The following is a 144,179-nucleotide window of genomic DNA, read 5'->3' as shown; positions in this document are numbered from 1 at the left end:
CCATGAGATGACCACCAAGAGCAGCAGCAGCAGTGGAGTACAGGCGTCTGGAGCCTACAGGATGACACATGTGCTACAAAGGGCCTGGCTGGAGAAGTGATCCAAGCCCTTGGAGGAGCCCAGAAGATCGTGAGTTGGATCCCAGACATTGGACGGTTAGAGATTGACTTTTGCTTTTGATTGTGACTGTGCCCTGATATTTTCCCTCTTGAAGGAAGAAACTGTTTTAGTGGAGCCCACAGTTAAGAGACTTTTAATTGTAAAAAGACTTTGGATTTTAAAAGAGATGGATATTTTAAAGAGATTGAAATTTTAAGCATATGTAAAGACTGTGGGACTTTTAAAGTTATTTAGAATGGGGATGAATAAGATTGTAAGGGTTGAGGCTTACTAGTGATGTGTTTGTGTGTCAAGTTGACAAGGGGTCAATTGTACTGGCTAGCTTTGTGTCAACTTGACACAGCTGGAGTTATCACAGAGAAAGGAGCTTCAGTTGAGGAAATGCCTCCATGAGATCCAACTGTAAGGCATTTTCTCAATTAGTGATCAAGGGGGAAAGGCCCCTTGTGGGTGGGACCATCTCAGGGCTGGTAGTCTTAGCTCTATAAGAGAGCAGGCTGAGCAAGCCAGGTGAGGCAAGCCAATGAAGAACATCCCTCCATGGCCTCTGCATCAGCTCCTGCTTCCTGACCTGCTTGAGTTCCAGTCCTGACTTCCTTTGGTGATGAACAGCAGTATGGAAGTGTAAGCCGAATAAACCCTTTCCTCCCCAACTTGCTTCTTGGTCATGATGTTTGTGCAGGAATAGAAACCCTGACTAAGACAGTTGGTTTAAACTTCTTTCACTGTAAAGGCCTTCACATTGAGGTCTTGAATCACCAAGCTAATCTATTCTTTAAAAAGAAATCTCAGAAAAATAAAAGAAATCTCAAGTCTGTACATAAAGTAATTTTAATAACTCAGTATCATCACCTCTGTTTGTTCATTAATTATGATTGCTAACTAGTTCTGAAAGCCTAAAATAAAGGGTAATACATAGTGATAGGCTATTATTCCATAAGCATGCATAATTTGGAATTATGGTTATCCAAAGAAAAATGCATGGAATCTCATCAGCATATGTGTTTTCAAGGGAATTTTTAAAAATTAAATGTGGTTTAATAAAGAATGGAGAAGAAATGTAGGGAAAAAATCCCACTTGTTTTAAGGTAAATTTAGTACAGCCTTCATTAAGTGATTGCTAAGTGCTAAGAGCTGCACATGGCACAAGAAGTTCAGATGTAAGCAAGAGAACTGTTCTTGACTTGATGGAACTCAAAGTTCAATATAGAATTTGGTAATTAAGTGCCTAAGTAAAAATCAAAAGTAAGTAAATATTAATCATATTCCCATATTCCTTAAGGACACCCATTGCCATGTTCATTGAATAGCTGACATCCATAAAAAGGAAGGTTTCTCTTTAAACTGAGGCTCAGAGAGAGAGAGACAACAGTTCTGAAAGAGGAGGCAAATGTTAAACAAAGTAGAAGGGCAAGCATCAACACAGACTCTAAGATGACAGAGAGCTTAGCTTGTTCAAGGAATTTTGAAGTCGAGAAGAGAAGATGAGAGAGGAAAGCACACAGCTAGGGCAGTGCAGAAGACTGAGGTGAAATGCTGAAGGCAGATGTCAGATCATGCTAAGTCTCATGTCCCTAAGGAGTCTCTGCTTCACTGTGGAAAAGTGGGAAGATGCCAAAGTGATTTAAACAACAGAGGCACAAGGCAAGATCAGCCTTTTTGTAAATCAGCTGGTTAATCTGTGGACAATGAAACAAACAAACAAAAAAAAGTTAAAGTGAGACTGTTGCTCTAAGTGCTCGTTCTTTGTCAAGATCAGGCACAATTACCTGTCTCAAATGAGAAAGAACAAAGACGGACATGTTAGAAAGTCAGTGTGGTAAAGAAGATCAAGTGTTTAGTGTGGCTGAAGATGCCTGTAACATACAAGAAGACATGTGAAGCAGGAGTGTGGAGCTGAGGAGAGCTCAAGCTGGAGGCAGAAACTTGGGAACTGTTGGCCTATGGCGATATTTAAATCCTTAGAAGGGACACGCTTCCCAAGAGGAACAACAAGAGAGATTAGAGAGAACCCACTGGAGCTCTGTAAGAGTCAATTGGAGGAGAGAGAAATCAATGTGGGAAACTGAAAGGAGAAAGCCTGAGAAGTCAACAAAGACCTGTGGCTTGCAGGTTCAGAGACACCAGAAGAGTATTTATCAAGGAATTTGGACCACTGTGCTAGATGCTTATAAAACACACGATACAGGTGAAATGTACAGCAAATTGACAACCTGTCAAGGCAGAAGTCAAATGTTGGATTATCAATAATAATTAAAGAAGAGTTCATGAACCTGTGATGGAGCAGGGGCACAGAAGAAGCTGGAGTGGAGAGGGAAGGATGAGAATGATGTAGCCAGAGTACTCATGCATGAAGTTCTCAAAAAAGAAAATAATTAGGTTTTAATGTTGAGTTATAGAAAAAATGCTTAAGTGGAAATAAGCTTAATAAGCATAGACAAAATCATTCATGGAAATTATGCAGTGAAAATCTCAGAGTGTAACTAGCAAGCAGGGAGCACAGAATGAGCTGCACTGGAGTAAGTGCCTAATACCAACTAATAGAGCATGCTGCATCTGGAGGGCAAACGTTGTGATGAAATTGTAGAAACAAATGGCTGAGAAAAAAATGACCCAAGACATGAGGCTTTCCAGAAACCATGAGCCTGAAATAAGCCTCTGATGGCCAGAAGGCCTTAAGAAAGTGACAGGAGGTGGAGGGGGGAGGAGAGGGAGAGGGGGAGGGGAGAGGGGAGCCATTTACTCTTGAGCAGCCCAGCAAGCTGCTATAGGATGACATTCATTATTATTTAGTAAACAACAGAAATAGCAAGAAAGTTTGCCCAATTGTTAAAGGTGTTGGAATGGGGAATAAGGAATGAAAAATGAGGGAAAGGCAAATGAAGACCTACAGAGAAAGGCAGCAACCGGTTTTACCCAGTGACCCTAGGAATGTTCTTCAGAGGGACCATAAACAAAGCAGTGTCCTAGGGGACACTCATTTTTAATTAACTCCCAGTGATGAATTTGTCCACTGAGTAAAAGTGTATTTGTTTGTACCCGAGTGTGGGGACTAGCAGGGTGGGAGATGTCTGTGTGTGTCTGTCCATCTGGGTGTACCTGATTGTGGTATGAGTGTGTGTTCCCATGTTTATGTGTGTACTTGAGTGTGCTGTTTGTGTACCTAAGTGTAGTGTGTGTGTGTGTGTGTGTGTGTGTGTATCTCTGTCTGGTTATGTGTATGATGTGTATGTATGTACCTGAATGTAGTGTATGTGTGCATTCTCTCTGCTACCACCCATACTCTGCTGCCCACACTTTCCAGACTGATCTAGAAAACACTGCATTGCTCCAACTTTTACTTCAGTTGTAGAGAGCTTGCCTAATATGCTCAAGGACAATGCCTAGCAACACACACACACACACACACACACACACACACACACACACCACAGTCAGGCACACAAACACAAACACCACACATATATAATATACTCAGGTACAAACACACACACACACACAGATACACACACAGACACACACACAGACACACACACACTCAAGCATTCATACCTGCTGGAAGAACCAGAAATCACCTATAGAACATGAAAAGTATGAGAAAGCATGACCCTTCTCTAACGTCCTACCTATAGTTTCCTTCTGGAAAAAAGTTAGTATTGTCAAGCTTAGAATTTGACTACGAAATGAAAATGTGTACAAGCCAAGGTAAGCCATTTTAATTCATCAGACTGTCCTCTTGGAAAAATATGGACTTATTCTGTGCTAAAAAGATGGTTTATCTGTGCTAATAACACACTGCCTGTTTACCAAAGGGATAAAAGGCTTCCATTCTTCAAGAGAATAAAAGGGATCTTGAGGAAGAATTTAAATATTTAAGAACTACTGTGAAAAAGATTACATGTATGTCCATGTATAGTTCTTTTATAAATGGGATACACATACACACACACCATCTTTTGTGATTTCTCTAAGTTCAGAACTTCTTTCTTTCTCTTTTTTCTCCCTCGCCTTCTCATCTGTGACTCTCTCTTGCGCGCGCCCAACAGGCCAGGAAGAACGACGCTGCTACAGGATCCTTCTGCACACATTTATTCAGTCCTGTTTCTTCTTGTTTATATCTCCCTTGTTTATATCTCCCCCCTTGTTTTTATATCTCCCTTGTTTTTATATCTCCCTTGTTTTTATATCTCCCCCGAACCCTGGGCCTCTCACTCTTTTATACTCTCAGTTCCCATCCACGCACAGCAGGCCATGCCACCTCACCAGGCACGCAGCTTCAGCTAATCAGGGCAGCAGGGGCATATCTCCACCAAATTGGATTCACCTGAATCCTGGTACACCTGCGCAGCTCTCAAGATGTTTGTGGCTTATATGAGGAAGTCAGGTGCAAGTCATATGACTTAGCTGCAGTCCCTGGCGCCTTTGGGACTGCCGCCACACCCGCTCCCCACAACTCTCCCCTACAATTACTACTCTCTGTAACTAAATGCCAGAGCACAAACTTCTAAGAGTAATACAACATTTACTAATAATCAAGATTCAGCAGTACAGGCCTGAGTAGCTTGTGTCAGCATGATCACTGGGCATTATTGTGTTATCAGGAACAGGGGACAGGCTTTTTCAGAGACAATCCATTGATCACTGACAGAGTAGACAGTGCCTACAGGGCTAGAGTAGGGGCAAAGTTTAACGAATGGTCCAGAAGATTTCTTTATTTGAGTGATGCACTTCTATTTTCTATGCAATAACTCAGAAACTCCCTGGATGAGCTTTGCCATCAACTCTGCAGCCAGAGACAGCAGGCTGTTCTTCATTTTATTTTTCAAAAATTGACAGCTTAAAGATTTTAGGTGTTTGCAAGATAGCTCAGCCCTTATCATGCAAGTGTGAAGACTTGAGTTTGGATTCTCAGATCTCAGTAAAAAAAAACTTTACTCCCTGACCATGGAAGGCAGAGATGGGATCCTCAGGACAAGCCAGCTTGACAAACAAATCCAAATCATGAGTCCCAAATTCAGTGAAAGATCCTTCCTCAGCAAATAAAATGGAGAGGGAATAAGGAAGTTATTATACATCAACCTTAGGCTGCCACATGTACACACATGCATTTGTACATGCACATACATATGAATCATTCACACATGTAAACATACCTGTCACAGAACATACCATATATACACACATAAAATCAACTTTTAAAAAATTCATGATATACATGATGTTTTCCCATACATACGTGTTACAGAATGCCCAAGTCAAGCTAATTAACTTGTCTATCACCTCAACACATACCTCTTTTTTTTTCTGGTGATCTATTGCTGCTACTATTACTACAGTCTATGATATTCAAGTACAAAATATTTTTATTATTAACTTTAGCTACTGTGATTGATGTACAGTGGATGTCTATTCGTTATCTCTTTAAGGCATGACTGAATGACATGAAGGAGGGAACAGTTATGCCTATGGGCCATAGAAGGTTAGAGAGAGTCACAGGAACTGCAGAAGGAGTGATCCAGACAGAGTTAGGCTGGGGAGAGCAGGACAGAAGGAAGTAAATCACAGCAAATGAGCTGAAGAATCATCTCTAAGTTTCTCAGGCAACACAATTCTTTGATCTTTGTATGGGGTCACAGCAAGAGATTTCATGTGTTGGATTTGATTGTCACCTTTGGGTGGCCTGGCTACCCCAGTGTACCCCTGGTTGCCTGGGAGCTTGAACGTGTGCCTAACCATCTGTGGGCTGGAGATGGCTCTGGCTGACAGAGTTTGTTGAATGGAGCCATGGAGGAATGATTGCATGGTTTGCCTCCTCCAACTTATTTTATTATTACTGTTGAAGAATAAATATGGAAAGGAGAGAAAAGCCACTCTAGGCTTTGAAAGGAAAGTCTAGCAGAATCTTTATGGTGTGTTTAGTCTCCTGCATTTACTGCAACTTTATTTTAAGATTAAAGGCAATTGAATATCCGTATGTCTGAATTTTTTAAATGAAATTAATAATGAGATAAGAAATTTTAACTAAATTCTTTAATTATGCACTCATTTACTTACTAGTTCAACTCAAATCTCTTCAGAATGCCAATATAATAATGTAAAACTGATTGAATTTTTTAAACTAAATAATATTGTGATTCTGAACCCTGGTTCAGTATATATTCTGATTAATATGACTTGAATTTGAGCTAGCTAAATAAAATAGCCAAAAAACATATGGTTGCATCATAGTCACCCCCATGTGTAGTACACAAACTATGCCTAACTCATCAGTAGTTGTGTTTGTGCTTAAAGTAGGTATAATCAAATTTTAGTCACACTGCAATTCACTTCAATGACAGGGAAAAGTCATGGTGAGAGTTTGCATTATACATATATGCGTTCTTCAAACCTGAAGTTGTCTCCTTTGCTTCCTGTCATTCATTTATCTTACTACTCTCACCAATCAGCCAACAGCCAAGTAGATTCAAACTTTCCTCGCATCCTAATCCATTCAGGCCACTATAACAAAAGACAACACACTGCACAGATTTTTAAAAAGCTGAAATTGATTTCTCACAGAGTAGTAAGCTTGGAAGTCCAATAGCAATGTATCAGTAGTAGAGTTGGCTTCTGCTGGGAGCACTCTGTATCTCTCTGTCTCTCTTTGTCTCTCTCTGTGTCTGTCTCTGTCTCTGTCTGTCTCTCTGTCTGTCTGTCTCTCTCTCTCCCCCAATGCCTCCTCTTTATAAATGACATTGATCATCTTCCTCTTCCACTAGTAAAGATGAAGAAGGAAAAACCACCATTGCTCAGGACCAGCATGAGGAAGATACAAGGACTGGAAGGAAAATAAGTGAGAAGCAAAAAGCCAGTTTCCTGAAAACTTTAACTTCTCAAGATATACTACCTTCTGAGAGCAATTGCCTTCCAAGGACTTTCCTCACAGCTACCTTGTGAAAATTGTAGAGATGTGGATTTTATTGTTGTTCATTTGTTTATTTTTATGTCACCTTGTGTTTATGTTTCACAATAAAATATTTTATTAAAAGTTATAGAACATGGGCATTCATAACAATTTTAAATTAAATAACATTTAACATTAAACAATGAATCAGTAGTAAATACTTAGTTTTATTATTTAAAACATTAATCTAACTAAGATTTCAGAAACAGTATTTATGATGGCTAGTTTAAACTGTCAATTTCACACATCATAGAATCCACTGAGAAGAAAGTCTTAACAAAAACTGTATAGATTAAGCTGGTTTGTGAGTCTCTCTGTGGAGGCTTGTCTTATTTATCGTCAGTCAGGAAGTCTTGCTCACCTTAGGCAGCACAATTCCCTAGGCTTGGACAGTGGAGAATACAGAAAAGGAGAGAGTGAGCTGAGCATGAATGCTCTCATTAGCTCTCTGCTCTAGATTGTGGATACAAATAGCTGTTCAAGCTCTAATACTGTCACCACCCTGCTGTTATGACCTATCACCTAGTAACTGTGAGCTAAGATGAACCCTTTTACCCCTGATTTGTTCTTGTCAGGGTATTTTAATCACAGAAGCAGAAAATAAAATGGAATCCATGTAGTTGCTTACTTGCGGTAATTATTGATGGCAATACTACTAGTCACGTGGGCAAAATTTCATAAGCTTAGCTCTGAAATTCCAGCTGACTCTGAATTCATTTTATGAAACATTTACTAAGCACCACTCTCTCACTCTTGAACATGCAAATTATAAAATGTTTGGCATCAGACTTTTAATAAAAATCTAAAATATTTATAACAGTTGCTAATGATTAATGAAGAACTCTTCTGAAACCCATATGTTAACTATTCACATCACCCTCTATTTTTCTAATCTGTACCAGATTCTACCCTCCTTCTTTATAAAAATTAATTAATTTTAGATAATAAATATATGATGAAAATAATAAATTTAGTATGGCTGTCTTCTCTACTACCACCTGTTATATACTGATAGTCATATGAACTTCAAATCTCAAGAAAAATGTGTACTTAGCACTTCAGAAATGCATGTTAAAAAGACACTGTCTGCTTTTGTGTCAGTATAAAATTGGGACTATCATAAAGTGATAATTAAAATTTCACTTGGAAATAACACAGTATATAAAAATTAAATGCCAATAATTTAGGCACACCCTTTCCAATTCCATGTGGAACCAGATGAAGGAGAAAAATTAAGAAAACAGTCATCAGTATTAAGCAGGAACCCAGAGGCTGACCCTTTAGCACTCATAAAGAATCCTGCTGAATATTAAGACAATGGAAGGGACCAGCTTCTGATACCATTGTATAGAATATGCTCTCTAATTTGTAATTTTTAAAAACAAAAATTTACCTTAGTGCATGTGGAAGGTGAATGATCAATAATATTATAAGAATATTTTTAAACCTGACTTTTAACAGTAATGCAACATTAATATCGGAAAGATGTCAACAACAGCTCAAAAGAAAAATGCTCCTTTTATCTATGTTCTTCTGCCCTGTTTATCTCAAGATTTTCTCTTATTTCTTTTTCACAGAGAAAGGAAAGGGGGAGATTAGAAGCAACATATGTTACTTCTTATGTTAGCTCATTTAAGCATTTAATATTCACATTCTGACAGACAGTAGGTGCAACCCTTTTCTCAAGTGTGGAGTACTCGTGTCATAGTGCAAGCGCATGACTCAGATGAAACCAGCTTTTCACCCACACACTCCCTGCCAGGTACTGGGGAGGTTCAATAACTCCTTCCCTTTCTGAAACCAGTGTCAAGAATCCTTGAAACCATGAAGTACCCCCTCAAATCATTTTACCTGCCAAGAAATTAAGGTAGATGCTAATATGCTAATGCCTTGGGGGGACGGTGTGGGTGGGTGGGGGGGTTCTTTACTATATCTTAAAGGGATTTAAAAGGCTTCACAAAGTACCCTTACTAACTAAAGTTAAATTTGAGCTTTTTCACATAGAAGAACCCTTTAAGAAATGACAGTTATACAAGAAGCATAATTTCTTTACATTCAAGGATTGTTGGATCACCTCACAATCCAAGATGATTTCTGACATTACAGCTATTATATAAGTGTTATAAGCAGAAAAAAAAATGAGAGAGAATCAGAGGTAAGTGTGGCTTTTTCAACTGATATGGCTCTCATTAGCCTTAACGAAAGTCTCAAAATCTACATCTATTTCTATCTTTTTGATTAAATGAGTTTCATCGTTTGGTCACAGCTAACTACAGGAAGATGGGAAATAATATCTGACACACATGTGAAAGTCAGATTAGAAGTCAGCATGGTTTGGGAGTAATAATTATTCCAATCTGCTGTAGTCTATGCACTTACACACTTGAAAACTAATATATATGCAATGCGGAAATTTTACTGATCACTTTTGTTTCTATATACAATTTTGTCTTCTTTAGACAGTTTTTTAAAGATAACTGACTTCCTACTGCCAGCTTGAGGGATATCCGACACAGGATGATCATGAATTTGCGTTAAGTAGTTCAAGTTCAGTCTAGTGAGAACTTGAATTTTTTAAAAACCTAATATTTTCTCTCTTAATACTTTGCTTCCTAATCCTTCAAATTCCATTTACATCCACACTTCTCCCCACAAAAGTGTGCTGGTTCAGACCCTACACTGTCTGCAGTAAGCACATCATCTCCATTGGGAAATGTCATTGTCCCACCAGCCCTCCAAACTGAGGAGCTGCAGTGTCTCCTGAATGCTTGCCCCACCACAGACCAGGCAGTACATGAGACGTAGGCAAGAAGATAACGGCAACTCAGAAGTGGCCACACACAGCTAAAAAATGTCTCAGAAACTCGGATTAACTCTTTCTGGCCTGATATTCCTCTGATCAATTCTTTTGCCCACTCCTTGTCAATTATATCCCAAGATCAAATCTTGTAGATGATTGTTATAGGGGCCATAGAGAAAGTCTCCAGGAAACTTTATGGAGAAGTAATGATGTCAGGCACATTATGGAATCAAAATCTGGGCAAAGAATTAAAATGAGAGCATGTAGAATGCTATCTAGTAACCAAGAACACAAGTAATAAACACACATATACCTGCAACCATGCCAATATATATATATCACACATATGTTCATATATGTCCACATAGACACAGACACAGAAAACACCATACACATGTATATGTATATATATATATGTGTGTATATGTATATATATACACATACACACAAACACACACATATATATATACTGAGAATATATATATATATATATATATATATACTGAGAGAGAGAGAGACCACACTCACATGCACAGATATAACATAGACACACAGATACATATATCCACAGAGACAAATATACACACAGATCACACACACACACACACACACACACACACACACACACACACCAAAAAAGCACAGAGACACAGAGTTGCACAGACATGAACATATGCATACAAGTCCCCATAAATTCATACACACGAACACACACCATACATATCACAGCTTAGAGACACACACAGATACAGACATAGAAATACATGTATAGACAGATAACATACACAGACATACAGAGAGAGAGAGATACAGCAAGAGACAGAAAGCAAGGGAGAGTGAGCAAGTGAAGAGAGAGAAACCCAAGAAATAACAATCTGCTCTAAGTGTTGACATCCAAAAGCACAGCCTTCAATCTCACTTGGCCTTCAGTCTGTGATTCACCACCCGAGAGTGAAAGGTGAAAATAAGAGGCCAACTCAGCCTTAATTGTTAATTTTATTAACTTGACAAGAGCAATGACAAATCCACCTTTAAAATGGGTGGCTTTATAGACACATCTAGGTTACAGGTTGCCATAATAAAAACAGGTATCAAGTTGATTAAACCTGAGTTTATTCTCTGGAGCCATTGAAGCCAGCTCCTCATGCTTGATATGCAGGCAGAGAACCGATGAAGGTGCCGGAGTGTGAGCAGAGGGCAGGCGCCTGGTGCAGAGCAGGAAGCCGCTGGGCAGTGCTGTAGGCATGAATGCTCACACCAGACTGAGCTCTGTAATGGATGCAGATCAGGAGCGGTGCGCTTTCTGCTCTTCCTTGTCAATCAGGGCTTTTATGTGTGGTGGGTTCAAAGGGGGAAAATGAGAAATAGATGCTTTGAGCCAATACTGTAAAAAAATCAATATAATATTGTTTCCAAGGCTATTCAATTTTATTGTTCTGCTTTTCTGTTTACTTTTGAGATGGTAGTTTAATTACAACATTTCTCTCTTCCATTTCCTCCCTCTAAACCAGGTGTTCTCGACCTCCCTAATGCTGCAGCTTTTTAATGCAGTTCCTCATGTTGTAGTGACCCGCATAAAATTATAAGCCATAAAATTATTTCATTGCTACCTCATAACTGTAATTTTGCTACTGTTATGAATCATAAAGTAAATATATAGTGTGCAGGATATTTGACATGTGACCTCCCAAAGGAGTCACGACCCGAGGTTAAGGACCTCTGCTTTAAACCCTCCCATATACCCTAAACCACCCTGCTTCAAATTCGTGGCCTGTTTTTCACTCATTGTTATTGCGAACATATCTGTGTTTTTATCTACATTCATATTTCTAAATATAGCCTGTTGAGTTCATATAATGTTACTTGTGTATATGTTGTCAGGGCTGACCAAACAAAAATGAATTTGCAGGTAGTTTGCCGAAAAAGAAATCCTCTGGAAGAGTACATTTAACAATTTAGATTGTGTAAAGGAATATGAGGCTTAATCATGAGTTCTCATAAGTGATTGAACGACCTTTTCCTGACCACAATTCCCAGAACTAGGCTGATTGCTGTGTCTCCTAAAGGCTGCCTTCTGTGTTGCCCTACCCTTCCCTTCAAAGCCAAATGTCCTTTTCCTTTTACATACCGTTAGGATGTTCTTAGCCGGCCTGGCTTTCCTTCTCTAACATGGCGTGCTCGCCATCTTTGTCTTTCTCCTTCCTATGGAGAGTGTGATGCCCTTACTGTCACGTGACCCCATGGGTTCTCATACGTCGTTACTGATTTCTCCTCTTTCCCCAGTTTCTACATCTTTTATGTTCTGCTCTCTACCTATGACCATAAACTGTCCATTTCCCACCTCCTGTCTTAGCCCTGGATGTTACTATCACAATGAGGTTCAGTTGACACGTTTTCTTGCTTCTCTGCCGTGTCCCAGCCTGTTCCGCCAGCATGAAACTTTCTTGCCTTGTCCTTATATTTTGAAATCATCCTCAGAATAAAACTCTTTATAGACAAATCCCAAGATGCTTAATGATCCTTACTAGCCTGAAATCACAGCATCTGAGCCACATTTTTGATAAAATACCCAAATGAAAAAGTAAGACGTATCTAACAAAAAACGAATTAAACAAACAAAAAGTATAAAGGATCAATGTCAAGGGGCTGGGCAGAGAGCTCTGTGTGTAAAATACTTGCTCCACAAGCAGGACAACCTAAGCTCTAACTGCCATCTCCCAAGGGGAGAGCTAAGAAGGGCAGCACAGCTCTGCAATTCCAGTGCTGGAGAGCCAGGGACCAGCAAATATCTCTGAAGCGTTCTAGACAGAAAATTCATTATCATAGATGAGCCCTAGATCCGGCAAGAGACACTGTCTGGAAAAGAAGATGGTGAGTGACTCAGGAGCGCGTGCAACATTGACCTCTAACCTCATACACATGTGTGCATGCACACATGTACACACACACACACACACACACACACACACACACAGAGGTACTCACGCACGCACACATGCAGGCACACACACAGTGTAATGGCCACAAAGTAAACACAAAATTGTCACTCATCATTTGACAAACCAGTCCAAGGGTCTTTGAAATTGTGAGGTCAGCACTGTGAGGTTTATCTCCAGTGTTTTTTGTATATGTGCTACCTACTAAAGTATATTACTGATTATGTTGATATAGCCTTAGAACTTTAAGCAAAATAACTTTTCTTTGCAGCCATACTAAAACATATCATAAGGAAAAATGTTCACAGATCCATTATAAAGCATTTATATATTTTATATTTGTTAAATAGCATCAATTCTGAGGCACAAAGTACAGCAGGTCTTGAGTTTACCGTCAGTTGAGGAGAGGTGTGGGTAATAACGACTGGATAGTAAAAGTGGTGTCATAGATGCCATAAAACCATGACAAATGCTCTTAGATGGAGGGAATGGTCACTTACTTGCTTTAGATTAGCAGCATGAACAAAAGAGATGTTTAAAACAGACCCTGCCCAGTGTAATAGCACTGAGGTGATTAGCAAGAGGACACAGACAACCTGTAAAGACACTGGCGAGCTACCTGCTCAAGGTTACATTGCAACTCGAAAGCTGGCAGTAACATAAAGGCCAGTAAGAAAGTTGAGCATGGTGGTCTTTGCAGAGCCACTGTCAGTCGTGAAGCTGGGGCTGACCACTTTCCTCTGCCATCAAGGGAGCGCCTTATCAGGTTCGTGCCTAAGGAGATTTGTCTAGAAGCATTTTAGAAGCTAGTTACAGAATATGAGGGAGTAGTGGAGAGAAAGACTGGGTCAAGGGATAATCAAACGCATAAAGGAATGGGCATCCCACCTTAAGCCTTAAAGTCTTGGTGAATAGCTGGCCATATTGATGTGGTAGAAGATAAGAAATCAGAAAACCGGTGACATTTCTGAACTTTCTAAAGCCAAAAGAGGTGGTTCTCTCAGCAGAAATCATAGAAGAAGAAAGAGGGTCACATTAAAGAATGGAATGACTTTCCCTTAGTGTCTCTGGTAGTAGACATTAAATCTTGTGTTCACATATTGCCCACCCAGGTGTTCCTTGCCCATGCCGAGCCTGGCCTTTCCATACTACTCACTAACAATAACTTCAGCCCATACACTCACCTTCATTCTGAGTCCCAGAGCATTTTTCTTCTGGGCAATATCATCCTCCATATTCTCTGTAACTCCTTGGCTTCCTATCATTTTAATCACTCCAGAGTGTGTAAACAATTGCACTAACTCAGGAAACCCAAATCCTTTCAGGAAATCAAATGGGGCTCTGACATTCTGGGTGGGCAGACCACCCAGCTCAGGTTCCTGGGAGGGTTGTGAGGAAGGACCTTACATTAGTTAGCATCCTGAGCTGCATCAGTAGAGGACGGTGACTGAGCTGACTGAAGACATCTGATAGGATACTGAGCTCAGAGTCCTGTCAACCCGTCTGAACTGATATGATTTTCTTTCTAGTAAACTTAGATCAACCATTCTGCAAGCATGATCAATTTTCTAAAATTATGTACATAAACTAGCTTATTTAGATATTCTTTTTAAAATGCTTGCTCCCATAGTTAAATTCTGTCAGGTATGCTATAATTTCTAAAGATCTTTAATGTTATCATTAGTTATAGTAGCAACTTTCAAAAATAAAAATATTTTAATTTTTGTTACTTATTCTGCCCCATGCATTTACTTTTAAATCTTGAACAGCAGTGAAATGCTGTATTTCCTGCAGGATTTGAATAGGTCATAGCTAACATTAAACCAAATAAACCAAGAAATTGACTCTAAAAACTTAATAACTAAGGAGGGCAGGAGCTTATTGTGCAACTATTAGACAAACTTTTGTCAGCTTATAACCCCACATGATTCACAATTATTCTGTCGTAGAGAAAGAAAAAAACACACACAGAGCTACACATGAGCTTCTTTTTCTTTAGCTATTTGCTTTTATTGATTATTTTATTTATTTACATTTCAAATGCTATCTCCTTCCCAGTTTCTCCTCCACAACCCACACATGAGCTTCTTAAAGAGTATTACTCTTTTCACCAACTTTTCAGCTTCACATGTGTATGTATGTGTTCCTGTGATTGGTACCTAGGTGAGCTGAATTACGTGCTAATGGCATAAAAGTGTCATATCTTAGTCCTGTCGCTGTTCACAGTAAGATGCCTTCATTATTGGGGGCTCAGGAAAAACTAGATTTAGATATTATTGATACCTCATGACTCAAACCTACAAAATTGCCTATCACTTGCTTTCTTCCCCACTATTCCACTATTCATTAAGCATTGATTTGGCAAAAATTAGCACAAAACACTAGAAATGAATAAAGTCAGGAGCCTAAACAGTCATTATCATGTTTCCTAGGAAGATCAATGGCAAATTACCAGCACCCTGAAAATTCATTTTCCTAAAAGAAAGAGAAGAATGCTGAGAAAACAGAGTGTGGACTAGAGAATTTAAAATAAATAAATGTCCAAAGAAAATACACACCAGCACCTGACGCAAAATGTGAAAGCCACCGTATAGAAACTTGCACAAATTCCAAAAGTAGCCTATTTGGCTGACTCACAAAGAAACAGCAAAGAAACAAAAAGATGGAGCCTAAAGAACTGCAAAGGTAAGATGAGCGTGCTGACATTTGTAATGACTTAGTTACACTTGAAGCATTATAATGCATGTGGTATCTTCTACTTTCAACTTTTTCACCTATGGTATTTATGGTGATGTGTGTGTGTGCACATATACATGTGCATATGATTGAGTGTGTGTGTATGTGTGTAAGTGTGTGTGTGTATTGCTAGGTGTGTGTACTTACATAATTGTGTGGATATGTGTGGGTGTGTGCACATGTGTGTGTGTGTGCATGTGTACTCCTAGGTGTCTGTGTACTTATTATTTTAAGGCAAATAAATGATCATTGCTTTTCTTGTAGGACATTTTCTCTATCTTCAAAGACACCAAGGGGTCGTCCATCTGTGTCTAAGTTAAAATGACAAGACATGTTTTCTTTGATTTATTAGTAAACAACTAAATAGCAACATTAAGCTTTTAGGAAAAGATTAACAACACTGCACTGTAGTACCTGTCAGAGTAATTTAAGTAAGAGCTGTTAAAAATGTTCATTCTTCATAACAGAGCATTCACTAGTCTGCCTAATGGATGGGGCCACGCCACACACCTTTGGAACTAGGACAGCATGCTAAGGGTGGTGAAGCTCGGAGAGATGCTTTGGTCTAAGACAGATTGTTGAAAAGCGGTTCAATCCTGACTGCAAACAATTTCACATAAAGTTTTGTTTGCTTGGTTGATTGGGTTTTTTCCCCCCAAATCTTAAATCTTTATGGTATCTAAAATCAAATTTTTTCAATGAAGCTAAGGATTATTCACCAAGTTTTCAGCTTTATTGAATTATTTTTCTCTGAAGAAAATCACCCATATACAAACAGATGCTACTCCTACATACGAAATAGCAGCCAGATACAAGAATATGGCAAATCTGAGAGTTGTTTATAACTGTGAAGATAATGCTTGCTAATGTCTTGAAAGGAGGACCATGCTTAATAAAATTACTTTTTTCAGTAAGCAAAAAATGTTTGAGTGAAGATCCTCTCAACATTTAGTTATTTCATTTAATTCAAAGTCACAAAACATCTTCCAGAGAGTATCTACCTGACCCATGTCCCACAAAGAGAGAGACGTCATTTGGAGATGTGCAAATTAATAGAAAACTTAGCTGTCCCAGAAGCTAAATGTTCAAACCTGGTTCATATCCTTACGAAAACACAAATAAATGTGATATTTCCATTAAATTCCTTCGATTCTCAGACTACAAAGTAAAATACCACGTGGAGTCTGAACCACAGATGTTTGCAGCACACTGACTTCTGTGATAGGAATACCCTGGAACGAAGGAAATTGCTGGCCAATTTGTTTATTCCTCTTGAAGCCACTCAACGATGGGACCTATATCTCATAAATTCCATTTACACAATACAACCCCAAGTTTCTTAATTTGGAAAGAATTCAAAATATACTAATTCATAACAGAATTAACTTGGTCCTGAAGTAATTAATACTGCAAAATAGTTGGCATTGAACTAAAGACACAGCCATGAGGTCAACCAGGATCAAAAGACACCTTCCACTAGAGCCTGTTGATTGGAACACCAACAAACACAAAGCGTGTCTTTTTTAAAAAATAAAATTGGAAAGCTTATATGACTATATTATAGTATGGAATAAAATCTCAGGAAGACTAAGTTATTTAGGGAATGTCTAGCCCTAAATAAGATATATTTAGCAACCGATAAATGGGCATACGCATGTACCAGAATGGTGTGCAGGAAAGAAACCATGGCAGAGGCTTTCACTTGCTTTCCAAGTAGGAGCCTTCGGAACAAAGACAACTGAGGCCTGAATAAAGCAACCCTCGTGATGCTGAAAAGCTACCACCACAACTAGTCATAAAACAACGAAGGGGATGTCTTGCTAGTACTTACTTTAGGTCAGTTAGGTGACCCTGCCAGTGAGTAGCGTGGAGCTGGCAGTGCCCACACGTGTCCACAGTAAACCCATCAACAGAAGAGAATAACACATGCCCATCTATCTGTGTTCACACAGTTCAAGAGATTGAAAAGTATCTGCACCCAAAAACATGCAGTTTATGATTGAACTTGAACAAGTCTAACCTTCCACTAAAAGCAAACCATTAAGGTCAAAATTTTTACACATTATTATGTGAAACCACACTTTAAGTATTATTTTGACTCAAGATGCTACTCTAAGGAGTAGAGTTGGCTTAGTGTATAATTGCTTATTATTTATTTTAAATTCAAGAATTTTATATTATAATATGCATTATGTTAAATCTATTAAAGATAACAACCTACATAATGATAATAGCATATAAAAAACAGTGACATTTACTGGGTGCTTACATTTTAAAAGTTTTTCCTGGATGTCCATAATAAAAGCAAATGCATGATATCAACTGTTTACTTGTTTCTGTTGTCACAACAAATGACCAAGATAGTCAACTGAAAGAAAAAGGGAGTTTATTTTTGCTCTTAGTCTTGAATAGTCAGCCCCCTTGCTCTTAGACCTGTAATGAGATGGCTCAGCATGGTAGAAGGATGTTACAGAATCTCAGATCTCAGGTTCAGGATACACAGGGGAAAAATTGAGGTTTGGGAGATGTGGCGAACAACAGCAAGAAGACCTCCTAGCAGACCCCACTGGTAAACCTTTCTACCACCATGTAATAGCACCAATTTGGGAACTTATCTTTAACTCCAAGGACTTCTAAATCATATAGTGCAAGCAAATAAAGGAAATCAAGTTTAGCTAAGTTTTGTTTGAAACTTAAACTAGGGATTTATGTTGAGCTTTGTTATATCTTTGTTTGTTTGCTTGTTTGTTTCTCTTTCCATATCTCTGTCTCTTTCTCTCTGTATCTCTCTGTCTCTTTATTTCTCTCTCTGTGGTGTGTGTATGTGTATGTGTGTGTGTGTGTGAGAGAGAGAGAGAGAGAGAGAGAGAGAGAGAGGGAGGGAGGGAGGGAGGGAGAGAGAGAGAGAGAGAGAGAGGGGGAGAGAGAGAGAGAGAGAGAGAGAGAGAGAGAGAGAGAGAGAGAGAGAGAGAGAGAGAGAGAGAGATTATATGTATGAGAGTGTGAGCACCTGTGCCATGACACATCTAGAGTTCAGAGGACAGTTCATGGAGTCAGTTCTCTCTTTCAACATTTATGTGGCCTCTGGGGATTGAACTCAGGTCACGTGCCTTGTGCTGCAAGTACTTTACTTACTGAGCCATCTTTCTGTCCCAGATTCATACTTTTAAGGGAAGACAATGAAAACCAAAGAGAGACGAATATCTAGGACAGCACTTCTGCTGCTGCTCCTTTCCCAACTTCAGAAGACTGGCCTCATCATTCTACTTGAAGCAGAACAGGTCTGTGGGTGACATGGTTACCATCAAATTGTATTCTGAAGAAGAAAGAATGAAGGACAGGGAAGACAGGAGGAGGCATGAAGACAAGCAGACCATAAGTCAGATATAGAGTTTGAACAAGAAAGAGGGAGGCAGGGAGGGAGAGAAAGAGGGAGGGAGGGAAGGAAAGAGGGAGGGACAGAGGGAGGTGAGGAAAAGAAAGAAAGGAAGAAAGGAAGAAAGGAAGGAAGGAAGGAAGAAAGAAAGGGTAAGAGAAAGGAAGGGTAAGAGAAAGGAAAGGAAAGGAAAGGAAAGGAAAGGAAAGGAAAGGAAAGGAAAGGAAAGGAAAGGAAAGGAAAGGAAAGGAAAGAAGAATGAGAGAGGGAGAATGAATCAGTCTAGAAAGAAAAGAGCAAGCAACACAAGCACTGGTCAGCCTTCAAGCTGCTCCCTTCTCTGCAGAGTTTGTGAGATGTCCTGGGCATGGGGCAATCTGGGATGCTCTGGCCCTACTCAGCTTTACTCAGCATCTCCACTCACCTCTTCCCAGGCACAGGAAAATTCTTAATCACAGCCCCTGTTCCCCACACCACAGGAATGAGCTGAAGGGCACAGTTTCCATTGCAAAAGTGGTGAGGGAAACAAACATGGTGAATAATTTATAATGAGTTAATTATATCTTTAAATGGTAGAAACTGTAATGTGTGACCTGTTTCCAAATCATAGAGGAAATGCACAGCTAGGCTCTGCAAAGAAAGAATTCTCTGTTCACAGGGTCACTCTTTGATAGCAGCTATGATGACGCAGGGAGGAGACAGATGTGCTGCAGATGTGTGCAGAGACTTTCCAAGTTGGTTCAATGGAATATTTGAATATTGGGTTACTGTCCAATGGCCAGTGATCCCATCAATACTGTAAGTCATTCTTTAAATGTGAGACCCCAACAATCTCTTCTCGAGACTATCTTCAGCTTTGTCCACCCGCCTCTGCAAGTTCAAGCTCGAGGAACAGTCACCTTCAGGACCAGCGTTCACCTTGGGAGAGCATCCTAGTCACAATTCTCTCACTCAAATCTAACTCAACATTACCATATAAGGTTCCTTTTTTTTTTCATTTTTGTAACTGCCAAAAATTCTTCAATACCTTCTCCCAGCCTCCTCAAGTCCTCAATGTGGCAATCTGTACAATGGTCCCAAGCTGTCATCCTATAAGCAGGGCACATCATTTCTCCTTCATCTATACTCATCTCTCTCTCTTCCCTATCCCACCTCTACTCTGGAGCCACTCTGACTATACAATGGAATTCTTCTAAAGACAACATTTTCCCACCTTTTGGCTTTAATTCAAATGATTCTTCATCCAGTGAATAGTTTATGACTAGCCTAGCCAGATCTGAGCTTTTAAAAGCTACGTGTGTCATTTATTAATTCGTTTATTTTTGTGGAGAGTTTCCATAGCATGTTTGCAAGACTTGGTAGCAATTGTCCCTACATGCACTAATCCATCTTGATGGCCCTGGCTCTGAGATATCTACACCCTGACTCAGACTAACCATTAAAGCAGTGGTTCTAAACTGGTAGGTTGAGATCCCTCTTGGGGGGAAAGGACCTTTTAGAGGGGTCATATATCAAATATTCTGCATATCAGATATTTATATTCCAGCTAATAAAAGTAGAAAAATTACAGTCACAAAGTAGCAATGAAATGATTTTATGGTTGGGGAGGGGGTGGGAGGTCAACACAACATGAGGAACTGTACTAAAGTGCAGTGCAATGTTAGGAAGGTTGAGAACCTTAAAGAACTGCCTGAAAGAAAAATGTTTTTAAAAATCAAGATCTATTCTCATAATCTCTGTAAAACTTGAGTTCAAGTGAAGGCCATGGTCCTGTGAAAGTATTGCACTCCCCAGCTGGGAGTCTGCTGCCGCATCTCCTGTTTTCCTGCCTTGTTCTCCTTCTGGTCAGACATATTCAAACTCGTTTTTATCAGCATTTCTTCAAAGCCGATGGATCATCTTATCTATAAAAGTCGTACTCTAAAATCCTTTTTGGGTCAAATGTTATAACTTGTTAATGTTTTAGAGGAAGACGGAGAAAAGGATTGATCTTCAAACCATGGTGTCCAATTGAAAGTCCATCTTTACAGACAGTGCACACAGAAGCACAGAGCCAGTCAGGTCCTGCTGGGAAGACCGCTCAGTTTTGCGCATGGGGATTCCACCAATGGGCCTTGTGTTTACAGAGCTGCTTTGTGGCCTTAGGAAATACGGGTCTCCGCCATGATTGCTCCCAGCAAAGTATAGATCTCTGGCCACTGTGCCATCAATGCTCTGAAAAATCCATCTTGCTTAAACACAGATCCACCTGCCTGCTCCTCCTGTATGAGAAAGTACCTCTTTCCCATAAAAATTTCCTGACCCTAGGAGAATCACTGAGCCTTTCGATTATAATCACACACCTAAAGGGATTACAGAGAAAAGCTTATTCTGTTATTTTAAATCCATTAGAGTGACTGTTGAGCCTTTGTTTTGCTGCTAGGGAGCACAAGTTAACTGGGAAAATTACATTCCCGAGCCTATCCACCTACTGTTAGTGAGGTATAATTATTGTTATTAGGGATTAGTAACTGAGTCGATGCCTTCTCATTAACAGAAGCTCTAAAAATCGGCCCGAGAAAGTACTACTGAAGAGTAATAAATACTATGTCTCCAGTCGATTTTCTTTGTGTTTAAACTTACTGATTTTGATTTATTGATATGACTTAATTCTTCGTTGTTATACTTCAAATTAAAATGTAAGCATAGCTAAAGTTGTCCCCACGGATCTCAGTTGTGCTCATCCTTATGTGGACTTGTGTTGTCTCATAGGAGCTCTTCAGAGGATGTCACCATTATAGAGAGAAATAGGCCTTTAGGAACTAGTCCTCTGTTGTGGAACTATCTATTCACCCATGGTACTCATGATGAAACATCAGCCCCTGGACCTTACGCCTTTCCTGGCATGGCGGTTCTTCATCCTTCTTCCTCTCCAAGTTCCCTTGCCCCTGAACCCTAAAGTCCCACCTCTGTCTCCCTACCCAGACACTGGTCAGCGGCAACTTAATTTATCAATCAGAACTAATTGGGAGCAGGGACCCTCAGAGTCTTGCATGTAGATTCTCATGTAATTTTGGGAATTCAGTTAACATAATACAAACATTAACAAATCCACAACTCAGGTAATTTAAGTGAAAAGATATGACATTAGAATATAGTCCTGGGAGTTGCAGAAAAGAGAGCATAGCAAACACATAAGAACAGGGGAGAGCGGCCCCAGGGTGCCCTACTATTGAATCTAGGGCAGCAAAGGTGGAATATAGAATTTAGTAAGTAATAACTCAAGGGGAGATGTTAGCCACGTGGAGGTTTTGGAGTGGCCCAACCATTAAGCTGTTTAAGGAATATTAAAATATAAGGCTGTGAGTGAGTGTGAGTGTGAGAGAGTGTGTGTGTGTGTGTGTGTGTGTGCGTGTGTGTGTGTGTGTGTGTGTGTGCGTGTGTGTGTGTGTGTGTTGTGTGCGTGTGTGTGTGTGTGTGTGCGTGTGTGTGTGTGTGTGTGTGTGTGCGTGCGTGTGTGTGTGCGTGTGTGTGTGTGTGTGTGCGTGCGTGTGTGTGTGTGTGTGCGTGTGTGTGTGAGTGTGAGTGCGCGTGTGTGTGTGAGTGTGTGTGTGTGTGTACGCGTGCGTGCGTGCGTGCGTGCGTGCGCGCGCGTGAGTGTGAGTGTGTGTGTGTGTGTGTGCGCGTGTGTGTGCGTGTGCGTGCGTGCGTGCGTGCGTGCGTGCGCTCTATATTAAGGGCAAATACATCTGAATGATGCAGTGATGCTCTGCACCGACTCAAGATTAGGCTTCCAAGCAAAGGAGCAAGAACATCCCTATGTGATTTATTATCACATCTGGTCTTCCTTAAAGAATGTAAGGGTCAGAATTTTACCCCTTCACACAGTAGGGACTCACTGGCATATCTTTAGGTTAAGATATACCCAGTTTATAATAATCTGGATTCTCAGATAAACCAGTATAACAGAGATCAAAACTATCATATTCAAAACTGTATGCGTTTATTCAATCTATTCTACTTGAAAAGATAACTTCCCCTTCACCTCTCATTTTATTTTCTAAAAGCAATCAAGAAAAAATCGATACAAATTTATCTTTTTCATTATAATTTTTTCTATGCTGTAATTTCAAGTTTTCAATAAACTTTTACTGTAGCATCTCATTTTAACCTTGCAGCAAGACTGTTAAGGAGACAAAGTGTAATTAACAACTCTAGTTTTATAAAACAAGAATTTGAAGCTTAGGAAGTTAATGTCACAGTGCACAAACACGGAAGCAATGAGTCTATAACTCAGGCGGATTTTTTTTTTAATCACAGCTCAGCTTCTTTAGTTCTTATGTGCATCCTCCGAGGCTTTCCTTTCTACCTTCCTCTGCAGATATGCATAGGACACCACATACAACACCATATGGAGGTAACTTTGAAAAACTTTAATACTTTATGATCAATAATCTAAGAATATTTTCCTCTCTATTGGTAAACTTTCTGAATGGAAACAATCACCAAAGCAAGCAGTTTGTGCTCCCCTTGAATCTACATATACTTAGTGCAAATATATTCAATTAATCATTTCTAGTTACCCAAACAAGCATCTATGTGATTTTATGGTAAGCTTTATGACGTTGGTATGTATAGTTAAATCATCAACCAAAAACTGTTGACAGATAGTTATGATGAACACAAACACATTAAATAGACAGATATACTTTAAATCTGCTAACACAACACTTGTGGAAAGATAAGGAAAAAAACCGTACCCCTCAGGCTCCATCAAGTGCACAGCAAGGCCAATCTTGATTAATTTTATGTATCTTCTTATTCTCCAGGATGTCTATATCTAAGTTCTCTAAAGATTATTTTCTACATTTGCTCAATGAATGTATAGGTATATTTTTAATTTCCTGATCTATTTGAGAGAACTTTTATTACACTGATTCTAGCTCCATCTTAAAGATAACTTCTTGTTTAAGAATCATCTATTCCCCCACAGGAAACACTTTTAAAGACTGTATTCTTTCAAAGAGGTGGAACTTTCCCCCAAGAGTTCTGTAAAGATCTAGATTATATCAAAAATATAAATGATGTTTTAAAACACCTCTCCTAATCACCTTGACATTCAGCCATTCATCCTTTCTTCAGAATCACAAATATGCATGACAGAGTTGGGGAGAGAAACCAATCAGCAAAACACCTACCACATAACAGGAAGATCTAGGTTCAATCCCCAGTGTCCACGTAAAAATATATGGTCAATAGCATGCCCCTGTAGTTCTAGGGCAGGAAAGTCAAGAGAGTCAATTTCCTGGACATCACTGACCAACCAGATTAGCCAATGACTGAGCATTGGGTTCAGTGAAACTGCCTGAGAAGATAAAGTGACGACTGATAATGGATGAAATCCAGTTTCTACCTTTGACCTCCTCATGCACACCCACAGCAAGATGCACACAAACAGGAAATGCATAGGATACATGCTCTAATAGACATACATATTAACATAAAGATTCATGCAGTTATTGTAATTATTCACATATACATCCTAACCTGTTATAAAGTCTCTGAAAGTACATATATTCTTAAATGTTTGTCCAAGGAAACTTTAAAGAAATATGCAAAAAAACAAACAAGTAAATGCAGATAGAGTAAGGAGCACCAAGTGCCTCTGCTGGCTAACACTGAAGAGAAACTAGTCTCTGTGTGCAGAGCAGTTACAGAAGAAAACCCATTGCCTCCCCATAGTTTGTCAGGAAAGTTTATGCACTAATATCTGCCCATTGCCCCAAGAATCAGAAGGATGGATGGATGGATGGATAGATAGATAGATAGATAGATAGATAGATAGATAGATGCCTGCAGAAGCTGTAGAATTGATAGAGACATAAGAAATATTTAAATCCAAGCCCTGTTTCTAATCTATCAAAAGTGACAGTAATAATTGTATGTATTTTCTCTTTAAGAAGACCTTTCTATTTCCCTCCATTTTTTAATTCCAGCAAGAACATTGAGTTATACTGCTTTTAGCTAGCAAATACTTTGCAAATGGTCTTGCCATTGCAAAATTTCATAACCTCTGTAAAGGAAGGCTAAAACACTCAGAAGCACTTAAATCTAGCAGGAAAATCATTCTTTCCCCCCTTCCAGCAGGTGCTAACACGGAACCCCAGATTTGAGCAAAAGCTGCCACAAATGAGCTTGGTAGTTCCAAGTTAAGGTTACAGAACTGAGAATTGCAGGACAGCTCTGGGTTATATGCAGAAAGCCTTGAAATTATCTTTTTGAGAGTGTCTTTACACTGCAACGCCCCAATGCCAACTGAAACTATTCATTCATTGTTGGATACCTTCCCTTATTGTTTTTTGTATGATCCCTCATTACATTCATTTTATTTTTATAAAGCAAATCATCATGGTTTGGTGTTATCTGCAGTCACCATCACTTGAAACAGTCAAAGTTTTGAAAAAGATGACAGAATTAATTTCATGTGGATCATGAAAAAAGAAAATGGTTTGCTAAAGATTGAAAGCATGTCCACATAAAAGTATGTTTTAGATGTGTATCACTTATTCAGAGAGGAAACAGTGGGGTAATGTGTTTAGGGAAATATGATTTTCTGGAATGCAGTACGAAGCTTGGGAAAGCTAACTGGGGGAGGGTGGACCCTGAGTAAGTCATTGGGCAAGAAGCTTGTGAGACTATTTAAAAGTAAGTGTGACTGTATTCAAGCTCACTAGGAGTAAACTACTTACTTTTAAACCCTACTTGAGCAGACTGTACCCATTCATTCAAGTGAGGCATGCTATTTTGAATATAGTAGACAGAGCGGCTGCCTAAAAAGAACTTTCTTCACTATGAATTTTATTTAAAACTAAAATACCAGCACTACTACAAGAGACATTCTGTTGATGGCAACACATTAGAAAAAGAACTTCCCATAACTGGAAAAAGCGAGTCTAAGTCTAACTTGACAGTCTTTGGCTTCATTATATTAGGAGAGATTATAATGTGGTATTTGATTCATAATGAGACCACAATGTATATTTTATTACAAAAGAAGGCCCATTAATAGTCATATTTTTTCTCCTTATGAAAGCCAAAGTGCAAAAAGGTTTTCCTAAGCTTTCACTCAAACATTTTATTTGAACTATGTCTTGAAATTTTAGTAATTTAATCTTCAGAGGTTTTTTTTTTCTTTTTCCTCCCCCCCTCCACTCCCCTACCCACCCACTCCCACTTCTTGGCCCTGGCATTCCCCTGTACTGAAGCATCTAAAGTTTGCAAGACCAGTGGGCCTCTCTTTCCAATGATGGCCAGCTAGGCCATCTTCTGATACATATGCAGCTAGAGACACGAGCTCTGGGGTACTGGTTAGTTCATATTGTTGTTCCACCTATGGGGTTGCAGACCCCTTTAGCTCCTTGGGTACTTTCTCTAGCTCCTCCATTGGGAGCCCTGTGATCCATCCAATAGCTGACTGTGAGCATCCACTTCTGTATTTGCTAGGCGTAGCCTCACAAGAGACAGCTATATCTGGGTCCTTTCAACAAAATCTTGCTGGTGTATGCAATGGTGTCAGTGTTTGGAGGCTGATTATGGGATGGATATTTTATTAAAATATTGGCATTTAAAATAAAATATAAACATTAGAATATCTTAAAATTAGTATTGTTGGCTTTGAACATAAGTACTCAAAAATTAGTCAAATTCTTCCCTTTATGTATATGAACCAAAGCTGTCCATATGTATTCTCAAACATACAGACCACTTTAGCAAATACAGGTGATATTCCACCACCTGGCAGGGTGCAAGAAGCCCCTTAGGAAGATAATATTGATTACTACCATTCTGAACAAAAAGAGCAGGCGGACCATCTATGTCTGAGACAACAAACTTACCATGCCAACCTAACTGATGGTAGTAGGGAGCTCTCTTACTTTAAATTTAATTCATATGCTATCAATTGAAAATTGTTCTGTTTCATATTTAAAACTGTATCCTTTGCATGAAAATCCATGCTTGTGGTTTTGAAAAACTGAACTCTTAAAAACTATAGCTATTAGACCACAGCACACTTAAATTCCCACAGGCAGCAAAAGGCTATCTATTTTCCAGAGCCACTTGAGAAAGGACTTGTCCCTGAGGTGGCTGTACCCGAGGCACTTGATTCGGGTGAATAGTTGGGGCCTTGGGAACACTTGAGATTGTCAAATGCAACCATAGTAGATATACCAGTCCTGGCCACATGGGCAAGGCTGGATCTAAGCAGGTATCAGTCTAAGAGTGCATTGTTCATAACAGAGGTCCTGTCTGAATTATTGTCACAGAGTCAAGGTTCCAGCCCTCCCTGCCTCCATCAATCTAGTATATTAGATAAAATTATGATCCTTTCCTGCTTTGGAACCACTGAAACAGGCCTGCAATAGCCTAACCTGCCTTCTAAAGGGGAAGGCTTTGCTTATTGTCATGTTCCTCTCTGGTTATCCTCCCCAATCTTCTCTCCAGAAAACAGCATCTATAGGTTGTGCTCAATGACTCCAGGGACATCCTAAGGGAAGCCAGAGTCAAAACGGTTTACTATCTAAATCACCATACTCTTCCTATTTGAGCTCTTCACCATAAATACACCAAGCATCATTTCAAAAGCCACATCTTTTGGATATACCATCACGTTGTGAACTATAATTTATTTCACTACACTGTATCTTCAAAGAAATGAATCTTAACAGTTCTTAATGCTGCCTTCATCTCTACAACCATAATCTACTCTGTATGTTCTCTAGTGGAGCATTCTTGGAGTTAAGAAAGGATACCCAAATCAGTGATTGATGATTCAATATGGCTACGAATTAGACAAACACTCTTCAGGGCCCCAAATGTCCTGGATGAGCAAATTCAAGGAGCGTAGGAGTTGGCTTATGAAAGCACAAAGAAAGACTTATCTTGTTTGTCATTTCCCAGTCCTCTCTGGGATGGGGGTGGGGCATCTGAAAAGAGTATCTTTGCATTTCCAATTGGAAATGTAAATGAAGAAAATACCTAATTAAAAAAAAAGAAAGAAAAGAAACAAACAAACAAACAATCTTTGGCAGTTGACCATCAAGATTGTGTGAGCCAGACTTAGGTCCTAAGATCCACACCTGTGCCTGGTGTTCCACCATGGGGTTGAAGAGCAGAACTAACAGAGCAAGCAAACAGCAGGTTTATGCCTCCTAAGCTCCTGCTGGAGTCCACTTCTGCACACTTAGGATTTCACAGCACGTGACAGATTTGGATACTTAGCCCCCTGATTGAGAAATAAATACAACCAGTGGAAGGAAAATGCAGCCATTGAAACAATCCTTTAGAATGAACAATAAATTAAAGGGGTAAAGCAGCTTACTGTGAAAATTAGTCAGAAATATAAACTTTACATTACACCCCCACTGAAACACAATGGAGGTGAAGATCTGGGGGTAAGAAAGTCAGAATTTTAGTACAGTGAAACTCGGGGAAGTGGCTTAAGGAACGTTACAGAGCAGACTGAAGCCCCCTAGTGTGCAGAACCACAGGGATAATGCTTTGTCCTAATTAGAAGGTGTGGGAGGGGCTTCTTCTTTGATGTTATTGACCTCTGGACTTTTAAATAAAATAATCATTAATCTGTTTTGCTGGGTCTAGAAAGATGGCTCAGTGTTTAAGAGCACACTCCTGCTCTTCCAGAAGATCCAAGCTTCAACCTGAACACCCATACCTCCAAAGCAGCAGTCACAGCAGCTCCAGGGGACCTGACACCTGCACTCGCGTGTCTACATCCTACATAAAAACGCATACATGTAATTTTTCATTAAAAACTAATATGTTTATTACTCAGTTTATCCCAGAACAGTTGATCATTTAAAGAAGTAATATCTAAGTAGATTACCTTTCATTAAAATCACCAATAAGAATTCAGATAGTTTTGATTTGATTTGATATCCCCAGGACCAGTTGATGGAAATACAGTGGAGGGAATCATACAGGTCTGAAGATTCTTCTATTGGAAAAGAATATGTGAGACACAAAAATAGAAATGAAATAGCAAGCTTAAGTGAATGCTCTCAGAAGTGTGTATATTTTAAAGGTTTACTGCACTTAGAAAAGATCAGATTATTCAACTACTGCAAACCAGGGCATTATGTTGTTGCCATTCTCAGAGCAAATGCAAGCCTCAAACTTTAAAACTCCTTTGAAAGTTTTGCATCAGGCCCAAAATAACCCCGAGGCAAAGAGAGACTCAGAAGGATTCTAATACCAAAAAAAAAAAAAAGTGTAGTGAATTTATAGAATTTATTTTTAACCAAATTCACCACTAAACACATGCACAGAAAAAAATTTTCAATTTCAATTTTTGTTTACAGGTGTGAGTCTACATCTGCAATCCATGGGTGTCAAAAAAAATCTGCTTTTGTAGATATTTTGAAATAAGATTTTCTCCCAATTAACAACTTACATTCAAGAATACATAACTTGCTCTGTGTGAACTCAGTGGCCGTGGAGATAAGCCTGAGTCTGTGATTGAAACCCTTCCATCAAAATGGGAAGGTTCTCCTAACTATATCAAAGAACACTCTACAAATAAGAGTCCTGGCTATGAACAGGGTCTACCCAAGACTTCTAAGAGGATTTACCCCATCACAGATAGAGAAGTTAAAGCAGCCTGGACTAGCACGGTGACCAATGTGATGAATCAGAAACTTGAGTTATATTATCCCAACCAAAGTATTAATGGGGGACCATTAAAGATGCTGGTTCCTGAACAAGAATGTGTGTGTCCCAACTCTGACAATGCAGTTTTCTAAGTGACTTTCTTTTCTCTTTTGAAGGGGAGAATATCAAGGTAGCAGAATGCAGGAACACAGAACACTGAACTGGTGTGTACATGAGCTCATTTTAGTGGGAACTCCTGACTTACTTAAATGCCAGGTTAACCTCCATACATATGTATGCTGTCATACAAAAGCTGCAATTCAAAGAAGATAGTGAAATTGTATTTGAAAGGAAAGCACACAGTAACAATCTCTACTGACTAAAATTTAGTTGCAAAGGTTATAAACCTGAACCTTAAATGCTCATATTTGAGAAAGTACGTGCCCAAGTTCTAATACCTGTGCAGCTTAAGAGAAGATGGACACACACAGCTCGAGGAAAAAAGTGAGCCACAACACCACCCATCTGTGAACCCCACAAACTACAAAATGACAGATCCGACAAGATGTGCCGACTGTCCAAGAAAAGTACAAATGTTATCAAAGAAACCAACTGCTTTCTGATGGAACCGAGGGACCACTCCATGGGATAGAACTTATACCTGGCACTGTTAATGGGGTCAAGAACCTATGGCTAAGTAGGTCATAGGCCCTGAGAAGAACCCAATAAAACCATTCTGCTGATAGCTAGTGGGAGAGGGAGAGACAGTTTTCTTTAATAATGTGTTTCACTAACATGCTGACCACATGCCAGGGAAAGGGCCACCCCCAAGATTACGAGGCAGTATAAACTGGACTCCTAGGGAAAACAAAATTAGAAAAAAAAATATATAATCTCAGGTTAGTTAGAAAAGGTTGAGAAAGTGAAAAGGTGGTAACAGGAGATGTTGGGTGAGGTGAATATATTCAAGATACATAGTATGATATTCTCAAAAACTTATAAATTATTGCAAAAAATTTCAAAATAAGAGTGAGTTCAGCTTCGCTGCTGTTTGCATGTTTTCCAGTCCTCTTGCTGTGTGCACCATACTACACAACTTTAGACAGGTCTCAGCAGTGGCCAGGTGGGCACAGCCACTGCTCCATGTCCAGTAGAAGGAAAAGAAGTTATTTTATTTAGCTGGGGAACAGCTACTGTCTAAGATACCATCTCCATGGCACACCCCAAGTTAGCATGCTCCTGATTAAAACGTTTCTTCCTTTTTGAATCCCTCTCATCTCTTAAGATGCTTTATAGCAGAGGATAAATATATAATTTATATGATATATAAATAAATACCTACAATAAGTATTGCTTTTAAAATTCTATCAGGACTGCAGAAGAAAATTTTGTGAAGAAACTATTTTTTCTTTTAAAAATTTTTATATAATTTGTTTTTATTGTTTTTTTTTATTTGTTTAGGAGAAAATGGGGTGTTTAACTCACAATTGCACATAACAGTTTGTTATCAAAATCAGTGAGGGTAGAAACTCAAGAAGGGCAAGAACCTGGAAGCAGAATGTAATTAAAGGCTATGGATGGGTGCAGATTACTGGCTTGCTCTCCATGGCTTGTTCAGCTTGCCTTTTAAAAATTATTATTAATAATTCATTTACTTATTTACCTTACTCCAGATGACAGCTTCCACCATCCTCTTCACCCAGTCCCCCTTTTCCCCTTCTCTCCCCTCCCCATCTCCTACTTCCTTTCTCCTCAGAAATGGAGAGGTCTCCCATGGATAGCCAACCTCCTTGGCATATCAAAGTGCAGCAGGACTAGCCTTATATTCTGTTGATAAGGCAGCCCAGTTAGGGGAAATGCATCCAAAGGCAAGCAACGAAGTCAGACACAGCTCCTGCTCTAGTTGCTATGAGTGCCCCATGAAAATCAAGCTGCAATCTGTTACACATGAGTAGAGGGTCTAGGTCACTCCATGGATACTCTATGGTTGGCGGTTCTATGAGTCTCTTCTTGTGGTGTCCTTAACCTCTCTGGCTAATTCAATCTTTTCTCTGATACAAGACTCCCTGGGCTCCACCTAATATTTGACTGTGAATCTCTGCATTTGTTTCTATCAATTTCTAGGTGAAAGCTTTCAGAGGACAGCCATGCATATTATCTCTGCTGCCCCAATTCCTCAAAATCCTTCCCTTCCTCCCTAAGGACTCCATCATTTGTCATTGTTCTTGTTCTTCTTTTTGTTTTATTGTGAAGCTCATATTTTAAGAGCCTAGTTATAGGAGAAAATATTCTCTTTAAATAAATCACTGTTGTTATCAAGGAGGCTGCACATGCAATGAAGAGATATTTGTCTTCCATGCAATAATGAGTTCATAACATAACTGTAAAAAATTGAAAAAAAACGTATTTGAGCAAATTATGCTACAAGCAAACATAAAAAAATTATCTCTCACGGAAATAATATAAGGAGGGAAGCTTAAATGTTTCGCTGTATGTGGGACTGGAACCCTGTAGCATTGCATGGCATCCTCCTGTGGTAAACTGTCTCCTGCCATCTCTTTTCTTTCTCTGTTTTTTTCCCCCATACCACAGTTGCAGGACTTCTGGCAAGGGAGCAATTCAGTAGGAAGCAATGTCAGACCACTCCTTGGAACCACGAAAACAACCTGGTGGCTGGTTGAATTCCGTCATTAACTTGTCAGTTCAGGTTTATATAAGGCAAAGTGGCTTGAGAAAGTGAACTATATTTTTGGCTAGCATAGTTAATTCAACCAAAATGGTCTAAATGTCTCAATCTACTCAGATTGTGTTTCCTCTCATGGGTTTCACTTCATATTTATTTTGCTATAATATTTTATGCATATTATATAAAAATGTCATGGAGAAAATACTGAAACAATTCTTCCCTGATAAATGTAAGAACTAGAGTAAGACTGTGTAGAGTTTGCTTATGTGCCTAACATCTATTGGTTAGGTGTTACCAACAAATTAATTCTATTTCTTCATCCCAACTTTGGGAGTTACTGTGGATTGCCTATCCAATGACACTCATCTTTCTCCCTTACTGAATGTGTCCCGTTTTTGTTGAAACATGTAAACATTTGGCTCACCAGAGTGACCTGTTCGCTAGTTTAGAACTAGCTGTATACTTCTGTTTTTCTGGAATGGTTAATGGAAATACAGCTACACTTACCCAGCTGCTGACTAATGAGCCATAAACGGGCATCTGATGCATCTAAGCTAATATTTCAGAAGTCTTCACTTTGTGTTTCATGTACAGAGAGACACCCTACAGAAACACTTCATAATGATTTAGAGCACCATTGGGTAAAGACGGAAGTAGAGAGCCACCCAATAAATCATTGGACTGGTAAGTTAAGAACCACAGAAGTACTTGCTGTTATCCTTTATCCACCTCTTAAGATGAGTTTCTTATATTTAAGGGTGATGTAATTACACCAAAACACAGGCAAACAAAATCATCCTAGCAATTACAATGCCATTTAAACAAAATAAATAAAAATTAAGCATTTTCAGATTTTTTTTTCACTTTGCATAGAAATAAGCAGCCTGGAAATAATTTGATAGTTAATCCCAATGATGTACAAGAAGACATTATTGCCTTCACAACAACAAAAACACAACCTATTATATATAGCCATATTATTTGAACGGATTGAGGCAGGCCTTCCAAAGTCTTGACTTTATTTCTAGCAGTCGTTTTAAGATGTGCAGTTCACTTTGACGTACGCACATGAGGATGCTCACCCTATTAAACACTGCGAAGGAGTATAAGAGAACACAATCTTCATAGTTTTGTCTTAGAAAAGTTGGTTCTACGGTAGGAATATTTACACAGCAATTTAGCCTGTATCTCAACCCTATCAAGGAGTGTCGCCCTGTTCAGATTCATTTGCAATATCAGGCACAGGTGTTCTTTGAAGCTTATAAATCATGGCCCAGTCCTTTTAAAATAACTTCTGGAAAACTTAAGAAGCAGAGAGTGTGAACCGGCCTATGCTCAGGAGGCGGCCATGTTCATTATATTTACTATTATGACATATTCGATTATTTTCTCCCAGTGCCCCAAAGGCATACACTTTTCCAAAAAGGAAATACAGTTCTCTCTGTTTGGCTCACATAATCCAGACCTGCAGTGTCAGTGCCTGGAACAAATTACTGTTTATATTAGAAACTTAGTTTAATAAATTAGGTCTGGTCTATGAACTGTCAAAGTCCTTATAGTCTGCAATTCATATAGAACAGATGCCTTCTCCGAAACTCTGAGCTAGAAGTGGCCGACATGATTGCTTCCTCCCTGCCATTACTACATTCCGTAGGTTTAGTTATCTACTGCCCACAGAGAATTTAAAACAATTTAAAAGGGCATCTGGAATAAAGCACTCAAAGCGAAAAATGTCTTTCCATACACAGTAACTTTCTGTTTGGGTCAGAGAATTATTCAATAATTGGCACTTGTTTAAATAGACCATTCAAGATCAGCTTGGTTTTCCAATCACAGATTAAGTTACAGGACTATTTACCCCAAACTCACTTAGCAAGTCCTAGTTCCCAGCATATTTGTGGCATTGCTGTGATTAACAGAGTCGCTAATTTTTGTGTAAGATACAAACACATCTTTCAAAAGTGTTGTAAATAATTCACTAATTTTCCCACAGATTGTTTATAAATTATGAATTTTACTTTACTTGCCCTAGTTTAGAAAATATAGCGGTAAAACGGGGAAGCTAAAAGCAGTAATTTTATCTTATGAATTTATACAATTTAAATTTCATGAGAAAGCTGGGCTCTTCATCTTTTATGCTCCGTTCTTCACAAGCATCTCTCCACGAGTTGGCCCAAGAAGCCTGAGCATGCCACTAATGCTGTCTCCACCTCTTACCTTGACCGTACTCAGCACAGGAACAGTTGTTGCATAAAAAGTTAATAATGATGCCCGTCTACAAAGATTAGGTAATAAGGCTCAGGAATGATGCATCCGCTCACATCAACGCTTACAAATTCAACCATAGAGACACTTCCAAACTCCTTTTCTTTGTTTCAAAAAGCAATATTGAAAAACACTTTCTTTTAAGTTTGGTGGTCAACAAACCCTCAACTCTGGAATTTCTATGCAAAAGATTCACTGTAAAAGAGAAAGCTGTCTTTACTCAGATCTTTAAAACAAGACAAGGATGTGATCAGAGGTGTTGACATTTCATTTATATCCAGTAATATGCTGACATTTCAATAACGGAAAAGCTAATCTTAGTATGAAAAGAAATTGTTTCCTTACAATAACAATTAAAAAAAATCTGCCTAGCAATTTTTTTAAACATATGATACACCTAAAAGCTTCTATGGTGAATCCTCCAAGTTGTTTTCAATGTAAAAATATTCTCTACAGTACAACGAGACAGGTAAACCATCACTGTTGCCTTTGACTATGTAATCTTATTTTAAATTTCACTCTTGTTCTTTGATCTTTCAAATGATTATAGTTTTCCGGGAGTGAAAATAACTTAAACTTACTAGACTTTTTAATATCTTTACAGCCAAACTGCTACAATTCTCACTTTGCTAATCTGTAATTCTCACAGAAGAGCTGGCAAGGATGCCAGGCCTTCAGCAAGGACCCTGCAGTGAAATCACTTCAAACTTCCTCTATTTTAATTTCAAATGATAGATTCTGTATATAAACCACGCACACACACACACACACACACACACACACACACACAGAATCAAATCCATTGACATGTACCTGAGCTGTTAACATTTCTTCCTGATGCTCTTGGGCTGAAGACATTCATGCATCTCAGAAGTGCCAGTTTACCATGGAACCCAAAGGATATCAGTTCCTTGTTCCCTTCTTATGGCTCCTTTCTCGGGATCTTTGGGTGACTTGTTTTGGGATAGCCTGGCTGAGTAGGATATAGCTTTTCTGAGCCCATTACGTTCGATGTTGACTATACTTTTCCAGTGGAGTCTCCTGAGAGGCTTTGTAAAGACAATGCGACATCTCAGCTCTGTTATGTTCTTTGTTCCCGTGGAGCCAGGGTAGTGCTGGGAACTTGTACATATCTTCCTGGCAATTCTGACATGGCCAAGAGTCAGAACTCCAGGACCCCTGCTCTTTGTGGCATAGTTTAAGACTCCAAAAGATTAGAATTATAGTTCCAGATTTGTCATCTTCCTTCTACAGTCTCAGTTTCTCCTCTAAAATCAGTTGACAAATGTATTTGAATATTCAGAGAATAAACTGAAATTTAGTAAGTAAAACTCTATCTCATGAAAACCCAACTGTTCAGGACCCTTAAGGAACCAGATTAAGGCTCCTGCACTCCAGTTTAAATAGAAATAAACCAATCATAAGAACACATGGCCATTAATTTTTTAATATATAGGAAGAGAAAGCACCCTTAATAAAAGACAGAACAAACAGTACAAGCCATTTAGATTTGTCTAAGAAATCTCAAGATATAAATATAAATAAATTTAAATATAACAAAATTAATTATCTTTCTAAAACCAAATGAATTGGAAGAATGTAGAAATTAATATATGTCACATATGTAAACTATATTGAGATACCATCCATTTCCCCTAAAAGGTTCACCCTGTCTCCCATCACATTTTTAACTGTTTATTTAAAAACCCACATCAATGAGCATTTGAGAAAGTAGACACTCTTGCTGCTGAGGCTGATAAAAGTAGTTAGCCTGCAGCTCTTGGAGGCAAACTGTAAATATGTGGTAGAGCATTGAATGGTCCGTTCCTTGTGGCACAACTGTTTTACATTTGATTATATGAAGATTTGCAGGATAAGATTGTTAGTATTACCAATACTAATATAGAATCAGCCTAAATATCACATCAGTCTGTGAAAACCAACTTTGAAAATGGTTGCAACCATTAAGTAAAAATAAACGAAAGACAACAATCTATAATCAATCCTTCACATATACCCATATGTACATATGCGTTTAAGTGTGTGTTTTATGCCAAGAAAGTCATGAAAATGTGTATAAATATAGGCATAAAATGGATTTCAAGGAACATTTATAAAATATTACATTATTGCATTTGAGTTGAAAGTTTGTAAGTGCTTTTATTTCATTTTTCTCACTTTTTTAATTTAAAATTTTACACTTGCTGCAAGTTTTGTTTTAAAGATCACTGAAAAAGAGTTGTGTCCCCCTAAAATCCAGATGTTGTCTTTGAATTGTTCTGCAAATTGTTACTAAACACCTAGAGTCCTGAAGAATTTCTACCAGAGAAGAAAACTGTGAAGGCCCATGAGAACAAAATATCAATTACTGCCTTGACCCAGATTAACCTGACTTGAGGCATCTTAAAGGGCAAGAAAATTACATGAGTTGAAACAATTCTATAACAGATATATCATTATCAAAAATAAATCTTGTACACAAACAGAAAAACAACCTGCCACATTCTATGGCAACCCCTGCAGTCACCAGGGGACATTTCAGTAGATAATTTCTGAATCTAGAAGGGAATGTGATAGCTCGCTCACAGTAATGGTGAGGGAGACCGGCCAAACAAAACTGAAATCCTTTGTCTTCTGACCAGTTTTAAGTCATCACGACACAATCTAGAGTCATTTGGGAAGAGGGACTCTCAATGAAAAGTATTCCTCCATGAGACTGGTTGGCAGACAAATTTGCAATATATCTTCTTAATTAATGGTTGATGTGGGTGATGCCACCCCTAAGCTATTGGTCCTGCATGAGTAAGAAAGCAGTCTGAGCAGTCCATTAAAGAGCACAAGCCAATAAGCCCATTCCTCCATGGCCTCTGGACCAGGTCCTGCCTTGAGTTCCTGCCTTGACTTCTGTAGGTGGCATCAACGTGTAGTACCACTTGAGAGTGGGAAGGTAAAGTCAACCTTCCTCACACCCTCCCCTCCAAAAGAACAAGCACATCTCAGGTACTGGCAATGAAATCAACCCTTTTCATCTGCTGATTAATGCACTCACTTCTAGTGCCCAATGAGGTACAGAAGTTTTTCCTGATTTTCACTTAATAGGTGAAAATTCTGAGGCTCCAGCAGTCAGTTTCCAACTAGTTTTCCAAGTCATTACTCCAGTCCTCATAATATTTCCCAATGGTCTTCATGGGGACATAACACTCTTCAGTAAATAACTTGGGAATTATTATAGTGTGGTGGCCACAATGAAATTCCAACCAAAGCATAAATCAATCAGACACAAGTTTATTTACTTTTGGCAAGGGCTTTGAGTGACAATAGAGAGAGGAATGGGAGATGGGGATAGCAGAAGAGAGAAGGAGAGATTAGAACACACAGCTGTGACCACCTGAGCTCCAGAAGCATCCAATCGGCTTTGCTATTGGCAGCCACCTGCCACCCCACACAGGGAAAAACTGTGCATTCCAACCCTGAAGGACTCAGCATAGCAAGGCTTGGATGGGTATGAATCATTGAATCTCAAATCATTTGACATATCTCTAATACTTAAAATAGCTTATATAAGGGAATTTTGTGATTAAAATAACTGCAAAAGAAAGTCTGCCATTTCCACAGGAGCTGATGAAGGGTGCAGAGGAATGTCATGTTTTGCTACCACATGCCTTCCAGATTTTTGACCAAAAAAACCCAACATAGCCAAGAAAACTTTAAATACCCAGAACTTAATGCTGTTGTCAGGAAAAACTTTATTAATTGGACATAGTTTGTAACTTGCAATACCTTCTATATTTTATTTTTTAACGTTTGTAACATAAGCTTGAAAACTAGTAAAAGAATCATTTGTCTTAAAAAAAAAAATAGGCTCTCTTCTGACTGCCCAACAGTGTGTATAATCAGATGTTTGGCAAGTTATTCCTTGAGACTAAATGTAGCTAAAATATAATGCAAAGGGAAGCAAGCCAGAATCCTATATTATAGTTTAGGCATTATTTATATTGTATTTATTATTCCACTTTTATAGTACAACTAATAAATTGGATTATTTGGTAGTCATGCTACAAAACTATATACAGTCAACAACTACTAGTTAAAAAGATCAGTGTTATGTTATGCTGCTAGGCTCCTATGTCCCTAAAACAATAACAGAAAACATAAAATTCTCTTCTTAAAATGCAAGTCATTTCATTTTCTAAAACCTCAGTGTTTAATCATTTCTGACCCTCTCACAACAGTGCTGGGGGAGAGAAGTCATAAAGGAAGCACAAGGTCCCCTCAATCTGATGTCAGAGGACTAAACATTCTATCGCAATCGCTGCTGGAGCATCCTTGGTACGAAAAGTGTGCCAATTTCTCTAAGGTTCTAAGCACTGATACTGCAGGGATACCTGGCAAATAAGACATGCTCTGCATATCTTTCCCTAGGAAAACATCATGTTATACTTCACTAAAACTCTAAAGAACCAAGACACGAAACGGCACCTGCAAAACTGGTGAGTAAATGGTTATCAACCCTTATTCCTCATTTGAAATTATACTCTACAAGCAAACTCAAGGTGCTCCTCTGAAGACATTCCTCTTCTTCTTAACTTCTTTCTTTTTTAAGTCTTTTTTTTTCTACTTTAATTATACCTATTTGTGGGATAACATTTAATATCCTCATACATATTTATATTATGCAATGTTTAACTCAGGACCAACCTATCTACTTCCTTAAACATCTTTATGATAAAACATTTGAGGTTGTGGCTTTTGAATATGATATTCATTATCATTATCCATAGTCACCCTGCTGTGAAGAAACATACCAGAACTTCTTACTCTTGACAGTGACTTAGAGGCAAATAATGAACTTCTCACACTTCCCTCCCGCTCTCCTCAGCATTTATTGTGCCCTCCTTTGCTAACAGAAAGATCTTCTGTCAGTTTTATGCAGTATCAGTCTCCACAGCCATGTTTCTTGGGTGGCTTGGGCATCCTTTGTCTCTTGTGTTGCTTGATCTTCAAAGTTATGTCAACAGACAACAGTTATCTGAACATATTTGAATAATAGCTGATAAGGGACATGAAGCCGGCGTGAGATAGCTGATGGTGCGACTCTATGGTGCAATGTGCCTGTATCAGATACAGAAAGTACATGGTCCTTCTGGTGCTGGAAGGAGGCATCACCGTACCATCTTTTCTCTGTTTTGCATGTCTTCCAACATTTTTCAAAGTTTTAACTGTGGGTCTGCACGTGTTCACAATAGCCCAAAGTAAAATGTGTCTCCAATACAATCTCAAATGGAAATCCATAATCTTCAAGATATCTTGTAGTGAATCATACTGCTTTATTCATTTCTAGCTTGCTGTATGCTATAATCATAAATACTTCCAAGACAGCTGGTGGAAACCAATTCCAAATGAGAATTTATACTTTACATTTTAGTAAAATAAGTTATTTTAAAATTGGTCCCACATTTTCATGAACACCTAGGAATGCTCTTGTTTGAATTTTCTTTGGAGTTCCTTTCTGAAACAACACTAACTGAACTATAAAATATTTTAATGAATTCCACTTCTAAACACATTCTAAACGCAGCATCTAAGCATGCTCTGTAGTTTGTAGACTTACAACAAAATGAAGAGCCGGGTTTTTATTTAGCCGCCATCTTCTCTTCTCATTTTAAAACACTGAAAATAAATCATTGGATGCTTTCAGCTCTTTTCCCTTGTTATATCTCTGAATCCCCTAAATTTTATCTTATTATATGCTTACTCAAGCTCAACATCACGTATCATCTCCTGGAGGTTTCATTCTCCAAGTGTAAACTTGGCAGAATTTTCCTTTTAAATAAAAGGACTTAGAGAAATGTGGTCTTGGGAATTTTTAAGACACTGTGGTGTCTCAGCCTCCTTTACATTTGTGTGGCTTCTTATCATACTCACTAGGACCCACGCATTACCACCTACACTGAAAAGAACTTTATTGGTGTGTTTTGATTCATGTAAAAAGTAAAAATTAATCAAGTTTTAGGCCTCTCCTATCAGGAGGAAGTATAAAAGGCTCCAAGGGGGGGATTGGGATTTGAAATCAAAGGCATATGTGATGAAGTCAGGACATTACGTAGGCAGCCACAGATTAGTCTGAAAAAGTCTGCTTTCCAGACTGAAGTAAATGTAGAAGAAGGTCTGGTGGTAATATATTAAGCTACTAAAGATAATGAAGGGTGGGGGGTGGGGATGAGCTGGTAGAGAGCCTCTACCTGATTCAAATAACACAAACCAAAAATGTTAATCATATTTACAAAAGCTTTGCATGACTAGAGCCTTAACAGTTAAAAAAATGAAAAAAGAAAAACAGACTATCCATCATCCCGACTCATTTCTAGTCTGAAGTTCAAAAATATCGCATGATTGCATATGAAAAAGTAGTTGCATGTTAATCTCATAATACAGAGGGGGCCTAAGACAAGTAAGATGTGGTCTCAATTTGAAGGTAATTACAGTGTTAAATAAAAGGAGACAGAAGGGCGACTCTTGTCAGCCAATTGTTCTGACATCTTCCACCTAGGACAAAACCATTATCTGTCACCCACATAGAGATGCCATGAAAGAGGCAGAATGACAGTGATGGAAGGATGAGAGATGCCAAGTAATGTTAAGTGATCTAGCAATCAAAGTGCCAACTGGATGAAAATGCTCTTCTATGGTCTGTTCTGTGGTGTCCACTGATGGTGACTCCCAGAGCAACCCTGCCACCGTGTGCAATGGAGGGAAATGTAGCACAGGAAGTATCAGGAGCTTTCCTAAGGACAGTCTAGGCAGTGGGACAAGATGACCTCAGGGGTTCTGATGTCAGACCAGGGGGCCCGTACTGCAAGACAGGAGGCAAGGTTGAGCTTGGGACTGGAAAAGGGGTCTCTTGAAAAAGAGTTGACACATTTCACTTATTTGTCAAATAATATGAAGGACAGTTGGATGTGTGGCACAGTGATACAAAGGAAAAACACACTGCTGAATACATTTAAAGAGTCATTGTAGGCAAACCAGCAGGGAGGATAGGATTTTGGTAAAAACAAATAAAGCAGGGCATACATTACAGAGAGGGAATGGAACCATTTCTGGGAAGATTATTATATTCACTAATGGATCATAGCAGGAAACGGTGAGTTTTTTCTACTTTAGTGCAAAACAATGAGTTAAATTTAAATCCTATTTTAAGGACACAAAAGGTTTGGGAGCTTGAATTAGGTAGCCTCTAAAATGATCCTAAACACCCCAGACCATACCACTGCTCAGTCCTCTCCTTGAATGGAATTAGGACTGTTTTCTTCATTGTTAAGGAGCAGAATACACAGAACTACTGCAACGAAGATTAGTTCTAAAGACATTACAGCTGCCACTCCAAGTTCTTGCCCTCAGAATTTCCTGGCTCACACACACTGGGAGGAAATGATCTACCACCATGTGAGAAAACTGTGGGAGAGGTCCCTGTGGTAAAAGACAGTCCTTCTGCCAACAGAGTAAAGGGAGTTAGATGTGGATTTTTATTCTGGCGAGATAGTTCTGCCAGGGAAGTGCTTGTCTCTCAAGCCTAAGGACCTTGGTGTGAGCTTATGGATCCAAGTAAAATAGCCAGGAGTGGCAATGTTGCTTATAATCCCAACAGAGGAGGTCAAGGTAGGATCCATGAGGCTCATTAGCCCCTAGACACACCTAAGCAATGATCCGGGGTCGCCTTGAGAGACCCTATCTCTAAAACACAAAACAAAACAAAGACCAAGGTGGACAGTTCCTGAGGAACGAGACCTACGGCTAACCTCTGACCTCCCAAACTACATGCACAATTGCACACACATATACACAAACAGTCCCTCTAGCTGACCTGAATAGCTTGTCACATGCACCCAGCTTAGTAGAAGCCAGATTCCTGCCTGGAGGAAGCTGAGAGGTCATTTATATTTGTTGTATTAGACCACTCTTTTTTCAGTAATACATTGGCAATAACTATGTTTACAGATCTTCAGTCTCTCTATATATACAATATTCTATTCTTAACTGCTGATACCGAGTTTTTTAATCATAGAATTCTGCTTCACAGCAACCTTAGCCAGGAATAAAAGAAAGCAAGATGCAAGGGGGAAATTTTAACAGTAAAATGGTGTGGGGAGGGGGAAGCAAAAGGGGAAAAAAGACTCTGCCCTGAATTTCTCAGCCTGTCCCCAACCCAGAACCAAAGAGCAGAGGCACGTGAGGGTGTGCATGAGACCTGCCTGCAGAGTCATTACATCTGCCTTCTACGAGCATGTGTAGAGGTCCTGTCATTTCATAGCTTCTATTCATCACTTGCTGGTTTTTCACTTTGAACTGGCTTGCATTTTGAATTGAGTAATCGTGTTGGCTGAATCAGTTTGGAAGTCTGACCATGCCCTTAGTCAACACCTATTTATTTGTATTGCTGCTTCTTAATTAATTATTTGATGAATATTATCTTTAGTCCAGAAGTTCAATTAGAGATACACCCTTATATAGACAATAAACAATGTGTAACAACTGATGTAACCCTGCATGTATAGGTAGTTAAAGTGGGCATTATTTTTTATTTGCTTTCAAACTGCAGAGCAGACTGAACAATAGACAATAAACAACTCATTTTGTATGGCTTTTGTGAGACTTGAAAAGAATTTTGACTTAATGGAAACCGATGCTTTGTAGGGAGCCCAGCAAAAGAAGCAATAGAAGGCCGGCCGGCATGGTAAGTGCCCCAACCGTCTTCACACAAGGTACCATCACATTTAACTTGAAAATTAGGCGGTAAAGGTCAGTTTCTAGTGTAGAATTAATAGGTGCTATCTCACTAAGACTCTTCACCTCCTGCCTTGAGAAAACTTTCAAGGTTTCCACAGATAAAGAGAAGGACTCAAGGACCAGAGACACCTCAAATATGTAGATGACACTGTCGTCTATTGCTGGAGCTAAAGACCTTGAAGCAGTGGTGAAAGAGAATGATGAGAGCGAAGAATCCGGATCATTACAGAAAGGAAGCATATGCAAAATCACACGAGCACATACATTCAAGAGGGAAAGCTGGCTGGAAAAAAATTAGGCATTCCAAAGGAGTGTTTGTGGAGGCCATATGGCGCACATTGTTACAACCCCGAAAGGTTCCGAAAGCAGAATAGACCCTTGTTAGTGTATGCACAAAGCTGAAAATGAAGAGTTTTCTACATTTAAAGAATTATCTACTAGAAAAAAAAAGGACGTGATACCAGCACATGCCCAGTATGGGTGACTCTAGCAAAAGCACGTACATTTAACTCTGAGACAGGGGAAATTTGTGTAATGAAATTTAAAAAAAAAAAATAACGCTCTGTGAACAAACAAAAGAAAACCTGTTAGTAGCAGATCAAGGTCGACATTTACTAGCATGAAAAATACCCTTCCTTCCTTAAAGATGAAAGTGTCGAGGGTATAGGATGAGCCACTTGCATACCTATCACGTCCCTTCAGGAACTCAGATCCCAGTGTCTCTAAATTGTTATATATAAAAGCCATCAAAGCAAGAATAAACTGTGAACCCTCTCATTCACCTTTATTTTACATTAATTCTGGATCATGCGCAGATTTCTTTCTCCTGCCCTGCAACTCGGAGATAGGACAATGACAGTATCCCAAGGGTACTCGAGAGGTTTCTTAATAAGGAACTAATCTACCTGGGAAAAGTTTTCCATCATAAAAGAAAAGTTTGGGTTTTTTTAAAGATCTTTATAAAAACAAGAAATGCAGTACTCCTCTTAGAGATAAGTGAATAAGCAAACGTTAAGAAACCTCTTAACAAATGCGTACCCTGCCCACAGTATATTCATCAGTAAATGCCAGCCGAGTACCTTCTTCCATGTGTCAAGTATTATGCAAAGGGTCAAGGTGAATGAGAAAATTTCCCTCAAGGAGTTGGCCGTTTAGCAAGAAAGTGGTGGAAAAAGGATAAATAAGCAACAGCAAATTGAATAATTGTGCAAAGAGACATTTAAAAGATATATAGGCAGCCATAGCAGAGTCTTCAAATATAGAAACTGATCAGAGAAGGTCAATAAATTAGTGTGAGTGTCCTCTAAGCCAAGGTATTGAGGATGGAAAAAACTTCTAATAGCAAGGAAGTGAGGGGAAATGTTGGTGTTGTGGGGAGATGAGAAGGGGGAGATTGTGCACATATACAACTACAGAAGAGAACTAAAAGAAAGAATAGATACTGAAACCACAAGACAAGAGAAAAACAAATTCCATACACCTTGGTAATTGGTATATGGGAAACCTACAAGATGAGATGGTGAGGTCTGGTCACACACTGATTGTAGATCTAGAACTCTGACCTTAATGCCTAGTAAGGGAAATAGTTGCCACCAAATCTGTAGAAGGTTACCTTGTAGTGTGGTTAAAGTAATGAGCTGGAGACAGAGAGGTAACCCTGGATTCTCCTGCGTTGTGCAGATCTACCCTAAATGTAATCACAGGAGAACAACACGTGGGTAGAGGCAATATGGCATCAATAAAGTGGGAGAAAGGGCAATGTGGTGCAGACCTGCGAGCCATGGGATGCAGGGGTCTAAGGGAAGCAGTAACTCCCAAAATGATCCAGCCATCTCATACGCATATTCCAGGCTCACTCCAGGCTTCTGGCCTCCAGAAACCTAACAATAAATTTCTGTTGTCTTGAATCACTAAATTAGTGGCAATTTGGTACACCTGCAATAAGAAAACAACACAAGAGATACAATTCCAGTAGAATAAACAGGAAAACAGATCATTGTGTTGACGAGCTATCCCAAGCCCCTTGGTCTGGTCTCAGTTTCCAGCTGTTATGCCAGCTATTTATTACCACTGTCTCCCTTCTCTCCCTTGTAAATTATAGATCTATATATAGACAAAGTTATTGAAGCAGGTGTTAGCAACAGAAGCAGATATCTGAAAACATTTATATGGGGTATGCCTTTCACTCTTGTCAAGACCAGGTTGCATTAAGATACTTCTTATGAAATAAGTACAGTAATGCCAACAAAAACATAAAAAATATACATTTTTACAAAAATAGAAACAATGTCCAGACTAGAATACTGAGTAGGGCTTCTGCAAACAGCATGGCTTGGCTGCAATCAGGCACCTGAAGTCCATGGTTGCTGAAGAGAGGTGTATTCAGGAAACTGCAAGACTAGTTAAGTACTCCAAGGGTGCAGATAAACTGCCCGGTCCTTAAGATGTCTTGAAAGAGACAGTATCATGGTACTTAGAACTCTAAGAAGTAAATTTGAGGTCAGAAGAAAAGGGGGCAGCCTCCAGATTATGTCTATGGTAAAGGTATTTTCAGAATCCCGAATCCCACCTAGCTTCAAACTGTCACTACTAGCCACAGCAAACAAGAATCAGTCTGAGAGAAGACTGATCCATCACACCACTGTCACTCTGAGACATCTTACTTTGCACCTGAGTTTTCATGCACTATGTCTGTGCAATGAGCCTTTGGGAGACTTGAGAGCACCTGAAACTAGGGATACAGGCAGTAGTGAGCTGCCTGATTTAGACCCAAACATAGATCTCTAAAGAACAGTTAATGGTCTTAAATCTGCTGGGCCATTTCTCCAGTCTCTGTTTCCATTTTCTAAAGGTGATGGCCAACTTTCTCATATTCAACATCCAACTCCCACTTTAAAGTCTGTTGCCTAGCCTGACCTACTCATCTAGGCTGCACTACCTCGCCTGGCAGGTATGTTTAGCATCTTATTACCTTGCGTGTCCATTTCCCCTCGTATCGTTGCATTCCCATTTCTTAACGCAAAGACGAACATCCACTGGCCCTTCATGGATGGCTGAACAGCTCACCAGTCCTTTCATACCTCCTGTAAGTGGCAAAACTCCTGCTCGTCAGAATATCAGGCCTGTCTCTAACCAATTCCTTCTGTGTTGCAATAATCATAGCTACATAATTGGTAAAACAAAAGGATGTATTGTTCTTCAGAAAAATAAAAACCACAAATCAATATATAACTAATCACAGCCATAATACATGTTGTTGAGGAAATGAAGAGACCAGTCCTACAGAATATTTCATGAGTTTTGCTTGCAGGGACATCTGCTAAGGAGGCAGAGGCTGAGATACCACAAAGCCTCCAGCTCTGCAGCCCAAGCACAGCATGCAGAGCTGATAGAATGAGAGTTGGAAGTAGACTGGTGCCATGGAGCTTAATGACAGGGTCTTCAGGTAGACCAGGACCTGTCCCCTGAGTTCCCATATAAGATCAGGGTCACTCATCTCCTCCACTGAGTATTGTCTAATTGTCTTGAAAAACTTGACATGCAAAAATTACATCATAAACATTCTAGTTTCATACAACTCTGCATATGGAAAAGCTGCTTCAATATATTACAGTTATGAGTTGGTCTTTTCCTGTGTAACAGTGGCCACGGCTTGTTTCTATTTCAGGTCACTCCCGTTGTAACACATACAGAGTGAGTTGTTGCTAAACAGTATCATGCAAGTGCTTTCATGACGTCCCTGCACAATGGGGAGTTCTCCTTTTAGCTCACACCCAATATAGAGTCACTATTCTCAAGACTTGGAGGGGATCCCAACACCTTTTGTTGGTCCACCATGGTCAGAACATAAGGGCAGCCAGCCGGGAGAGACTGAACACACACACACACACACACACACACACACACACACACTGCCTGGGAGATTGCTTTCTTCCCAGCATGTCTAGAGAGCTCCATCTGTCTTTCTTCCTACTGTGAGGGCTTCCCTTGCAACCACTCCCCATCAGTTCCTGACTCTTAAAACTCATGAGAAAACACAAGCCTGCCATGTCTCTCATTGACTATCCAGCTCTCCCCCTGCTGTCTGCTTTGCTCCCCACTGCCTGTTCTCTGCACCACTCCCAGCCTCCTTGCCACTGACAGCCTGTCTTTCCCTGTTTTAGCCCAGGCTCTCCTCGTTCGTTCGGGATTTCAATTTCTCAAATCTTCCTAGAGTTAGTTCTGTCTTTCACTTCCCCACTCTATCATCTGAGACTTGAAGTTTGGGAACTCTGCACAGCCCAGACTGCACTGCAGCTGTCTCTGGTGACTGATGCTCTCACCACTGACATCCACATTCACTTCCGGCTTCCACACTTCTTTCTGTCAACAGATGAGCATCCTAGGATCAGAACAGAACCACAGAGGCCATCACAACTGCCATTCTCCCCAAGCCCCTCATATCTTTTAAATGTCATGAAGACGACACTATATTTCATAATTGTATGAAAAATATAGTTTTTTTTAATCAGACAACAAGTTGAACTGTAAGGAATAAGATTCACCTGAGCCCTCACTTCCCTAAGACTACCCCCGTGTACATTTGGGAAAAAATTTTTGCATGCTTTCTGTATATGAGCTGAGCCTACCTCTTACCAGTAATCTTACATATGGCGCCACATTCCATTATCGTACCTTGTCAAACTGCAGTTCTTCTTTCAACCCTTCCCCACCCCTTTAACGTGGCAATGCACTGAACATGTGTTAGCTGAACATCATCCCCTGATATGAATCATCCTTACTAGCCATCCAGTTCCTTAACTCATTTACAAGGATGCAAGGTACAGGTTTTCTGGCTCTGTACTGTCATTAGTAAACAGTAGACTTCTTGGGGGCTCAGAGGTCCCTGTACTCACAGAGAAGCATGGAAAGACCCAGGTACTGTTTTTTTGCTATCTGTGGAGGCAGAGCTCTCCCTACCTTTTGCTATAAAGGCAGACCGCACCCAAATTCTCCAAAATGATTATTCCAAACTCTTCTCTCCCTACACTGTTACCCAGCCTTAGGAAAGTTGTCATGTGTACTTTATGGTCTGCTGACCTCTATGCTATTCGTCAGAGACCACACTAGACTCTAGGCCTTTTGGCTATAGAGCCCACCCTCATGGTCACAAGGACTTTGTAAATGAGTTTCTATGTAGTCACACCTTAAGCTTCATTGTGCACCTGGAATTAGACTGCTTGGACTGACTGTTGCCTGGAAACCTTTTCCCAAATTGTACAGTGCTTTTAATAATCTGACAATGAACCACTTGGCATTAGACTCCCTAAAGTCTGATCCAGGTTGAAAAAGCCAGTCTGCACTGGGTTTTCATTCTTATCTCTTCACGGACGTCTGCCTGCTGTGACACCTGCAAGGCTCCCCTCATAGATCACAGAGATTTTACATGTTAAGTGATACACATCAAATTGATTATTTGGTAGATGAATAATGCCTCAGCATAAAGTGCAGTACAAACTATTCACCCCCACTTCCACTGAAAGGCAATTCGGTTGATTCCAGTTCATGAGGAACAATTGCATGTGTTTCTGCCTCTCACACCAACACACTACAATTACCCTTGCATAATATTCTTCATCACTGGATCCTTTACTTCTTTGTGAATACAACTAGCTGGTAGTTGGGTATGTTCATGTAAGGTTTCTTTATCTATGATGCCTACAGGTTCCAGACTACTATGCTCCTGAGCTCAGTTTTGTGTCATCTAGCAAGCATTCAAATACTGTAACCCAGACATAATTGTAAACTTTCTATAGATATTAGCTCACATAATGGAAGGAAAATCTGTGAGCTGATTAAGTTTTCCCCAGCAGTCACGGTTTTTAAATGAAGAAGCAAGAATTAGACCTTGACTAGCTGGCTGGCTTCGCAGCTCTCGCTCTTAATCTTAAGCTGTTTGCTGTGGTTTTTGCCAGTATATAAAAGGATAAAATGTGATTCTTTCTATTCCTTTAATTCTGTTATTTTTTTCCAGAACACAGATATGGCAAAACATCTTCTAAGATTTGTGTTTCTCATTTAAGTATTTTCTATAAGGAATTTATCATGTTTGTTAAATGATTAAATTGAGTTTCCTTTACAGAAAGCTCATGCAAAAGAGACATAGTGAGTACTTCCCTTTCACATAAAAAGTGCAGGAACAGAATTCCTGCCCTGGGTGCAGGATAAGCAGTCCAACCCTGGTACAGGGATGTCCAGTCCACTCCTGCTGCATAGACAGCAGTCCATCCCTAGTGGATGAACAAGCATTCCTGCCCTGGTGCATTAATGAGAGTCCTGGACTAATGCGTTGGGGGGGGGGGTCTTCTGTATCTCTGGCACCTTGGATGCTTTGACTTTTGTCTCCTCCTTTCTTGAGACATAAAGTCATCTAGATGATCACAGAATGGTTGTGTGTCACTTAAGAGGAGGTGGAGGAGGAGGAGGAAAGCAGGGAACAAAAGTACAAAGAAAGGAAGGAAGGAAGGGAGGGAGGAAGGGAGGAAGGGAGGAAGGGAGGGAGGGAGGGAGGGAGGGAGGGAGGGAGGGAGGACGGAAGGAAGGAAGGAAGGAAGGAAGGAAGGAAGGAAGGAAGGAAGGAAGGAAGGAAGGGAGGGAGGGAGGATTTTTCTCACACATCCAAAGAGCAAGCTATGCTGTGACCTGACCTGCACACTCCAGCTACAGAAGCTGATGCAGCTCCTGACAGAACTGATGGCCTATATGAGGACAGTACTCCAGCAAGAAGAAGTAAAGGGCAGTGGGCAGACCAGTGCTCACTAAAGTCACACTCCATTCCCCCCACCCCCCCACCCCCCGCACTGGGCTGTTTTCTTGCTATGACTTTGTGAAACTGCTTTTCTTGACCTGCCTTCTGTGTTCCTCTACTACAGTCTTTAGAGATAAAACAAGAGACAAAAAAACTAACAAAAACCCTTAGAGTTTTAATTATAGTGGAAGGATAGGATTCACAAAAGATAAAATGTATATCTTAAGTGTTAAGGTTAACAAAGAAAAATAAAAGAAAAATGAAGGATGGGCCAACAGCATGGCTCATCACTTGCCTCTAAGCCTATGTTTCACCCTGAGACCCACATGGTGGAAGGTAAAAAACCATCTTTCAAAGGCTGTCCTCTGAGATTCACACATGTGCATGCACATACACATATATGTAACTATACAGAAATGAAAAATAAGTTGATAAAACATTTTTTAAAGATGTCATGATTTTTTCATAAGCGTATCATAGCATCAGTAACAGTGTCAGTCTTTGGGGCCTCCTCTTGAGCCAGATCCCATTTTGGACCTGTTGCTAGGCCTCCTTTTTCTCAGGCACTTCTCTATTTTCATCCCTGCAGTTTTTTCCAGACAGGAACAATTATGGGTCAATTTTTGACTATGGGATGGCAACCCTATCTCTCACTTGATGCCCTGTCTTCCTGCTGGAGGCAAACTCTACATGTTCCCTGGCCCCACTCTAGGGCATTTCATCTAAGGTCTCTGTCTTTGAGTCCTGAGAGTCTCTCACCTACCAAATCTCTGGTACATTCTAGAGGGTCCCCCCAACCTCCTACCTCCCGAGTTTGCCTGTTATCATTCTTTCTGCTGGCCCTTGGGGCTTCAGTTCTGTCACCCCTCCCAACCCACCCAATACCTGGTCATGTTCTCCTCTTGCACTCCCTGACCCCCCTCCCATCCAGGTCCCACCCTCTGTTGCCCATTCTGTGATTGCTTTCATGACTACAAAAAATCCCAAAGAGCAGCTGAAAGAGTCAGATGCAGATATTTATAGCCAATCAATGGACAGAAGCAGCTGACCCCTGTAGTTGAATTAGGGAAAAGCTGGAAGAAGCTGAGGAGGGTGACCCTGGAGGGGGACCAGCAGTCTCATCTAACCTGGACCCCCAAGATCTCTCAGACACTTGGCCATCAATCAGGTAGCATACAACGTTGATATGAGGCCCCCAACACATATAGTGCAGAAGACTGCCGGGCCTGGACTCAGAGAAGAGGCACTTAACCCTCAAGAGACTGGAGGCCCCAGGGAGTAGGGAGGCCTTTTGGGGTGGGAGGTGGTGGGAGAAAGAGACTAGGAGGAAGTATGGATTGTAGGACAGTCAGAGGGTGAACCGGGAGGAGGATAAAATCTGGACTATAAAAAAAGATTAAATAAAATTTAAAAATAAAAAGAAGATAACAGAACAAAGATATAATGTTACCAGTATGGTTGAAACCAGATACTGAAAGAACAACACTTTTCAAAGAATTTTAAGAGATTAAAAAAAATTGTGTCATCAATGTGTCTTATGAAAAGATTTCTTTAAGAAGGGCATTAGAGAGAAAAGTCTACAATAATAGATTTGTTCCAACAAGCTAAAGCAACACTGTGTGTAGAGAGAGAAGTTATACAGCTTCTCTGTGAAATGTTAGTTTCATTCTTCTTAATATGGACAGCCATCAGAGGTTCTGACCACTTTGCTAAGAACATATCGTGGGAAAGATAAACACCCAGAATGAATGGGCAGTTTGAGGACTATTATAGGAAACCTGGTAAGTACATACAAATGAATGGGTAATGAATGAACAGGTGGGTGGAGAGAGGTGGTGCGTTCCAACCATGACTTTGAAGATGAACCCATAAAGTTTTCTGATAGAGAAGTAGCTGGAATAGAAGAAGAAAGCCTACTTGGACTCCTTGCTTTGGGGCATAAGCAACCAGAATGAGGGACTTTCCAGTAATTGAAAGTGCAGCCTGCTGATGGGTCAGAGACAGAGCAAGGAGTCTGACATTCAGGAGAGAGGTAAAAATTCTGAACGGTTTCTGTGTAATATTTCCCATGTCATGGGTGATTGAAAGGATTGTGGGTGTCCTTGGAGAGCAGAAGAAATTTAAAGAACTGCTAGTGGGTAGAAGGGAAAACAGGATAGTTTGGGAGAAAGAAGCCACCAACCACATACTAGTGACATCAACTTTATCTCCATGAAGATATGTTTCTTTCAGAATTAAGGTGCTTGCCCTCAATTTTATTGTTGATGCAAAGAAACATTTATTTATAAAACTTTGTCCTCCTTTCCTACATGTTGCTAATGTCTGTTGATGATGATTCCAGGCAATCTTAAAATGTTTTTGCAGTCTTATTCTTTATATTTCAAAAAAGTATGTCTTATCTATGGAACATATTCTGGACATGTGTACTGCACACTCTGTGCACTTTCTATTATCTTTCTTCTTTGGTGTCTTTGTTTCCATTTCTACACTTGTTTGACTATAGTAGCTTTCTAACTGATTTTATGAGACAGGGTACATAACTAATTTTTATCTAAGTTATTCATAACTAGATGTGTCTATCGCACTATGATTAATGTAGGCTGATAGGTTTGATTTGGATCTTTAAGCCTGAAATGCTACATCCACTGCATTTTTTTTTATAAACACATATTTCAGAATGGTTGGACTAGATGCTTTGGCTTACCATTTTTTCTTTCATTTTAATTGACAGATTAAATTTTTGTTTTTACTGTGTATAATGTGATGCTTTGAAGTGCTTGTACATTGCTCAGTGTTTAAATCAGCTAAATGGCATGCCCATTACTGCACAGAGAAATAATTTTATGTCGAGAACACTTAACACTCTTTTTATCTAAAGGATACAGAAGAGTTGGCACAGGAGACATCCCAACAAAGATGTTAAATTTCTTGAAGACAGAAGTTAGTGCAAGCTTTGGGATTCCAAAACCCCTAAAGCAGGAGGTGCTCAGTTATTGACAGCTCACTTACTTTACGTATACACACAGCAACAGCCTTGCGTGTGAACTGGCCTCACCAATAGACAGACTTCTGTCCCCTCTTCCAAGATAGATTTGGAAACCAAGTAATTGTGTATGTCATGATACCAAACCCTCTGGTATACATAGAATGCAGTAGTTCTCAAATTACCATCAGCATAGGCCTGTATAAGCACACACATGGTGCATCGGAAAAGGCTTTTGTAAGTAATACCTTTACTATAGAAAATGCTTCTTATGTACTCTAAACAGAATAGCTCTTTTTCCATACTGCTAACAATTCTTTTTCTATATTGTATAGCCATTGCTACAATGTATAACTTGGAAGAATTAATAATTTTATATGCCATTTAATATATCAATATGTAATAAAAAACTAATAGTTAACACATTTTCAGAATGAATGCATAAGGAATTATGCTTTTCATAAGCTATTTCATCTATTTCAAATAACTCTGAAAGGAAAGGATTATACTAGATGTTAGAGGAGGCTGTTGATAACATTAGTGATTTGTTGACTAAATGTCACACAAATAGCTATTATCACCCTAGACACAAAATTGGTAGTTGCTACACCATATTATCTCACTTTGAACCTTTGAAATCTAATGATGTGTGACTTAGTAAGGCTCTCCCTTTTCTAAGCACTCACAATTTCTGCAATATTTCCAGCAACTATATCTCTTAGTGGGAGCTGTCCAGTCCCTTGTAGTGCTTTCAATTCTTCTTTTATAACTGTCTAGAGACCTGAGTAATGTCCCTCATTTATTTCCATGTTATGCCTAATGATGACCCTAAAGTCTTGGCTTTTCATATGACCTTTCTCATTAAAGGCCTGTGGCTAACTAGCAACTCCAGTACTTCTGATCAAATTTATAAAGTTAAGAATTTCATTGGCTGAAGTCCTCTTTTAACAGCTACCAATGACTTCAGTTTGAGCTTATTCCTACAAACAAGTGCAAATGTCCATTGCATGCATTGATCACAGTCCCAGATCTTAACCCATACATGACTTAGCAGTCTCTTCTCAATCTCCCTAACTAGGCAGAAAACTCCTGAGAGCATTAAGGTCATCTTGTTTGCTGTTGAACCAACTGATCTTATTTAATAGGGTGGACAGAAACTTAACAAGTGAAATCACTAATAAAGTACTAACCAAAGAAAGAGAGAGACAAACGAAGCTGTAGTATACTAAAGCAGACTTGAGGAGCAATGGGGATTAGTATTGATTTCTTTCAACCTTTAATAACAAGAATGTATTCGGGAAGACACTATAAAAATTAAGCTCTGTAAGTAGCCCAAGCTAGATATCTTATACATGCCCTATTCTTTCAGGATGACACATGAGAAATGGAGCCAAAGGGGTTTTGCCTAAGCAAGAGGATGGAGTGAATAATGGAGAGAGCTGTATTCTCCCAAGCTCAAACTGCAGTGAACACTGAAAGATTGATTCAATATGTTGAAAACAGAAAAGCACCACTAGTCAACTTAACTAGCACTTTTCTGTTAATTAAGAAGAATCCAATGTTCATAATCACCTTGTCAGTTTTTGAATCACAAAAATATAGGGAGCTTAGACATGTTAGGCTCTGGGGAAGACAAGGTCAGAAGGCAAATCATGTCCCAAACTGTTAACAAGCTAACTTTGGGGGGTGGGGGTGGTATGGTCTTTTTCATTTTGTCTTTGATTGATTGATTGATTGATTGATTGATTGATTGACTGGTTGATTTATATTTTTACACTCCAGATTTGATTCTCCCCCATCTACCCTCCAACTGTTCCACATCTCAGACCTCTTCCCTGCCCCTCTATTTCCACAAGATGTCCCTATCACCTACCACCCACCCAAACAGACTTCTAAACTCCCTGGGGTCTCCAGTCTCTTGAGGGTTAGGTGCATCTTCTCTGACCAAACCCAAACCCGGCAGTCCTCTGCTGTATGTGTGTTGGGGGCCTCATATCAGCTGGTGTATGCTGCCTGGTTGGTGATCCAGTGTTTGAGAGATCTCAGGGATCCAGGTTAATTGAGACAGCTGATCCTCCTACAGGGTTGCCCTCCTCCTCAGCTTCTTCCAGCTTTTCCCTAATTCAACCACAGGGGTCAACAGCTTCTGTCCATTGGTTGGATGCAAATATCTGCATCTGACTCTTTCAGCTGCTTATTGGATCTTCTTGACTGCTATCATGCTATGCCCCTTTTTTGTAAGCGCTCCATAGCCTCAGGAATAGTGTCAGGCCTTGGGACCTCCCCTTGAGCTGGATCCCACTTTGGGCCTGTTGCTGGACCTTCTTTGCTTCAGGCTCCTCTCCATTTCCATCCCTGAAGTTCTTTCAGACAGGAACAATTGTGGATCTGAGTTTTGACTGTGGGATGGCTACCCCCTCCCTCACTTGATGCTGAAGGTAAACTCTACAAGTTCCCTGTCTCTGTCTCCACTATCAGGCATTTGATATAAGGCCCCTCTCTCCCTTTGAGTCCTGAGAGTCTCTCACCTCCCAGGTTTCTGGTGCATTCTGGAGGGTCCCACAAACCTCCTACCTCCCAAGTTTGCCTGTTTCCATTCTTTCTGCTGTCCTTCAGGTCTTCAGTCCTTTTCCCTCACCTATTACCAGATTAGGTTCCCCTCTCCTCCCCCACCCTCCACCCCCATCCACTTTTCCTCCCAGGTCTCTACCTCCCTCCCCACTTATGATTGCTTTCTTCTCCTTCCCAAGTGGGACTGAGGCATCCTCACTTGGGCACTTCAGCTTGTTGACCTTTTTGAGTTCTGTGGACTGTATCTTATGAACTAACTTCAGACCTTAAACCAATCAACCATTTCCAAGGCATAGTGCTTACTAGGGTGAAATGTGGCCCTGGCTGCTATGTACCGTGTTTACGAATCCTTTCAAAAGTAAACAAATGTGAGGCTTGCCACATAGATTATTCAAACTAAGAATTCTAAGAGGAGGGAAACGCACTGATTTTATAGAACTCAGGTTCAGGTGACACTGAACATAAGCTAATCTATATTTGCCCTTTCTTACATTACCAGATGGTAAAGCATTGGGTTGCGATGATACTAGATTTGATCTGCTTCCCCTTGAACAAACCTAGAAAGATGTGAGATGCAAATACCCAAAACAGAAATTTAGGAAACACCTAAACTGTCACTTTTTGCTAAAATGTCAGATGACTTTCATTTTGCTCCTTTGGTGCCTTCCAGTATTTGGCCTCCAGATTTCCTGTGAGTTTGCACAGAGAATTCACTTATCTGAGCATTTCCAAACCAAAACCCAAACAAGAGCTTATGCCATGGGCTCAGCCAGCTGTCCTTTCCTGTCCTGTCACGTTTGCTTATTATGAGGATCTCCAACGTTTCATCTTCTGTACACAAAGACAAAGTGCTAAGTACCTTATATGATAAAGGCTTAAGCACAGTTTTAAATGTTCAGGGTTAATTGCTGAACCATTCTTTAATTTGGGCAGAAAGTGTTAGTCTCCTTAGGTGGTTCCCTGGTGGGCTAATGAATAGACCAGCCTAGTTCCTATGAGGAATTTGGTTTCCTAATGAATATAATTAGCATAACAAAAGGAGTGGAAAAGCAAGTTTATTACTTTCACATCTTAGACCTCAGGTGAATATTGTCTACATTTACTTTATGTCATGTCTTTGTCTTCTAAACCCATTTGGTTAGCTACATCAAGTCTTATCGCATACTGTATACATTTGCATATATATTGTTACAGAGGCTCTGGGCATCTTCTTTATAGGTAGAGCCATGTACACCATAACTTTTTGTCTAAGATCAACACAGTTTCAAATTTTTAATTATTAGATATATAAGACAGGAAAAATGAGCACTAGTTTCAGGTTAGTTAATAGCCCATATTTATCAACACCACCCAGGCCTTCTGAGGACTCAGTAGAAGCTAAATTCAGAATTCAGGTTATGACTGAGAACAGCTTCAGAGGAAATCATATTAGTGAAAGGATATGAAGATGCTATTGTAACATAAACCATAAACTACCTGAAATTCTCTATCATGATGAATATAACAATTAAAAAATAAAGGAAGAACAATTGATGCTCAGTCATCCCTTTCAAAACCTCATGGCTTTGAAAGCGGTTTTAAGAAATACACTAGAGTCCAGTGTTTTACTCTGTAACACAGGAATTACTCAAACTTCCAAAGGCATATTGAGCAAGTATTATTAATTATACACCATATGATGAGAACTAGGGACCAGCTAGTGACTGAAGTCGCTGATTTCATGGATCTAAAGAGACCCCATAGAAGAGTCAAGCTTAAGAAATCATAAAGCTTTTTATAGAGGCTTTTTATTCACAGTTAGAACGAAGAGATCTAGGAGCTGGGGTGCAGGTCAATAGTGCAATAGTAAACTGGTAGCTTAGCAAGTGTAAAACACTAGTTCTGAGCATCTGTCAGAACGTGGTGGAGGAATTGGGTTCTGTAAGGAGAATTCTGAGTGCTTGTGAGAAAACACCCAATACTCTTGTGACCCCAGTTTCTTAAAAAGACAGAATTCATCTAGGAATGTGTTTTCCCTCTTCTCGCAGGTGCAGCAGATAGGAGTGAGGTTGCTTCAGACTATTCACTACAACTGAATACGGTTATTGCTTATATGCCTCTATAGAAAAACATGTATTTGCCCCTTGTGTGGCTTGTCTGCCATGCGTGGCTTACATTTATGAGTTTCCACTTTACTAGTGTGATTCTTCTTAACCCTTGGAGTATAGATTGTCTGACGCTCTGAATGAAGTTGGCTGAGACTTCAGTCCACCTCATCCTTAGGCTCCATTCTCCCAGATCACACCATGTCTGGAGTGGAGACAATACTTAGCAATTCAAAAACAAACACAGAAGATTAAGAATGAGGAAATCCGAGGGAAACTGTATTCCCAAAAGATGTTCATTTTTCATTCTCATAGCCAGTAATAGAGCCTGATGCTAATGGCCACTCCATCAGTATGATAGGTTGAAAGATACATGGGTGACTGAGTAGAGGCAAGAAGGCAAACTAGACTGGACTGTTTACCACATGACAGGAACTTTGATGGGTACTCTTGCCCACATTGCCCAGTTTGATCCTTCTAGTATAAAATTTAGGGATGTGATCACTTTTGCAGATGAGAAAATTGAGGAGCAGAGAGGGCAAGTTCAAAGAGCTATCTAGTTTCTTATTCTTTTCTTTTATTAGGCTAACTATGTGTTCAAATTATGATTCACTAAAATGCTTCACTGTAAGAAAGACGGCAAGCACACAGGTAGACATGTCAGTCCTTCTGCGGCATGGAGTACCAGGAGCATACTTAATCCTTGTTCTGTTTAGCATACATACACAGGCTTGCCTCTTCACAAGCTGTGGCCACCACTTGTCTTCTGTGTGCTTATTTGTTTCGAGTGGTCATTGTCTTGTGGTCACAGGCCCAAGTCGTTTGCAAACATTATAGAGTCTTTTAGGCATCTTTTGGGTGGTCACACAGCAAGGCCAACTGTATCATGTGTTATTGATCACATATAACAAAATTATATATCCAGCAAAACCAAAAATAACAGCATACAAATTATAGAGAGACACATCTTTAGATGTGTAGTCACAGTGCACTGTGTTCCTTCTGAAAGCCAGGTATTTATTCACATTATTTCATGCCATTGAGTTAAAAAGAATCTGGAATTTATAAACTAATTTACTGGAAATAATCATAGACAATGAAGTAATAATGTCTACATGTTTACACTTTTCTATACGTATCCTGACCTGCACATTTAAAAATGTAAACTAATTTCAGAATTTATTTGTAATTATGCCATTATTTATGTTTCTGTCAAGTGGGTTTTAGTGCAGTAGACTTTTATTTGGGGTAAGATAATTGACAGATTCTTACAAGAAGACAAAAGGCACAGAGTGCATACATATTGAGTTTCCAGTTTGCTTCTCTGACATTGAAATCTTAAATTTTTAAAAGTATCATTAAACTACATTTGCTGCCACAACATATTAGTCTTTCATGATCAAATATATATCAAACACACATCTTTCAGCTGACAGTAAATCCAGTCATGCCCATTTTCTTATTATAATATGGTCACAAAAACTGATAAAACATTCTTAGCCAAACTGCATTTCCAAGAATGTCAGTGCTTATTGCTACCAACTAGGACCAGAATAGGCTGTGGGGACAAGTATATGAAATCTACATACAGATTCTAAATGCTAAGAAAAGGTCTGTAGGATTTTATCTTGTTTTCTGAACAATGACCTAGCAAATAAAGGCCTTGAAGGATCACCCTGAGAGGCAGAATAGTCTACCCCCACCCGAAGTCTTCTACTAGAAGAGTTCTGGTTTTAAAAGATCAATGAAACTCAGTGACTTTGTGTTCAATGCCTCCAAACATAACTGTTGCCTCACTATACACTCATGACATAAATGTGAATCTGATATAATTCTCACCATCTAGATATTCACAGCACGGTGAAGGGAGAATGACAACAGACTGTTTTAGTGCAGTCACTACGTGATGCAAAGGCGTTCTGCTAGGCCTTGTGTTAGTAAATCCTTCTGCAAACACCTTGCCGTGCTCCCACTAATTCACCCTGGGTGAGGAGCTTCTTCATAGGTAAAAATTTGAACTGCATTGATAATTGGTGTTTAGACTGATGTAGTTCCCTGAGAAGCAGATACAACCCTGAGGAGGGACAATAACATCCCTGAAAGAGAATTAACACATGGACAATATATCTGGAAAGGTGAACAGATCTCTTCCGTGGGAGTATTGTGGGCCAGGAAGGCAGGAGTAGAAAGAATGGCCTCTGGGAAAGCTTCATGGTTGGTAGTTGAGTTCGATGAGATGCAGAAGATCTGAAAGAAGAAGAGAATCCTATGAACCAAACCAATGAGGTAACTCCATAAGCCCCAAAGCATGCACATTCGTGCCCAAGCCGCCCCTGTGGGAATGTCTTACAGAGAGTAACCCCTTCCAGAGGAGGGAGAGCTGGCAAGATGAAGGCTGCTGAGCAGCTGCAGCTAATTCAGGTCCCCATGGTACAAGGGATGTAGATTTAGTGGCTGTACCTGTAGGCAGCCGGCACGTAAAAGATGTCGCAGTAAACAACATCACTGCACAGGCCCTAGCCCAAATCTGGCGCCAACCCCTCCCGAGCAGGTGCATGCAAATTAAAGTGCCAGCAGACTGACCAATCCCAGGAGGACACATAGCCCTCCCCAGTGCTGGGGTGTATATAAGCAGTTGGCGTTCCTGCAATAAAGCTGTTGAGAAGAATCCGACCTTGTTGCGTTTTTCCTTGCCGGACAAGGTGAGTGCAACATGTACCATCTCAGACAAGTCAAAGCCAGTTCCAAAGATCATCAGAGACAAACGCACAGCCACAGCCACAGTCAGATTATGAGTTTTTAGTAGAATCTTCTGTAAAAAGGAATTTGTACATTGTCTTAAGATCTTTGAAGGATCTTAGTAGAGAAAATAGTTTGATCGCCTTTACATTTTAGGACAATCACTCTGGTGATCTGAGAGGTCAGAGTGAAATGAATAAGTATTCAAATATGTGGCTTGGTTTGACCTGGAAACATGACAGAGCACCACCCTTGTTTGTTGTCTTGACACAGATAAGCCAGGACAACACATGAGAATTTCAAAGGAATTAAAGGTTCATTTACCTGAAACTAAACATTGAAAAAGTACACGAAGAAGTTAAGGCAATCACACCATGATGAAAATGTTTAAGTGTTCCATTTGTTACAAAAGTAGGAGAAGACCACATAATGGTTTTTAAATTGTGTTTACAATGAGATAAAGAAATTGCAAGCACCACACACACTTGGAATCTTGCAAAGGATGAAAATTATATGCTACATTTTAACCTTTAAATATCATCAAATGGCAGCAGTTACATTAAGTAGATTCTTGAAGAAATGAATTAAACATTTAGCCAGTGGCTTCCCAAGAAACACTCCGTTCTATAATACATAAAATTATATATATATATATATATATATATATATATATATACATACATATGTGTGTGTGTGTGTGTGTGTGTGTGTGTGTGTGTGTGTATCCACAAGAGACCTTTTGGTGGCCTTCAATCATTTTTACCCATTTACATTTCATACAGTTTTCTATAAAGCAGCCTTTGGCCATAAATACATTGGATAGGAAATAAAGGAGCTTGCTTTGGGAAATACTCTTCATGACTCATCCTTTTCACAGACTAAAGCTACCTTATCTTGATGCTTGAGATGATGAAAATGCACAGATTTCCAACTACTCAGAAGACCCCATTTAGGCATACGCAAAATGAGTTAGGAAGCTATTTATGTGGAGTTAAAATGCAATCTATAAAGACAGTTAGAATAACATTAGGTTAAGTAAGAGTTCAAAGGGATAAGCAAACAGTTCCAAGGGGGTTAGCAATATCCTAGCTTCGTGGAAGTTTTAAATGAACCTCCATCAGCATCTGAGAAAATTTTGCTCTTCTTTCAATTATTTCAGGACTTATCCCCCCATAAATGTGTATTGGGGGAGATATTCATGATATTAATTTTAGAGATACTACTGTCCTTGATCTGTGAGGAATTTTATAGAGACTGGTTTAGTCGCCAAAGTATTTTGTGACCACCCTCCATCTGTTTTAAGATAACTTCACAATAATGTATGATTTCTATTCTTATTTTGAAACCACTGGCATTTGCTTAGTCCATAAACAAAAACATCATTCTCGAAACCACCAGACATCAAGTATGCAATTTTCTTCCCTAATACTTTGTCTAAAAGAAAAGCTGCTCTGGATATTTACTGTAACCATTGTGCATGCATTCACATTCTACTGCCATCTAGTTAAGTTCATTTTAATGAGTCACATTGCGAAGCACTATATTTTTTTGTTACTAAATTTATTAACATATACTTATGGGCATAGAGTTATACTGTTTTCTTCTTGTGGTGTTTGTGCTAGGACTAATTTTTGCTAATTTTCTTTGTTTTTCCAAGGAATATTTTTGTCTTCCTAAACCAAAAGAATTATCTTTGATATAGTTACCAAGAAAGAATGTAAAAGTTTTCATATACTTTGAAATATATTCCTAATAGTATTTATCCATAAAGTACTTATCCATATACTTTCAAAGTGGCTTCCATTTTTGTCAATCTCATATATCAGAAATAGAAGTCAGCAGATATGCCGGACTTCCTATGTCAGCGAATTTAACACTTAGACTCGAGATCTTCATGTGTGTTTTTAGAAAAACTAAAAATGAAATAATGTCAGCAACAACATGAGATGAATTTTCATGAAAAGTTACATGAACTCTCAAAAATCTCTCTTTTCAGAGTTGAAAAGCAACTGCACCTTGATATGTGAAGTAAGTTAATATTAATTGCCGATAAGCATTTTATTATGCATATCCATGAGTATTTTGCCTGTAAATCTGCATATGTTTCACATCATAGTAGCTAGATGTATATGCACATAAAATATGCCGGACTGGCATACAAACTATCCCACAATGGGGCAGAGTTATGTGAAGAGCTGAGTTAGATAAAGTGTAGAAAGACCTTATTTTCCTATTAAGACCAGTTATATACATGCATCATTGCTAAATAGGAAATTGAAAATTTATTCAATGTCAAGAGAAGCCTTTTAGCCACAGATGATTCACATTTTGCCTCAAGTAGTCTGGCAGACAGGCAGACCACTCGTTGGCAAATTTGAATGGTATCAAATTGAACAGGTAAAAAAAAAAAAAAAAAGGCTTGTGAATTAACCAAATTAAATTTGTGATGTGTATTTCCGAATAGCATGGCCAAGGGATGCTGATGTAACTTCCAGAAAGTGCAAGGACTCATAGCACAGTCATCCTTTCAAAACCAAACCTTGAGGGCATGCCAGAAGCACCCATTCCCAGGCCCCTAGAAGCAATGCGAAGCCACAGGCTGTGCGAGCCCCAAGAACAAAGTGATGCGGTGTGGTCTTGGAGCCTTTGGTCTCCTTGCTCCACAGTCACTGGTCCCCATCCAGCAAAAAGACGGGGGTAAATGGCAAAGCCCCGTGTGATCGAGCTTGGAAACCATGTGTATTTCTGTTCGTTTCACTGATCAACAACATGCCCATTTCCAGTTTGCATTCCCCCCCACCCCTCACCCCCCGCCATCGCCATCTTGATTGGGATTCACATCTCTGCTTTGACTTCCAGTTTTTTTGCTGTCTCCTGAGTCCAGATGCCCCCATGTCTCTTGATTGCACGACTTTCAGACTTCAATGACAATGGATGTAGCTTGAATCTACACTTCTGTTTTCCTTCTCCCCCCCCCCCCCGCCATCCTTTTCGAGTATTTGGTGATAAAATAAAATCTGTGTAGTTTTCCAGATATCCACACATTCTAGGGAGGAAGGATGTATCCTAACATTCTCCTCACTGAGCAGGAAAGGGAAATCCCATTACATTCCTCAGAACAAATGTATGCCATTCCATCAGCAGGAGTATGAGCTGGTTCTCAAAGAGGCATTGCTCTGACTCCTTGAACATTTTCAGAGTGATATCTCTTTTGTGTGTCCAACATAACTACCAAAATATAATTTCGAGAGAGGTAGGCAGAACCTGGAAGTGCCTCTCTTGGATGGTGCCTTTTTTTTTTTTTTTAGTTTTTCCACAAATCCAAGTAAAATCATAATACAGCTAATTTAGAATACTAAACGCACTCCAAGGACCTGACTAAATCCTTCAGCAAAATTAGAGTGCCTGGGCACAATCCCAAGAGACAAGCCGATGTCCTGATGTTTCAAAAACAGTAACAAGGAGAGTTGAGGTTTCCAACCACCAGTCTTTTTCCTGTTTTAAATATACAAGTCTTAAATTACTGATTTTAACCATCGCGAACCTATCCTTGGCCTCCAGTCTGGATGTCATTGGAAGATACAAGCTCTTTCAGACAGCACCACTTCACGTCTGGGGAGAATGGAGATTTTCTTTCCAAAGTGTCCTCTATTCTTACATGGCAGTTCTCGGGCCTCCCAAAATAGGATAGCTCTGAGCTTCGAATCCTCTCAGAGATTATGGCTTTGTCTCTCAGGAGGATGCATTGTAGACTAGCTTATCAAAAGCATCCCAGCACTTGGGAGGCAGAGGCAGGTGGATTTCTGAGTTCGAGGCCAGCCTGGTCTACAAAATGAGCTCCAGGACAGCCAGGGCTACCCAGAGAAACCCTGTCTCGAAAAAATCAAACAAACAAAAAACAAAAAAGCATCCACCAACCTTAGAGAGGGTCTTGTTCTTTTACTTTGCTCTTGGGAAAAGAAGCAAAAGTCCCTTGGTTCAGAGCAAACATTTGATTGTCTCCTAAAGAACTTTCTCTCTCACTCTCTGCCCTGTGGTGCCCTAAATACACTTCTAGATCTCATTCTATCACCTATTCAAATTCCATTAGATTATATTAGAATGACCATCCACTTCATCATGCAGCCTGTCTGAACTAACTGGGTATTAGAGACATCATTGTCTCAGGCAATAATGAATAACAATACAGAAGGGTGGAGGTGCTCCAGGAAAGAACTGCCAGGTTGAAGCCACAGTTTCACGGTCGCATCTATAACACATCTCTATTTTGTTTTTCTAAAACCTAAAAAATCAAAAGAGGCTTGGAGTTCAAGGTGGGAAGGAGTAAAAAAAAAAGTGCTTCACACACACACACACACACACACACACACACACACACACACATTCAAAAACACCTTAATGGAAATTATATGAACACAAACAACACAGAAACCCAGGGTTATAGGTGCATCTTTTCAAAGGCGTAGGACACTTGCTAGGTCACTAGGAAGCCCAGACGTCTTGGACATTACCAAACACTCACCAAAGCATGAACTTTACTTGACAGAACTACAGCCTGGGCAGGAAAAATGATGTTCTAAGGATAGATGTAAGCTCAGCCTGAAAAATACCATCTTGCAAAAGAGCAAAAAAAAAAAAAAAAAAGATGTTTGACAGAGAATGGGCATAGAATGGTATATACCAACAGTGGGGAAAGGGCAGATCAAGACAGAAACTCACAGCAGGAAACAGCAAAATCAAAGTTTCTAATTACTTTCCGAAATGAATCTGGAAGCCATAGAACCAGCAAATGTTTCTTCTTCCATGGGAAACAGTCCTTAATCATTTCTAAATCACACCAAGTATTGACTTGATACTGTGTGCTGGTTCTGTATGGCACACAGAGGTCTGGATATAAGAGGAACTTAGGCAGAGGTCATTTCAACTTCCAAATCACTGTTGCGTGAGTGATGGCTTCACATTTGTCTTTACAGATGTCTAAACTGTCCCCACAAACAGGAAAAGCTCATGGGAGTGGAACCTACACATGGACCGGGAAATTCCAACATAGACCACAGCATTCATACAATTTACCTACACAAAGACATGAGACTATAATACCACCAGTCATGATCTACAAAGGTAGGGTCACCATTTCATCCATCTTCCTCCAAAAAGGCCAAAAGGTGTGCATGTCGGTAAAAGGCATCACGTTTAATATTAGACTAGAAAACAAGACAATACATAAGGTAAAGTATCCCTTTATATATAATTCTAACAATGTTAATTTTTACTTCTAATAATACAAACATCCTTTTAATTTTGTGAATATTAATTATCTCTGGGAGCCTACAATGGCATTCCTGATCTATTTATGGTTTCCATTCCTGTCTGTAGTTCCTCTGTATAATTAATGTTATTAGATGGGTGGAGATTAATGGGTGGCTGTCTGAGATATTATATGTTTTCTCCTTAACATTTATTTCTTTAGACCTTCAAATTTTCCACTGTTGTCTAAAATGCATCCCAATATCTTTAACTGATACTTTGCCATTTTACTTAAAGAATATTGACTTCTTTTTTTTTCCTGTTTCATAATTTATCAAGTTTATGTTTCTTCCACTTTCTCCAGTGATCCAAAGACATCTAGTACTCTACAGGCTCTGAGAAGCAGCACAGTTCTACCTAGTCTACCTCCTGAGATGACAGAGGGCCAGAGCCTGGAAGCTTCGCTCTGATACACACAGCTCCTCATGACCAGCAACCCTTAAGTTCCAACAACAAAACTGAAAACACCCCAGAAGCTGCCTTTGCCAATGTCACTGAGGGATTTACTCTCCAGTGCTAAATGATCAAGTGGTAACTGCCACTTAGTCATCTCAATGATATTTACTGTGTGTTGGACCACGGCACAGCCTAGCATTTCAGACACAGCAGAGAATGAAAGTCAGCTGTATTCCTACTTTTACAGTGTGTATTATAGACAGCAATTAAATGTAGGGGTAATGGATTGTACAGAGAAATTAAGTAGGCTAAGAGGACATCGTCTGGAGGTAGAACTCTCTAGACACACTGATATGAGAGGCCCTCCTGATGCCACAGTGTCAGAGCGGACATCTGAAGTAAAGGAGGCGATGTATTTATCAAACTATTGCACGCTCTCCTCCGGAACAGCCCTACCATCAACAAGAGGAAAATGACCCCGTGCCCTGTGAGCTTCAGCTTCCTTCTCTGCTAAGCTGTGGTGAGAAGGCATGCCTGTAATGCTAGGGTAACAATTATAAAGGTGTTTGGAGGAGATCAGAAAAAAAACAGCACCGTGGACAGTAATTATTCTCTCATACTGACTCATCCCCCCAAACTGTCCAATGCTGAGTCCTTGCACAGCTTCTGTAGTTGATCCAACCGTGGCAGGGAGGGAATGAAAGAAAGAGGAAAGCTGGAAAAACAGAGGACTGGACTCTCTGATGGAGATGCCACAGCACCCTGACAGCTCTGTAGGTGTCGTATATACAGTAAAACAGGGAGGTTCTCACGCACACCCGACCTTTGAGGCAGGCTTTATAGCCTACAGTTGAGTCACGGAGGCAGGCTTACAGTCTTCAGGCCATAAATATCTGGGAGGGAGAAAGGTATGGTGGATATTAAAGCTGCAGGTTGTCCACATCCACATTTGGATGTCCTGGGACCCCAGAGAAGTCTGTGACAGCCCTCTAAGCCTCCCCTGAGCCAAGTTTTGCTATTCCTAAGAGGCTGGGGCATTGGGGTCCTTGACCAGGCCATGCCATGGCAACAATAACAATGTCCTCTTTCCCTCTCTCGTTACTCACAGGGGCTTCTTCAACTCTCTGCAGCCTAAACAGGCATTTCAGAGTTTACAGCCACAGTAAAACAAGCTCATAGTAGAGAAGACAGTACAGTATGTTGAGAGAAGCTTACATTTGAGAAACCCACAAACCTCCTAGCCCCCATACTCTAATATTGTGACATAACACTGTAGGAAAATAATGCAGTCTCTCCAAATATCAGGCTCTTTGTCTTCAGGACACAGGTTGTATTAACTATTGAAGTTATTAATCGGCAAGTGCCACTAGCAAGTCTGTGCCCTGAATATACATCGGGTCCTTTTATCTCTGTTTCTCCTAAATTGATTTAGGGAAGTTATATGGCGCATTTACATAGCTTGATGCACAGAGCAGGACAGGTTACTCCTTTTAGGCTTAGTGTTTACAACCCTGTGTGGTCACAATATTATTGACGTTATCAGGGTACTGGCGGAAGATTAAAGTGCAAAACCAGTTTCTTCTCTCAAGTGTCCCAAAGGTCTACAGAAGGAAGAGCCTCTGCAGGAGTACTATACCAAAATAAAAGTACTCCTGCTCAAGCAAGCTCAGCTAACTTGGAATGCTTATTGTTTTGTGAAAAGTGAAGACATCCTCAAACAAAGGCCATACCAAATCTAAGACTCCATATGGACGTTCACCCTCCCAATTCCCCCGTGCAACATCTCCTCCCCCTCTCCATCCGTCTCTCCTTCTCCCCCCCTCCCCCTTTCTCCTCTCTTTCTCTCTCTGGACTGCCTTCCGTGCTAAGATGAGAAACACCTGAATGCTCTGGAAGAGGGAGAACTAGCATTTACCTGCAGCTGTATTGATGGCTAGGCGTACCACTGTGGGGAAGGGAATAAACTTGAAAAAATGGTGGCAGGCTTGCAGCCAGACCTGTCCTGAGAGCCCTCATCCCCTGTTCCTTGGTTATGTTTGTGTCAACACTGTGAGTTTTGCAGGGATCAGACTCTGAATCTATCTCTACACTAACTCCCTAGGGTTACCTCACCTTCTTGGGATTTAAATGCTGTCCAGACTCTGAATAATCACAAATCTGTTTCCAGCCAGGCCCACTTTACTCGTCTAGGCATACCTACTCATTCCTTTACTGGATATTACTGTTTGAAGGTGCACCCTTCCAACACTATATGCTGTTACTCTTAAAGCGTATTTATTTGTTTATTTACTTACAAACTTACTTTCTGACTTTTGGACATAAGGTCTCCCATGTTGTTCAGGCTTCCATAATCACACATGTGTACCCTGTGCCTGGCTTCCAACCCTTGATGTATGAGATAGTCCTTCAAGCCTATCAATAATTCCTCTGATTTATCATTACCCTGGTTCTCCCCACTGTAGGGCACCATGCTACCAATACAGTTGCAGTCAGATGCTAGCTCACTGTCTCTTCGGAACCTGCCAATGGCTCTCCACTTCATCCTGGAGGCCACAGTTCAGTTTGCGCCTCTTCAATCTTATCAGGTCTTCATAAGAAGATGCCTCTTGGCCTCATCCCCCACTGTTCGCCCTGGATCTGAAGTGTATCCTTTCTTTTGTGTTGAGAAATCTGCTTTCTTCTATAAACCAGCTCCCCAAAGTCTTAACATATGTCTTGTCCTTTAAAAGGGCAAGGCTAGCAGAAGGCAACTTTAGAGCTATTTAAGAAAGAAGGAAAGTTATCCATTGAGGAAAGAAGATATTACTTTTGAGTATCGAGATGAGGACTGTAGCATGAAATAGAAATATGAAGTCAATCCCACGCTACCACTACCGCCAGCTGGGCACCAGTGGGCAGGCCAGGCACTGGCGGGCAGGCCGACCTGTTCTCATGTTCTCATCTTGGGACTTACTTTCTCTCTCTCTCTCTCTCTCTCTCTCTCTCTCTCTCTTCAAAACTATTTCAAAACTATTTCAAAATTAACAGGTAACACAAGTGGCACCACAGCTAACCTCCTAATTTGTAAGTCATTCTAAGTTAAATCCCCCGGTAACGGATCCCAGTGGATCTGCCACCTGAACCAGGGGTCTCTGCTACCTACACTTTGACCTCCACCTGTCTTCCCGTCCAAAAACAAGACCTTTTTCTGCCTCCTCTTACCCTCTCAACCCAGAAGTCCCGCTTACCCCTTGCCCAGTGATTGATTCCTAGAAATATTCATTAGGGAAAGGTTCACAGGAAGTTACCTGAGTATGTGATTCACTCCTTATCCCAGGCAGCCCCTCCTAGGGAAGCAGAATTAGCATCAAGATACAAACAGCCCCAGGGCTACCCACAACAGAGGATGAAGGACTCATCATAGGTTTAAAAGCATGGAAGTCAACTGGTGATCTCAAGAGACTATCCTGGAGTGTGGAGGAGAGAAGGGAGGTGTTTGGGGACATCATTCAGATACAACTTGTGGAGGGACTCTGTTCGAAAATGGACCAATAAATGGGGAGATGGTAGGTTGAAACACGGGTGGAAAAAAGCAAGTGAAATTGTGACAGGAGAGCGAAATTTAAGATGAACAGAGAATGAGTTGCTTGGGCTGCTTTCAGAAGGGACGATAACGACGTGATCCACCAAGAAGGAGAGAGTAAACGCCTGGGAGGCAAGCAAAACTCTGAATATCGACTTACCCCACAACACATCAGGTTAGATGATTCTACAATCTCTCTGATGGGTAGCTATGAACTGATATAAAAAGCCATTGCGAGTGCACCAGATGCTGTTGGGAACCTCAGAAGTGTAGCCCTGTGAAGGGTCCATACCATGAAGTGGTCCTCGGAACTGCCATCCAAGTAGATTCTACTGGATCTGGGGAGAGGGAAGAAACAAGAAATGGGTAAAGGAGTGGAGTGTCACAGACATCCTTAAAGGTGATATTTCATTCTCACTAAAGATCGATTGTTTATAACCTTGGTTGTGGGCCACGTGATTGTATGTATTATCTATGGTTCTTCCCAGAAGTGAGACAGAGACAGCAAGACTGGGGGTATGATAATAAAACTCTGGGTATTATGCAACGTACCCTGAACTCCAAAAAAGAATGGCAGAAAGAAGGAAATCCCAAAAAGTACAAACATACCCACACAAGACAGAAGCTTTCTAAATTTCTATTAGCCTCCCCGGGAAGGCAAATGTCTGTCTCAATACCTGAGACTGTTTTTTACTCAATTGTGGCTGCATGTGCTTTAAAAATGAACTGTGGATTCTTTGCTGAGGAAATGTCTTGATAACATAATGAATATTAAATACATCTCAGACCCACACAGGCGGTTCAGTAGTCTTTTTGTGGCAGCTCAGGAGTGCCCCCTACAGGCTGACGTTTAGAACGCAAGTAGAGGACCGGGAAAAGAAGCGGCATGTCTGAGGAGTCTCAGGGAACCTCCAAGGAAGGTTAGATACCTCAGCTGAGGAAGGACAAGAGGAAACAGGCACACAGCATGAATTCTTACTTTTCACTTTTTTTTTCTTTTGTGAACAGTAAGAAGTGAAAAACTTGTGCATGCATTTTCCTTTATTCAAGCACTATCTCCTATCACCCACGATAGTGAAAACTCATTAGTATAAACTGCTTTCATCTTTTGGTTGAAATCAATATCAATATTTGAAAACCCATGAAAATCAGTAAAAATACGATTAGCTGCTACCCGTGCAAGGAAAAGAGACCCACCTGTATCTAGTATCAGAAATGATTTGCATTTGATATCTGTAACATAAAAAGGAAATGCAAACATGTTTCTTAAAATGAAGATAGGTGAGCTCTGGGCTGAAATTTTATTCCCTTTTTCATTAAAAAAAATTTTCACGGGCAGGGGGAAGGACTTTCATCTACTTAAAATATTAATAATTATAAAAATACAAGCCATTAAAAGGCATAAAAATATATGCTATGACTATCAGTAATTTTTTACATAATAATGTAAATGATACATGGATATGTATTTCTGTGCTGGTGCACAATATGATGCAGTGTATAAATATATTAAAATAAATTAGAAGTAGAAATTTTATAGCATATCACTTGACCCAATTTTTAAAATCCATATGTCCTGATAAATGTCACTGTAATTTCCATTTGAAAGAGGAAAGGAAGGGCAAAATATTCACTAAAACTCTTTAAATGTTTTACTAGAGAGATTTTTGAATACTAATAATAGTGCAGTTTAAGTTATGAATGTATTTGATTTTGTAACTATTAAATTAAAGCCCAGAATTACATAAGTGCTCAGCATGGACACAACATGTTTATCTAAATTAACAGCCTTTTTACATGATCTTTGAATAAATGCAGATCTTTGGAAAACTTCATTTAACATCATAAAATGTTCATTTAGAGTCAATTTCAGATACATTCATAAGATATACATAAATGTATGTGATTAAATTGACAGATTATGCTCACAACCCTTCTTACAAACAGTGTTTTTTCCTACAGAAAGAAGAAATCAAGGTCATGGTTTGGTGATTTGTTTCCCTTGTGAAATTTTATAACATATATAAATATATATGTCCCAATATTTAAATTGCATAACAACATTATGAGGTCTATGTTTTCCGTAGGTGATGAAAGTCAGTGTAGTTAAGAAGCGCTGTTCGACACGTCAGTCTCCCTCCGTGGTGTTCTAGTGTCTGGCCTAATCGCTTTGCCTCTGTTGTCCTCACTGTCACAACAGGCATGGGAGGTGCCCTGATGGAGTCAGAACTACAGAAACGCCTACTTTAAAAAATTAGTGTATAGGCCCCACAAGTCTATACTAGAGGTAGTTAGCTTGTGATTCACTTAGTCACCTTACAAAATATGGTCAAGTGTACTTTAAAACAAAAATTATAATTTTAATAATATGTAAAACATTCAGCACCATAATTATTCTATGAGTTTAAATGTTAAAAGTGAGGGGAGAAGAGGGTGGGAAAGAAAGAAAAGAAAGAAAGTGAGAAAGTGAGAAAGTGAGAAAGAAAGAAAGAAAGAAAGAAAGAAAGAAAGAAGCAAAACAGCCCAGTGATTTAGGCAAATTAAATATTTATTAAAAATGACATTGTTTCAGAAGAAAACCTTAATACACCCAAGCAATAAATATGCAATGTATGTGTATATGTGTGTGTGTGTGTGTATATATATATATATATATATATATATATATATATATATATATATATATATATATATTTATGTATATGTATACAGTCTTTATTTTGGAAATGTATCCAAGTTCAATTAAAACAATTTTGAATGAACTTTTAATGAAATTTAAAAGAGTTTGGGCTTGCATGTATTTCTTTGGTGTTTTGAAAAAAAGTCTTAAGTTCAGTCATTTCCTTGCACCCCAGAAAATTCCGACATTTTTCAGAAAGGCAATTTCTTTCATACTATCCCTACCATGAAGAATGCTACCTTTTTTGGCTAATACAAAGAAACCACAATTAACAGTGAAGCCATAAATACTTTCTGTGCTAACCACAAATGGCCTTTCCCATAGAGAAATGGCTTACATGTGTTCTGAATGTGTTTGGTTTCGTTTTGTATGGAAGCTGTGGGTATGTTTTTATCTAAGAAAAGAACGTGGCACGCACATGGACAGCTTTCTAAAATGAGAAACAATCGCTGAATTTAATCGGGGCCAGGAATTCAGAATTAAGCTACATGGGGATGGTTGGGGATACTCTGGATTTGGGGATACTTCCCCAAACTTGACCAAACCTCCCCAGGCTCTCAGTGCGCCAAGGTAGCATGTCCCTTGCCTGCCTGCCTAGTTAATCGGCCTGTCCTCTGTGGCTCTCAGCAGACATACCCAGGATGCAGTTCTTTCGCACTTCCGCAGTTCACAGTTCCACTTCCGGAGTGGAACCTGATGCAGTCCCTTTCTCAAGGACCGCTGTGTGACTTTCCAGTCCAGCAGTCCTCTTTTGTAGCAGCATGTGAGGCTCTCTGTACCTAATGTCTGCTATGAACAGACTGTGGAAAATCCCACAAGGTGACATTTCCAGTCATTCTCAATTTGAATAGGAAAAGATCTGGGTGATTTTGTTGAGCGTTGTTCACATTCTGCAAAAACATAGGAGAGGGGAAAGCTTTTCCAACTGGTCTTTCCTCTTGTCCATACCCAGGAGTCCTTGCAAAACGTTTTGAGTAGAAATTATATTGAATTGCATTCTGTAGATTTTTTTCCGTGGTCATACATAAAATAAAATGAAGAAATCAAATTGAAAATCAGAATTGGTTAAAGTTGATCTCCACCCAACTGGACACATGCCCACAGTGTATTATTTCTAAGCAAAAGATTTGCTCTGCACAGCGTATCTTTGGAAACCTTTCTGTAGCAAGTAGCCCACTAAAGTCCTCTGTTTCAAGTTTATCTTTACAAATCTATAGGATTACTGAAGAATAAGAGGACAAGCCTCTTATTCACAAGATTAAAGCAATAAACGGAATATTTGTTCTTTCAATCCTTGTACTTTAGCTGTGCAAAGAGAATTAGTAATTTTAAATGAAGTAAACTATTTTTAAAACACTGTAAAAATGTGTTTTTTAAACCTGGGCATTCAATGCACTAAAACTAATTTTAAAATAAAATAAAATAAAATCATTCAGAAAAAAAAGTGAAGCCCATTGTTTAGCATCACACAGACCTGTTAATTTAGCTATCAATTGCCTAGTGTGATTATTGAGTTTATAATTAATTGCAAAATGGCTATTCATGATGTTTATGATCTGTAATTCAAAGTCAGGGTCCTGCTGGTTAGTGCTCAAGAGTAACAGGTTTAGGAGGAATAGTCAGTAATTAAACAGGTGGGTCCTTCTTCCCCAGAAAGAGAAAGAATGCACTTATTCACAGCTAGAGGTCTTCACTTACCAGAATAACTATCCATTTTCCATTTTGTTTCGAACTGTGTAGTATTAAAACCTGGAAATCCTTTTCTTATTTCCATCCATTAGGGTTGTTAAGAGTTTGCATAGACAGTCCTACATTAGAGAAGAAAGAGTCACAGAGTGTAACACAGACGGTACTCCATATTCAAAACCTTGTTAAGTGTTCACTGCTAAAGAGACAGACACCTAGAGGTATTTGAGTTTTAGTTATGGCTAAAAACTTAATGATATAAAATACAATGTTTCTTTAATAAAAAGCTATTTTTGGTTGATTATTCTAAGAGCTTCTTAAAAGAAATTGTAAGACATTCCAGAATGAAGTGTGAGCCAATTCTTGTGGAAAATGGTATGATTACGACAGCTTTTAAAGTACGGTTTGCTTTATTACAGTTCTACCTCTTGTCACCCTTAAAGTCAAAACAGGTTTTAAAAAAATATCAAGGAGTGGGAATCAGAGAGGAAAATTAAAAAAAAAAAACTTATGAGATATTTACCGGCATCTCCTCAAATAATTTAGCTCATACAGTGGAATAACTTTGTTCTCTCTGATCTGTCTCCATTTTCAAAACACCTCAATTCACAATACTAAGGAAAAGGCAAATACAGTCCCAGGGCCTGTTAGGATCAGTTTGCAGCAGCATGAATGCAAAAAGTGACTCGTCCTAGAAATGAAGTCCTTAATAGCGGCTTTCACTTTTTACATAAACCACGTTTACAGATAACTATCAGAAATTGTCCATTTTCATACTTTACCAAGGAATTGCCATTCATTTTCCAACTCTGGGAAGTTCCCAACAGGGACACATGAGGCTCTTCATCCATTCTGGTCGGCTGTTTCCTAACGTGAAGCTCATAAGCCGCTTACTTGAGAATTTAACTCTGAAACTTGCTTAAGATTCGACTCATAATCTCACTAGTGACCCAGGGAATGACCAGTGGACCTAGACATTTTTCTAGGTCGGCAGGCACTCAGGGTTAGTGGAATAAAAACACTTTACCAGGGCGTTCTAAGGCCACAGTTCCTTTGTCCTCTGCAACTGGACCCGCACCCAGCATATGAGTTGGCTGAGTGGACAGCAGATGCAAAGTAGAGCTGGTCCTGTGGCCTCTGGGCAGAGCACCCCGGGAGGCCAGCATTGGCCACAGTGGAGCAAGTACCCCAAGCAAGCCACACCTGCCCATTGCACAGGAGCACGGGAACCAAGGCACGCGTGCCCGTGCTTCGGAAACATGGTAACTGTACTGGCTAGCTTTGTGTCAACTTGACACAGCTGGAGTTATCACACAGAAAGGAGCTTCAGTTGGGGAAATGCCTCCATGAGATCCAGCTGTAAGGCATTTTCTCAATTAGTGGTCAAGGGGGAAAGGCCCCTTGTGGGTGGGACCATCTCTGGGCTGATAGTCTTGGTTCTATAAGAGAGCAGGCTGAGCAAGCCAGGGGAAGCAAGCCAGTGAAGAACATCCCTCCATGGCCTCTGCATCAGCTCCTGCTTCCTGACCTGCTTGAGTTCCAGTCCTGACTTCCTTTGGTGATGAACAGCAGTATGGAAGTGTAAGCTGAATAAACCCTTTCCTCCCCAACTTGCTTCTTGGTCATGATGTTTGTGCAGGAATAGAAACCCTGACTAAGGCAGTAACCAAGGCTCCTGAAGCGTCAGACACGTGGCACCCAAGGCACACTTACTTTGAAAGCATGAGAACCAAGACCTTGTTTTACTAAACGACTTGACGGACGTCCCATGACAAATTCTGGGGAAAGCTTTTGTTTTGTGTATTTCTCTGGTTATTTCAAGACTCATGGTATAATTATTTTTGCAGCACTGACTCTATATACCATATTTAGGTCTTTTTATGAAGTGTGAGCACAGAAACCCCTCAACGCTTGCAATGCTTAATTGCTTAATTTCTTAATGGGTGTCCTCATAAACTAAAATCGAGGCTCCAGACCTTTCACGGGTTACACATACAGTATTTTCTGATACACTTTTCCTTTTATATTGCTATGTACATAAATACTTAATCTATGGGTTTTTTCAATGTTACCAAATTAGTCTCCACAAAATATATATTATCAAAAGAGAATATGGGGTCTATTATGTTTAAAAACTACCCACCTGTAAATATTTTATATTGACTTGAAGCCTCTGTTAGTACTAACTAGATTGATATTTATAAAATATTCACTTAATTACAATATACAATGCTGAATTAAGAAATAGAGTTTAACAATGATCCCCTGGATGTCCTGTAACTGTCCCATCATTCAGGTTTTTGAACAGTCCTCAGATGCATGCAGGGAGCACTTTAACTCAGCCATACACACCTGACTGTAGTGACTAAAAGCCTGTGAATTATCAGCTAAGTTGACTATATTAGCATTTCCCCATCACCATGAGGATATTCTGACCAAATAAATGGTCACCGTTCTCTAATTGAATTTAAGCACATAAACTGTCTATATTTATGTATCTATATTATCAGGATACCATATTTCAAAAGAAAAGCCTATTTTTTAAAGTAGATGAGATTTATCTCACAAACTGTGCATTTCTGATTGGTGTTTCCACACCAAGGACAAAGTTAAAGAGATGAAAATTACTCTTAGTCCGGGCATGGTGGCTCACACCTTTAATCCCAGCACTCGGGAGGCAGAGGCAGGCAGATTTCTGAGTTCGAGGCCAGCCTGGTCTACAGAGTGAGTTCCAGGACAGCCAGGGCTACACAGAGAAACCCTGTCTCGGAAAAAACAAAAACAAAAACAAAAAAATCAAAAATTAAAAAAAGAAAGAAAATTACTCTTAATGTTATTAAAAGGGAATAACAACCTTAAGTTTGTGCAGCTTCTTTCTGTCACTGAAATTTTGCATCACGGGGACAATGGCAAAGTTCTACCTTTTTATTATACATGATCATGCAGGAAAGGTGTAAAACAATTGTTCTACCCCTGCTGGTGCTGTCTGGAAAAAAACAGCCCTCCCTCGAGTTTGCGTGCACACTGGGGAGGATCAAGCTTCGGCCGCTGTAAATTTATTTCTCACTGGGAGAAAAGGCCCAAGGGAGCAAGTGCGCTGAGGCAATGCTCCAAGATCTTTCCCTCAGGAATTTTTGGTCAGTGTGCTGTGTGAGGAGCAGCCCCGTAACCCTGTTACTCCATGTTTTGGTGTACCCATCCCTCTTTAGCTTTGTAGGCAGTGGAAAGCAGTGGTTGTAACACAGTAAAGCACAACCCTGGAGAATGAAGGTGGCAGGCCATACATAATCTTGTGCCTGTGTGAGACCCAGGGCTGCTCCCCTTTAAAATGATGGAGTGTAAGACACACCTCTCCACTCTTCACAGAAGTATCCGAGCCATACCACAGCGAGTCCTCCGGGTTTCGCAGTGCTGGGTTCCCAGTTAGTCTAAATGTCTCTTCCTCTGGCTACTGTCTGGGTTCAAGTACTGCTATAAAAAAGGAGTGACATTCCAGAGGGCTAGAGATGTCAGGAAGCTTCCAAAAATGGTTTCCTTGTGAGAATAAGAAAGAAGGACTAGACTTAAGATGACAATGGACTACAGTGAGTTCACTTCCACTCAGCTCCACAGGCCCTCTGCTTTTTAGCCCAGGATCATTGGCCCCGTCCTTTTGTGTTTTCTCCTTCGGAAGGCAATGGGAGAAAGAGGGCTTTATGTATTTCATATGTGTTCCCAAGAGTTAGTCTCAGTGCTGTATCTCATTTTTTTTTTTCCTCAGCTGAGGTGGTTCTGACCCCAGTGGCTAAAAACACACTTTCTTAATTGAGACACATGTATTGAAGATTGTTCACCCAAAACAACTTATTTTCCTGATTTAGTATCCATACTACAGAGCCCTGGAGAAGGACCCAGTGATTTCACTGGCAGAGAGTTTGCACTAAGTCAAACTTTTGAAATGGCTCACTTACTAGAAACTTGGGCTTCCTCTGTGATGATGGTTATATATGTTTTTAAAATTTGTCCTTCTTGCCAGGCGGTTCTGGCGCACACCTTAAACCCAGCAGCCAGGAGGAAGAAGCAGTGGATCTCTGTTAGTTCGAGACCAGCCTGATCTGAAGAGAAAGGTACAGGGCATCCAGGACTACACAGAGAAACCCCATGTCAAAAAAACAAAAACAAGAACAAAAATTGTCTCTCCTGATATACTCTGATAGACTGTAAGTTTCCTGAATACAGAAACCATGCACATATATTATTAATGGGTCAACATTGTATTTTCAAAGCCTATATGTTAGATAGATAGGTACATAGATAGATTTATAGATTGATAATAGATAGATGAAATATATAAAACAAACTCCATATATATAAACACCAACTCCATGTATATATATATATGTATGTGTATATATATATATATATATATGTGTGTGTGTGTGTGTGTGTACACACACATGCATGGAGTCAGTGTTTAATAAAATTCCAAAGCATATATATATATATATATACACACACACATACATAAGTGTGTGTATCCGTATCCATGGAGAATATAGATATAGATATAGATATAGATATAGATATAGATATAGATATAGATATAGATATAGATATAGATGGAGTAGATGTTTTATATAAAATTCTAGTTGAAGTGAATTGACAATGGGCCTCGGACAGTGTACAGTCACTATAACACTGCTACAGACAAACATTGCTAATGTCTCCAGGTCCATTATGTACCAAATATATTTTGCTAGCTGTTACTTCATGCTGTTCCTTTCGTTAGTTACATGCATATGTCTCCCTTTAACACTGTGGACATTTGAAGGGACTATTGGTTTCATTTGATAACATGTTCTGAACTTTTCCATTTTGAGTCTGCCAATCATAGTCCCACTCATAGTTGAGCTTTTCCTTTGTTTCTGCAACCTTTCAATCTCCATGAGACTGTGCAATTACATGAACTTGACATGCTTCTCCTTATGTTTGTTGTAGTGTCTTAGTGACCACTCAAATGAAGGCAACTGATAAATATAGCTGCATAGTAAGATAAATGAGCCGGGCGTGGTGGCACACGCCTTTAATCCCAGCACTCTGGAGGCAGAGGCAGGCGGATATCTGAGTTCGAGGCCAGTGTGGTCTACAAAGTGAGTTCCAGGACAGCCAGGGCTATAAAGACAAACCCTGTCTGGAAAAACAAAAACAACAAAAAAAAAAAAAAAAAAAAAAAGATAAATGAACAAATACTTTATTGTGGCTAGCTTACCCAACTAAAGCTACTATCTTCTTCTTGATATACATTATAGTATTATCTTTAGAGCTATAAATTATTCAAGTGTTCTGTTGCATGTAATTTTAAAAGCACACTACTTCCTTGCCTGGTGCCGCGCTTTTGCTCCAGCCTCTCCCAGTTCTCCTTGCTCCAACTTAAAGGCAACCACCCCTCAATCGGGGAAACCGAGAAGCTTCTGTCCTCACTCTATGAGCCTCTGTCAGCTAGCTTTCCGAGCTGCCAACTATTGCCCTGGCTTCCCTCTTCTCCTACCCACCTTAGTCCAGTGGAAGAAAACACTAGACAGCTTTGTTTGTTTGTTTGCTTGCTTGTTTGTTTTGAGACAGGGTTTCTCATACCCCTGGCTGTCCTGGAACTCACTCTGTAGACCAAGCTGACCTCGAACTCAGAAATCTGCCTGCCTCTGCCTCCCAAGTTCTGGAATTAAAGGTGTGCACCACCACTGCTCGACCAGCTTTATTATTTTAAAACTAGAGAGATCACGCAATTACTGGGCTCTTATCAACTAACCTATTTCAGTCATCCAGTGGTGGAGGAGGCCACAATTTTCAGCCACCCAAGACTCCAATACCTCTTCTTTACCTGTGTCCCTTCTCTTCCTCCTGGGACCCTGAAATCCCACCTTTACCCTTTGCACAGCAAATGGTTCTCACCTTCTTTAGTGACACAATCAAGAACCAATTAGGTCTTCACCTCCATCTCCATCAATCCTCAACCCTCCGGATGCTGGAACCCTTGAACTCGGTCCCTCATGTTGCAGTGACCTCCCAACCATAAAATTACTTTTGCTGTACTTCATAACTATAATTTTTCTAATTTTATGAGTTATAATGTATACATCTGTGTTTCAGATGGCCTTAGGGGATCCCTGTGAAAGGACCCCCAAAGGAGTCAGGAACCACGGCTTGAGAACCACTGAATTCTTCTATGCTTTGTTTCTACCATACATTAAAGGAAAGCCAAGTATGTGCTACTGACTTAATGGTTCTCTCTCTGTCTCAAATCGAGAATTCTGCGCAGATATAGACTGGATATACCAATTGCTAGATCTCTTGAAGACTATGCCTAGCCTTGCATCCATGGCTTGGGCATGAAAACCTTGCATTATGGTCTATCATGTGTTTGGTGAGCCTTAATATTGGTTCTTACAGATACAAGCTAAATTACTGCTCCTTGAAAAACAGATTCAAGATGACTTTAGGTTCCAGTCAGGCCAAGACAGTCATACTTGCCCAGTGTTGTACCGGCAGCACGTGCGCCTCCCTTTCTGACGGCATAGAGACATAGTTTCTCACTATTACCCATCTCAGGCTGGATGACTGGAATTGGTATTCTGATTTCTTCACTCAAAATGGCAATGCCTGACATCATCTCTCATCAGAATTATCTGAAATTGATTTCTTAAAATGCAATGAAAGTGACTTTATGGATTGGACAATGGCAGGCTAGACACTGGAGTGGGTTCAGAACAAATAGATAAAAATTTACTTTGCCCTAATCTCAGGAGTGTTCTCGGTGTGAGCATCTTGAAAGCATGAGGTTGTGAGCTAGCAGCCCTGTGCTTTAACCCTTCACAGGAGACATGCCCAAGTTAGTCATCCTAATAGCCTTTCTGCTGATCTGGGCCTGCTTGTGACAGAGTTGTGGGAAGTTGACTTTGGTCATCAAACCCAAACTATTCAAAACTGCTCTCAGGTTCACTTGCAGAGCTATGTCAGAGGCACGCTGTGTACACTGGCTACCAAACAGAGCTTTAGAGTTGTTGGCTCCCTAGCTTGTAATTTAAACCCTCAAACAAAAGTGTTCTCTGAGTAGTGTGGGTGCTGCGTTTGCAATCTCTAAGCTGAGTTGCCTCACAAGGCAATTTCTGGCACCGGTGCACTATCTTTCTGCTTATTTCATGTGGTTCTCATTTTGTCTGAGGCATTTGACTAATTCAGGAAGTCCATGGATTCTGTTAGAATCACTCAGAATCCTTCTAGGCTTGGGAACAGATAGTCTGAACAAGCCACAAAAACTCACTGTATAAATTCAAACACGCATAAACAAAAGAAACCTGTAGATCTAGTGTAATGGCAGCATCTTATGGGGAAAACCACCTTCAGGTCCCAGGACCATGTCCTCCCTGGGTCCACACACTCTCTCCTTCTCCTGTGACACTTTCAAATCCTGTTATGAGCAACGAACAGCAAACAAACCAGAAAGCACCCTGCACTTACCCTGCCTTGATAGGGGTCAGCAGAAGCCCTGTGCTCTGTGGACAGGCATTTGTGTTCCCTGGAGGAGTGTCTTCAGGTGTGAATGTAAAAGTCCTCAACTTTGAATGACAAAGTCATATGGTTCTCAGCACTGCCTAAACAGAAAGAGAAACAATGCCCAGAAAATGACCCAATATTCCCTGAGCAACAGGTGAGGGGCCACCATTTTTCTAGATTTATCATCAGGATCAGATGTTGGAAAAACTCCCAAGTCCTGCAGACATTGAGAAAAGTGAAGATTTCAGCTGCCTCTTAAAGTGTCTGTGAGAAGCTGAGCAGTGGTGGTGCACGCCTTTAATCCCAGCACTTAGGAGGCAGAGGCAGGCAGATTTCTGAGTTCGAGGCCAGCTTGGTCTACAGAGTGAGTTCCAGGATAGCCAGGGCTACACAGAGAAACCCTGTCTCAAAAAATCCAAAAAAATAAAATAAAAGTGTCTGGGAGAAGAAACACCTTACTGATGCACAAAACCAGGCCTGCTGTGGGAGAGCCGTGCAGGGCTCCGCAGACAGTCCTTAGAAGATAATTCTTAAAGAAATTGGATATATCTGGAAGAAGTTGGGGTAGGGGGGATATGACCCAAAAAGGTCATAAGAAATTCTCAAACAACTAATACATTTTTTTTTAAATATCTTTTCACTGGCTTACTTAGACAGCAGGTAGACTTTAAAAGGGAGTATGCTAAAGGAACCTGTATCTATTTATGAGCAGTTGCTTTGTTCTATGAGATTTGAGCAGCATCAAAATTCAAGCTATTAAGCCAATTTTTCAAAATACTTAGTGTTGAAAATCAATATGAATATGTCAAATCGTTGTGCAAGTTAGGACAGGAATATGAGGATTGTTTCAGAACCCCTTGAGTGGATTTTTATTTCTTTTATGTGGTTTCTGGTTATTTGTTTGTTGAGTTTAGGGGTGTCTTTGTTTTGATTTTGCAAAACAAATACATCCTTTTTACATTCTCAGAACCAGTGATATCACTCAGAGCAACCTCTTTAATAAACCAACACAACTGAGATGTGCGTTAAGAAACCCTCACCCCTATCTAGTTGTCCTAATATGAGTTCAGGAAACAGGGAGTTAAAAGTTGGCTCCCTACCCTCAAATCTGAACAATTGGAATCAGCACTTTGCATTATTTTAAAAATGAATGCTTAGAATCAGCAATTTTCTTCTGTGTATGCCTGTTTTTTTTTTTTTAAGATCTTGAGGGTTTTTTTTTTTTTATTTAAAGTGGAAACTACATTAAGCGCAAAGCAGGCAACAAAGGAGCAGCTATAAAAGCCTAAGCGTTCCTAGAGTTATAAAATATGTCCATTGTGCCAATCCCACTGCCAGCGATGAAGTTTGAAGCATTAATATGCCTTCATTGCAGTTTTAATGCCTTAATATTGACTCTATAGCTCTTTGGGGTAATTTTGCTTTCTCTGGTACTTGAAAGGTGATGATGTCAGCGCTCTTCCTACTGATTCATATGCAGGTTGATGAAGCTGAGTTATTTATTGAGTTCCATTATATTTTCTATAAACATTAGTTCTCAATAAACAGAGACATTTAGCCGAGGGTTTATTTATTAAATAGGTACTGTACAGATGGTTTTGCCACACATGATGTGCTGCAGAGGATATTACTCAGGGATAATCAGCTGTGTTATAGCTTGGCTAAATTAATAAGATGATAATGATGAAATTGATGCTTTTGAGCTAGGCTTGGTAAATGGTTTTTGCATAAACAAACTGATAAATTTGAGAAGCAATTACTTGCTTGTCAAAGATAAAAACACAACAGGGCCCATTTATAGTTAGGTCCTATTTATTTTTAAAGATTGTACCAGATTTTATGTTTAATATGCTGCAATTAAAAAATAATACTTAAATGAAGAAGAATAAAAACTAACTTTCTAAAATATCCTTCAAATTTGAAGAAGCCATATTGCTTGATTAGATATCAAGCAAACTTTCTGCTGCATGTGAAATGGAACAATTTCTAAATGACAACAGGAACATTCTATGTATATATTTTAACAATATAGGCGTGTCACAGAAACACTTGATTGACTTCCCAGTCTGCTCTCTCTCTCTCTCTCTCTCTCTCTCTCTCTCTCACTCTCACTCGTTTTATATATATATATATATATATATATATATATATCACATGAATAAAAACAAACAAGCAAAAAAACCCCTATGAATTAATTGATCTAACTTGCAGTAATCTATAAAAGATACAAAATAAACCTACTTTCCTTAATCAAAGATTGTACAGGGTTTACTTGTACATAGAATGAGGAAAGTGTGTGTGTGTTGATAAAATATACTAATGTATTTTGTTACATAATGCTGGCTTTGGTGCTATGAAAGCCAGAAGTTATCTCTAGGGTCAAGGAACTATTAATCTCCCTTATGCAGCTTCATCTGGATTTTTTGACTCTCTGAGGGGCCTCATGTAGAGATGTACATGCTATATGTGTTCTGCTGATAACAGTAGGAAATGTTCATAAAATATGATCTGCATCTGTTTGTGTGGAAACATCTTCTTTTACTCTGTAAAAACCTACAAGTCGTGTCTGGACATCCCACAACTTCTTATCAAAAATGGTTGCATACTAAAGAGAAGATTTTTTTTTTCTCTTTATAGCATTTATGATTATCAGGGACAATTTTTAGCTCACTTTTACTCCTTGAATATTTTGCTTGTACCTACAATGAAGTCTTTGTCATATAATAGATTACTAACACACAAAAAAATAAGTAATTATAATTTTAAATGTTGATATCTATGATTTTTTGGTAATTGCTGTGTGCCTTTATTTAAAAGAAAAAAATTAGCAGGAAAAAAAAATATATATATATCCTATTCTCTGATGTACATTATGAAACGACTACCCATGAACAGAAGAAAGCAAACAACCTGTTCCACTTAAATAATCTGTGACTGTGAAAGAGAGATTTGATTTTGCTCATTTCAAACTACATCATCTGAAAGTAAATTAATAATGTGACTGTTCATGCAAGCTATAGTGGTTGGAGGGATATTCAAATTTTGTTGTCTGTGTGATTTTCTTAAAAAATGTAGTTTCAGCACTGTTTATAGGCATGGCAGACACCATACCCTCTAGGAAGCTGCAAAACAGAGATATTGCTACAGGAGATGTCACTGAGTGCAAGATGCAATGAAAACAAAAAGGAACAGAATTATTTCTTTAAATACACGATTTTTATAATGTGTGATAAAAGAGTGCCTCGTGACTTGTTCTGTAGTTCGATTGTGATTGTGGTCTCCTGCTTACTTGGAAAAGACTGCTCCCCAGGACTAATTACAACTCCATCAAAAAGAAAGAGGAGCATAAATAGTTGGATTTCAAAGACTTAGGTGAGGTCCCATACACTAAATTAAGGGATGGAATGTTAAGCTATTCCATGGGCTGACACTCGGGCTGAGCATCAAGGAATCAAATGCAGGAGTTGTTTAATGATGGTATCACGAAGCATGAAAGCATGGCACACTGAGATGTGCTACGTGGAGAACTGATCTCAGCTCACAGAATCCTAGGTGGGACCTGAGAAATTATAGGCCTTACTGAAAACATTTTTGAAGTGTTTAGCAGAAGCTTGGAGACTAGATGCTGAACTAAATTTCCTCCTGGCACTAATATGCCTGTGAACTATGCACTAAGATCTCATCTCAGTAATAATATAATTTAAAATGTATCATTTGGTTCACACTTTTGAAATTGAAGATACTAACCATTTCCTGTAACATTTAAGAATGGAGCAGTGCAATTTGTTTCTGCACTGATTCCCCTCGATTTCAGATGTGTGTGATCACACACTACAAGCCCAGGCACACAGAGTTGTTTTGGCCTCTTACAGATCTTCTACCAATAGTATGCAGCTTTTCCAAAACAGGAGTTATTCCATTTTAATAATAAAAGAAGACCTTAAAGATTTGTTCTTTAGTTACTTGGTAATCTAGGTTTCAATCATATACATTAAATTAAGGAAACATATCTTGGAAAATTACAAAAATTAAATTAAAAATTTTTTTAAAAATTGCCACACTAGTGAGGTTGCTTCGGAACATTTTTCAGGTGTATCTTAAATAAAATCTCTATGCAAATGCCTCTCTCAGAAACCAGTGAATGCCATAAAGTATCTTACTAGCCTCATGCTTTATGTAATTTTAAAATGTTAAATGTTTATTCTATCTACTTCTTATGTTTTTGTCAACATATACTAATTTATATTCACTATCTGCCATACTTAATAGTCATATTTTAAACATCAGTAGTGTTTTCTATTAAAGAATCAAAATAAGAATCAAATTATGGTCTCATTTTAGGCATATTTTGACTATTTTTAAGTTTCTAATTTTACAATAGCGCTCTAAAATTTTCCGGATTTATTCTATTTTGAAAAGTAGCTCAGAAACATTTGTTCAGTTTTAATATGCATGAGTAAAAACAATATTAATTCATTTATTTACAATATCAGAATACAACCGATTTTTTTACATTTATGACTTTCCTTTTCAAAAACTTTATTGGTGACAATAATCGAAATCACATTTATTAAACTCATTCACATGAAATGAAAAGCAGTGGTGGGATGACAAACTATCAGAAAACAGAGATCATCCTTATAAACTCATTGGAGCAGGCTTGTTGGCTAGAAAGCTAAATTATACTGATTGTAGAGCAATTGTGTAAGATAACTCACATGGATTAGACACTAAGAAACCATTCCAAATGAGGGCAGAGAATCAGACTTGCAAGGGGACCTAGGAGAACGGAGTTACAAATCCTGTTACTTCATTTCTTAGAATTTGTTTACTTCATGCTTATCCCTCACTTACATTCTTATATTTTGATGTCTATCTGCCATTGAGAATTCATTCATTCATTCATCCATCCATCCATCCATTCATTCACCATTCCCTTCTATTGTTCACTGAGAGCATGTATGTGCACCATAAGGATGCTAAAGTTTGAGTCAAGCAAGGAGCCTCTCCTTAAGGTGCTCAGGACTGAGGGAGAAGTGCAGAGGTATGAGCCTGCGCTGAAAGAAACATCTACTGAGGAGACGCAACTGAAATCACGTGCTCAACTCTTTTCTACATACAAAGTATTAGATACCCTAACGCCACGGAGTACACAAATAGGAAATCCAGAAAGCATAAAGAAGACCAAAATTGAGCTAACAAAACAATGCAGTGATGACCACAAAAATGATCTTCCAGATGAAAATGACAGAGCAGAAAAGGCTTCTTCAATGTTTGAAATGCCTAAGCCTCCTGAAAATGGTTCTTACTTCTCTTTCCCTAAATTGTCTTTAAGATAACAATAACTTTCCCCTCTTTCATTCATCTCTCTGCTGCTCTGCCAAGATTCCCAGGAAAGTTGCCAATTAGTACCATTTGTCTAGATGCTGAGCTGTAGAGACTGATCTCCTAATAACTGGACCAAGAGTACCCATTCATTTCAAACGGATTGTCAAACACACACCAACTAGTAATGTTCTACATTTGCTACCAACCTGGGTTCAAGCCAAGATTTCATCTCTTGTAACCACTTTAGCACTCTCAGTTAAAACAGTAAAGTCGATGTGTGTTTGTCCTTCCCACTAATAGTTCAAAAACTATGGTGGTAAAGGCAACTAAATAAAGATGACTCTCATTCCCCATGGGATTTCCAACAGTGAACTTTGTAGTCAGCTTTTCCTAAGCAAGTATTTTCCATACCCATTGAAGTGGAATGCAGATTAAGATTTATGCACAAGTTTTCAAAATGTGGAAAGTAAATTTACATATTCATGCCCCACCATAAGATGAGGAGGTAATGAAGGCCTGCTGCATGTTAAATTCCAAGAAGCAAAATAAACAGTATCAACCTCAGGGATGCATGAATTCCATGTAAAAAAAAAATTATAGCCATCTGCATATTGTAATTCTCTAAAATAATCTTTAAAGTAACTTTAGAGTACTTAAGTAGAAGTTGATTCTCAATTTCCTATATGTATTTCAGGCTTTAAAGCCAATTTATATTTCTTTCTGATATGTTAACACAAATTATGAAAATCTCAGCAGAAATAGAATAAATGACAGTTTTTCAAAAAAAAATCAAGAGATGTGGTCTTGAAAAAATAAGATTTCTCCTTCCAAAAGTAAATAAATAATAAGATTTTTTTTTTGTTTCAGTAGAATGAGAAATAGTTGGATCACTTAGGGAATTGGGTGGATAGAGTGCTTTAGGAATTTTTATATAAAAAAATCTATGTATGTAGAAATACTGAAGGCAATCAGAGATAGCAAAGTACCCGGGAGCTCTTGTCTTTAGCTGCATATGTATCAAAAGATGGCCTAGTCGGCCATCACTGCAAAGAGAGGCCCATTGGACTTGCTAACTTTGTATGCCCCAGTACAGGGGAAAGCAAGGGCCAAAAAGGGGGTGTGGGTGGGTAGGGGATTTGGGGGGGTTGGGTATGGGGGACCTTTGGGATAGCATTGAAAATGTAAACGAGGAAAATACCTAATAATAATAATAAAAAAAAGAATTAAAAAAAAAGAAATGGATATATAATTTGATAGCTAGAGAAACTACTAAAACAGATATACCCCAAATTAATAACAAATCTAAATGGAATTCTAAAATGCCACATATTTTAAAAGGAAGCAGAATAAAGACTAAAGAAATTCTGTGAAAAAAAAAAAAAAAGCTGGGGACCATGGCACATCCATTTTGGGAACGCTACTAGTTGAAGTGGAGAATATGAAGAGAAATTTTTAGAGTTACAAATAATACAAATTACAAATTGATTGGTAGAGGAGGCAAAGATTGGGGAAAAACAGAGTTGGCCCTAAGAGATGTCTGGGTGCTTAGCACCTAAAAGCCCATATCAGGTGCAAGGGTAAGGTAAAGGTGATCCAGGGGGACATTGTGATGTCAATGAGCTACAGAGGCAACAAAGCCTAGTTTCCTCCTAGCCTGGGAATCAGCTGAGAAATGAATGTGGTAATGAAATGCAGCAGGAAGATGGAAACAGGAAAGTGCAGAGCTAGAAGAGGAAAGGATGTTTAGAAGAGTAAAGGGGACATTTGGAAACTTAATTCCAATATTAACATTGCAGATTACATCCAGACATTACAATATTAACCTGCATTTTTTTCTGGATTAGACAGGCAATCTTGCCTCTGAATTTCTGAGCACCAAAGCTGAAACTTGCCAAATGTTATTGTGAAGCAGAGACTCTCAAATACAATGGTTTTGTCTGCCAAGGAACACCATCAAACAACATTTAATGTTTTCACAACTAAGAAGTACTTCAGGCATCAGGTAAGTTGAGGCCTGGACTGCTGATGGACACCTTCCACATCTGAGGACAGCTATTAATTTTGTTACATATAATGTCAATACTGTTAAGACTGAGAAGTCACGTACAAAGTGACTTCACTCTTTGCTTAGTTTTATCTGAATTATTTGGCCAATGAAGTTTGCTAGTGAATTGGGCTAATATATACTTACCAGGCTTTTATTTGTATGCTTAAGATATGAAGAAAATACTAAAATGTCCCAGTTATTTATAAGATACAACTCATAGCATTTAGAATAAGTACATGGATTTAATAGTGTACTGATATATTCAGAAATTAAGATATCTAATGTTTTCTGTGGTAATTTTTTTTCTAAATGTCTCTAAATCTCTATTTCCGTTACCCATTCACACTTCCCATGCCTAAGCTGTTGAAATGCTTGACTAACAGAGTATACAAAACTTACCTTAGCTGGGTTCGTTGCTCCCTTCCTCGTTAACATTCTATAGCCTCCACTGAACCTGAATTTCTAGAACATTCTACTTATTTTGTTACATATTTCCATTGTTGCTGTGAATGCTGCATCTGTGCAGATTTTATTTTGGACTTTTAACCCAAACAGCTGCATAACTAGATGTAAATAACACAGCCATGCCTTTCCTCTGCTTCTAACTCCAGGTTCCATGTTGCCAAGATTCACCACTGTGTCTCCACACCCTTACGGCTTCGGCCAGACTAAATAGACTGTTTCAATTGGTAAACTTTAAACTATCACACTTTTTCTAGAAAAAGGCTTAGCCTAATCATTTAGATGGGGTAAAAGACTCCTTTGGTAGGCCACCCCTTACTTCTCTGCAGTTCTAAATCTAGGAGTTTAAGGAAAACCACCAGATTAGTGACTTAAAATGCTAACGAACACAAGATTCTCCTTCACCCAGATTTTTTGTTGGATATCCACAGAAGTGTTTGGGTGTGAGAGAGAACTCTGCTGGCATACATCAACATATATTTTCCCTGCTCTCTAAAGGATGCCTTTGGTCTCTGTCTCCCATTTCCTGACCTTCTCCACCTCTACCAAATTCCTCCAAATGTGCTGGCAAATGATGTAGTTAGTAGCTTATAGCCCTGAGCTGTAACCAGAAGTCACCAAAGCCTGCTGAGTCATGCGTAAAGATGCAAAGAGTGTATTCACAGCTAATATGTATTCACAGAAAACATGTTAGAAAGTTCACTAGAAACATAGAAAGTTCACTAGAGTTCATTGTGTATAAGTGCATCGTTGGCTGAGAAAATGAACCACAGAGAGAAGAGAGTTGATATAAAGCATAATCATTGCAAATACATTAAAAAAAAATAGAACCCACTGATGCTCATTCACCTTGCCCAGATCTTTCACGCTAATGCCAAGGAAGAGTGTATCATTCTTGAGTTCTTTTTCTGCCCTGTAAACTTCTTGTGGCCAGCACTGGAAAGAACAAATTAAGTTGATTTAAGGCATGGTCTTCAGGTTTCTCCTTACTGGTTAAGCGTCTGAGTTATGGGACTACTAGGACTTGTCATTCAATAAGGAGAGAGATGTTAGACAAGAAACGTAATCTACATCCTCCATTTTCCTATCCTGAATACAGTGGTAAAGGACTGTAGTCCTTATTGCTATTTGAAGAACAAATGAGGTGTCATGAAATTATGTGTGCACACTTTCCATCCCCATAAGTGGGTACTTAGCACTAAGTTGGGATAGTACATGCTCAGTAAATGCCACCTGTTATTTTTAAGAATAGTAGAGTTAATATAAGGAGAGGTGCCTAGTCTTACTGCAACTTGATATGTCATGATTGGTTGAGATCCATTGGAAGCCTGCTCTTTTCTGAAGAGAATCAGGAGGAGTGGATGTGGGGGGTGGGGAGGAAAGGACACAGAGGGGAACAGGGAGAGAGGGGAACACTTCATTGGGGAGGTAAAATATGAGAAAATAATAAATTAATAAAAAGAACAGTATATTTAATAATAAAAAGCCTGGTTACTTGTTCAAATTTACTGACTAAAGAGATTCCAGAAACTAAGCCATCTAATGTGCCACTGTGTCCTTGGTGGGCTTCAAATAACAGGGATACCATGTAATGACTAGGGCCGTGCCACGCCTTTTAGTACAAACTCTTGATGCTGTCCCGTTTATACCTTACAAAATGTAGCATGTTCCCATCTTTAGAATTATGAACTTATCCCAGCCTGAGAGATGAAGAGACTTGCCCAGGACTCTCAGAGACAATATTCAGGAGATAATATAGGGAACAAACTGTTTATATGACCCAAAGACTTTTCCATCTAAACCACTTTGGCTGTTCTCTCACTTAAAGGGGTTCAGCTCAAGAGCATATAATCAGGTCACACTTACCAACGTAAGTTACCACATAGATGGAAACAAAGGCAGCCGGGCACAACATCAAAAGCTGGGGCAGGACTTCGAAATGTTCCTCTTATCCATTGCTCTTTGACACTTACAGGTCATAGCCCACAGACTTTAGATTTTCATGTCAGAGATCTTTGGCATATGCTTTCCTGTATAGTCAGGTACCATTAGCATACCTTAATGTATGCATCATTTCATTTCAAATGACTCAATCCAAAAGTTAATTCTCATTCTAGATAAAGCCAAGTGTTGTTTTGTCTTTTAATTTTAATAATCTTATGCTATCCATACTAAAGAAAACAGAACACAGTACACAGTTTCAAAAAGATGAACTTTTGAGAATACACACTGACATACAATCATATGGCAAAGCTTTCCCATTCTTTAGAAAATATAGCCCAAAGGAATAAGGCCTCCTAGAATCTCTATTAGCATTGGAATCTTAGTAGACATGGAACAACATTGATAGAAATAACAATACTTGTGTGTGTGTGGTTTATGGTACTTTTTTATAAAGCCTCTTAATACAATTGGAGAGTATCTAATCCAGGAAGCTCGAACGCTAATCTTTATTCCACAAGCATCAATGTATATCACAAGAAATTTTCATTCATCTTGACACTCACATGTACTGCATTGTTTTAATAGAAAAATCTAAAGTTTCATTATGTTAATGTTGAGCAATGAAAATAAAACATCATAAAAAATAAGCACTTTTTGGTGATTGGCTATAGCAATTTCCCGTACGCTTCAAACACAATAAAAGCACAGTGCATGGAGACAGATATGGAATCCAGCCATACCAAACTGTCTCACTGGATCCCTGGAAATCTAATGTTGATAAGTGCCCACCCCAAGCAGTGCAAGGGCTGTGTAAGAATTAATCCCACATAAGAACATACAGAGTCATTCTTTCTGTGTATCAACATTGGAGACAAATTTATTCAAAATTTTCAAAGTGGTAGAATAAAATCATTTATTTAAAATTTAATAGTTGAAAAACAAAATTGAAAAAAGAGGAACATAACAGGTTGACCATCACACAACTGAATAACTCCATTGATTTTGTTATATAAGTTATACAAATATAAAATTGATATCCTACTAACAAAACAACCATCTCCTCTATAATAATCATGCAGATAATGAAATCACAGGCACTTTTATAAAATTCATAGATAAGCCTACTCATTTCCTGTAAATGAACATGTGTTTATTGGAAAAGTTATAAGGAGTACAGGTAGGGCTTAATGTGTCTTAATACTAAACAGTTAACTCTTTTCTCAAGTATCAAAACTTCAACATCAAGAGGATATGATTTCACTTGTATTTTTCTTTTTTGACTTTGGCTTACAATTCCTCCACTATAATAGATTCCTGACAAAATATATTCCTTCCTTTCTTTCAATGGATTAGTCAGCTATAATAGGAGTAATCAAAGAGTTTCTATTAAATTGGGTTTGATCACTTTTCCTGTGACACATGAATGTGCTATTATGCAATATGTACTTCCCCTACCTTAATCTGGTTTGTGTCAAAAGGTTTAAGAATTATCTAAATCCTTATTTTTTTAAAGAGACATTTCCCTTTTAAATTCCAATGTTTTTATATATCAAAACTTTTGATGCACAATAAAAACAAAGCATGAAAGAACCACCTAAATAGGTTTTATGATATCACTCCTTATAGATAGAAATGTTGGACATTACCTCTTGCTGGGAACTGAGTCGTTCCTGAGGGCTTTACTCCAGATGTGAATGAGAAAACTTTACCTCTCCTTAGAGACAGCAGCCAACAGAGGCCTACAGGATGCTCCATGTATTTTATAACACACTGATTTACAAGATGATTGGTTTTTCCCAACCTTAGAAGAATATCTACATTGCTACAAACTGAGTATTTCTCATTGGTTTCCTATCTTTAAAATATAGAAATGAGTGCTTTTCATTTGGCAACATGTCAAGACTTACTACCCTATGACATATAACTAATTTTCAAGATTTCTTTCTATTCATACACACACACACACACACACACACACACACACACACACAAAGTGTTTATCTTCTAAGAGTCCTGGAATCGCTTTTGGATTTCAGGGCCCCAGGTACCATGTTGCTACAATTGCTGACAACAGAAGGGTTTTTGTGGCCAAACCACTCACATTGCCAAACCTTGGCCAAAACCCTGGCTGGAACCCATGAAGATCAGTCTTTGTTCTGTTGTCTATGCAAACAAAACACACGTGACTACACAAAAGGGCAAGCAGTGTGCATATAAGTAAAAGATTGTTGAAGAGTGCCTAAGGAAATAGAAGACCATTATTTTAAATTATCTTGATCATAAAAATCCAAGAGAAGATTTGGCAATATAGTAACAACAACAATGACAAACAAAAAACAAAAAAACAAAAAAGAAGAAACAACAACAACAAAAACCCAGCTATTCCTTTTAAATAAAAACAAAAATGAGAAACAGTGACTGTTAGCAATCCCACCTGGTGCTTTTCCTGCGTTAATGATGCTTCTTAAATTGCAAGTGAGTAAATAGTAATTTTGTCTCACACCATTAAAAACTAATGGAACCCTTGATGATAAGAAATGCTATAGCTGGCTTGTTGGAAAACGTTTAATTAATAAAGTAATAAAATTATTGTAAACTAGTGCAGTTTCAGGGAGAATTCAATGTGATATAAAACAGAGAAAACATCCCACAGCATTTGTGTAGGAAATAAACATCATTGCGTAAAATACCATATAAAATTAAAGGGGTTTGTGTCACATAAAATGAAAATTAGCATTTGTACTAATAAAAATTATCTTTTAGGGAAAATTATTAGAGACTCAATCTTATAGAAAGCTATTTTCAATAATTTAGAATGGCATATTAATTACAAATTTTCAAAGTTACATTTTTCCATAAGCTGAAATATAGAATTTGATGAGTATAATAAACTTTAAATGAAAAGAAAATAATTTAAGCCAGGCAGTGGTGATGCATGCTTTTAATTCCAGCATTTGAGAGGCAGAGGCATGTGGATTTCTGAGTTCGAGGCCAGCCTGGTCTACAAAATGAGTTCCAGGACAGCCAGGGATATTCAGAGAAACCCTGTCTCGAAAAGCCAAAAAAAAATTTTTTTAATGAAAGAAAGAAAGAAAGAAAGAAAGAAAGAAAGAAAGAAAGAAAGAAAGGAAGGAAGGAAGGAAGGAAGGAAGGAAGGAAGGAAGGAAGGAAGGAAGGAAGGAAGGAAGGAAGGAAGAAAAGAAAGAGAGAGAGAGATAGAGAAAAAATAATTTAAAATAAAAAAATAATAATTAATCCTTCTGCCTTTTAAAATAAAACTTTGTCTTAATTCTCTCCTACACCTTCTCCAGAATACCTAAAATCTTGTCAGACAATGGGATTTACTTGCTCTAGGGTATTTTTGCATTTGTTTTGATATATATATATATATATATATATTAGCATATCTCAAATGGCCAGCCTAGCTTGCCTCAACTTACCAATGTGACGCTGATTTCTCTTGGACTATACCACCCTAAGACTATAACGATAATTTCCAATGGTGTAAATTTCATGTCTCCACAAACAAGAAAATTTAGGATCTTCAGTAAAGAAAAATCTCAATAAATAATTATAAAGCTTAAGTTGCCATTTTCATAATGATGCCATTGTAATGGTCATTTCCTCTATTTACTCTGTATTTATAAAAAATGCAAATTATTAGATTTTCTTAAAAATACCTTTATAGAGGCATAATTGATGTCCAGGGTTCAGGGCACTGTCAATAGCTAATGTGTGTAGTACATGGTTTTTGGGCAGAGGCAAATATTGATGCTAAAACCTTGGTTCCTTAACTCAAGTCTGCATGTGTTCATGCATCAAAGCTTGACAGCATGACATTTCTCTGTTCTACCTGCTGCTCCCCAGGGTCACACAGATGTGTCAAAAGTCACACAGAAACCCACACTCTACTTTCTACTCTAGATAGATCCCAAATTAAACTAATTTTGACTTTTATAGAGAATGTTTCTACACTATATACTAATTGCTTTTTTATTATTATCGATATACTCTCTAACGTTGTTTTGTCATTTTCATTGACATCTCCTTCTATTTTTTTCCAAAAAAAAAATTACTGTTTGTTACCTTAGAGGAATGGTCTCACCCCAACCTCTAGTCACAAGTTATAAGGAAAAGTTGGGCTTTAACAAATGAAAGGCAAATTGCAAATGCTGATAGAATGCTAAGTAACAAAATAGAAAGTCAGCAGAGAATTTTAACAAGTAATTTACAAAAATAAAAGGTCAACATGCAATAAATAAAAGTGAAGAGGTGTACACTCATATCTTGCTGACAGTATGACATCTCTGTGCTAATTTAAAACACAGTCAGTTTCCTCTATCTCCTGTATCAACCCCATACCAAAAGAATTTGAATAGAAAATGTGTGACCACACTAAGTGTGTACAAACTTTTCTTCCCTTACTATTAACACCTTCAAAATACAATGTAATAACCTATTTGTACAGAATTTAGATTGTAATTGATATTATAACATGGGGATTATTAAAGCATACAGGGACATATAGATAGGTTACATGCAAATCCTATGCCACCTTATATAACCACCTTGTACATCTTCAGATTTTGGTGTTTGCACAAGTTCTCAACCACTTCCTAACAGGTACTAAGGGATAAACTATAGTTACCAAAATTTAAAATACATGTTATCTCCAAATCAGTGGCTCTTCCCTGGAAATTATCAAATAGAAAGAATGAGTAAAACTGCAGAAACTCATACATATGTAAGGATAAAGAAAATGTCTAATAAAAAAGACAAAACAAAAAAAAAGAATGAGTAAAAATGCAGAAACTCATGCATACATAAGGATATTCATAAAACACCCCTTGTTAATTGAAACTGTAAATAAAAATCATTACTAAGAGAGTGCATAAATCACACATATGAAAAGTAAAAACACAGTTAAGGGATGGCTCTATATCTTTGCCTGGAAAGATTTAACACCTTTTATTAAAAGACAGATTATATCTTCATGCCATGAAGCAAATGTGTCCATATGTCTAGAAGATAGATGCACCTGAATTGTATATCTAGACATCTTCTCAGGTGACAGAATAGACTTAAAGCAAGTATGGCTTTCTGTTTTACATATTTCACTTTTGTTTCTCTATTGTCTGTTTTCCCTTTGGGTTTCATTGCTGTGAAGAGACACCATGACCAAGGCAACTTTTATAAAGGACAATATTTAGTTGGGGCTGGCTTACAGTTTCAGAGGTTCAGTCCATCATCATCATGGTGGGAAGCATGGCAGCATCCAGGCAGGCATGGTTCTAGAGGAGCCAACATTTCTACATCTTGATCTTCAGGCAGCAGCAGGAGACTCTCCTCCACAAGTTCCTCTGCAGAAGGAAGCTCTCTTCAGTCCTGAATGGAATTTGAGTACTACGTCCTCAAAGCCCACACCCTCTCCCCACAGTGACACATTTTCCCCAACAAGCCACGCTTATTCTAACAAGGCCCCACCCCCTAATCATGTCACTCCCTGTGAGCCATGCATTCAAATACATGAGTCCATGGGCATCAAACCTATTCAAACCTGTACAGTCCTATTAAGTGGCTTTTTATGTTTGTAAGCAAAACCATGAGAACTTTTCTTTTTAAAATTTAAAACATTATTCTTAAAGATACAGAAATTAAATATGATTGCATCATTCAGTTCTTAGAATGGTGAAGGTGATGGACTAAAGTCCATAAAACAAGATTCTCTGGGAACTTGAACTATTTGCTGCTTGGTTGTAATTTATGAAACCTTCAAATTCAGGTATCAATATTTCTGGAAAAAGAAAGGAAATATTAAACATAGAAATAATATATCTTGTCATATATTTCTAAAGCATGGAATGAAATGTATTTGAACAGTCAAAACTTCATTTATCATGCAAAACAACAGGTAAATTAATTTCAGGATATTAATATATGACTTTTCATCAGCCATAGACTACATCTATATGTAAGTAGGTGGGATGTACACATGTTACATGTGTGTGTGTAAATACACATATGTGGGGGCCCATATGCATATATTTTCATGTGTGTAGATACCCAAAGTTGACACTCTGTATGTCTTCCTTAATTGTTATCTATGCATTTATTGGGGCAGCATCTCTCATTAGGCCTTAAGCTTGTGAGCTCTAACTCACCCAGCTCAGCAGCATGCCCTGAGGATCACCTCTGTCTCCTAAGTGCTGGGATTATCAATGACTACCATACCTGCCCCAGTTTGCATGCATATTCCAACTATCCAAACTTTAAAGCCAAATTTTTCATTTGTGCAGCAACTGCTTTATCCACTGATCTATCTCCCCAAGGACCCTTGGCCTGGTATTATTTTTTGTTGGATACCCAAAAGTATTGACAATATCATTAAAGAACTCAACAGTGATTTTGGTACATCTACAAAGGGAATACTATTCGGCTATTTAAAAAAACAAAAAAAAGACATCATACAATTTGCAGGCAAATAGACAGAACTAGAAAATATTATTCTGAGCAAACTCAGACCCAGAAAGACATGCATGGTATGTACTCACTTTTAAGTGGATATTAGCCATAAAGTACAGGATAACCATACTACACTTCACAGACCCAAAGAAGGTAAGTAACAAGGAGGGTCAAAGGGAGGATTCGCACTCAGAAGAGGAAATGAAATAAGGATGGAAGGTGGATGGAGGGATGGAACTGGGTTGGAGAGGGGTTGGGGAGAGAAACAGGAATGATGATTGGATGTGGCAGGGAAGTTGAGAGGGCTGGGAGAGAGAAGGAAAGTTGGTTGGGTAGGCATATCTCTGGGAGGATCTGAAAGCTGGCTACCTGGGATGTGGGAGAATCCCAGGAGTTTTTGGGGAGGAACCTAACTAAGAATCCTAACAGCAGAGGGTATAGAAGCTGATGTGACCTCATGTAGCCAAGAGAGACTTCTAGTGGAGGGAGGGGATACCACCTACCCACAAAACTTTCAACCAAGATTTGTCGTGCCTACAAGTTACATGGGAATAGAGATGGAGCAAAGATTGAGGGAACAGCCAACCAATGACTGCCCCAACTTGAAACCTATCCCATGGGAAAGAGCCAACCCCTGACACTATGAATGATATTCTGCTATGATTACAGTCAGGAGCCTAGCATAACTGTCTCTTGAGAGGTTTTATCCAGCAGCTGACAGAAACAGATGCAGAGACCCACAGCCAAACATAAGGTGGAGCTTGGTGAGTCTTGTGGACAGGAGGGGTCAAGGACACAAGAGCAACTATGGAGTCAACTAGCGTTGACCCATGGGGGCTCATAGAGACTAAACCGTCAACCAAAGGGCATTCTTGTGCTGGACCTAGGTCACCTACACATGTGTAGCAGATGTGCAGCATAGTCTCCATGGGGGTCTAACAAGAGGAACGGAGGCTCTCTCTGACTCTTTTGTCTGCATTTGGATCCCTTTCCCTTAGTTGAGCTGCCTTGTCTGACCTCAGTGGGAGTGGATGTGTCTAGTCCTGCTCCTACTTGATGTGCCAGGGCAAGTTGGTACTCAGGGTGGGGGTGGCTTCCTTTCTCAGAGGAGAAGGGGAATGGGGGAGGAGTATGAGGGTAGGACATGGAGGCGAGAAGGGAGGAGTGGCTGTGATCGGGATGTAAAGTGAATATGTAAACAAATTAAGGGGAAAAAAAGAAACTCTTAAATTTCAGCAGCATGTGTGTGTGTGTGTGTGTGTGTGTGTGTGTGTGTGTGTGTGTGGTGGGCTTCCATGTAGATAACCTAACTGTTCCAATTATGATGGAGCACACTCAAAGCATTATCTCTAAGTACTCACAATAGGAATTACCACTAAAGCCAATGTGGCCATTCATAGGCCCTCCTCCTCCACATCACCTGAAATTAGTCATCCGATAAAATAATTGTCCTCAAGCTGGGTGTGATGGCGCACACCTTTAATCCTGGCACTTGGGAGGCAGAGGCAGGTGTATTTCTGATATCAAGGCCAGCCTGGTCTATAGAGTTCCAGGACAGCCGGGGCTACACAGAAAAACCCTACCTCGAAAAAAAAATTGTCCTCTCATCTGTCTTCCTACTCATTTGTGCCCATAATGGTAGGCCAAGCCAGACTATTTTTCAACTGGCCTTTTAGTTTTAGGTTCCCAATCTTCCTTCCTCCTAATCCTAATCTATTGATAGTTATTTCTACAAGACTTGAGGTATATAGTGCTTCCTCTAAACTCTGGATTCACAAAGCTTTCCTAAAACCCAGCTTCCTTGGAATTAAGGCTGTAGTCTTCTGCCTGTGCTTACTTACCAAGCACTGCCATCAGCTGCCCCTTCCTCGTCCACAGAGTCACAGGCTTGCTCCTCTGGGGACACTGTGCTTTCTGATGCTTGTCTGTGCAAAGTTCCTTTCTTCTGCCAGGTGATTTCCTTCCTCTGTTGACAAGCTCAGGTGTCACTTCACCCATAAACCTGTGCTCTCAGTTGCTTTTTTCCTGTTCTGGAGGCTAAGCAGGTGTCTCTGATCCTACAGCCTATTAGCCATGCTAAAAGCATCCTGCCCTTGTAGGATTGTATTAGGCTATTCTAATACAATAAGATCCTTATTGTAGGCTATTCCTACCATAAGGCTATTAGAATAGCCTACAATATGTGTGTTGAGTTCTGATTCTTTTACATGACTGAGACCCTTGTGAAGACAGAGAAATGATGCTTCCATATTGGGCTTAGTAGGTCACCAAGAAATCTTTGTAAATGAATAAGTGATGGAACCAGCACATAAACAGATGTTTTCATTGGTAATACAGGACTAAAACCCATAACTGGATCTTCTTAATAATAATTCAACCTATAATGCTCCAGTTGACTTAAGTCATTTTTTTAATGAAATGAGAACTAAATGTAATCCTGGTGAGATTTGCAAGTAGAATCAGCAACCAGGCAATACCCAAAGGACCCAGGTTAAGTTTCAGGCACATAAAGTGCATTTGATGTCTATGCTAATGTATGACTGTAAGTCCACATGTTGTTTAAGATAATGGTGTTTTTAGTGACAGTCATACAAAAACATGTCCCCAAAATAGGTTACTAAGCTGAAGGGGATCTCTCTTGTGAAGTGTCTGGGTCTGTGTATGACCTGAATAGCAACAGCAGCTTTCTGGTGTGGTGAAGTTAGTCAACACACACTATAGCTGTGGATTCAAAGGAAATAAAAGCAGCAGGCAGGAGGGCAGACAGATAAACTTGGCCAAAAGGCATAAGAATAAAGAAAATTCCTCATAGAGACTATCAACCATAATTCAAAGAATAGCTAGAATTCAGAGAGTTCTGGAAAAGTAGGAGCCATGTTTAAGTCCCGGCTCCATAATATCAGGTAGACAGAGTCTCCAAGTGCCAGCTTTTTCTATATTGTATATGTAGACAGAGCTAACTCTTTTATATCCTGGTCTTAAATGTTGTCAAGATATGCTATCAAAATAATTATAATTTTTGATATATTATCAAAATAACTATAAGCCAACAATACACTTGGCAATGTGGTATGAATAGAAAGGCCTGGATACCTTCAGCTTTTTCAGTTCATGATAGTTGTATTAGTCAGGGTTCTCTAGAGTCACAGAACTTATGGATAATTTCTAAATAGTAAAGGAATTTATTGATGACTTACAGTCGGCAGCCCAATTCCCAACAATGGTTCAGTCGCAGCTGTGAATGGAAGTCCAAGGATCTAGCAGTTACTCAGTCTCACGCAGCAAGCAGGCGAAGGAGCAAGAGCAAGAGCTAGACTCCCTTCTTCCAATGTCCTTATATTGTCTCCAGCAAAAGGTGTAGCCCAGATTAAAGGTGTGTTCCACCACACCTTTAATCCCAGATGAAAGGCATAGCCCAGATTAAAGGTGTGTTCCTTAACTCGGAGATTCAATCTTCTGGAATCCATAGCCACTATGGCTCAAGATCTTCAAACCAAGATCCAGATAAGGATCTCCAAGCCTCCAGATAAGGGTCACTGGTGAGCCTTCCAATTCCGAATTGTAGTTCATTCCAAATATTGTCAAGTTGACAACCAGGAATAGCCACTACAATCCACCCCTTGTCAACTTGACACAAATAATATCTCATGTTCACATGAAACAATAACAAGGTTGTAAATACGCCTAACATGATATAACTATCCCTCGTACAATCGCAAACGCATTAGTAAATTTACAATGGGCATTCATATTACTTTATAATCCTCGTTTCTGCAACTGGTTACGTGGCCTTAATTGGTATTTATAACTACCTTCCTCTACTACCCATTCTGTATTTCCTTCACCTTCAGCCAGCACCTCAGCAGGTCTTGGCTCTTTTCCTGGAGGATTGACCCATACCTTCATTCCTGATGGGTCTGCGTCCTTTGTCATCCTGCTTGGATTAGGCTGTTGTAGTTTCCCATTGACTTTAATCACAGGACATGGTAGTACTAAGAGACGCCCTAAGGGATCTCCTGCACTCCAGACATAATCTTGCTTACCACCATTGTGAAGAGGTAATCCAATTTCCCCATGGTAATCTGGATCTATCACCCCTCCTAACACTGTTATTCCTTTTTTAGCCTGTTGGTTTAAGGGCATTAGAAGCCCAAAATGACCAGGGGGAAGTCTGAGCTTCCAGTTCAATGAAATGTTTGTTGTAGCTCCTGGTAGGAGCACTCCCCTCTCTGGAGCCAAAACTTCTAAGCCAGCAGAACCTAGAGTTATGGGGACAGGAAGCAAAAATTTTCCTAGAGGGTCACTAGGAGTGATAGTAAGTGGAACTATTCCGTTTTCCACCCCTTGATTCCTGGACCCATGAATCCTGGCTATGGGTGAAACTGTACCATATATCGAGCGCTGATTCAAAGCATATACTGCCTTCTGAAGAACTCTGCCCCAGCCTTCCAAGCTGTTACCACCTAATTGGCGCTGTAACTGCGTCTTCAAAAGGCCATTCCATCTTTCTATCAGCCCAGCTGCTTCAGGATGATGGGGAATGTGGTAAGACCAGTGAATTCCATGATCGTGAGCCCACTGTCGTACTTCTCTGGCTGTGAAATGAGTTCCTTGGTCAGAAGCAATACTGTGTGGAATACCATGACGATAGATGAGGCATTCTGTCAGTCCGTGAATGGTGGTTTTAGCAGAGGCATTACGTGCAGGAAAGGCAAATCCATAACCAGAATAAGTATCTACTCCAGTAAGAACAAAACGCTGTCCTTTCCACGAAGGAAGTGGTCCAATGTAGTCAACCTGCCACCAGGTTGCTGGCTGGTCACCTCGAGGAATGGTGCCATATCTGGGGCTCAGTGTCGGTTTCTGCTGTTGGCAGATCTGGCAATCAGCAGCAGCTGTAGCCAGGTCAGCCTTGGTGAGTGGAAGCCCATGTTGCTGAGCCCAAGCATAACCTCCATCTCGACCACCATGGCCACTTTGTTCATGTGCCCATTGAGCAATGACAGGGATGGCTGGGGAGAGAGGCTGATTGTCCACAGAACGGGTCATCTTATCCACTTGATTATTGAACTCCTCCTCAGCTGAAGTCACCTTTTGGTGAGCATTTACATGGGACACAAATATCTTCACATCCTTTGCCCATTTGGAGAGATCTATCCACATACTTCTTCCCCAGATGTCTTTCTCACCAATTTTCCAATTGTGATCTTTCCAAGTCCCTGACCATCTAGCCAATCCATTGGCTACAGCCCATGAGTCAGTGTATAATCGTACATCTGGCCATTTCTTCTTGCAAACAAACTGTAATACCATGTGTACTGCCCGAAGTTCTGCCCACTGTGAAGATTTCCCTTCACCTGTGTCTTTCAAGGTTGTCCCAGAAAGGGGTTGTAATGCTGCAGCTGTCCACTTCTGGGTGGTGCCTGCATAACGTGCAGAGCCATCAGTAAACCAGGCTCTAGTCTTCTCCTCTTCGGTCAGTTGATCATAGGGAACACCCCATGAGGCTATAGGTGCATGCTTGGCAGCAGATTGCATTGTAACAGGAGTAGAAACCATAGGCAGTTGAGCAACTTCTTCATGTAACTTGCTTGTGCCTTCAGGACCTGCTCTGGCCCGATCACGTATATACCACTTCCATTTGATAATAGACTGCTGCTGTGCACGTCCCACTTTATGACTTGCAGGGTCTGATAGTACCCAGCTCATGATGGGTAGTTCAGGTCGCATAGTGACTTGGTGTCCTATTGTCAGACGTTCAGTTTCCACTAAGGCCCAATAGCAGGCCAAGAGCTGTTTTTCAAAGGGAGAATAGTTGTCTGCAGATGATGGTAGAGCTTTGCTCCAAAATCCCAAAGGCCTTTTCTGTGATTCACCTACAGGGGCCTGCCAGAGGCTCCAAACAGCATCTCTATCAGCCACAGACACCTCAAGTACCATCGGATCTGCTGGGTCATATGGTCCAAGTGGTAGAGCAGCCTGCACAGCAGCCTGGACCTGTTGAAGGGCCTTCTCCTGTTCCAGGCCCCACACAAAGCTAGCAGCTTTCCGAGTCACTTGGTAAATAGGCCTAAGTAACACACCCAAGTGAGGGATGTGTTGTCTCCAGAATCCAAATAGACCCACTAAACGTTGTGCTTCTTTCTTGGTTGTAGGAGGGGCCAGGTGCAATAACTTATCTTTCACCTTAGAAGGAATATCTCTGCATGCCCCACACCACTGGACTCCTAAGAATTTCACTGAGGTAGATGGTCCTTGAATTTTGGTTGGATTTATTTCCCATCCTCTGATACGCATATGTGTTACCAATGAGTCCAAAGTGGTTGCTACTTCCTGCTCACTTGATCCAATCAGCATAATGTCATCAATATAGTGCACCAATGTGATATTTTGTGGAAGATCCAAACGATCAAGATCCCTTCTAACTAAATTATGACACAGGGCAGGAGAGTTAATATATCCTTGAGGCAAAACTGTGAAGGTATACTGTTGGCCTTGCCAACTGAAAGCAAATTGCTTCTGGTGGTCCTTATGGACAGGTACTGAGAAGAAGGCATTTGCCAGATCAATAGCCGCATACCAGGTGCCAGGAGATGTGTTAATTTGCTCAAGTAACGAAACTACATCTGGTACAGCAGCTGCAATTGGAGTTACCACCTGATTTAGTTTTCGATAATCAACTGTCATTCTCCATGATCCATCTGTTTTCTGCACTGGCCAGATAGGAGAGTTAAACGGAGATGTGGTGGGAACCACCACCCCTGCATCTTTCAAGTCCTTGATAGTGGCAGTAATTTCTGCATTTCCTCCAGGAATACGATACTGTTTTTGATTCACTATTTTCTTTGGCAGAGGCAACTCTAAAGGCTTCCATTTGGCCTTTCCAACCATAATAGCCCTCACTCTACAGTTCAGGGAACCAATATGACAATTCTGCCAATTTCTGAGTATATCTATCCCAATTATACATTCTGGAACTGGGGAAATCACCACAGGATGTGTCCGGGGACCTACTGGACCTACTGTGAGTCGGACATCAGTCAAAACTCCATTAATCACCTGCCCTCCATAAGCCCCTACTTTAACTGGAGGTCCACAATGTTTCTTGGGATCCCCTGGGATCAGTGTCAACTCAGAACCAGTATCCAGCAGACCCCGAAAAGTCTGATTATTTCCTTTTCCCCAGTGTACAGTTACCCTTGTAAAAGGCCGTAGGTCCCTCTGGGGAAGAACTGGAGAAAGGGTAACAGCAAAACCTTTGAGTGTCTTATCAAGATCCTTCCTCAGTGGAACCTGGCCACCCCTTCATTCAAGGGGTTCTGGATCTGCAAACTGTCTCAAGTCTGGAAATTGATTCACTGGCCGAGATTGCTGTTTACCACGATCTAATATAGCCTTTCTTTCATTGGGCTGTTTACCACGATCTAATGTAGCCTTTCTTTCATTTGTTTGAGAATTTTTCTGCTTATACAGATCAAACAAATATGCAGTAGGCTTCCTATGTATTTCATTCCTGGAAACACCATGATTGATTAGCCAGTACCAAAGGTCCAAGCGAGTCATGCCATTATAAATTTCACCTCTCCTGTGCTGACCATTACTGGGTATGTTATTATAAACATTCTTTTGTCTACGCTGTCCATTATAATAACTAGGATCACCTTGTCTCCGGCGATTCAATGCTGCCACCTGGCCCTTGTTACCTCGGGATCCAACTAAACCCAGTGAATTTAATTCATCTAATTGAGCAGAAGCATCTCCAATGCTAAGATCTGGCACAAGGAAAAGGGAAAGAACAAAACCCTTCAAATGTGCTGGTGCCCCTCTCACCAATTTGCGTCTTATAGAGCTGGTGAAAGGCATATCTTCTGGACCTTCCCATTGTGGACAATTATGCTTTACACAATATATCCACTCTAGCATTGCAATTTCCCTAAGTCTTAAAATCCCTTCATCAACACTAAGCCACGGAATATCAGGCATCTCCAAGTCATTTCCAGTAGGCCATCTTTTGATAAACACCTCAGCCAACCATTCAAACAAACTTTTGACACCTTTTTTAACTATGCGAGCTTCCGTATTAAACCTAGAATCTCTACTCAGAGGACCCATGTCAATAAACTCAGCCTGCTCTAGTTTTATGTTCCTTCCACCCTTATCCCACACCCTTAAAATCCATTCCCACACATATTCACCAGGTTTCTGCTTGAATGAATTAGCAAACTCATTAAGCTCCTTAGTAGTGTAGCGAATTTCCTCATGGACTATACTTTCTACCTCCCCTCTAGGAGCCTGTTTTGCTTTGAGTCTGGTTACAGGTCTAGAAGAAACTATTGGTGGGCCGTGAGCAGACTCTGCAAAATTAATTTCCTCATGTGGGGAAGGCATTATTTCAAGAGGTGGGGCTGAGGGTACTACTTCCTCAGGTGGGGCAAACCCTTGAGAATCTGAGGATTCAAAATTCTCAGCTTCAACATGGTCTTCCCACACATCCCCGTCCCATGTTGTAGGATCCCATTCTTTGCCAATTAGAGCCCTTACTTTAACTGTCGACACACTCTGAGGCTGAGACTTGAATTTTCTCTGTAGTTCAGCCAACCTTACAATGAGAGTTTCTGTTTGATTTTCTGCAACTTGAGCTCTATTGCTACAAGAGAGAAGATTCTCCTCAAGGACACACTTAGCAACTTTTAGATCGTTTACTTGTGTCTGGAGCCTTTCGATTTTATCACACAACTCCTTCCTTTCATTCATCATTTTTTCCACAGATACTAAGAGCAGCCAGCCAGTAAAATCATTTTTCGATTTTTTCCCCATCTTGTAGAAAGCTTTGTGCACTGAATCACCTAATTCATTAAGAAAATCAAGGGCATTAGCTTCTTTAAGTTCGGAATATAGTTTCAACCATGGGTCTTCAAAATTCTCTGAGCTCCCAGGAGGGAGAGAATCTGGAGAGGTTTCAATATTTGAAAGTGCTGGTGGATCAACAAGCCAATTCCAGTATTTTAAAAGATTCATCCTTGTACTTCTGTTACTCTAGAACCACTCCTGGTACCAACTTCTGTATTAGTCAGGGTTCTCTAGAGTCACAGAACTTATGGATAATTTCTAAATAGTAAAGGAATTTATTGATGACTTACAGTCGGCAGCCCAATTCCCAACAATGGTTCAGTCGCAGCTGTGAATGGAAGTCCAAGGATCTAGCAGTTACTCAGTCTCACGCAGCAAGCAGGCGAAGGAGCAAGAGCAAGAGCTAGACTCCCTTCTTCCAATGTCCTTATATTGTCTCCAGCAAAAGGTGTAGCCCAGATTAAAGGTGTGTTCCACCACACCTTTAATCCCAGATGAAAGGCATAGCCCAGATTAAAGGTGTGTTCCTTAACTCGGAGATTCAATCTTCTGGAATCCATAGCCACTATGGCTCAAGATCTTCAAACCAAGATCCAGATAAGGATCTCCAAGCCTCCAGATAAGGGTCACTGGTGAGCCTTCCAATTCCGGATTGTAGTTCATTCCAAATATTGTCAAGTTGACAACCAGGAATAGCCACTACAATAGTCTTCAATCTTGTACATGTACACATATATGTACATGTACATATATGTGGTTGGGTGTGTGGAGGTGCCTGTTTTTCTCTCTGTGTGTACTTAAATGTATTTATATGTGTCTGTGTGTGCACATATGTGTGTATATATATATATATATGTGTTTGTGATATGTGTGTGTATAGTGCCTGTTTCTGTGTGTGGGCATGTGTGCTGAATCCTTCACCCATAGCTAATTTTTAACTGCTTTCTTCATATTTACTTCAGAGCAAAGTTCTTTGTGTGAAAGTCTAAAAGTATTTGTTTTCCCCGCTGTCTTGGGCCTTAACCCTCTGGAGATGGTTTCTTTGAGTCATCTTAGACAGTCTCTCCAGGGCTTTTGCTTTTATTTACCACACCTTCTTTATCACATTTCATTGTGTTTGCCTTCCCACAGCTTTGACCACTCTTTCCCAACCTCTCTCCCTAGCTCATTTCTTTATAGTGTTTAAGTTTAAGCTCCCATGCACACAACTCCACCACAAAACCTATATACACACAGAAATGCACACACACACACACACACACACACACACACTCACACACATGCCCACACTCAGACATAACATATTCACATGCATGTACACACATGCATACGTGAACGCACATGTGAACACATGCACACATACATATGCATACATATACACATGTGCACATAACTCATGCACACATGTACAGGAATATATGCATACATATACACATGTGCACATAACTCATGCACACATGTACAGGAATATATGCATACATATACACATGTGCACATAACTCATGCACACATGTACAGGAATATACGCCACCACAGAGGAAGAGAAGCTTTTTCTTGCCTTGCTCTCATTCCTGCACTTAAGCAGATTATGTAAGATAATTGTACATAGGAAGAAAAATATTTCAACTTGTTCCCTAAATTCTCGGGAAGGGTTTCAGTTACTGAAACACTTCAAGAGCATTCTTTCTTAGACCCTTTTTTAAAAGGTTGCAGCTGAAGAAACTTCCTAGGAATGATGTTGGGCAGGAAAAGACATGAAAGCGTTAAACTCCTATCTTCCGCACGGGGAAATCAGTGACACTAACCCTGAGAGGGGAAGGGAGCGCCTGTGCTATGTTACTCATTTTGAATGGAAGATGAATGCCAGGAAGTCAGCAAGCTGCAAGCTCTCTGAAAGCAGCCAGCCAGAGCAGTGGGCGAGGCAGGGGTCTTCCAGGCAAAGGACTGCTGTTTGTCACAGATCCCTTACCATTTGGCTTTTGAAACTTCATGCACATTCATATAAAAGCTGACATGGGTACTATTCCATAAGCCACCAGTTTCCTCAAATATAAAATCAGTATTTTGATGTAAAATTTGTCTAAGTGAAAAGAAGAAAAAGACAACTGGCTTCATTCCAAAGCAGACCTCCAAGAATGGAGCAATAAAATGGGGGTGGGGAGCTAGGATAGCAGGAGAAGGGGGAGGTGAGGCAAGAACTCCCTTCTGCACTGACAGAGAATTAACTACATCCCTTTTATTAAGCACCAAATTCTAGTATAATAATCAAGTCCTAAGTCTTCATAATACTTCTACTGTAAGCAGCTCCTGTGCTCGTCGATAAGAGTCTCCCAGGGAAAAGCCCACCTGGCAATTCCTGGTTTTGATGTTAAGTCTGCTTCAAATGTATTTAATTCATAATTCAGATGTTGGGACACGTAAGGTAGCTGTCTCTTTGAGGTCATTTCCTCTGGCATATCCCATATCTATTTCTATTTCTCCACTCTACAAATGAAAGAGAAAAGCAGTACAAACCTGAACTCTTTGATGATCCATCAAGGATAGCATGCTTGCATGATACACATTCTTGCATAAAATACATTATAATGGAGGTAAACACAAAACTGTCCATTCATATTTTTCCATATTGTAAAATGTTATATATTGTTAAGTCCCAATGTAGTATCTTTGGCATCTTACAAAGGGCTTTACAGCTGTTATTGAATTCCAGTACCAATAATTGTTCTAATGTATCTTGTTTACAGGCATTTCTGATTATAAAACACAGAACAAGCCGGAGTGGGGGGGGCTGAGAAAGATGAAGGACCAAAGATTCGTTAGCAATCTCATAGTAAAAGGCCATCATAATCCATAAACCATTGACCCAATAGAGAGAAATTTCCCTTTTACTTTAAATCAATTAGCATTTATACGTGAGTCATTCCAAAGCCATCATATTTATAAGCCATTATAGTATATACCTAATGTATTGATCAGCACACAGTCAGTTATTAATTAATGGCATCATGACTTTCAAACCTCTTGGAAGTTTTAGTGCTTCAAGGCTGCACAGCACCTGTCAGAGGCAAGCACTGAACACCTCACAGGCTTCATGCCCTGAGTGAAGCATGGTGCTCACAGGGTCTCTGCATTGATTCTACTACATTAGTCAGCCTACAGTGCACACTGTGCCTCTACAAGAGACCATCACCTCCCATAAGTAAACATTATACTCTCAAGTGACACGGTCTTGACATTATCTACATAAAGAAGGGTGGCACACAAACTTCTCAACACATATCCAAGATGAAACATGTAGAAATCTCCAAAGGCATACATATATATATATATATATATATATATATATATATATAAACACCTTTATATTCTCTTTTCTCCTAAACCTTCTGACACTTTAGTCGTACTGTTGCCTAGCACATCCAGGCCCAAAACTGTCTGAAAATAATATACAATAAATCAAAGTTCTTTCTGTAATGCACTCAAATCAGAATCATAATTTTAAAATGTTTTTCTTTTATTGCCATTCTCAAGATGTAACCTCTTAAGGAGCAAATATTGTCTCTGGGACTTTAAGAATCAATTTTCACATAAATTTCTATGTGTTTTATTTTATTATATTTATATTGAAGGATTGGAATGTGAGCCTGAATCTTGATCAGCTATACTTAAGCACTGCATCCTGTTAAGGGATAACTTGTTGTCACAGTGATAAAAGTCATGTTAAATGTACAATGGGTTCTCAAATAAAAATTACCCTAGGAGGATCCACAATCTATTAAAGAATGTTAACATCCTCTTTCTGTCTAATTCAAATTAACCTCTGAAGAGGATAAACATATCAAAAAATAATTGTTATTCACCTCATCTTCCATTAATCATGAATAAGCTAGTTACTTTATATTCTCCTTAAGACCGTTTAAGTAATTCAAAATCTTAATTAACGTTTCTTCTTTATGTAATTGTATTTTTTATTTAAGAAGATTTTTCAATAGACTTTTGTTAAATACCAAAGGGGAAAAAAATGAGATCAAATCACCTGAATTAAAATTCTTCATTTTTCCACTTTAGGGTCTTGGCAAATTATTAATTATCTTTATTCAGAGTCACCGCAAGAAATATGTAGAGGAGTCTGGTTAATGAAGCTTGTTGAGATGGAGACAATGTATGAATGTGCTGATCATGCAGTATGAGTTCTGCCTCCAGCACTCTCTAGTGCCATTCCACCTGGGATATAAAATAGAGCACTGTGCGGGATGGCAGGCTCATCATTGTCAACAGCATCAGCATCAGCATCGTTTGGCCATAAAAGAATGTTCTCAGAGTAGGTTAGGAACAGACCTGGAACAAGATGAACGTGCAAAAGGCAAGTGAGCCAAAGCCCCTGTGGCCGGGCTGCTCAGAACTGACTCAGATGTATCTCACCTAATAAAAAAATCCCTCTGCACAGAACAGATTTTTGTGTGAATTTTGTACATTTTTTTCACTACAACAAAGATAGGCTTATTTCCTCCATGAAGGAAGACATCTTTTTTTTTTTTAATGAAATTGGCAGGGAGGTTATGTGTAAGGCAAATTGTGACTGAGCCAATAATCTGTCATTCTTACCCTCCAGAATGTTCACATGAAGATATAAACAGAAAAAGAAGCCACTTCATATGTAAGAGAGAGGAGAGAACCACTCTTCCTCATCCAGCTTGCCAAAGCTTGGGTGCCCACTCCTGGTGCTGAGACAAGAGTGAGAGGAGTGGCTGAGAAGGTATGAAGGGAGAGGGAAGGGACACAATGAAGGAGTCAGGCAGAAAAGGTCTCCAGGTAAAGTGTAGAAAGGGCCCGGTAACCAAGCAAAGCTGCTCTCATTTCATGCCAGCCTCCGTGTATGTAAACCTGACCCAAGTGCAAACATGATCTTCCTTGCTATGACATGTTTCTCTTTTGCAATGGTCTCTGTGTGTTCATGACATAGATGCAAGAGACCCCCTGCACTGTGTGCATGAGTTAGAGTCACGAGATAGTGCATGCTCAGAATGGGCTTAGGTCTCCCATGGGTGTCAATCACTGGAATTCCTTGATTTCCAATGATTGCACCTCCATTCAGTAGAAAAGACACAGGCGGTTAAAACAACCATTCAACCTTTTGAGTACATCTCACTGCTTTGGTAAGTATAAACAGATTACATTTTAAAACAACAGGTGCTATCTGGGCATGGTGGCTAATGCCTGTAATTCCAGAACTTGGGAAGCTGAGCAAGAAGGCTCTGTCCTGAGTTGGAAGCCAGTTTGAGCTACATGGGAGTTGTGGGCCAGGCTGGGCTATATATGAGAGCTTGCCTCAAAATCAAAAGCCAAACATAATTGTGCTGAGCAACAACAACAACAAAGGAATATATATGTGTGTATATATATATATATATATATGTATATATATAATGTATGTGTGTAAGCATGTATGTCTGTATGTATATAACATATACTAACATATGTCTGTATGTATATAACATGTACTAACTAGCAAAGTAGTTATTTGAAGCAGGATCATTTTACTGCCACTTATCATGGGTGTCACAGCCAGACTGTTAACTTCTGTGGGCTTAGGAACCTATCTGCTAAAGATCGTGTTTTATATGAATATATATGTATATGTGTAGACAGACAGATGGATAGATAGATAGATGGATAGATAGATAGATAGATAGATAGATAGATAGATAGATAGATGACAGATGCTTAAAGAATTACTTGTTTTCTCTTATTATTCTGAGACTACAGAGATCAGAGTATCAAGGCTATTGATCATCTATCTATATTGTTCAGGTAATACTTCATGTGATTTAACAGTGTGATATTACAATAATATCTGTATTTTACAGATAAGGATACTGGATCCACTCCAGAAAATAATGGCCAGATTCAAATCAAGATCTTTGTGGCTCTGAAACTACCTTCCTCTCCGTGCCTCTAGTGTGCTTCCATGTCATTTGCCCGGGAATGAGCCTATCATTACCCTGACAGGAGTCTATGGAACAGAAGTCAATACTCTAGGAAGCAAAGAAACTGCAAAATAAGGGTTCCCTGTGCTGAGCATTGACGCTCCAAGCCTCCTCAGGAGCACGGAAACCCAGCCAGCATGACTCAAGGCCTGCCACGCATCCCCAGCGTAGGACTCATGGGCACACAGTAGGCATTTATTTATTCAGTAAATAAGCAAGCTTCAGCCCAAGAGACAGGGGTCTCAGTATGTTTCAGTTACTCTCCATAGTATCACACATTGCTTCTTTTATTAAGACTTCAATAGACCCTTTAAATATGATTTAAGAGGAAACTGAAAGCAATCATTTAAGCGTCTTCAAAAACTTAAAACCTAGAACTTAAAAACAACAAAAATGGCCAAATTAAAATTGATAGCAGCATGAATTTTTATGTACACAAACACACCATATAGCCATGTGTGCTTTAAGGGAAATGTTCCCTGTCTCATGTAAGAGATGTAACTTGTTATGATTTGTGCACACTTTCATGAAATACCAGGGAGGGGCCTCCTGTCACTTGTCAGCTCAGTCACTGATGCTGCTGCAGAGGTACCCTAACATATGCACGTCTGCTTTTGAAAAGCCATCGAAAGTGGCTTTGGTAAACTCTATACTAGTCTATCATATGCACTTAAGCCAGAGTGACTTAAATTCTATTCCCTGAAGAATCCACATGTCAGATTCGTAACTGATTAATGACAACTGACACAGAAACAGAGAAAATGATCTTTGTTGGGGCAAACACAGGATCCAAACAAGAATGCAATGGTACGGCACGCGACACCTTTCCCATGGATGAGAAGTGTGTTCCTCTCCTGGGGAGAAAATTCCAGTCTGAGAACTTTGCCTTTTAAACAAACCATCCTGAAATTTGTAGACGTTAGTATTTTTCTCTAAGAATCAATTTAACATGCTCATTATTAAGACCTGTGAAAATACAGAAAAATTCCATTCTTTAATTAAAAATAACTCTTTCCCAACTATTCTTCGAATGCCTCCCCCGTGCAGTGTCCACGTCACCAAACAACAGGGGAAGTGAGTCCTGGGGCATAAACTAAACATATTTTGACAAATAGACTAATATAACATATACTTATAATGTTTATACTTATATACAAATACATTTTCAGAGATGTCAAAAGTACCAGGCATCAAAAGCCCTTCAGAATACGTAACAGCCCAAGCCAGACAAAGTTTAGAGAATAATTATCAAAATGACTAGTGAGTGTGTGGCTCACCCTACACACGGTGGACCCTCCACTTAGTCCTTTTTCCTTCTTCAGGAAACTCAAATAGATATTTCTCTTCTGTGTGGAAAGCCATCTCATATTGTTAAAGGTTAAGCATTTAACCTAAGTATGGAAATACCTGTTAGTCTCTCTCTCTCTCTCTCTCTCTCTCTCTCACACACACACACACACACACACACACACACACACACACACTTTTTTTTTTAAGTAGAAACTATATTGGAAAACAATTTCCTTAAGTTCTCAAATTGGTGAACTGTTTCTGGGCCTGCTTTTCACAGACGTTGAGCTTCTCCATGAGCGTCCCTCAGTTGAAGGTAGACACTGTAGGCATTGTTGCTTCATGATGCTGCACCTTACCGTCTTGCTGAGGGAGCCTGGCAGTCAGTGTGAATACAGGCTAGTGTGAATACACTCCTCATGTCTGCTCAGCCTTTTATCTTCTGCTCACTAAGTACCATACTCCCCAAAGTGACCAGCGAGCAGGCTTGCTAAAGGCTTCCTTCTACCATCCTCTCTGTTCAGTGCCAACACATATAAAGATGAAGCAAAAAGAAAATATCTTAAAATGGTCTACCAGTTAAAACACATTGCCCTGGGTGCCCCCATTTTAAGTCCTGCATCAGCGGCCAGCCTCAGAGAGGCAGACTACAAAGATTATCTTTCCTGTTTAACTAGGAAGGCAAGCGGTTGGGTACCTGTAACATCCATTTTTTTGCTTGTTACACAAAATCTTGGGGGTGGCAGATCATTTCTAGCCTTTGTGTGTCGTCTGAAGCCCATCCTAACCCCTTCCCTCTGCTTCCTTCCTTGGTAACACTCTCCCAGAAGTAGCTGCAATGCTCTGAGAGGCCAGGCTGCTCCACCCCAGCACTTGTGCGGATTTCTGCGGGCTGTGCTTACCCCGCGGCTCCAGCCCCCATGCCAACAGCACGTTCTTACTTCTGTGAGAAAGCCAGCCATGCCAGAAGGCTGTGTACTTGAAGATTTTCATTCCAGGAGAACCGTACGTGGAGAAAGAAGCATTTTATCAAGCCCGCGAGAAACAAACACCAAAACAGAACCGTGAAGCAAGTGTAGCTTTCCTAAAGTGAGAAATCCAAAAGCCAAGAAGCCAGGCCTTCACAGGGTCCCTTCCTCAGGTTTCTCTCTTCAGAAGAGTTGCTGTTGCATTGTCCGTTTTTTTTTTTTTTTTTTTTTTTTTTTTTTTTTGCAAAATGAGGCAAAGTTCACACAAATAGCATGCATGTAAATATATGGCTACTTCTCCCTTAGCCCCTGGGACTAAGGATCTTGTTACTTTCTTGCTGTTGTGTTTAGCTTATTCCCACTGTTCAGAGCTGGGACACATGCTGAAGGGTTCGGTCTCTGCTGACGTTATTTGCCAGGAATGGTTTGCAGAAAATATGGCCAACCTATATGGAGTTAAGATATGAAGAAAACTTCAAACTTAGAAGGAAGGAGCTCGTTGGAAGCTATTAAAAAAACAAACATACAAGCAACCTAAATTGCCCTACAAGTCAGTTAGCAGCTGGCCCAGCATTGCCTCTGTACAGGAGCTGTCCGTTATACTAGTTCCTGACGTTATTGGAGGTGATTAAAAAAAAAAGAAAACTGAAAAACATAGAAATACAATATTATAAACCAACCTGTTGATATTTTGAAGCCAGCAGCTTCTTATAGCACAGCAAGTAAGCACAAACTATAGTATGATACTTGGGCAATCTTCTAACACACTCCGGAAATCGCTGGAGGTTTAAAATTCTGATCCACTCACTTCTGATCATTTTTATGATCCGAAGTAGTTTTCTCTTCAATATAAAGCATATCTCCAACCACCTACTAGTTAGGAAAGCCATTAAATTCTTGCAAATTGAAGGTGGAAAAATAAATTGTGTGTATTTTAGACCCCGAATGATCTTCCTATAGCAATTTCAGAACAAACTATGAAGAATTCTGCAATTTTAATCTCCTCAGTAGCTTCCCATTACTAAACAAGCAGAGCGCCACGGTGCAAATGTAGACGTTGCATGTCATCTTGATCTGCGGCTTTTTTCTTTCATTAAAGCTTTAATGCAGCAATTATGGCTACGTTGCCCTATAAAAAAAAGGAAAAGGCAGTTTACTTTAAAAAGTGAAATTGCATAGCCTACTATTTAATTATACACAAATGTAAATGGCCTATTTTTCCATAACTGGTTATTACAGCTCTGTTTTACTTTCTGAGTTTTCCCAATCTAGAAAACCTACAAAGCTTCCTGCTATATAATTGTTTTGTTACATTACTGTTTTCGTCTTATTTTTTCTTTTAATGTGAGTGCAGCGGGATAAATCTTGGTTTTAAGCCAGCCACTACTTCATCTACTTAAGCTTTTATAGATGAAGATTGCTGTAATTATCAGAATACCCGCTTATTTCTGAAGTATTATCCTGGCAACCTGCTGGCATTTACAACCAATTAACAAGCTTTGCCATTAGTTGCATAAGGGGTATCTCAGAGTAAGCCCATTGTGTGCTAATTTTCTATTTTAGATAATCAGTTTGGCCATCCAGAATGGAAAGAAGAAGAAAAGAAAAGGCTTGACACTCAGTGGCAGACATGTAAAAATTACTGCGTGCCCCCCAGAGACAAAGGTACCCTGCAACTCAATGATTGCTGTCGCTGTCACTATTGGTTCTTAAGTATTTCCCTTTGTCTCTTTTAGAAGGAGAAAAAAAAGTGGGGATTGGGCAAAGTAATCATGTCCTGTCTCACACACTCTGTCTTTTAAAGCTGACTGGTTTCTCTTGCTGTCCTGACCATAATTTGACCAAATTGGACGAGTGTTAAACACCTTTAAAAGAGACAGAAGGAAATTGAGCATGAGTTCTTTAGCTTTTTTTTTTTTTAAACAATGCCTTTCAACCTCATTCCCCTCCCTTCCCTCCTTGCTATTAGAGTTAATTAATGTACAAGCGTCCTCCAACTGGGCCTCCTTAAGATTAGCTTGCAAGCCGGGTTAGTTAAAGTCGAGTGTTGTGGTTTTATTGCCTTGTTTAAACAGTCCCTGATATTAATATGTCCCCAACCCCCATCTATGGCAGGACAAGGTGCTACTTAAACACTGAAGCTCAAGTTCATGGCAAGAAAGTCAATGGACCAGAAGCCCGGTACTTCATTGCAGGGCCACAGGAGACCTCTGGGACTCTCATTCAGAAGTAATCTGCCCCCCTGAGACTTCATAAATGTTAATGATTGTTTCACCTCAATTCTCTATCCAAAAAAAGTCCTAAAATCTGACTCCTCTTCCCCATCGCCAGATGACCTCAAATCCATTGCACTTCTAGCCTCTGTGGCAGGAAACATAAAGGGATGTTTTTAAAGCACCAGTACTGGGGGCTCTATAGAAGAGGGTTCAGTGGTTGAGAGCACTTGCTGCTCTTAAACAGCACAGAAGCTCATTTCCCAGCACCCACATGGGACGGCCCACAAAAGGACCAACATGGGCAACATCCAAATATGCTTAGCCACAGAGCTTCTTAAATGCTCATGTCACGCTGCAATTTAAATGCACTGCCTTTGACGTTTCCAGAGGCAGTCAACAGGTGATCTCTCCCTGCAGGCAAACCCAGCTTTAGAACAGAGTAGTATCTGTCTCACCTTGTTCAGTTTCAAGCAACTTGTCTGGAACAACAGAACTGTGCAGCACCATACTTAAAACCTCAAACTGATTGCCAGACGCTAACTACGTTCATTGTATACATGCATACATGTGCCTGTGCATTAATGTAGACAGAGCTTCAAGGAGTTGCCCACTGTTCATGAATTCATGTATCAAAGTTCAGATTTCTACTCATTACTTCTCAGCCAATAGTGTGGTAATGTATGCAAAGCTACATTCTCAGGGTATCATAGTACATTTCTACTTTCAGGTCCAAATTCACAACTTGTTATGCCATTATATGTGAGCATTATCTTTCCAGCAAATGAAGGCATTATGTGTCCCCAAATACATCTTATTCAAACTGAGAGGAGACTTTCTTTTCAAGAGTTATTATAGTCCCATCCTATCGTAAAGCTCTTTCTTACAAAGAGAGTTCCAGCTAACTCTTCTGTTCTATCCACGTGTTCGTTTTGTATACAGCACTACCTATTCCCACAAAAAATAAAGTCAGAAGTCAGCCAAAAGCTTGGGACGAGACAGAGAAGTAAAAAAAAAAAAAACAAAAAACAAAAAAAAACAATGCTAGAGAATTCTTTCTCATTACTACTGCCTACCAAATATTTGAAGTGACTACTAGCCTTGTAATAACGCAATTTTGTGATTATGCCCATGCTTTTATGCTATTTTTAGGTGCTGAGAGCAAGCCTGGTCCTTTTGCATACTAGGGTTACAACTGTACCACCAAACTATATTCCCAGACCAGTTATTTTATTTTTCTAGCCATGATTTTCTATATTTAAAATTTTCCAATTTCCAATTCTAATAAATCAGGGTGGGAAGAAAGAAAGAAAAACTATCTTAAATGACTCCTTGAAGACAGACACTAATAGTTTCACAAGAAGTATCTTGGTCACTAAACAGAAACACAGGGCATCTCTGCTTACTAGGGACATTGCTCATCCTTTTCTTACATGTGCTTTCTATCCATGGCCCTGATCTAGAATTATTGCAAGTGGGCTTCTTAACTCAAGTTAAGTTCCTGATCATCATTCTTGGAGTGAAGTCTTTTCCACCTTTCTTGAGATTCATTAATTTGCTACAGTCATCTCTCCATGCTCTACTGCCTTACCCATACAGTGTGAATAAGAATAATTACCCCATGGGGCTGTGCTAAGCATTAAATAAATTAATTAAATAAATTCGCACACAAGACTTAGTACAAATGCGAGACATATAATAAATACAAACACAAGCTTATTAAGTATGTAAGTTTGTCTACATGTCAATAGTACTGTTCATTATGGAGCTAGCAACAATGATCAGAACACAGAAATCCTTCCCACTACTGCTCATATAATCAAATAAAAGTTATTGGGAGAAGTCAGAGGAAGGATAAGGAGATTTTTCACTATTTATTTCTGAGTTTAGGTGGAAACTAAGACCCATGGTTTTAGTCTTGTTAAACAAGTCCCCTTTAGTCTTAAAAGATTACAACCAAGGAAACACTTCCTAGACCTGATGAACCAGAAATCATACACACAGATGTCTATAACCATTGTTATGTTTCTAATTGACCTAAATGGAAAAATGCACTATATAGCTATTATTAGTGGGTATTTAGCATTTTAAAAATATACAGTTTGACATCAGCTGAAAGAATATGCCTTATGACTGGAGATTTTATTTTCAAAATCACCACAGAAGGCTGAATGAGAAGTACTTCCCATAAAGAGAGAGGTTGGCTTTCTTTGCCTGTAAACTCCATGAAGCATGGGCCCTGTCTGTTATGCTCATTAATGTATCTCCAGGACTCTGCCAGCATTTTACACAGAAATTATTTATTAAATGTATAAATCAATGATCTTGCCTTCTGTTGGTGGCATTTGTATCAACCACTGGTCTTTAATATATCATTGAATCATTAAGTGTTAAGTATCTGGTAATGCATTAAATTATGGACCTTCAAGAACAGGAACATTGGAGTGGGGGTGATTTTATCTTTGACAGCTTACTGAGGAGTTTTCAGATTTCTTTAAAATGCCTGTAGTAAGGATCTTCTATGTAAATAATGAATGAGCCCCCGCTGAAAATCTTACCAACATTGTGAGCCTTCGACTGACTTAGAAACAGCCCCTATAAAATCTCCAATTCACGAAGAACACAGCAAGACTGAGCAAATGTTGCTCGGAACCCCACAGTCTAGCAAGAAACCCGAACCCACTTCTCTCCCTGTGCTTGAGAATTGTTGCAATTTCTAGGCCAGCCATATTGTCTAGTTATTCATCATGCCAGTCAGGAAAGAGGAGTAGCGAGGCATCGCAATTTACAATTATTAGACAAAGGAGACTGTAAACTTGAATGACTTCACATTCCAAAATAAGTTGACACATTTTCATTTTAGAATCGATCCAGAGCATGCTTTACAACTTGAAAACATTTCCACTGCTGTCAAAAGGTGAAGCTGGCTCCGCCTCTCCCCAGCCTCATCAAAGTTCTCCAAATGGCAGCCTTCAGCTGTTGAGCATTACAGTCCTATTATACGCAAGACAATTTTGTCGGGTGCATTTTAATTGGCAGGGGGTTAAAAAACACTTTCCTGTCACACAGAGTTTCCTTCTAAATTAATGAAAGCAAATAAACTCTTACAAGAGCACCTTCTTTCAATTTGAAGTTCAAATTTGTCTACATGATGTTAAGTTAAATAATATCAGCTCAAGCTATGGGAAACTTTCAGAGTAAACACCCAACAGGTCAGAGTAAAGGCAGGAAAATGTGATGTTTAAAATGTATTGTTGGATGTATATACTTATTTTTAATAAAGAAAAAAAATCAAGCAGAAAGCATCATTTGTCTCCCCTTCTGGCCACCCAATAATTAAGAATACATTTTCATCAACACTGTTTTTCAACCTTAAGCTAAAACATCTTTTCAAGGGATGCTGGGCCACATAAGAATCTATAGTCATCTTCCAACTTCTTTATGAAGAACTCTATAAAACCACAACAACAAAGTTTCAATATACCCCAGAAGTCACTCTTACAGATTATATCTGTAGCATAAAACTTTAAACTCATTTCTGCCACTATGACCAAACTTGCCACTGGATTCATGATTTATATCCTACTACATCATAGATTACCAAACTCAATAGTGGCAAGAAACCCATCAAGGATGTGACAGTCATTTTAAAGTGTCTACACATCCTTTTGTCTTGTGTAATTTCCAATTTAAGTTCCTCTTATATTTTATTAATGTATAGCTGCAAGCTTCTCCTGCTACAAGAGTGAGCATACACTCCGACATGCACACAACTACAACTCGTTATCACTTTTAAACAACTTTCTTTAAAAGCATTTTAAAACAGTCACATATGTAAGCCTGTGTTTTTAAGATATTTGTGGAAAGAGGCTAAAGCAGAACAAAAATAAATAAAAATGCGCACAGATTCTTGGGAGTGAGTGTTATTATGGTGTCATCATTTTTTTTTTTAAAGGGAAAAGAATAAAGGTTGGGAAGGCAGCTGCTTACCACAGTAGTCTATAGAGAGAACAAGAAGGTTGCATATAATGGCACAAGCCATCCACAGGCAGATGGAGTGTTCTGAGTTAGAAAAGGGGTTCATCTGAAATGGTTGCTGAATGTGGGTTCAGAGTCATAACAAAGAGGGGACTCTAGGCCCCTCTAGGTCTACTGTATACTAATTATGGCTCAAGCTATCCCAACTACCGCCACCTGACTCCCTTGCTAAGGACAGAGGTTACTTACGAAATACCTCTATTCCTAAGACAAGGTCCCTTTAGCTCAACTTTGTCATCGTTGCTCCTAACAGGACCCCATCCCCTATCCTGACATAACACCCTCTGGTTGTACTCTTCACTAGAAAATGGGGAACACCCATAAGAATCTAGAAATCACTAATTCTTCATCCTATTTAAATATAAAGAGCTGGGCCTGCTAGCACAGACTATAATCCTGGCTACTTGAGAGGTTTAGGCAGGGAAATTATAAGGCTTGCCTGGGATCCAGAAACAATTCCAGGTCATCTTCAGCAAGTCCGTGGGACTCCATCAATAAAGTAACAAATTGATTCATTAAATGGCTGGGGATATAGTTCAGTCATAAAATGCTTACCTAACATATCAAGGCCCTGGATCCAACGCCTAGCAATACAGCTTTGGTTCAACTCCTAGTGTTGTCACTTTCTAGCTGTGGGACCTGACGTATATTAAAACCTCCACTGTAATTTCATGTTCTCTAGGTTGGAGACACTTGCCTCAATAACTTTAAGACTCCAATGAGTGTCTAGACACCTACAGAAGTGGCTAGCTAAGGCCTAGTCCATAGCTGCTTTTCTAGAAATATCAGGTAGGGCCATCTCTCTGCAGTATAGACAGCGTCCACCCTGACTTCTTACTTCCAGAAGCTGCCAGAGCAAGCCTGTGGCCACAGGCTATGAATTAAGCAGCTCTATGAGCAGAGAACATATGGACTGAGCCACAGGCAGTTTGAGAAGCCACTGGTTGCAAATAATGAAGTAGCCAGAGGTCTTAGAGTAGCTCACTGGTCATTAGGGATCAGGCCAGACAAACCTGGCTTGAAGTCTGTTCTCTTCTGTTTTCTTCTATGAGAATTTAATTTGGTTAGGGACAAGAATATTTTAAAATATAAATTCCTTCCTTATCTTTAAAATAAAATAATAAATACAAACTTGCTTTCAGTGGAAAGAAACCGGACAGGAAGGGTAGAGGCATATGATGTAAAACTTAGTGTGGACTTTGATTGAGTAATATCTCCTGTATGCTGTATTTAAACACTTGGTCCAAAGTAGTGTTGTTCTTTGGGCAAGTTGGGGAGTAGAGCCTTGGTGTAGGAAGTATGTCACCAGGAGTAAGCTTTGAAAGTTTATAGCTTCATCCTGCTTCCAGTTCATACTCTCTCCTTAGTGATCTCTCAGCCTTCTGTTCCCATCACCATGTCTACCACTTGCTACCATGCCTCCTGGACACTGGTCACTCTCCATCTGCAACCATAAGACAAAATAAATTCTTTCTTCCATGAGTTACCTTGTACAATGTACTCTGTCACACACATGAGAAAGTGATACACTTGGAACACACAAAACATTCAAGTATTATCGGATCAGACAAAAGTATGTTTTAGGCTCCAGATAATTGTCTAGGGCAAATTAAATGTTAACATGACCAATGCTGGACACTGCGATGATGCTGCATTGACTAGAAAAAGGGTCTTTGCAAGAAAAGTAGGAAGTATCTTGGGTTGGTTATCTCTATGTCTATGAGCCCCCCAAAGCTAAAAGAGCACAAGGGTGTTTAAGAGAAAGCAAGGATTCTAATTCTGAATTTGAGAAATACCTAACTTAGTTTGAAGTCCTGGGATGTGACTGACACAGACAGTGAAGCCCTCAGGAGCTGAGATGGTGGCTAGCAGACACCCAGCAAAGACATGTGAATGTCAATCTTTGCATTTCAGGGAACCAACAGTTGAGAGTCAGTCCTTTCCCCCAGACTCCTGATGACCATCCTTGAGCCAACACTGGATCTTGTAACACTAGAGATGGAACAGCCTGGCCTGCCAACTCAGTCTTCAGTCTACAGAATTGTGAGATGGTAGATTTGTGCTTGGAAATGCTACCTGTGGTGATTGTTATATAGCTAGTAAAAATAAATGCCAGAATTATCTATATAAATGAATTTTACTGTGACTCAATAGCCTTCTCAGCTGGGATTGAAGTGGCTGAAAGACAAAGTAGGTATTAGAAAACAGCTAACATCATTGAATGTTGGTTTGATAGGACCCCATGGCAAAGGCTTTACATATATTATCTTCATTTTTCTCTTTACCAAACATATAAAGTATGGTACTTTAAGAAACTGCTATTTTGAAATTCAGGTAATAATAAGTGAACAGGAGGTTTTAAACAATGTCGATAACCAGATATCACACCTGCAGAGCCACCATTTGAACTCTATAGCACACAAATATGCTACAAACCACAAAGCCACACCTCCACTATCATGGAACAGCATTGACATATAATCCATACTCCTTATTTTGCTGAGTGGCTGGGCAAACTAATAAGTGGTTACAAAGAAATAATTCATCTTTCCTGACCCAGCCAGACTTTTACCACATGAGTTATTGGAACTTGGTTATTATAACTCAATCTCGGTTATTATAACTCAAGATAGTCAAGCTTGTGTTAGTAAATTATTTTACTAATAAGTTCAACCATGCTATGCAGTAGCAACAAAGAGTCCCCCAAACCTCCATGGCTTAACACCATTCATGCTTTTCCTTGTTTGGACCTAAGTTCAAGTAACACTGCAGAGAAGTGTCTTCTCTACACTGGCCTGCCAAGACCCTAGATGCCTTTGGTTTTGTAGATTCATCTTCTCAGCCAAAGCTCCTTTAAGTTTATGAAGCAGAAGGTCACATAGCAATGTCACCACTACCCCTTTATGCGTCAGCCTGGAGGGGCATGCCACTTATACTCATAGTGATTGGCTAATTCTCACCACGTGGCAAGAAGCCTAGGCTAGGCAGTTCCAAGGGATCAATTACTGATGAGCTCTGGTTTGATCAATCAAAATCACTACATCATAAGTGTGATCAATCAAAATCACTACATTCTACTCTTCAGAAGAAATAGATCATTAGCAAACAGTGATAGCTCCAGCTTCCTAACTCCTTAGCAAACCACTGTGAACCAAAGCCACTCAGTGTCCTGTCTTCCTACCCAAACTCCCAAGCCTTCCTGACCAAGGAACAGTTTCCTCATCTGGTGTTTCTCCATATGCTCATGGCTGACCAGCAATAACGATGCAATCCATGTACCTCCCACCACAGTTAACCCTTTATATCTGGACTCTCGGGCCACAGGGCTGTCTTCACAGTGTCCCCACACTTGAGAACTATCATAGTCCATTTCCATAGTCTCTTACCAAACACTACCCACCATCAGGAGCCAAGAAAACTCAACTATCAGAGAGATTTTGCTTTTTGTAGTAAAACTTTATCGCAACCTCACAGAAAGCTCCTTGGTCTGCGCAATCGCAGCTTTCCTAAGCCTCATTTCGACACCTGTGCTGCTTTTCTTAGGTTAATTAGGAAGTGTGGGTCTTATTTGGACTTGGTGAGGGTGTGAGAGAGCACAGGAAATTTCCCCTAACATTTAAAAAAGCGCTCTAAGTTAATGTATACATCTGCAGGCTTCTGCTGTTTGCATTTGGTAGTGCGACATTACAAACCTGGAAAATACAACCTAAACTACAGGAGCATTTATGTTCACTTCAAAACTATTACTAGATCTCTCACTTTAGTGGGAACCTGTGAAATGTATAGTTTCACATTTTTTTTCTAGAAAATTAGAAGAAAAAACAGGTTTTATCCTATGTCTTGAAAATGCTCTGAAGACATTTTGCTATTTATTTAGAGCAGTGGTTCTCAAATTAAATTTGTAGAATAGACTTTTCAGATACATTAAAGATGAAGAGGGGTAACTCTTCTCCCCACATACATTCTGAGTATGTGTTTCGTGTGGTTGCACAGGTAATGGATTCTGTCTCAGCCAGTGTCACTACTGGTGTCCGAGCTACAAAGTGCTTGTGTCCCATGTACAGGAAACACATCCTATAGGATGATAAATCAAAGCACATTTCCTTTACTAATAGTAAGCTTTTAGTCACAATGTGCTCTAGGATAAGAAGGGTTTGCATTCATTCCAGAACAAGCATCTTGCCTGCTGCCTTTCACAGTGTGTTTTGCGATAAGAAGGATTTGCACTCTAGAGCAAGCATCTTGCCCTAATACAAAAAGAGGCACAGAAACAGCTCAGATGTTAAGATTCCTTGTTCTTCTTCTAAGGACCTAAATTCAGTTCTTGCCTCATTGGGACACTAACAAATTCCTCTAATTCTGCTAATAACTCTCAAGGATCTGATGCCCTCTTCTGGACTCTGTGGGTACTGCACTCACACATACACATACCCACACACAGACACGCACACACACACGCAGAAATAAACACAAAATAAGTTAAATTACACACATGATTAATAGAAGCCACTCTTAACAGTAAGTATGCATCTATTGCACAGTGCTATATAATACCAAAATCATGTAAAAGGAAGGCGCATGGAAAGAAGGTTTAAATGGAAGTTTATTTCATCGTTTCTTAGCTATAAAATAAAAAATGTATTAAAGGCAGAGGGTAAGCGAGCACAATACTCATTTTTTCATTCTTCATATTAATGTGGACATAAGACATATGTGTCAACTAAACTGAATTTAAGTAAACTCAACAAGTTATTGCATGCACTGTGCTTAGCAATGGCAAATCTAAATTTTAACTTAGTTTTACTCTAATTAATAGATAATTATTGAATAACAACTATATTCTAAATTCCAGAATAAATGTGAAAGTAACAAATTCAAACTCTTTTATTTATTATCATTACTATGTATGTGAGTGATACATGTATGGACACATGCAATGTGTGTGGAAGTCAGAGAAAACCTTTGCAGGTTTGGCTCTTTCCTCCACCCTATGTGGATTCTAAGATCAATGTGTCATCCTGCTTTTCTGGTGAGCACCTCCCCCACTGAGCTCCTTGCCGTCCCATAACACAAATTCGTGCCAAAGCTTACTTCCTCTTCTGAGGTGTCAACTATTAAACAGGCAGTTACAGTATTGTATGGTAGAACCAAGAGTTATATGATAATAGTGGAGAAGTTATTGGTTCCTAAAAAGATGCATCTAGACAGGCAAGGTTCAACATAGCTAAAACACAAACCAAAATAAAAATTCAGCACAAGGAAATAACAAGGGGGTGGGAAATGTTTTTTGAAATATGTTAACATTATAGATTTCCAAACTAGGGCTCAATCTATAAAGTGCTTGCTGTTCAACCGAGAGGAGCTCCCGAGACCTGCTTACCAATACCTACATACAAATCTGGGTTTAGTGCTGCAAGGTTGTGTTCCCAGCACGAGGGAAGTAAAGACAAAAAAAACTCCCAGATGTTCTCTGGCCAGTAGAATCAGTGAGCTCCAGGTTCAGTGAAAGACTTGTGTCAATAACTATGGGGGATTGTGCTAAAGGACAGTCAGTGCCAACCTTCGGTCAACACAGAACAGTACTGAAAAGCACGAGCATGTGCATGTGGATACATAGCACGCACACACACACACACACACACACACACACACACACACATCTAGAATGTTATCAGTGCATTAGTGCATTAGAACTTAAACTCACTGCTGTTTGAGGACATTTCTAAATTAGTTCTCTGCATGCCTTGAGTCACAGAAATTTGTATCTACTGGTCCAGGAAGAATAAAGCAAGTTGGAAATATTTTCATGACATTTATTCATCTATTTAATAAAAATCCATCCAAAAATCACTTTTGAGATGGACAGCTACAGTCTGCAAAATGATATATAAGTGTGGGCTTATTCTGCCTTTCAGGTTCAAGAGTTTAAAAGCAAATTTAATCATAACATAACTCATGGCCTTTATTCCTTTTCTTCGTAATAATGCTTCACATTTAAATAATATATTTTAGCTAAGAATACTTGGCTGTACCCAATCTCCATAGAGCTTCTGTTCCTTAAACATAAAGCAGTCTTCTTTGCACTTTAGAAAATTAAGTCACGTGCTCAACGTCCTGCAGATATTAAGACTGGGTATCACCAGGTAATCCTGCACGCTTACCTGAAGTCACACAGTTTCTACAAAGCCCAGCTATCATCCCCAAACACACAGTGTTGTAATGGAGAGTTATAAACAGTAATAGTTAACCAGTGTCCTGGATTTTCTCATTTAATTGTATTGCATCGGAAAATACCCGATGACAAAGCACAAACTGACAAGAGTCTAGACTTGAGTGTTTAGGGAACCAACTTTTCCAGTGGGAACAACAAGACCTGGAGAGGAGGAAGTTCTAAACCACACCTATAACTGGTAGCTGAATCAGCCTGTGGTTTGGGCTTCATGCTATTTATTGTTTGCCGGCAGGATATGGACCACCACAACACTAACAGTGTGGTGACCAGCATGCAGTCTTTCAACAGCTGAGGAGAACAAATCACTTGTGTTAGCCATGGACTTCACACAGAAAACCTGCCTGAAGCAGGGGAAATGCCTTTGGAATCCACACTTATTGTGCACAGCTAAAATCTACAGGATTATTATTAACATTAAATGAAATAAAATGCATGGAAATACTTCATAAATTATAAGATAACATAATGGGACCATAAATAATTTGTTCAAGTACCTGACCCTACAATATAACACTATCTCATTTGGCCTTTCAAAGTCTTTCAAAGACTCTATTGTCTTGTTTGTTTGTTTGTTTGTTTTGTTTTTGAGACAGGGTTTCTCTGTATAGCCCTAGCTGTCTTGGAACTCACTCTGTAGACCAAGCTGGCCTGGAACTCAGAAATCCACCTGCCTCTGCCTCCCAAGTGCTAAGATTAAAGGCATGTGACACCACGGCCCGGCTTGTATTTCCTCATGAAAATTTTCATAGACTAGCACATCAAAAGTTGTATTTTAAGTCTTTTCCCCACTGATATGTAGAAGTATAAAGCCATCAAGAAATATTACCTCTCCCATTGAGCGCAGAGATTACTGAGAGCAATGTAATTATTGATGAGTACAAAGGAGGAGGTAACAATGACAGAATTCCAGGAAACAGAAGACTTGGACATCAGAGCTCTCCTGAAAAATCTGAATCCATGTTCCTGACATCATCACCCAGTTTGCTTCAAGCTAATCAAAAATAAATTCTAAGAACAGTGCAGTCAATATCAAAATCAAACTACCGGCTAAATATGTCCTGTAATAACCCGAAGCCAGCATAGTATGCAGGGAACTGGAAGGTTGCCCTATACACTCTAAGGTCACTAACTCTTCAGCAGCTTATTTATTTAGTATATGTATATGTGCCTGAGCATATGTATGAGCATCACATGCATGCAAGGGCCTATGGAGGCCAGGAAAAGGGAATTGGATCTCCTGGAAGTAGAGTTACAAGCAGTTACCAGTCATCTTGTGGGTACTAGGAACCAAACCTGGGTCCGCAAGAATATCAAGTACTGAGAACCACTCAGCCCTCTCTAGCTCCTCTGCCTATTTAATGCTGATTTCACCCACTAGCATTCACAGCTGTTCCATGAGAGACTAGAAACACCATGCACACCTAACTCAGGATCACCTGTGTTTGTTTCAACTCTTTCTTAGATACCTTATTAGTTGGAAAAAACTTCTAAAATATTTTTTTAGGTTGTAATAAAATTACGTCATTTCTTCCTTCTCTTTCCTCACTAAAAACCCTCCAACATATTCCCTTCTCTTGCTCTTTTTTAAACTATGGCCTTTTTTTTTTTTTCTTAAATGTTAAGATACACACACACACACACACACACATATATATATATAGTCCTAAACACATATATAGTCCTAATACATAAAGTCCTAAATACATATATTTCATATATATACATATATATATTCCTGATATAGATCTATTCCTAAATATATACATTCCATATATATATGTGTGTGTGTATGTATATATATATATATATATATATATATATTCCTAATATATAAATACAACCCACCCAGTCTTATACATAGTGTTACTTGTATGAGTGTTCGGTGATGCTGACTCCTTGGTGGTGAGTGCTCAGTTGGTGAGGTCTTCTGTAGAGAAGACTCCTTCTCCCACTCTCAGCATTCATTACTTCCCTAGAGTTCTTTGTGAAGATTGAGGCTTCCAGAACTTTCCTCCATCCACTTTAGGATATCTACTGGTACCATGAGTATTCAGGTCTTGTTCAGGTAGCCATGTTGTTGAGACTTTATGAGTATAAGTTTTGACATTTTCAGAGACACAATCTCCCAGCAAACTCCATTCCTCTGGCTCTTAAAATCGTTCCACTTCCTCTTCTGCAATGATCCATGAAACTCAGTTACAGCAGTGTAAATGTATCACTTGGGACTGGGCTCCTCAACTCTGCATTTTAATCTCTTGATAGTCACTGCAATGGTCAAGCAATAAAAGCTTCGTTATTGAGTGGTGAGAGCTCCACTTATCTATAAGAACAAACCTTGAGAATATAGGAGAAAGTATGCACCAAGCTCTTACAGTTGCCTCAAGTTTCTTTCAGAATCTTTGGCATGCTTAAAATTGGAGGACAAAAAAATACTCATTTGCTTGGTAGAAGATATAAGAGCAATTTCATCCATTCAACACATGTGGACCTACTGTACATTAAATATTGTCCTACTAACCCAGATGCAAAACTGATTCCTTTCAGTGGGCAAAGGACTTGTTAATTGGATCTTTAAGAAGTTGTGTAGTCTTTGAAATAAAGCAAAATAAGGGCCCTTGTCTAGCAAGCCCTTCGGGCCTTTCTGCTTTCCATTGTCTTTCAGCCACTTTACATCTCTTCAGGTTTCAGGGACTTAGCAATGCAAAGCATTCTGTCCCACAAGAACACAAACCTGGTGTGTCCTGAAGAAAACAATCCCATCACCCATTGCTCTTTAAATACTGGCCAACCTTGCCTTATTTGCAAACCCACATCAGTCTTCTTTATTTGCCTGTTTGTGTGACTGTGAATTTGAATTTTCCTTCAAGCAGGTTGTAACATCCTACTGCTTCCCTCATTAATTAATGAATTAAATAAAATCTTTAACACATGTTCACTTTATGTCTGTATGAGAATCATAATTATACCTTTTTTAAAAAAAATTATCCTCTAACCGTTTATAATAGCTGTTCATTACGGGACCACCTACCTCAAAATAATATACTTGGGAAGAAACCATAAATTGTTTCTAAAGCCCTTCCAGTGCAAAGCATTAACTGCAGAGAATGGTGTCTTCCTAATACTCTGTGGTATTTTAAGGCCCATTTGATAAGGCTTCAAAGCGCCCTCCACTCTGAGCCCAGATAGAATGAGAGAGCTGAGCTGTCTGTGGGGGGAAAATTCCATGTTTTTTTTTTTTCTTTAAAGAAATAATAAACTGCATTGTTGTAACTCAGTGTAAGGAGATTGGAGGAAGGCACTAGAGAAGGATGCCAGAAGCTACTCATATCGTTCTTTAAAATGGAAATTCGCCGTCTGCTGCCTCACATGGACAAAATACAGAACTATTTTTCACAGCTTGTTCACTGAACAGATTATTGTAGAAAAAAAAAAAAAAACTTTTACATTTTCTGCAGATTCCCAAATCTTAGTCAAAAAACTCTTGGCAATTTTTAGCAGTGAAACAGATTTCACTTTCAGATTGAGATACTCCATTTAGCAGTAGTCAGATGATCTTCCAAATAAATATAGACTCGTTTCACTCTTCATTTTCTTTAAAAAAAAAAAAATGTTTTCATGAGGTGTCTTGGAGGAAACTTGCACTTATTTGGTTTTCCCAAAAGCTAAAGGAAAGAAAACTCAAAGGTCTAAAAACCACAGCTAAACAAAAAAGAGAATGTTACACTGAAACTGTCATTACAAATAATGTGTGCTCATCACAGCACAAATAAATAAATAACCGTGCGAAGCTCTAGAATTAACAGTAAAAATACTACAGCCTTTTCTTCCCTAAATCTCAGCTCCCCAAAATATTACTAAACAGACGTGTATGTGTTCAGTACGCTCTAACAGACAGCAATATGTTGAGATGTTTCACACAAAGAGGTCTCTGGGCCGCCGCTTCTCTCTCCCTAGATTAGATTTCTCACTCAGGTATCAACCAAAACTGCACTCAGGAGCTTGCTACCAGGACAATGTTCTTCTCCTCTACCAATGTTTACTGCTAGAGAAAATCAAGAGGTATATCAATTGAATACAAATCCAATCTGTCAATAAAATGTGTGAGTAATATTCATACAATCCTATGTTGAAGATCATCATTTATAAACTTCATTCTTCTTTTTCAAATTTCTAAATTTTGCCAAAGGCAAAAGGTATCTTTCCACAAAAGACACACACACACACACACACACACACACACACACGCACCACACACACATGCACGTGCACTGTGTGTGAGAGAGAGAGACAGAGACAGAGACATCATAGAGAAAGTCCAGAAATACTGATTATGCCTTTGTTTTCATATTATAAAAATATATTAGTAGCAAAAGATGTCCATTTAATTCCAAATTATAATTATTGCTATTTTTAGCAAGGGATTTTTTTGGTGGTGGTGGTGTTTTTTGTTTTGTTTTTATTTTTGTTTTCTGTTTTTGTTGTTGTTGTTAATTTGTTGAAAGGTCATTAAAGATATTACTGCAGTGTGGAATGCAAGGCAAAGGGAAAGAAAGCTGGAGATGTCACATGCTGTTAAGAGCATTCTATTATTCTTCTAATGACAATTTTCCTATCTGGGAAGGGATCCATTCTGCCCAGTTCCAAAAGCCACATTTCCATGGCAATGTGACATGAGAACACGCTTGGTTTTGAATCCACTCTGACTCACTGAGGAGCTCCAAGGGGCAAATGGGGGAGATTCCTTTCAGATCCTCTTCTTCCACAAATATTAAATAATAAAATTCCTCTTTATGGAATGTTTTCTTATTAGAAATTAAACAAAAAAAAGTCTGAAAAGTCAATAAAACTACCACATCAAGATGGTGACGTATGAAACTATAAAATTTCATGTGACAAGACCAAGTTTTTGGCTCCATGGCGACAGCTGAATGAAGCCAGGCCTCTCTGCTTTTGTAGTTTCGTGAGGATTTTGTTTTTATAGCATTATCCAAATACTGGAGGGTGCTGGATCTGAGAGCAAAATGTAAAAGCTTAACGTTCAAAGTTGGGTGGGTTTTTTTTTTCAAACTAAAAAATACTATTTGAAATGAACCTAATTTTTTTGAAATTATAAGTCAAATGAATAAGAATATCAGACCTATCTTACAAACATTATTGCAACAACTAAGGTTGTTTTTTTATTTTATAAAATTATTACCAACCTATATGCCTTTTAAAAATAGTCTTATGACAAAGTATGCTATGAAACTCAAGATGATTAAAGTTCAGGCACTAGGAAGAATTTGGAACTAAGAGGGATGTCACACACCTCCATCCCTAGCTGCATGCAGGCCCAATGGTGAACCTTCCCATGGTTTTGGAGGTGAGCCAGCGTCTGGGGCAGAAAGGAGAGGAAAGAGGCATGACAAGAGTGGGGGAGGAGACAGCAGCAGCTGCTTCGAGTTTTCTCAGCATAATAAAGTCAAAAGAACACAAATACATGAAGAGAATTACGAGCTGAAATATTTTTACATCATTCAGAAATTAATCCCAAATTCTGATCTTTTCATATGAGACACATCTGAGAGCTCATCATATCAGGAAAAACATTAACTTCATATTAGCTTAACCAATAATAATAGTTATTTCTATTAAAACAATAGTAGCTACTGCATTGGTATTAAAATAACAGCCATTCCTAAGATTAAATAATCTTTCCTAGAACTTGTATCTAATCTTTGAGTTTACCTTTAGAAACATATTTGAAGCTGGTTACTAGCTTCAGCTGCTGGAGCCTGCTCCCTAGTCTAATCTCCAGACCTGTTCAAGCCTGCCCGCCCTAATAGCCTCTGCTCTCCTGGCTTAGGCTTCCAGAGTCATCCCCACACGATCTCACTGTCAAGCAGCCATATCAGGCCCTCTTTCAGAGAATCTTTCATTGAATGAATTAGTAAAGTACACAGAGACAAAAAAAAAATTATTTTAGAACAGTCTTAGAGACAAGAACCCACAAGGGAAAGGTTTAAGCCAATCTGCTGCAGCTAGAATTCAGCTAGCTCAGTCCACAGGTCCCCAGTTGACAGCCAGCCACAGCTTGCCAGCAAATGAAGAAGACAGTAATAAAATGGAGACATCAGTAGCCAACGCTGTAACACCACAAACCCTAGAGGTTTTGAGTGGCAGGTATAGAGGTGAGCAAGTGTGGGCTTCACAGTAAACTTGCAACCACGAAGTGGTAAAGTCCGTCTTCAGGGGCTGTGGAAGACAGTTTTCACATTCATTTGTATGAGGACTGAAGGTAAGAACTGGGGAGGATAGCTGCTTAGTGGGGTTAAAGCAGTGAATTCTCCACCACGTTTGTCACCTGTCCCTTTGCCCTGCTCACCTTTCTCCTTTCCTACACCAGGCTTCCTCCTTGCTGTCTGGCTAAGCTTGTACATTGCCCTGACCTAGATGCTATGCACTCGATTGCTGGGGCCTTTCCTCATTGCCTTGACATTTTAATGATGACTTTATATGGTTTTCGCTGTTACAAAGTGGAGTAAGCAAGAACTGGGAATTCTCGTGTTCTCCGGGGAGACATTTGTGGCAAGCCTCCTGTGAGGGGATAGATTGCCCACACTTCTTGCTGTTTCTTTGGCTCTCTTCATTCCTGCTTGTCTTTGGTCTTGTTTTGATATGGGGGGGGGTGTCTTTCTTTGGAATCCCCACCATTATTCAGTGATCATGGCCTTTCTACAGCTCCCGTTTGTATTGGTAGAACATAAAAATCTCACTGACGATTGCATTGCTCTGCATGGCCACTTACTAGGCACATTCTTCTCTAGACAGACTTTAATGGACTCCTGTGTAGGTGTCAAAATGTATAATTTTTTTTTAATAAAGCTGGGCATATGACACAGGTAGGCAATACAGGAACAATTAGCTGAAACAAAAACATGTGGAAAGAAGGAATTCAAAGCATATCTTACCCATCAACCCGCAACTCCCTAACTTTTACACAAGAGGACACATATTGCTCAAGGGCTCACTACAGCTAGTAACCCTAATCCTAACTTTTAAAATAGAATCCGATTCCCGGTCCAATTACCCCAAGGGCCTATTTTCATGTGAATCTTTAGTTTTATTGTCTCAACAAAGTAGGACGAACATGCTTGCACTAGATTGGTGGTCAGTCCCCCTTGGGAGGACTTCCTTTATCATGTCCCTGACATTGCATAGTTTAGTGCAGCGAATGGGGGCTGTGCAGCATGATGTCAGGTACAGCTAAGGGTTGATAATTTTTACGAAATTTGGTGTAAACCTGGATTATTTTTTATTTAGATTTTTATTCCTTCAGGATTGAAAAAAAAAATCATTTTGCATGAGCTTGTATCCCAGTATCCCAGGAGGGAATATAAAGGGCCTCTCTTTGTCCTTTTTTTTTTCAAAAGTTATCATTTTTAATTCTTTGTCTCTGAAGAACCTGTTGGTGCCACCCTGACCTTGCTCACAGGGGATGGTAGAGTGCTACAGAGGTACTTTCTTAAATAAACTATACCACCTACTGTTCACTGGCATTCTGAGGGATACAGTAAACTGAATGTGGAGGGTGCTCCCATATAAAGTTTACAGTAATTCGAACCTCCACCTTCTAGGGCAACATGAGTTTTTGCACTTAGAAAGGATTTCTGGGTCATCTGATTGATATCAACTCTATCAAAATTAGCAGAGATCAAAGGACTAACTGTCTCAAGAGTCCTGATGCTCATTAAAAGCTTCCTTTGACTTCCTGGTGGTGCCAATGGCTTAGATTCTGTAACTTGGCCCCTTTAATTAACCTGAGTATTGAAACCATGCTTTGCTATGAAGATATAATTTCTGTCTTTACCAAAATGATGAAAAGAAAGTGATTAATAACTAAGACTTAAAAAATCCTTTCCCCAGGTTTAACTCCTTTTTAAGAATCTTAACTCCATGTATGAATCAGAAGAAATCTCAATGAACACATTAAGAAAAAAAGTATTTGGAACATGATAAAATTAAATTGCAATTTTATTAAAATTTTCTTTCTATCATCAGTTAAAATCTCAAAGCCTCAAATTGTTCAAATTGTTCACATGCCACAAAAGAAGCTAAATATTTTGACAAAAACATAGTATATAAAAATCTCTTTTAATTTTCAAAACCCCTCTTCTTTGAATTAAATTTGTCTTATTAAACCAAAATTATTTTACTTTCCATTCAGAGAAAATATATGTACACTTTTCATCGACACTTGACAATTTAAATCAAAGACATCTCTCTCCTTTATTTCCCAATAAAGTCCCTGCCCCACGTTCCTGGGTTTCCCTCAGCCTCCTTGTAAACTGTACGCTTATCTTGCTACCCCTACCCATTGCTTCTTCATAAGCTAAACTTTCCTCTTTCAAAGTACCTTGTTCTGTTCATCTGGCACACAGGATACAGATGAAATATCTAAATTTACAATTATGTATTCCTACCAAAGAGCAAGAACTAAGTCATCTTTAATGCATTTTGGCTTTTTATAATCATTCAACACATTTTTTGTTTTACTTTAAAAAATATTATAATCTCATGACATATATGCTTTACCATACAATACAATCAATGTATAACTTTTCTTCATATTTCACCAAGTTTTCTGTCCAAACTTCTTTCTAGCTATTTAAATATGTTTAAACTAATGGTTTTCTGTAATTTGTCTTTTTCCCCCCTTTGGAAACACACCGGGCCATTGTCAGCTTTTAAAAAGAAGCAATTTCCTGACTTTTGCGATTGGGTAGGTCAAGGAAAAATTACTACTGTTGAAAACCCATAATTAAATAGAAATGCAGCTGCTCTTGTGGGAAACCAAATTAAGTTTATTCTATTAATACTTGATTCTGAAGTGCAGTTCTGAATTTTTAGCAAGGGTTTCAGCCAGAGCCTGCCTTGCTCCTTCGCTTCCCTGACCACAGGCATAAAGATAGCAGATAGCAGAAGAGCGGCTTGGCTTTCCAGGACACTACTGATCTCTCCCTGTCTCACCTCAAAACAACATTTTCCGAAGTAATTTCTGAACACGAAGATAGTCTTTGCCTGTTTACCTCTATTTGTAATGTATATTTTAAGAAAATGTATGTTCTCCTTAAACATTAAAACTACTTCTCTAAAAAACACATTTGCAGCACAAATCTTCAGGATAATTTTTATAAGGTAAGACATTTGGGGACATAATCTAAACCTTTGGATTAATTTTCATTCTCCTTAATTTTTCTAAATGTAATAATCTATTTATTTCATTAAACAAAACTCACGAAAGGGGGTTTACAAAGAACACAATATTGAATTTATGAGATTCCCAGGTCTACTTTCTGACTGCAGCTTTCATCACGAAATTAGGTTTCATTTAAAGAGTTAAAATGTTTCGTATAAACACAAGCCTAGTAAACAAACACAGCCATTTAGAACAATTTTAAAAGTCATAATATTTGTCACTGCTTAATTTGAGTGGAGAAACACCCTTTAACCTCTCCTCGAAAACTCCCGACTGAAATCTGAATAACATTTACATAAAATTAGGTCCAATGTGAAAGCCATATTAATGTATAAATACTATAAAACTATCTATGTATTTAAATTGTCCCCAAGTCAGAACCAAAGCTGAGTTGTAAATATTTGCTCTATCTTTAAGGAGCATACATGATTTTTCAGGACATTTTAAGGCATACAACAATTTAGGAGGAAAGATAGTAATTTAACAACAAGTATATTAAAAAGCTTCCATTTTGAAACATTTACTTTTAGGGGGGGAAAAAAGGAGAAAACTTCTGGTAAAGAATGGCCCTGCTTTAGCTTTGTTTAGAATTCTTTTAAACACATCTTTACCCAACGTGTTAATTTCTTAATGATTACAACCCATTTTAGTCCAAGGCTACAGCACTGGGGCTAGGAAACAGACATATACAATAAGTGTGCATTCCAGCAGCTACACCGTACAGGGAGAAATCACTAGGAAGGGACACTAGCACACAGCTTAAGCAGGGAAAACTCCCACAGGGGGAAAAAAAAAAAACAAACCCAGGGTTTGAGTGAACACAGCCCTCCCTAAGTTTCCAGTTCTTTCCTGTTACCCACGTGATTTGGTCAGTTCTATTCATTTGTTAATGGGCTAAGATTCTTGGAATTATGTTTTCTAGATGCTTCTATTCCACAAGGAAGAAACTCTCATTCTAGGAGTTGTTGTTTGTATAAAATGCCAAAGCAAGAGAAGCAAGAAGCAAGTATCACCAGTGTGCCTTCCTGGGTTCTGCTCCAGAGTGACTGCAGCCGGGGCATTCACAGTTCCCATGGAGGTATTAGGGACACCACAGAGGACCACAGCTAGGGATGGGACAGTGCAGGGTTTACCTAGTTCACAAGCAATGTTACATTTCTGATGGCAGGATTGCGAAAGCACCACTCCCCCCCCCCACCAGTCCCTCTCCCTCTCCCTCTCCCTCTCCCTCTCCCTCTCCCTCTCCCTCTCCCTCTCCCTCTCCCTCTCCCTCTCCCCCTCCCTACACACACACACACACACACACACTCATTTTCAGCCCCCTCCCCAACACCTGTGGTGGATGACACTTTCTGTGTTTCTTGTCAGAGCCCTTGATGGTGGTACAGCCATCACAGTGCATGTGGCTCTGTGGCAGAAGAGGCGCAACAAGGCTCCTTTTTTAAGACTTGTTTTAGTGCGAACTTTTGCTTTGTTTGATTTTAGTCTTGTCTTTTCGTACATCTACTTAAAGCCCAGCAGTGCGAGCTACCTTTGTGTCTACTGCACACATCCAGAAAGCTGCTTCTATTTAGAATATGGAAATAATCTGAGGAACGAAGAAGAGGGATCAAACACATTTAAATATGTAGAGTTGCATGCCATTCTTTTTCCCACAGTTATTCCTACCTGACTTTCAAACCAACAATCCTAAGTGTCAAATTCAATTGCAAGAGATTCCCATTCATGCCTTTTACTTACTGGGTTGTTGAAGAAGAAGAAGAAGAAGAAGAAGAAGAAGAAGAAGAAGAAGAAGAAGAAGAAGAAGAAGAAGAAAATTTCTTTTTTCCAAGAAGATTAATGAAAGTAAGTTAAAGTGAAGTGAAGCACATTTGATCTTGTAATATCTGGCACAGGAACACAATGTTTATAAACCCTCTTTTTTTTTTTTTTATCAATCTACTGTTTTTTCTCAAGTGCCACGTATACACTATTACCTGTTTCTTGAGGGTGGTCACTGCAGTCTGTATGACAAGGTCTTGTGAGTACATGGTGCTGAGAAATAGATATATTAACCAGGGGACAGATCCAGACTCTGAGACACTAACCCTTCTCTCCAAGAAGCTCATAAAATGAGAGTAAAAGTCTCTGCTGTAAATTCATCAGTGAGCAGTCGTCGGATGGGGCCCTTCTTTGAAACTTTTCTGATTCATAAATAATATAGTAGTTTATAAAGAGGACATTTTGTGGGCAGCGGGTAGGCAGCAGCCTCACGATGCATCTGTTGTCACAGAACCCGGGAGAGCTGAATCAGGAGCCGCAGCATTGGGATGGGAAAGATGCATAGGAAACACTGCTGAAATAATGATTAACCCACAGTACCAAGGCTTTCCTTGGGGGAAGCCTGAGTCATGAATGGACTCGATGAAAGGAACCTGCCTGTGTCAAGAAATTCGGGACGCTTACCTGGACTTGTTTCGAAAGATACCAAATGCAATTTTTGATAATTTTGTCCAAAGCCTTGAAAAGATGTATCCATATTCTTTAATTACTAGGTAATTTTTAAAAGTTGTTTTCAAATATATTGTTTGTGAATTTTTTAAAAGAATCTATCTTTAGAATTGTACTGAATGGGGAATTTGACTTAATATAGTATTCAATATGAAGTTAAATTAACCAAAAACATGATGTCTTTTGTGCTCTTCTTTTTTTCTGACCCTGACCTCACCCCTATTTTCTCCTGGCACCCAGAACATGAACATAGCCAAAAGAAAAGAAAGGGTTTGTGTCACATTTTCTCCATTATTTCTCTTTTAGGTCCAGAAATTATTCCTCAGATTTCACTTGCTCAGTTCAATGTGTCTAAGCTGGAAAGAACGAATTGAGAGATGTATTTCTATACAAGAATCTCAACAGGGAAGCGTGGTTTGCTTCAGAGTTACTCCGAATGAGATAAAAATCCAGCTTTGCGTCTCAATCTCGACAGTGATAAATAGATCCTACCACAGCTGGGGATCGTGGTGGGGCTCCCAGCAGACAGGAGATCTTTAACCTCCTCAGATAAGAGCAGCACAATTATATCTATAGATTTCCAACAATACAAACTTAGAAATGTCATGCAATTAGTCTGCCATTTGCCCCCATCAGCTGGAAACATATTTTGCCAATGTGAGGGAAGAAATGAACTAAAAATCTCGCAAATGCTGATATTGCACAGCGAGTAAACCGCACAGCCTCTAGGTAAAGAGAGGGTGTACCAAGCCAAAGCACCTGCCCTGTGCCGCGTCCCGGGATTTCCAAACTGGTTTGGAATATTTTGTTGTCATTTACATGATAGCCTTAACACAAAAGTCTACACCGTCGTGTAAGTCCATTCTGGTCCATTCTGTTGGGCTGAGCCTTACAGTCGTGGCTAGAAACACAAGCCTTTAGCCCATTTCCCAGCAAACGTTGACTATGGTGCCATCTTCTGGTACCATGAATTCAGTAGTTGCTGTGTTCCACCTGAAACTGCAGAGCTTTCCTGATTTGGAGAATGAATCAGCTGCAGTCAGGTTTTTCAAACAGGTAAGTATTTATTTGTAAGTGTGATGCTGAGCTTTTTTGAACCGACAGCTCAGCTCTGAGGTTTCTGTCCCTCTGAATATTCAGCTGTGTTACGTGGAAAGCTTCTTGTTCGGTCTCCGAGTTTCTCTTTGCCGCTATTGCATTCTTATCTTTTTGGAGTGTTTCCCCTTCCCAAAGAACTGTTTCTCCGTACACACGTTTTGGTGCAGGTCTCTGCTTCTTGTGGGTTTTGGCCCCTTCACTTCTACTGGTAACACCTGAATTTGTTTCCTACTCTGACCCTGCAACTCATTCCTATCCTCGGGTTTCTTTCTCTTACCTCTTAATGTCTCTTCACTGAAACCACCGTTATCGGGTTTTTTGGGTTTTGGTTTTTGTTTTTTGTTTTTAACATTATGCAAACAAGTAAAAGGTAACAAAATGTCGATCCTGTAACTGCTCTGAAGCCGTGAAGCCCTAGCTGCTGTTGCTGAGCGTTGGAAAGGAGGCTCCATCTTTTCATGTGCATTCGGCAACAGATAAATAACCAAAATAGTACTGTCTCTTTCAACCTTTCAATATGTTCAGTACAGTTAAACACCAAATGGAGTAATGGAAACACACAGGGGAGTTACAGATCTTTGCAGTGTTTTGCGATCCACCAGAAAGGGAAGACTGGCAGTGCTGTGCCCAGGCTGGGGGATCAGGATACAGAAGGAGAAATAATTAGGTGAGCTAGTCCTAACAAAGGCACACGAAACAGGGTAGTGGAGGGAATGGGAGTCCATAAAGGAAGAACTTGTAAATTCCCGATTAAAAGAATACACAAAAGACATTCAAGTATTTGGTTTTCTAAAATAAAATTTTAAAAAAAAGATTAAGGAAAGAAAAAGTTATGGTTTTTTGTTTTATTTATATTTTTTGTTTTTGTTTTTAATTGGGCTTGTAAAATTTTAATCAGGGAGACATATGAGTGACAAATAAGGTGTGGTAAATGAGAAAAATTGAAAAGAGAAAACAAGGTGGACAGACACTGATCCCAAAAGAGGAAACCTCAACAAGGGGAGCAGGGAGCAAGGCCCAGGTGAGGCTGGAAAGCCTGGGCCCAAACCTTCAACTTTTTTTTAACCTTACCCTGGGAAGGAAGGAGCCAAAATAGCACTTGTTTCCTAAGGCAGTGAATGAGAGCAGTGTGCCTGCCAGACCAATGCAGAAAGCAGAGCAGGGCTCAACCAACCTGGCTTCACCAACAACTGAGCCAGAACAGGTTCTGTGCCGTGCACACCTCTGTTGCAGAAGAGCCCATGCATGCGTCTCTGTTCCCTGCTTCACCACCACAGTGTCTTAACCCCACTCCACATCTCAGACAGTGCTTCCCACACTTGGCCCCCTGGCACCCCTTGGGAACGTTTATAAGTCTTTAGGCCAGGGACGGGAAAGATGGCGTGGCTTACGTGCTTATACTGCTCTTGCAGAAGGGTCTAAGTTCATTTCTCAGCAACCATGTCAGACAGCTTACAGCCGAATGCACCTACAGTTTCAGGGAGATCTGAAGCTTCTGGCCTCCACTGGCACCTGCACTAACGTGTATAGACACACACGAGCACACACACACACACATGCGCACACGCTCAGGGACCACCCCAATGTATAACAGAGGCTGTAATCCAGTGCAGCAGACTAAAAACTGCCCCCAGGGGCAGAGTGGGCAGCTTGAGCCCGTTGGTTGCCCAGGGGAAATTAGCCCTGCAATAGCCACTTGACATTCCTTTAAACGAAAGCAAGCAACATTAACTTTTTGACCTGCTACCAATTCTGTGTGTCTCGGGGTCCTGCGATTTCCACACCAAGGCCATTTCCCTTCCCCTGTGCTTGAGAGGGGGGCCACGTCTGTTTCCGAATTCTGTGGCCGAGGACAGGCCACTTCACTCTCCCAGTGTCAGCTCTTCCTTTGTGAAGTGGGCTGCAGCACAAAGCTGTTGAGAGGATCAAGCGAGATAATGCGAGCAAATCCCCGGCTTACTGCCTGCCAAGTAGTCAGCGCTCCAAAAATGTCAGCCGTTATTATTATCCATTTATTCATGAGTCAATTCCCTGCCAACAGAAGGGATTAGGAAAAAAAAAAGTCTTGTGAGAAAAGTATGAAGAACTTTATCACAGTAGCCTGGGAAGGGGACATCCAGAGGACAGAGAAAGGAAAGGTCTGGAAGGTGAGAAGGGAGAGGGACTGAAGCAGGAGGGTGGGTGCTTCTGCGAGATCCAAAGGCAACTTAGTGCCTGATGGGCTTTCTGGGGTTTGTTTTTTTGGGTCCCCCCCTCCCCATTACTGATTAAAGAACTAGAGATTTCAAAATCAACCAGCAATCCAATAACTGGAGAAACAGAAACGTGCATCAAGGGAGGAAAGAGTTTTAAAGTAGCCACCAAGCTGAGGACTCTTCTCTCCTCCTGTGCCTGCAGACTGGGCCCTTTAAGTCTAGACAGGCCAGCCCAAAGTCTGCTTTCTAGCACTCCAGCAAGGTCGTGTCGTCAGGCCCCACCTCTGAGCACTTGTCTCAATGTGGCCAGAGACTCTCCCTGAAAATAGGCAAGCCACTCCTGAAGATTGGGTTTGTAACTGCCCTGTTCTCCGTACCAATATGAAGATCCTGTGCGAGCGATCTAATTATAGAAACTCAGCTAATGTCCCCTCAAATGAGGGCTGGGCAAAGAAGGAGAAGTATGGAGGCAGAACGGCCAGGCCAGAAGAAACTACACGGTGAATAAGAAGAATGCTTATAATTGAGTTAAATGTATTATCTTTAAGCGGTTTGAAGTCTGAAAGGCAAATTAACCTAAGAAGCCCTTGATAACCATCATGGTGGGGTAAAACAGCAGATCACACTGGGTAGGCCGGGCATCATCAAAGGCCAGGAAAGCTAGATGATTGGCCATTATGTGTAAATTGGAATCTTTTTTCGCAATAATCAACTTGTTAATTTTCAATGAAATTATTTCAAAGAAATTTCTCATTTCCTGAACTCTCTGTACTTGCCTCTGTCCACGCCTTTCACTAGATGGATGTCATGTCAATGTTTAAAAGGAAGTATTTATGCCTTTCTTTCAGTACTTAATTACTGCCTGTCACGCAGTGGAAGATTTCAGGCCAGCCAAGCAGAGTGAAATGTGGAGCCTTTCAAAGCAGAAATGCACTCCGTCAACAAATGCAGAGCGCAACACCTGATAGGAGCTGACTTGGCGCTTGCTGCCACGGGGACTGGTTAATGAACACACTCACTCAAACTGGGCAGCTCCAGCCCCACAAGGAGCTCAGGCCAAGGAGGAGCTAAGGGGTTAGGGGTGAAACTGCATCTCCCTAAAATTCACACTCTGGTAGTCTAAACCTCACCATCTCAAAAGCTCCATTAAAGATAGAGTCTGTCGTGATGCGGTGAGTAAATCAAAAGAAGCCTTTCCTATAGACTCTAAGACAATCTGCCTGTGTTCTCATAAGAGGACAAAGTTTAGACAATGAAATGGAAGGACCGGTGAAGACACAGGAAGAAGATGAACATCTACAAATTAACAATAGGCCTGGGACGATCCCATCCAGCTGACACCTAGTCTTGGACTTGCACTCTGTGGAACTTCAAGAAAACACATTCTGTTGTTCAGGCAACCTGGTCTGTGACAGCCCTAAAAAAGTAAAAAAAAAAATAAAAATAAAAAGTAAAAAAATAAAAAACCTAATAAACCAGCTAAATATTTACAAGCCTGTGGTTCTTCCTCACCCATGAGGTGACTCCAACTTCCTTCAGTTACATCTTTGTGTCCTCTTTCATCCAGAGGTCTCAGCCCTAATTAACCCTGAGTCCTCCAGACAAAGATCCACTACTCTGTCTATACAAAGCGACTGTGGAGATTAAACAGCCCATGCCCCCAAGCTAGTCTTAAGGAGCCACAAAGACAAAATGCACAAAAAGTACGAACCAACTTGT

The 144,179-nt window shown here is 39.5% G+C and overlaps 3 long non-coding RNA genes across 5 annotated transcripts; all 3 read right to left on the bottom strand.

Annotated features, from left to right (window-relative positions):
* Window positions 1-10,841: 10,841 nt before the first annotated feature.
* 1700003I22Rik (RIKEN cDNA 1700003I22 gene) lies at window positions 10,842-12,067 on the bottom strand. Of its 2 annotated transcripts, none has more exons than NR_126075.1 (2): window positions 11,992-12,067; window positions 10,842-11,247 (listed from the first exon to the last, which is right to left on the bottom strand). It is a non-coding gene; the product is annotated as an RIKEN cDNA 1700003I22 gene (long non-coding RNA). The 2 variants fall into 2 exon arrangements; NR_126076.1 differs by having other exon boundaries at window positions 10,842-11,189.
* A 46,879-nt stretch (window positions 12,068-58,946) lies between these two features.
* On the bottom strand, window positions 58,947-99,804 carry 9130227L01Rik (RIKEN cDNA 9130227L01 gene). Its single transcript, NR_045837.1, has 6 exons — window positions 99,703-99,804; window positions 96,625-96,759; window positions 74,101-74,210; window positions 73,039-73,400; window positions 69,883-70,060; window positions 58,947-59,965 (listed from the first exon to the last, which is right to left on the bottom strand). It is a non-coding gene; the product is annotated as an RIKEN cDNA 9130227L01 gene (long non-coding RNA).
* A 14,021-nt stretch (window positions 99,805-113,825) lies between these two features.
* On the bottom strand, window positions 113,826-142,363 carry Gm32949. Of its 2 annotated transcripts, XR_373419.4 has the most exons (3): window positions 142,006-142,363; window positions 115,637-116,085; window positions 113,826-115,402 (listed from the first exon to the last, which is right to left on the bottom strand). It is a non-coding gene; the product is annotated as a predicted gene, 32949 (long non-coding RNA). The 2 variants fall into 2 exon arrangements; XR_001778930.2 differs by having other exon boundaries at window positions 113,826-116,085.
* Window positions 142,364-144,179: the final 1,816 nt, after the last annotated feature.

The sequence above is a fragment of the Mus musculus genome, chromosome 1 (genome assembly GCF_000001635.26).
Source record: "Mus musculus strain C57BL/6J chromosome 1, GRCm38.p6 C57BL/6J".
Classification (NCBI taxonomy): domain Eukaryota; kingdom Metazoa; phylum Chordata; class Mammalia; order Rodentia; family Muridae; genus Mus; species Mus musculus.
Note: the sequence above shows the minus strand (reverse complement) of the source record. Positions and strands in the feature narration are given on the sequence as shown.